This window comes from Arvicanthis niloticus, chromosome 1, assembly GCF_011762505.2.
Source record: "Arvicanthis niloticus isolate mArvNil1 chromosome 1, mArvNil1.pat.X, whole genome shotgun sequence".
NCBI lineage: Eukaryota > Metazoa > Chordata > Mammalia > Rodentia > Muridae > Arvicanthis > Arvicanthis niloticus.
In genome coordinates, this window is record NC_047658.1 from 150,281,839 (window position 1) to 150,395,264 (window position 113,426).

At 45.8% G+C, this 113,426-nt stretch overlaps 1 protein-coding gene and 1 long non-coding RNA gene across 6 annotated transcripts; one reads left to right on the forward strand and one right to left on the reverse strand.

Moving 5' to 3' along the window:
* Positions 1-4,579: 4,579 nt before the first annotated feature.
* Positions 4,580-99,625, reverse strand: Dnmbp (dynamin binding protein). Of its 4 annotated transcripts, none has more exons than XM_034506936.2 (17): positions 99,476-99,625; positions 69,465-69,619; positions 68,527-68,649; positions 60,180-62,177; positions 32,827-33,020; positions 32,150-32,249; positions 28,100-28,247; positions 27,502-27,519; positions 26,729-26,928; positions 25,503-25,633; positions 24,581-24,685; positions 14,566-14,694; positions 12,680-13,012; positions 12,068-12,247; positions 10,328-10,526; positions 7,988-8,538; positions 4,580-5,942 (listed from the first exon to the last, which is right to left on the reverse strand). In XM_034506936.2, exons 2-17 carry the CDS (start codon positions 69,607-69,609, stop codon positions 5,757-5,759), a joined length of 4,740 nt encoding a protein of 1,579 aa, XP_034362827.1. In that variant the 5' UTR covers positions 69,610-69,619; positions 99,476-99,625; the 3' UTR covers positions 4,580-5,756. The 4 variants fall into 4 exon arrangements, with proteins under 4 accessions (XP_034362827.1, XP_076778071.1, XP_034362810.1 ...); XM_076921956.1 differs by lacking the exon at positions 99,476-99,625 and adding an exon at positions 74,221-74,401; XM_034506919.2 differs by lacking the exons at positions 60,180-62,177; positions 68,527-68,649; positions 69,465-69,619; positions 99,476-99,625 and adding an exon at positions 48,137-49,435.
* A 4,973-nt stretch (positions 99,626-104,598) lies between these two features.
* LOC117702629 (uncharacterized) lies at positions 104,599-110,653 on the forward strand. 2 transcript variants are annotated; one of them, XR_013106774.1, is made up of 3 exons: positions 104,599-104,879; positions 105,716-105,885; positions 108,626-108,750. It is a non-coding gene; the product is annotated as an uncharacterized LOC117702629 (long non-coding RNA). The 2 variants fall into 2 exon arrangements; XR_004606087.2 differs by lacking the exons at positions 104,599-104,879; positions 105,716-105,885 and adding exons at positions 108,402-108,499; positions 110,568-110,653 and having other exon boundaries at positions 108,626-108,866.
* Positions 110,654-113,426: the final 2,773 nt, after the last annotated feature.

A 113,426-nucleotide genomic window follows, 5' to 3' on the forward strand; every position in this document is an offset into this window, starting at 1 on the left:
ACTGCAGATATTGAACCAAGCAGATTGTCAGATTCACCTCTGGTGATGTGACTCAAGTCCGCTGTAGTCAGGTCAAGTTGAATCAGACGTAAGCTTTTCCAACTGAAATGCAACAAATGTTACTCAGCTTGATCCTGTTTGGACTTAATCATGTCCTGCTCTCAGCTGAAGTAAAGGCATTGGCCAGTCATAATTTTAGCAATGGTGGATTAAGCCTGTCATCCTGTGTATAAGGGGCAGCTGCGATGGGAAATGCTTGGGGCCTGATGCCTCTTGGGTGTACCAGAGACACTTGGGCATGTGGGTAAACAGGTGTAGTTCTGTTGACGTGGTCTGCATGAGTCTTCAGACTCCCCTGGTCGGATGCAAAGTCCTCCCAGCCTGTCTGTTCCCAGTATTTCCAGATACCACTAGCCAGGGTGTTCTTTTTACTTTCTCCCTCCTGCCACCAGGTCACAACTACACCAGGAAAGCATCGTATCTGGTTCTCTCTCCCTTAAGAATATCTCTTAGGCTGGGTGTTGGTAGCACATGCCTTTAATCCCAGTAGGCAGATGTCTGTGAGTTTGAGGCCAGCCTGGTCTACATAGTGAGTTCCAGGATAGCCAGAGCTGTGTTGTGAGACTCTATCTCAAAAAAATCAATAAAATAAAATAAAAATAAAATAAAATAAAATAAAAGGACATCTCATTAAGAAACGAGGCACAGGCAACCAAGTACTTTGCCAAAGCTTTGAGTCAGGTATTGTGTATGTTCTTAATCCCAGCACACGGGAGTTGGGGCCAGTGTGAGTCTGTTGGTTAGAGGTGCTGCTATTGGCTACAGAGAAGAGCTTAAGCCCCTGCACACATGAGTTGTGGAGAACACAGGGCTTCAAATCAAGTACATATCTTGGATGTGTTCTTATGGCCAATTCCTGGTCCTGGAAACCACATGACCAGAGAGTCCCAGCCTGGAACAGAAAGTGCAGCCCTCCTCTGGAACCATGTACTTCCTGTTTGTTGCCTGTGTGTGAAGACATCTTCTCATGGGCTTCTCATCATAATCTTCAGAGGAAGGGAGACCCCAAATCTCCATTTTCTAGACGTAGGTTCCTCACACCTGTGCCTGCTCTAGTGATGTGGCACTCGAGACAATAAACAAAGAGCTACTTGAGCCAGACGGAGAAAGCTTGGGGGAAGGAAGGCACGGGGTGTGGAAGCTTTCCTCGGTGCCTTCTCCTAGTGTGTGGGCAGCTGCAGCCTCTAACTTCTGCATCTCTGGCAGTCAGTAAAGTTCCAGTGAGCTTCTAATCCCAGCACTCAGGAGGCATAGGCAGGTGGGTCTCTGTGAGTTTGAAGTCAGCATAGTCTATATAGTAAAGTTACAGGACAGCCAGGGCTATGTAGAAGAGATCCTGACTCAAAAAGCAAACACTCACAAACAAACAAAAAGCAAAACGTCCTGTAACAAAAAAGGGCTAAGCAAGCCACGAGGAGCAAGTCAGTAAGCGAGCAGCACCCTTCCACGGACTCTGCATCAGTTCCGCCTAGGTTCTGCTGGGTTTGAGTTCTTGCCTTGGTTTCTCTCAATGGTAACTCAGGATATGTAAGCCCAATAAACCTTTTCCTCCCAAGTTGTTTTGGGTGTAGTGTTTCATCCCAGCAATAGAAACCCTAACTAAGACAGACAGGCCTCAACCTTCACTGCACGCACAAATTCCCCGGGGACTTGTTAGGTTAGTGTTCAGTGTCCTGGGGCCAGCCTCACCCACACCTTCCCAGTGATGGTGACGTGTCCCTGCTGATCCTGCAGATGTGGTCTGAGGTAACAGAGGCCTACAAGCATTCCGTATTGACACAAAATGTATACACTTTCTAAACGACTCCCTTATTTCAATTTCATATTCTTTATAGGATATTTCTCTTTCCTATTCACAGTCTTTGGCCTAAGACTTCATATCCCTGGCAACTGCTTCTCCTGCCTTTGATCCGCTCATCTTCCAGGCTATTCCCTCCAAACCAGGCGATGCCTTTTAATGAAGCCTGCATGGTTTTGCTATTTAGTCATCAGCTGCTTTTCTTGCCTTTGATCCGCTCATCTTCCAGGCCATTCCCTCCAAACCAGGCAATGCCTTTTAATGAAGCCTGCATGGTTTTGCTATTTAGTCATCAGCTCTGAGGTCCTCGAGCCCTCAAGCCCCCTTCCAACTGGCTGTTTACACTGGGTTGTTTTCGCCATCCTTTTTCCTTTGGCAAAAATTGTGTAAGTTTATCACAAGCAACATTTTAAATCATATACATACTACAGAATGCCTAACTCATGAATTATTGGATATAATTAATTTTAAAATATTTTATTGCACTTCACATAATGTATTTGATCATATTCGATCCACACTCATCTCCCTAAGTCCTCGGATCACGCCCAGACCCCCAGCTTCCTGGTTTCTGTTTAATAAGTGTCAACTCTAATTTGTGCTGTTCGTATACTTGTGAGGTCAGGGCCATCCATCGGAGTGTAGTCGACCTCCCTAGAGTCTCTAAAACTGAGACGCTCCTCCAGAAGTCAGTAACTGTCCACAGCCCCTTGATTAACTAAGGGGGTGTGTGCCTGTGTGCTCATGAACCCTTTCTCTCTAGAATGTTGACTGGCTTGGTCTTGTCATCAAGGCATTTTTCCTGTCCTGTCTAGTTTTGCTCCAGCCCTCCCTGACCTCTGACCCTTACAATCTTTCTCCCCCCCCCCCCCCCCCGCCTTCTCTGATGGTCTCTTAACTGTGGTATCTGTAACATCCATATCATTTGTGGCTGTGCGCTTCCCCCCTGCACTCTGACCAGTTGTGAGTTTATGTCTAACCATCAACCATGAAGTGTTTATAAAAAGATAAAGAGATAAGGAGAGTATGTTCTGTGGGTGTGTGGAGAGGTATGGGAAGGGGATGTCTCATCGGGCCCATGTAGAGGCATCTCTTCCCGTGAGGGACCAGTCACACACTGGTATAGTATAGAATAGAGTTTATAGAGTTTATTGAGGGCATGGGGAGGGGAGCCAGGAGGGTAGTAGAGGCAGAGAGAGAGAGAGAGAGAGAGAGAGAGAGAGAGAGAGAGAGAGAGAGAGAGAAGCAGAGAAGAGGAAGAAGAGAAGTAGAGGCCGGGCATGACCACGTGGAGAGAGAGGAAGAGAAGGGGGGAGGGGACAGAGAGGCAAGAGAGTAAGAGGGTAAGAGATTAAGAGAGAGAGGAGGGGGCAAGCAGCCCCTTTTATAGTGGACCAAGCCTACCTGGCTGTTTCTAGGTAACTGTGGGGAGGAGCATACCTGGCTGTTGCCAGGTAACTGTGGAGGTGGAGTTTAGACAGAATACTAACAGTCCACTGCACAAAGACGCTTCTCTGATAAGGTCTGAGAGCTGCATTAGTTTATGGGTAGGGATAAGAATTTAGAGGGCAGTTTGATATTAAAGGCACTGAGCAGGATAGCACTAGTGGGTTCACCTGTGGGGCTGCGCGCTTGCCAACCAGAGCCAGATTTCCTGCCCACTTTCATAGTACTGAGCGGTGCTGTGCAGGCTGCCGGGGAACAGTGATCAATAGTCTTGCTCACATGGGAACTAACTGCTTTATGGTGAGAACACTAATATTCACAGAGGAAAGAATTCAGAAGCTGTAGCTGGTCTTTGTTACTTTGTGGGTTCTTTTTCCTACTCTCCTCCTCCCTGGAACTGACCTACGGCTGAGAGGAATTAGGAAAATTCTCGAATCTAATGCCTTTTGGTTCTTCTTTGACCACAGCTACTAACAAATGGAAACCAACCTCCCTAAATGACCAACGCCCACCCATTTCAAGGGGATCCCACATTTAGATACCCTTGAAAAGTTCCCAGAATTCCAAATGTCACACAATCACAGAAACTATCCGAAGCTGGCAAAACCACGCTTCTGCTCGAGGCAAATCAAGGTCAGCTGCTTTGGAGCGGCTGTCGGAGGCAGCCGGCATCTAACACTACACCTGGGATTGGAACAAAAGCATATTCTTATGGTTTAGGGTTTTTGTTTGTTTGTTTTTTGTTGTTGTTGTTTCGGTTTGGTTGTTTTGTTTTTTTAGGAAACCAAAATTCCAGAATTCTTACTACAAGAACCTAAACACGGGATTGGACTCCTAGGATGAGAGACTTAAGAATTTACATTAAAAACTCTGCAAAAACAAAGAAATGCAGAGGAAACCAAGCCCTAGAAATGAAAAACTCTAAATCAGTTAAGAGTTGGAATTACAAGTGCATGCCACACGTCCAACACCTTGTACTATATTTAAAAAAAAAAAAAAAAAAAAAATCAAAGCTGGCCGTCCGGATACATACGCTTACAACCCCACCACCCAGGTGAGGCAGGAGGATCTTACTTGAGACCTGCCTTGGTTACATATCAAGATCACCCCCATGCCACTCCCCAAAAAGAAAAAAAGAAAGCCCCAAACTGGATTAATGACTCAAATATATGACCAGAAAACTGTCTTAGTATTGGAAGAAAACAGGCCCTCTTTGACTCAGCTGGATAAAGATGAGAATAAAGGTTCAGATTCAAGATGGAGGAAACACACATGGTCAATAGAAATGCTTTTATTTATAAAATAGCTACGGAAATATAAACATTTCTAAATATAAACACTTCATAAGAGGCTCTGACCAGTGGTGCAGCCGTGGATGGGTGTCCATAGGCGTGTCCTGACTCACCAGGATTTTAAGGCCAAACGTGCAGCTGGAAGGGCGGGAAGATCTGGAGTCCCATGCTGAGACCCATCTCTGGGGCCACTTCTTCACATGAGGGGTTGGGACGCCTCCAGCCTTGGGTGTGAGGTCCCACTAGGCACTTGAGCATTTCTCTGGCTTTGAATACTGTCTCTCAAGTATGGCAGTCGGTGGTGAGAAAGAAAATTCTTATTTTCAACTCTAAGACAAGCTTCTGCGGCCACTGACCCTGCCTACTTCAAATAAGCTCCGTGGGTTGTCTTGAGCACGTGGGGAGGCAGAATGAATACTTTCAGTGGCTGGCGGAGTGCCAAAGCCCGCTAGTCTAGGGAAGACCGTCAGTGCAGGAAGAAAGGTTGGGAGATAACTACAGAGATCAAATAAAGATGAAGTGAGTGTCAGGGAAGAGGCAGATGATCATGCTCGACAAGGTAAGAGAACCTTCCAGACACACGGTCATAAGTAAGTTAGACTGTAAACATTCAACGGGGAAGCAGCGAAAGGTTAGCATGTTAGGAACTAGGAATGAGGGGCAAGTATCAGAGAGAGGAGGCTGCCGGGCACGGCAGTGTCTCAGACACTTCGACACACCAGGTTTGGTGTGATCTTGACAAAACTGTTACCGTGTATGGAGACATGATGGAAGAGCTCTGGGAGCCTGCTCCTCCTCATCCTGTCACCACGGAGTACACAGCAACCAATACTAGCGTCTTCTGACGCTGGCACAGCTTCCCGCGCACAATACCGCTTTTCTGATTGGGAACGCCTCATTTCCCAAAGCTGACACCAGCACTTGGCCTGCTTCTTGTGGACACGGAATCACTGGCAAACCTTTGGGGTCCACCCACTTCAAATTCTAGCGAGCATCAAAGTGTACAACCCAATCAGAACAACGCTTATCAGCTTATCTTGCGCTCCGCGTTATGGATAGGCAGTGTGGTGGGGCCTTGCTTGGGAGCAGGCGCCTGGAGCCCACCAGAACCTTCTGGCGGACTGAAAGCGGCAGCAAGGGGGGACAGGACGTAACTTGGCTCAGGTGTACTCCGTTTTCCGGATATAGTTGGATGGAACGTAGCCCTTCCTTCCGTTAACTTCAGCCAACCACCACTCTGTATTGCCTGTGACGTCCTTAAATTCAAGGATCCTGAGTCTCTGATTGGCTGACACACTCAGTTCATTTGGGTTTCGTGCCTTGAAGGTATAGATGGCAAAATAGACCTGTGTGAGGGAGAGAGGATTAGAAACCTGCGGGCAGCGTTGCTGTGGAGGCCACAGTCTGTACTGTACAACTGCTCTGCCCTGTGGGCCTGAAAGCAGAGTTTTCTTTTTCGGTTTTTCGAGACAGTTTCTCTATGTAGCCCTGGTTGCCTTCAAACTCAAGAGATCTACTTGCCTTTGCCTCCAGAGTGCTGGGATTAAAGGTGTGTGCCACTACCCACCGAGCTAAAAGTTGAATTTCTAATCTGATTTAACTTAGAGTTTTAATGGCTATATACGATTGGAGTATTCCACAATGAACAGGGCAGAGGAGAAGAAAACTGAAACCATCTGCATATGGTGGCGAATGCTGTCATCCCTGGGCTCAGGAGGCAGAGGCAGGAGGAGTGCCACCAACTGGAGACCAGCCTGGGAGTCACAGTAGGCCGTGTTTCAAAAACAAAGACCTCTGGGAAACCGCAGAGCTTTGCACTGTTCAGCACGGTCTGAGAGAACAGACCGAACGTTGGTGAACATGGAAGAGGTGTGAGCTGTGACTCAACCTTCCTATGCCCCGATTCTGTATTCTACCTAGAAATGAACAATTAGAATAGCTCAGCGCACGGGCTTGGTCTGCCCCAAACCCAGAACAGGAAAGAAAAAAACCCCAAACCAAACTAACGTAATAATACACAATTATTCTTAAAGCCGGAAAGGTCGATCTATAGGTGGCATAAATGGAGAACAACATGGGGGTGGAGTGTGCTCTGTGATGGTGGAGGCCATGATGCCCCAGGGGCCAGATGGGCTAGAACTGAGTGCCCTGTCAGTAGGTCAGAAAATGCTGTCCACTCAGTTCAGAACTGGGACATCTGTCCTAAGCTGTCAGCAGAAAGCATCACCAGAGAGAAGCCAGCAGCTTCTCTCAGCTGTGGCAGGAGAGCCAGAACTGGCCTTTGGAATCTAGACTCCAACAGAGACGACAAACACAGACCATATCTCCTAACGCTGGAGAGAAACCCGCTGCTGTGTGAGCCTCAGCAACAAAGGTGCAGCCTCAAATCAACATGGGGGGACCAAATGTGAAACAGAAAAGTGACTCCTGCCTTTAAGGCATAAGCAGGCTGTGCAAAACCAAAACAAACAAACAAAAAAACAAAAAAACAAAACAAAACCGAAACAGCGCTGGTCTTTCTAGACTCTAGGACTAAATATATAGCTGGGTGGGTAAAAGCATGAACGGGCAGTGGCTTCAACAGCAAAGGCGCCACACACTGGAAAGATTCACGGGTTTGAAGAGTAAAAAACAGGCTTCATCTTTTAAATGCCCAGAGAGAAGGCAGAAGGGCCCTGGGGATGGCCTGGCAGTGTGTGTGTGCGCGCACGTGCGCGTGTGTGTACATGGTTTTGGGACATGTAGGGGGGACAGGACTAGGTTTACAGCCCTGTGTGGGCCTCTCCAGATCTGGCCACGCTCTGGAGCTACCCCGGGGTGGGGTGTCCGTGAAAGAAAATTTTGAAATAGGCCCAAATTAATAAGAATAGCAGGGCCCTGTGATTCCTTTTCCCTAACCTAAATAGTTAAAAATGCCTGTCAGCAGGTTTGGGCCCAGTTAGTCAGCCACAGAGGATGTGGAGTTACAAGACAAAGGCCTGTTGAATCATCCAAGAAACTGGCTGGCCATGAAAGATAAAAAGTATGCAAAGACATCCTTAAAAGAACAGAGATATGTCCAAATGAGTAATGGGCCATCTGGTGTTCTTCCACCCTTCTCCCTTTTGGGCCTGCCACAGCCTGCTGATGTTCAAAAATATAAAGCAACCAATCATGTGTACCCACATGAAAATCTCCCACTTCCCCCACCCCTTGCCTATAAAAGCCCTAAACCTTTAAGCCTCAGGGTCAGCTCCTCTGTCTCCTGAGTGAGATACGTGCTGACCCAGAGCTCTAATATTAAACTGCCTCATGTGTTTGCATCGAGCTGGTCTCTCAAGAGTCCTTGGGTGCACGACTTCCTGAGACTTGAGTGGGGATCTCCCTTTGGGGGTCTCTCATTTGTACATACCTGGTTGCCTTCTGTCTCACTGCTTCTTAGCCCTCTGTCTCTGTCTTCTGGAGTCTGACAGGCTCTTAAAGCTCCTTTTACGGAGTCACTGCCTTGGTCATTTCGCCCTGGCACATAGTAACCGACCACTTCTGAATGCAGAGAGCCCCGCTGGCAGCCCCTCAAGGTTGAAGAGGGTTGGATGATTTCTCTGGCGCCATCTGCAGGGTTTCCTGGCCTGCGCTGGCAGGAAAAGCCTGGGTCTGAAGAGCACGTAGCAGGTACAGTTTCTGGACTCCCCGTGTTCGAGGACACACTGAGAGTTTCTTGGACACATTCCTTCAGTGGAGATGCATCCTGAGGCTGCTTCAGGGCAAGTCCTGAGGTGAAGGACACAGTCATGCTGTTGGAGTTGAAGGTCAAGGCACTGTTGCTGTTCTGGCGATGGAAGCTGGGGGAGGAGCCACTGTGGTCAGACTCTGTGGAGGAATGGCTGGCCACCGAGGCATCCGAATGGCTGCAGCGAGGATTGTAAGGCTTCAGGAAGGAGCTGTACACAAAGCCTTTGGTGACTGCAGAAGGAAAGAAAACAGCTATGGCCTGGAGCAAGAGGAGTGGGGGATATCAAGGAATTTACAAAGTACTGTTTAAAAACTAGGTCAGTGGGGTTGGAGCAATGGCTGGGCAGTTAAGAGCACAGGCTGCTCTTCCAGCAACCTGGGTTCAATTCCCAGCACCCACATGGCAGTCACAACCATCCATAACTCCAGTTCCAGGAGGCCCGACACCACCTTCTGGCTTCCAACAGGCATATGTGGTGCACAGACAAAATGCACTAAATCACCATACTCAAAAAGCAAAAACAAAAATCCTAGGTCAAGAGTGACAAAATCAAACGCTTAGTGATCCACAGTTGGTGGATCCAACACCAGCAACATCCAACACCAGAAGATGTCTGTATCTGTACCCATATCTGAGGCTAACTTCTAGGTCATTCTTATATAACCCTAAAATGACAATGTGTCTGTGGACAATTGACATGGTGGTGACAAAACAGAATCGAAAATCAAGTAGCCGGCACTTGTAACCTCAACACTCAGGAGACTGAGACAGAAGGATTATTGAGAGTTGAAGGCCAGCCTTGCTGACTTTGGCAGTGGCACAGAAGAAAATGTGACAGGATCTCCAGAGCATTACTAAACTGAGAGGAGACTTGGGTGGGCTTAAGTTTAAATACACCATGTCTGGCAAAGATGGATTTCAAGGCCGTCCCTGTACTGAGTCCCTCACAGAGGCCACCTACACTTGTTCCTCCCCTCCACACATCAGAACTATCTTAGGGTCAGGGATCCCTGGGACAAGCACACAGCCGTGTCCAGCATGTGCTTGCTTCACAAACAGCCTGATGGTGACAGAGGGCTCTCGGCCACACATTTCAAACACACAAGTGTTTCTTAAGAAAGAGAAACCGAAGGACCCTGTTCACGTGACGCCTAGAGTGGGGAGTGCTTCCTTCATGGTTTCCTTTTACTTAAATGCTGGGATTATTTTAGTCTCATGGAACTTTGTCTTTGTTTTGGTCCTATGACTCTCTTTATGTGGGAATTCCAGCTTTCTAGAGCCAAGGGACTCTCCTGGGTCCCCCACATGAGAGGCTGTCTTTGGATGCAGAGTGAGGCATGTCATCTGGCTGTTTATATGGATTCTGGGTCCGAATTCTAACCTCAGACTGGTAAAGCACTGTCAACTGAGCCACCTCATGAAGTTGCTTTTAAACCCCAAAATGCTAAAATTGGACTAGGTCCCCAGAATACTTGGGCCACGGTCTTTGGAACTCATAGTTTTTTGATTTGAGGAATGTCAAATACTTATCTATTTCATAAGGTAAGTTAGGATTACAAATTCTTTCCTGTAACTCAATTCAGGTTTTGACACGAGGGTTCTCTGAAAAAGCCCTGTTTTTCTCAACTTGCTGCATTTTAGAACTGTGGGGAAAAGGATTACACTAGAGTTCACAATCCTCCTCAAAAAAAAAAAGAAAGCTAGGAACTGTTTGATTTCAAGTCACTCTCTAAACACCCATGAACATTGCTGCAGGGGAAAGCTGACAAAAACACAGGCTTTAGTTCACACACACTTTACAGAATCAGAAGGCAAAGGACAAACACAGCAACATCTTCAGGAAAAATAAATACCACAACTGTCTCTGAAAGTTGTCAAAACAAAAGCAATCTGAAGCAGGCAGCTTTAGGATCAACCCCGGCTTACATACTCTAGAAATCAGGACAATTCTACAGTTACTTCCCCCTAATCAAAGGCTCACACGTCTTTCTCCTCAGAGTCTGACTGCCCAGTGCTCACCTCCATTGTCCACAAGCCAGCGGTTCTGGCTGCCCATGGGGTCCTTTTTTTTGATCACGCCCACCAGGTCACCTTCCAAAAGGGAGACGTCCAAGTCCTGAGCGGCGTTGAAGTTCCGCTGGACGTGGAAGAGCTTTTCCGGTGGGTACCTCGCCAGCAGGGAGCTCCGGAGCTCCTCTGACTGCAGCATGTAGCTTGGCTGAAAGGCAGAACAGGACCAATAAGAAACCTCTGGCCGGCACCCTGGCAGCCACGTTTAGTCTCAGCCTGCTATGGCAGGAGAGAGGAACCAGCCCTGAGCCACCCAACAAAAGACACTTTTATAATCACGTCAGGCTGTGCTAGGTAAAAATCACAGTGCAATGTTTTAAAGTCTCTGAAGCTCTGAGGCAAGCTCACACCCTTACTTTATGCAAAACAACAACAAAACAAAAATCTGATTAAATTGCTACTAAACAGTCAAAGTTCTGGGGCTGGGGAGGTGCTGTAGCCCAGAGACAGAGAATATTTTTTAACATGTAGTATAAGGCTTTGGGTTCAATTGCTAGTACCAAAGTAAAGGAAAACAATTTTAAACAAGATTATTTATTTATGTTACAGTGGTCTGCCTGCACATATGCCTGCAGGCCAGAAGAGGGCATCAGATCCCATTACAGATGATTATGAGCCACCATGTGGTTGCTGGGAATTGAACTCAGCATCTCTGGAAGAGCAGTCATTGCTTTTAACCTCTGAGCCATCTCTCCAGCTCCTAAAATAAATTTTAAAATGAAAACAAAGAATTCCATATACCAAGTATATCACTAGGTCTTATATTATTGTTAGATAAACCTAAATAACCAGTTAGATTAAAAGGGGGAGCTGGGGAGATGGTCCAGGGGTCAAGGGCACTCACTGCTCTTGCAGAAGACCCGGGCACCCATGTCAGACAGCTCATGGCCATCCATGACTGGAGCCCCAGAGCATCCAATACCCTCTTTTGGAGTCCACATGTACCTACACACATAATCTAAAATAAAAATCTTAAACATGAAAACCTAAAGGCAAGAGTAAATCTAATCCTCCCTTGTAAGCAAACGAACGCTCATGGGATTTTATGGAGCCAAGGCCTAAGCAGGGTGGACTGTGGTCCTTCTGCCTAGGAGCCCACATGATCTGATGTATCTTACCCCCAAATTTAAAATACGAAAGACCTATGTTAAAAAAACAAAACCACAATGCTACCCTAAGCAAAGAAGTCATTAATAGTTTGGCTGTTAGCTTTCCTAATACAAGATCAAAAACAGGCCTGACTCATTTCTCTTAATCAACTCATCAGGGTACAATGCTTTCCTAAGATCCGAGGCAGCTTGAAATGCACACCAAAACTCCAGGTGGCCCCAGCTGGGTACCAGCAACCACAACAGTGATGCCTGGGAAGCAGCCCGAGATAGACAGGCCCAACCTCCCGGTTCTCCCTTTATCATGAAAAGTCAAAACTCCCACTGCACTGTTCAGAAGCACAGCAGGCTGCTCGATATTAAATATTAAATACGTGTACTTGCACGGTGCGCATGTCCTGGCAGCTCCACACCTTAGCTCAGTAAAGCCTGGGACCGGCCCTGTGATGCAGGACTGACCCTGTGATGGAGGGCTGGTGGTTCTCAGCTCCCATCTGGAGTAGAGATGAGGAGTGAGCAGACATGCTTAGATGCCAGGTGTGTACAGTCAGTCCAGGAGCCATGCTAGGTGCCTACTCACCATGCCCAGAAGGGTCTTCCGCGATGACTGGCGGTCTGTGGTTCTCCTCTCAAAGGGCTTCCTGGGAGCTGGGAGGGACTCGGGGAAGAAGGTGAAGACCTGGAGCTGCTGGAGAGCCCGGCTGTGCTCCTCATGGAAGATGGCGATCAGGTTGCCTTCTCGGTCGGTGCCCTTCAGTAACTGCAGACCGTGCGAGTCAGAACAGGAAAAGTCTTTAGAGGCGCAGTTCTCACCCTTCCCTTAATACAGTTCCTTATGTTGTGGTGACCCCAACTATGAAATTATTTTCACTGCTTTTTCATAACTGTAATTTTGCTACTGTTATGAATCATAATGTAAATATGTGTTTTCTGATGGTCTTAGGTGACCACACTAATTCAGCAATAGTTGGCTGGATTATTACCAAAATGGCAGCTGATGCAAGAGACAAGACAGGGCCACTGCTTGAGCCAGCCCTTAAGATGGAAACCGATGATTGAACCACCTCAGGCTTCACAGCACCATGAATGGACCAAGAATTCCTGGGAGGCAGGACCTAATGACCCTACCATGAAGTCCAGAAAGTACCAATTGTACCTCAGAGCTGGCACGGCCCTGCAGGGAAGGACTCACCGACAGCAGGGGCTGCAGCTGCTCCAGGGCCTGCTGCACAAAGTCACAGTGGGCGTCGGCGTAGCCGTGGATGCAGTTGGTGAACAGGCTCTGGGCGTACTGCTGGAACTTGGGCAGCTCGTCCAGCAGCTGGGAGTTCAGGGCCTCGTAGTTGTTCCGGGCTGACTGCAGCTCCTCCAGAGTCTTCTTGTCCTTAAGCTTCTCCGCACGCTCAGTGCAGTTATAGAAGTCCAGGAGCTTGTCGAAACGCTTCTGCACCAGCTTGTAGGGCCCCGTGAACATGCTCAACAACTGGTTTAAGGGATTGATGACAAGCCGCTCGGTCCTCTCCTTCTGTGGGGACAAGAGAGGCACCTTACACCCAGACACACCTTTAACCCAACACTCAGGAGACAGAGGCAGCAGGATCTCTGATTTCAAGGCCAGCCTGGTCTACGAAGTGAGTTCTAGAATAGCCAGGGCCACACAGAGAAGCAGTCTCAAGCAAAACAAAACAAAACAAAACAGAAAAGCATGTTCTCAGCTGGTGAGTACCTACTTTCTGTCTGCAAAGGACTCTCAGGTTGATTCGGTCATGTCTTATAACTTTCCTCACTCTAGGGCCAAGGTGACCCTGTGCAGACCCACAGCCCCACCCTGCCAGGATTTACCTGGCAATTCTCACACTCGGGCCTTTGCCAGCTAGGCTGTTCTCTTTTTAGCTTCTTTGCTGCTGAATAGCAAAGTGCGTGTGTGATTAGTCTGTGTGGTTTCCCTGCCACAGACCCTTGTCTCCTTGTCTAGGAGCTCAATCTGAGTGCTTAAGTCTGGGACTGCATCCTCTCCCTCAGTTTCTAGGCTAGTGGTTCTCAACCTATGGCTAGCAATCCATTTAGGGGTCAAACGACCAGTTCATAGGGGTTGCATATCAGATATTTACGACTCATAACAGTAACAAAATGACAGTCATGAGGGAGTAATGGAATAATGTTATGGCTGGGGTCACCACAGTACGAGGAACTGTATTACAGGGTCGCAGCATTAGGAAGGTTGGGAACCACTGATAAGTGATTACTGCATGGTAAAGCCCACTTTTGCTTTTCAGCGGGTATTTTTCTTTTATTCCTTCTAGAAAGACAGATGTGGACAATGATGATATGCCACTACACACATAAAAACATAGATATGTATTTGATATCATATTATCTGATGTGTGTAGGAGCATGCATGTGTGGGTGCTAGAGGATACCATAGGTGTAGTGTTTCAGGGGACCTTTCTGTCCTGAAATACACTAAGTACGCTTGATGACTGGCCAAGCAAGCTACCTGTCCTTCCCCAGTGCTGAGAACAAGCGTGTGCTACCACACCTGCTATTGTTTAACAAGAGTACTGGGCATAGATCTTAGGTCCTCAGGCCAGGCAGTGGTGGTGCATATCTTTAATCCTAGAATTCAGGAGGTAGAGGCAGAAAGATCTCTGTCAGGTGGAGGCTAGCCTGGTCTATATGGTGAGTTCCAGGATAGTCAGGGCTCTGTAGAGAACCCTGTCTTAAAAAACAAAAACAACAAAACCAAAGAAGAAAGCAAAACAAAGAAGAGAAAAGGAAAGAAAGGAACAAACTTAGGTCCTCAAGCCCTTTGTCAGCTAAGCCAACCTCAGCTCTAGTAGCATAGTATTAAAAGGATTTCCCTGCATTCCCTGCAAGGAGGGAGCTCTAACAGACCCACACAATTACATAGCCCCACTGCTCTTTGGAAGTGCCTAGGCAATGTGTGTGGCCTTTAGCACTAACACAAACCCTGATGCCTCTTGCCTCTGTGGAAGGGAGTTCTGTGTGAGCAGCCCTGTGAGAGGATCCTGGGAAGGGAGCCACGCCTTGAAAAGGTGGCCGGACAAAGTCACTTACAAACCGTGTGAAGAGCTGGTCACTGATGTAGCGATGCACCTTCTCGAACTGCTCCAGGTCATGATGTCCCCTCTCCATGCACAGATCCCATATGCTCATGGCTGCCACCACCTTCACACAAGCAGATTCCTGGAGCCCATGAGAAAGACAGGAGTGAAAACACAAAGAGCTTCCGGGTCTCGTCAGCCACCCTGCACAGCAGCCTGCACTGATGACCCTAGAAAGCAAATCCCCCGTCTCGTGCGGCATCTTCACTCAGAAACAAGCATGCCTGTATAAGTGATGTATGGGCACAGAGAAAAGAACTGTAGACACATAGAAACCTGGTGCATTTATCAATTTGACATTTTTTTTATACCCTGGATGATGGTGGTGGTACACACTTTTAATCCCAGCACTCAGGAGGCAGGGGCAGGCAGATCTGAGTTATAGACCAGCCTGGTCTACAGAATTAGTAAGTTTCAGGACAGCCAGGGCTACACAGAGAAACCCTGTCTTGAAAAAACAAAACAAAACAAAACAAAGAAAATTTATATGTGTACGTGCTTGTGGACACTTGTAGAGGCCAGAAGGAACACCATATCCCCTGGAGCAGGACTTACAGACTGTGAGCTACCAGTCCAAAGTGGTTGGGAATCAAACTTAAATTCTTTGAAGGGCATGAACCCGAAAGAGTTTTTTTTTTTTTTTTTTTTTTAATATGGGAGGCATCGCATATGTGTGTCATCCATGACCAGGGGCCATGCTAACTTTTTCTGTACTGTCCTGATTTTAAGTACCAAACTGTCAAACCAAGCACCCAACAGTTTCTTAATTCACCATAAGTGAACCAACTCAGAACCAACTGTCCCTGGACAGTCAATAGCAATCAGCTGCCTTCCCTGGGACTGCCAATTCAACCTCCCTCACGACAAACCCTCCTGCTTCCCGCACTGACTCTGGCTCCCCGGTGACCTCCCACCACTACAGCAAATCTCTTCCAGCAGTGGATGTGACTCACTAAGCCATGTTCTGGTCCCCTCATCCGCGCCCACTGAGAGTGAGCTCCAAGAACACAGAAAGTAGCGTTTGCTGGTTCAGTTATCTTGTGCTGGAGAAGCGAACTGCACAAGAGAGGCTCCAACTCTGTGTGTCTGTTTCTGAGTCCTAAACTAGGTTTTTTGTTGTTGTTGTTGTTGTTTTTGTCTACTTGGTATGCTGACTGACATTTTTAAGTTTAGAAAATGCCTACTATTTTGATATTAATGCAAATGAAACCCAAATGCATAAAATCTCCATGAGTATATTCCAAGAGTCAACAAAAATCCCCATAGCAAAATGCATCTGTGTCTCACACATTAATAGTTTATAATATTTTTAGGTATTTTACTTAAAACCACATACATATGGGGAGTCCTTCGTATATCTGAAAGCCTACATTCTGTCAGCACAATAAACTGCAGAGTCTCCTAACTCTTCTCTAGTGGAGAACTCATAATGTACAAGTGACTGTTTTCTAACTTTATGTTTAAGAACTGTACGTAGGGTATGGTGGTGCAAGACAATAATCACAGCATTCAAAAGCTGGAGGTGGGAGGAGCAGCTCATGGTTATCCTTGGCTATGTAGTAAATTTGAGGCTAGCCTGAACAACATAAGATTTTACCTCAAAAAAGGAACAAACAAAAATATTTTAAAGTCCCTAAGTACCAACCGTGTGCAATGTATGCAACAGTATATAGCCAGTGAGCTGCTGCATATGTGCTGCCGCCTCTGCTGCGGCCTCTCTGGTCCACCTGTTGTTGGGAAGGGCCTTTCACTTTATGTCTGTAACACTCAAGCATTATCGCCTAACCTGCACTGCCAGTGGTCAGAGTCACACAGAGCCACCTGTGGGATGGCTGTCAGTATCCCTGTCTTATACCCTGGTCATTTTTTACTTAAAGTTTTTTTTGAGACAGTCTCATCTGGCATCAAACCCACAGCAATCCCCCTGCCTCAGCCTCCTCAGTGCTAGGAAACACCACCACCCTCAGCTTGCTCTTGGTTCTCTTATATATTTCACTTGTGATGAGGATGTAGCAGACACCCTGCAGTGCCTACACATGGCATTCTAATAAATTGAGAGAATTCTGAGAGATCAGCAATGACCTGAGCCCACCTGGTGCCCTTTGGCTTCTTCTATTCGCTTAAGGATCTATGGTTCCAACAGTTCAACCTTGCAAGGGTTATGGCGGCTCACACCTGAAATCCCAACACTCAGAAGATGGAGGCAGGGCAATTGGAAGTTCAAGGCCAGGGCTGGAGAGATGCCCTATGGTTCAGAGCATGCTGCTCTTCTCGAGGACTGAGGTCAGACCCACAAGTATGCAGATACCCTCACAGGGACACACAAGTAATGAAATAAGACTTAAGGAAAAAGACTGGTTAAGGCCATCTGACAATACACAAACACAGGGGGGTTGAGACCAGCCTGGGCTACATGAAACCCTTTTCAAACACTTCAGCAGGGACCTCCACAGATCCCCACCTTGGCTCCTCCCACCATCCATCCCCTTATCCCAGCCCCCCTCTCCAGCAGGCACTCCCTGGGAACCTACCAGCTAAGCCTGCCAGAGAAGGAAGTAGGCCACTGAAGTAGACAGGTGAGTTTCAGATCTCTCTCCCTCCTCCACCAAATCCAATCCCTGGTCTCATCCCCAGTTCCACAGCAGACTCCCTGCTGTGGCCTCTCCTTGCCATTCCCAGGAGATTAAGCAGAACCTGATGAAACACTCTGTTTTCTTTCCTGGCCCTCCAGTCCATTCCCATTCCTAAAACCACATCTGACAGGATCCCAGAAGCATTCACTACTAGGCAACCCACAGCTACCACACTCTCCTAAGCCCTAGAGAGGGCAACAGAAGCCAGGGGGGGAAACACCCACCCATCAAAGGGAAGACTAGATATAAACACCTAGAATTACAATCACCCCAAACCCAGATGCCTATAAACGCTAGTGTAAAATCACAATAACAGGCAGGCCAGTATGTCTCCACCAGAGGCCAGCCAGTTAACTACAGTAGGTCCCAGGAAAGTCAACACAGCTGAAGCACAAGACAATGACTTTAAAACAGGCTTTATGGGTATAATAAAAGTACTTAGAGAAGAAATGAATAAATCCCTTAAATCTATGAAAGCAAATGGTGGAAGGAACTGAATTAAACAGTTCAAGACCTGAAAGTGCAAACAATAAAGAAACCCAAACTGAGGGAAATGTGGACGTAAAACAGCAACTCGAACCAGCAATCTCAGGCAAGGCTCACCAACAGAGTACAGAGGATTCTCAGGCATTGAAGACAAGACAGAAGAAATGGATACCTCAGTCAAAGACAAGGTTAAACCTAAGACTCCAGGCATAAAGCATCCAGGAAATCTGGGGCAGGATGAAAAGACCAAATACAAGAATAACAGGACTGGAGGAAGAAGATGAAACCCAAGGCAAAAGCACAGAGAATATTTGCAACAAAATCATAGAAAACTTCCTGCCCTAAAGGAGGAGATGTCTTTCAAGGTATAAGACGCATACAGAATGCCAAATACACTGGACCAGAAAACAAATCCCCCTCGGCACATAAAAATAATCGAAACACTAAATGTACAGAACAAAGATAGAGGGGCTGGAGAGATGGCTCAGAGGTTAAGAGCACTGACTGTTCTTCCAGAGGTCTTAAGTTCAATTCTCAGCAACCAGATGGTGGCTCACAATCATCCGATGCCCTCTTCTGGTGTGTCTGACAACTACAGTATACTCATATAAATAAAATAAAATAAAAAAAAGAAAAAAGAAAAAAAAAAAGAACAAAGAACATTAAAAGCTGCAAGGGGAAAAGACCAAGTAACATGTAAAGGCAGACCTATTAGAATAACACCTGACTGCTCCCCACCAACTTCCTGCCTCAGTTTTTCAAGACATGGTTTCTCTGTGTAGCCCTGGCTGTCCTGGAGCTCACTCTGAATACCAGGCTGGCCTCAAACTCAGAGATGCACCTCCCTCTGCCTCTGCTCCCCAAGTGCTGCGATCAATGGTGTGAACCATCACTGCCCAGCAATATCCGACTTCTGAAAGTTAGAAGGGCCTGGAAGGATGTTCTACAAATTCTAAGAGATCCCACAGATCCCAGCCTAGACTACTGTATGCAGCAAACGTTCAATCACAATAGATGTAGAAACAGTTTCCAAGATAAAGCCAAATACAAGCAGTAATATCCATAAGTACAACTCTACAGAAGGTGCTGGATGGAAAACTTCAATCGGAAGAGGTTAATCACACCCAGAAAACACAAGGAATAAACAATCTCAGGCCAGCAAAACAAAGGGAGGAAAGCACACAAAAACAAAATAACAGGAACCAACAGACACTGCTCACTGACAACTCTCATGACCAGGTTTCAATTCCCCAATAAAAAGGCACAGGCTGACAGAATGAATGCAAAGCCAGGCTTTGTGCTTCTGCGGCAGCCAAGAAACACACCTCAACAGCAAGGGCAGACATCACCTCAGGGTAAAAGGATGGAGAGAGATTCCAAGCAAATGGACTTTGGGGGTAGCCATTTTAGTACCTGACAAAAGTAGACTCAAAACCAAAACCAATCAGAAGAGCTAGGGAAGGAAACACTGCAATTCTTAACACCTGTGCACCAAACACAAGGACACTCAAGTTCACAGAAGGAACAAACACTACTACAGCTTAAATCACATACTGACTCTCACAGTTGGACAGTGGGAGACTTCATACCCAACTCTCAGCAAAGGACAGGACATCCCAACAAGAACTGAACAGAGAGATACTGGAGCTCACAGATGTTATAAACCAAATGAATCCAACAGACATCTACAGAACATTTCACCCAAACACAAAAGAATATGCCTTGTCCTCCACACCTCACAGAGCTTTCTCCGAAACTGAGCACATATTCAAACATAAAGTAGTCTCAACAGCCTCAAGAAAGTTGAAATAACTCCCTGCATCCTATCTGACCACCATGAATTAAAGCTGGATGTCAACCTCCACAGAAACAACAGAAAGCTTACAAACTGAGACTGAACTACTCTCTACTGAATGAGAAATGGGTCAAGATGGGAAATTAAGAAGGAAAAGCTTTCTAGAATTGAATGAAAATGAAAACACAGCCTACCTGAACTCAGGGACACAATGAAGGCATTAGTCCTAAGAGGCGGAGTCATAGCACGAAGTGTCTACATAAAGAATAAAAATCATACCCAGAAAGAATAGATGTCAAGAAATAATTAAAATCAAGTCTAAAATGAATAAAATAGAAACAAAAACAAAAAAACAAAGAATCAATGAAAAACAGAGTTGGTTCTTTGAGAATCAGTAAGATTGACAAACCCTTATCCAAATTATCCAAATGTGGAAAACAGAACATATAAATTAATAAAATTAGAAGTGAACAGGGGTCATAACAACAGACATTGAGGAAATCCAGAGAATCGTAAGCACACACTTTTAAAAAACCTGTATGCCATCAAATTGAAAAACCTAAAAAAAATGGATACTTTTCTTGAAACATACCACTAACAAAGTTAATTCAAGATCAGATATGCAATTTTAACAGACCTACACATTCCAGTGAAATAGAAAGAAGCAGTCTTTAAAAGTTGCCCAACCAAAGTGAGCCCAGAGCCATGGTTTTAGCACAGAATTCTACCACCCTTTCAAAGAAGAGGTTATGCCAATACTCCTCAAATTACTATACAAACTAGAAACACAAGAAACATTGTCTCAATTTGTCTTATAAGGTTAGTTACTCTGATACCTAAACCTGATAAAGATCCAGCAAAGAGAATTACAGACCAATTTCCCTTCTGAACATAGATGCAAAAAATTCTCAATAAAATACTTACAAACAGACTCCAAGAACATATCAAAAAGATCATCAACCATGATCAAGTAAGCTTCATCCCAGAAATGCAAGGATGGGGCAACATATGTAAATTGATAAAAGTAATCAACCATGTAAACAAACCGAAAGACAAAAACCACATGGTCATCTCATCAGATGGAGAAAAGGCCTTTCACAAACTCTAACTCCTTGAAGAGGGCTTCATGCTAAAAATCCTGGAGAGATTAGGCATACAAGGACATAACTCAACATAATAAAGGCAGTTTGTACCAAGCTCACAGTCAACATCAACTTAAATGGAGAGAAACTCAAAGCAACTCTGTTAAAATCAGGAACAAGACTCGCTCCATAGCCATTCAATATAGTACTTGAAATCTTAACGAGAGCAATAAAACAGCTGAAGGAGGTCAACAGCATATAAATAGAAGAAATACAAGAGCGACATCAAAGTATCTTTACATGCAGATGTTATGATAGATAGATAAGTGACACTAGAAATTCTACTGGAAACTCCTACAGCTGATAAACATTTTCAGTGAAGTGGCAGAATATAAAATTAACTCACAAAAATCAGTAGCCCTCCTATATATAAACAACAAACAGACTGAGAAGGAACTCACGGAAATACCACCCACCCTTCACAACAGCCTCAAAAAATAGAAAATATTTTGGGGTAACTCTAACCAAACGAGTGAAAGGCTTGTGAGACTAAAACCTTTAAGACATTGAAGACAGAAATCGGAGACGATAACAGGGGATGGAAAGACCGGCCGTGCTCAGGACCAGCAGGGTTAACATAATAAAAATGGCATCCTACCATCCTACAGATTCAAAACAATCCCCATCAAAATCCTAACACAAACCTTTTTCAGCTAAAACAATCCTGAATAATCAAAGAACTGCTGGAGTTACTCCATTCCCAATTTTAAATAATATTACAGAGCTTTAGTAATAAAAACATCATAGTACCGGCACAAAAACAGACACATGATCAATCGAATCAAATTGAAGACCCAGACATATATCCAACGTCTATGGATTCCTGATTTTTGATAAAGAGGCCAGAAATACACACTGGAAAAAGACAGCATTTTCAACCAAAGGTACTGGTCAAGTCGGATGGCTGCATGCAGAAGACTGCAGGCAGATCCACACTTCTCATCCTGTACAAAACTCAAAGTCTTAAAAACATGAGGGCAGAAACACTGATCTGAGAGAAGAGAAAGTGGGGAATGGCCTTGAACTCTGGCACAGAAGACTTTCTGAACAGAACACCATGATCACAGACACTAAAGTTAAAAATTAATAAATGGGACCTCAAGACACAGAGACACTTCTGCACAGCAAAGGACACCATCATTCAGAAAGAGCTGCAGCCTACAGAATGGAAAAAGAATTTTACCAACTATGCATCTGATAAAGGGTTGATATCCAAAATACATAAAGAACTCAGAAAACTGGGTATCAAGAAAATAAATATTCCAATTTAAAAACAGGGAGTGACAAAACAGAATTCTCAAAAGAGGAAACTCAAATGGCTGAGGAACACTGAAAGAGATGTTCAACATCCTTGGCCATCAGGGAAATGCAAATCAAAACTACTTTTGAGATTTCATCTTACGCCTGTCAGAATGGTCAAGATCAGTACAACAACTGACAGCTCACACTGGAGAGGATGCTCACACTGGAGAGGATGCTCACACTGGAGAGGATGCTCACACCGGCGAGGATGTGGAGTAAGGGGATACGCATCCATTGCTGGTGGGACTACAAACCCCTAAAGTCATTATGGAAATCAGTGTGTCACTTCATCAGAAAGATGGGCATAGATCCAGCTACGCCAGTCTGGGGCATATGCTCAGAGGACACTCCATCCCACCACAAGGATACTTGCTCAGCCATGTTCATTGCTGCTCTATTCTTAACAGCCAGAAACTGGAAATAACTGAGATGTCAACCAATGCATGAGTGGATGAGGAAAATGTGGTACATTGCACAATGGAATATTACTCCACTGTTTACAAAAATGAAACCATGAAATTCCCAGGTAAATGGATGGGACTAGAAAAACATCATCCCGAGTGAAGTGACCCAGACCCAGAAAGACAAGTGTGGTGTGTATTTGCTTACATGTGGACGTTAGCTGTTAAGTAAGATAAACAAGCCCAATCTGCAGAAGCAGAGGTTAGGTGGAGGATATGGGACTGGGGAGAGGGATAGGTCTTCCTGGGAAGGGGAAATAGAAGAATAGAATAGATGTGGATGGACTGATGTGGATGGACTGGGGGGGTGGGTGAGGACAAGAGGATGGTCTGAGATGAGAAGATCAAACATGGAGGGAGAGGGAAGAGGAGGGAGGGCTAAAATTAAGGGTCGTTTGAGGAGTCACAGGCAAACCTAATTCAGAAGCAGCTTCCTACACTATGTATGTATGATGAAGGCAATCAGAATGAAGCTGCCAAATGACAAACGACAGGGAAAACACAGTCCCAACTGGACATCTCCCATCACCAAGTGAAGCTTCAGTCCTGGGAATGGGTTGTATCTAACTGAGCTGTGGCCAAAGGAGTCCCATGATCCCCTAAACAACCCAGGCTGTTGAAAAGGCTCTCCACAAACCGGTGGTGAGATCTTCTTGCTGAAACTAACACCTACACAACTCACTGAGCATGGAAGAGTCAAGCTGGTGTCTGCCAGGAGTCTCACTCCTGCTGGCTAGTGTTCTTGGAAGGTCCTCTGCATGCTACCAAAGGAGAAACCTAAGTACCGCCCAGCCACATACCCTCTGGTCCATGGTCTCCTGCACGAGAGACCCCCTTGTACAACGGTAACAGAAAGCTTGTAACCAACCAGTGTCTGATCTAAGGCCCGCTCCATGAGTTAGAGCCCATACCTGATGCTGCTTGGGTGACCAGGAACTAAGACTAGATAGACAGCCAGGGATTTAGGAGAAAGTCAAATCCTACTCTTCTATAAAAGGAACACGGCAATCAAATGATGCCTAATGACATTCTGCCACACTCATAGATCAGTGCTGTGCTCAGCCACCATCAGAGACGCTTCCTCCTACGGCAGATGGGAACACATACAGAGACCCACAGCCAGACATTATGCAGAGAGTGACAGACCTCGGATCACCCAGCCCCATCCCTCCCCTCAAGGATTGGGAACCCTGAGGAAGAGGAGGTGGGAAAAGTGCAGGGGCAGAGGAGATCAAGAAAACAAGGGCTCTAAGCCCAGCAGGACCCGAGCATACACAAGCTCACAGAGATGGAGGCAGCAGCGTGGCTCACTGTGAATCAGGTCCCCATGAGCTACATGGGTCTGTACCAGACGGGGCCTTAAAAAAACGTGCACACACAGCCCATCCCTAACCCAGAAGCTATCCCCAGGTGATGACCACGTACTAGTTCTCTCCCAAGGAATCTTAGCAGTGGATGACAACAGAGAGCTACGTGGCATCTTTGGAGGGTTCTAGTTTTATAACGTCAGGTCAGGGTTTTTTAAAAATTAATTTTCATTTTTATTTTAGTTATTTGTGTATTCATTTTTTGGTTTTTTTGAGAAATGGTTTTTCTGTCCTGGAATTTTTTCTGTAGACCAGGCTGGCCCCAAACTCACAGAGATATGCCAGCCTCTGCCTCCCACTGGCTGGGATTAAAGGCGTGCGCCACTAATGCCTGGCTTCATCATTGTTCCTGTTAATATTATTTTAGGCCCAACAGGTTTTGCATTTTTATGGGATTACTGAATGTGCAAACAAGTATTTCTCTTTACCTCAGTTTCTTGTGACTTTTCTTTTTGTCTGTTTTGTCCTGTTTCAGCTTGCCTGGTTTTATCTGGTTTTATTTTTATCCCTTAGATGGCTGTTGTTTTCTAACGAGGACAGAAAGGGGTGGATCCAGATGGGAGGGAGGAAGAACCAGGAAGAGTAGATGGGGGGGGAAACCATAATCAGAAAAAAATAAAGTGCTTATCTTGAGAATGTGGTGAATAACTCAATAAAAATAATAAAAAATACCCAGTGGAAAAGCATTCATTTCAGTCCAGACTGCTTTCATTAAACAATGTGTTGGGTGAGCAAGTGAATGGCAGAAGACTGTCCCTAACTACTGCAACATCGACACTCACCCGAATATGCTGGAGGTAGAGGGACAGGTCTCGGATAAAAGATTTAATCAATCTCTCCTGCATCCGGAAGTTCTTTTCTGTCTCTTCAAACACTTCATCTTTTAGCTGTTCAAGAGGAGAAGTGCTTTTAGAGACCCTGGGCTTCCTCTCACCAGACCTTCCACCAAAACTGTAAACCTGCTTTGGAACCTGCCTCTGTGACTCTGAATTATGAAACACACGTGGACCGCCTACTTCCAAACTGAACTCACAGCCCTGTGTCCTGGGGCTGCTGCCCTCTCCATCCCTGGTACTGCCATGTCTGTCCACCAGGCCCTTCTCTTGCATTCCTCCAGCCTGGCAGCCCCTGCCCGCTCCCTCCACAAAGGGTCAGATGAACTCAGGTTCAGAGGCACGTTTCCACTGAACTGTTTAAGTGCAACAGCGTTCAGAAACAAAGTGTGAGTGGCGGCAAGTGAGTCCCTTCTGCCGTGTACCCTCCGAGCTGTTACCCTCTGTATTCGGCACACGGGATGAAGGGTGGAGACTTCCAGGTCTGCGACTGCCAAGCTGCAGTTCCAATTGCTCGGTCTCCTACTTTCATGGGTTTCCTCTTTGTAGCATAAGGCATCCATTTAGACGATCTTTTAAATCCCTTCTAGCTTAATATGTCTGCATTGTGGATCAAGTTCCCCAAATAGATTATAAGCGTCTTAGAGGTGCGAAGGCCACAGTAGCTCTTGTATGCTGGCCCAGCTGGCCTCCTAATTTGCTTCTGTGCAGATGATAAGCAGCTTGGTAGCTGCAGGGCCCTGTCTCCACTAACTGGCAAAACCAGAGGAGGCACCAAGAAGGGTCCCCATGCCAACCCATGCTAACAACTGCCCTCGGGCCCTGCAGAGCATCAGAGGCAGGCGGGACTGCAAGCAAGCGAGGGGCTCACCTGTGGAGCGAAGCCAGTGAGGTGTTTCAGGTGACTGCTGACCCGGCTGGACTTCTTGATGATGGAGTGGATATTCAGCTTGGAGATCTTCTCCATGAGGCTATCTTCATCCCCCTTGCGGTACTTAAGCACTAGGATGCAAGCCAAGGCCATTGGTCAAGAGAGCCCCTCCCCAAGCCTGAATTCAATGAACCTAACAACCCAGAAACACAGAGGTTTCTCTAAAACTGAACATAAAGTAAAATTAACCCAGACAGCAACGAGTGCCCATCACCAGTAACTCATAACTGACAAAGTATTAGTCTGAAGAACCAGTCTGAACAGAGGCATGGCTTCCTTGGCAGAGAGAGACTGGCGGCCTGGGAAGGGCCTGTGGATAGGAGGAAAGGCAGCAGAGAAGAACAGAAGGCTGGGGCCGGGGGACATCTGAGTCCAATGCTCAGGTCTGTCACTAACCAAGGCTCAGCTTTATAGAAGCCACTTCACCTCTTTGAGCCACCCAAGGCTCGTATATGATGGCTGCTTATACAGCGAGATGCTGATGTAGAGCGACCTCACACAGTACAACCAGTGCCATACTGCAGGCACATTCGCAGAAAACTCTGGAGACTGCAGTCGATGGGAATGGTGGCATGGAGCAGAAAGAACGCCCTGCCACTGTGGAAGAGGACGTTACGTCAGGAGGCCGAACCTAAACCAAGGGCCCCCGTGGCAGAGAGCTCCAAGTCACCACCACTTATTCCTGCGGTGATGTCAGAGGTCAGGGCAGGGAGAAGGCCAAGTGGCCGCTCTACAGGATCTGACTCACTGCACTCTCCATGCTGTGCCTGTCCAGCGGTCATGCACTAGAGATGGCACAGAAGACAACAAAGCGATCAGCTCATTCTATGGGGAACGAGTGGGCGTCTGTTAGCTGACTGCCCAGGGCTGGAGGGCGGGGGAAGGGCATAGGCGGTGACAAGGGGAAGAACCTGCCGTCATCATGGTCCAGTCCACCTACACACCTCCCGCAGAGACATGTTCTGTCCCACTGTCCTACTGCTTGCTGCTCAGTCAAGCCCTGCCTTGTGTCCGACTGCCCAGAGTGACACTTGTCCTCACTGCCCTGTCTCTCTCAAAGTCCATCATCCTTTCTCCTCCGGGCCCTATCACACCAGGCCCTACCTGGTCTAGCTTTTGGGAAGTAATTCTTAGAGACAAGCATACAGTAATTGCGCCTTTCTTACCTAGATCCTTCCGACGCTTATATTCATTAATGTTAACATTGATTTCCTTGACGGCGAGGACCGCGCTGGTTAAAGGCACTTTATCCGGGTGGGATTCTGGGGTGGAATTCAGCAACTCCATCAGCAGCAGCGGGTAACGCATTACTCTCTGTACGGGCTTGATGAGGAAGGAGCCCAGGTTGATGTAATTGGTGCAGCCCCTGAATAAGCAGGCAGACAAGGACTCCAGTCAGCAGCCAACACCAAGGTGTCTCTAGGCATCAACTGCTATCCCTAACCTAAAGACAGCTTGGTCTTTGACTCTGCGTCTAGGTTGCATTCATTCTGTGAATATAGTCCTGTGCCGCACAGTAACGGCTGTGCCCTGAGACACTCCGTGTTAGGTGACTATGCTGTACTGATCCTACAGAATGTATTACACACAGTGTGGCAGCCACGGTGCCCCCAGGGGTATGAGCTTCGGGAGCCACCGTCACACAGGTGGCTAACCACTGACTGAGGAGCTGCGCCATGGTGTGTGGCTGTATTTACTGGGCACCTGATAATTATTAAGCACTATCATAGGTGCTCAACAGCGACCACAAGATACCCTTGTGGTGGGAAGAAAACAAGCAGTAAGCAAATTAATAGACAAGTGGTGTTTGATATTGGTAAGTGCTATGAAGAAAATGGTAAGGTATTCCTAGATTCCTGTCTGTAAAGAAATGAAAGGGCTGGAAGAAATTCACTAAGTAAATGGTGTGTGCACCCGGCCCTGGGCGGAGGGGACTTACCATTCGTGGTACAGGCTCCTGCAGGGTGGGAGCGTGAGGGGAAAAAGAGAGAATGCATTAGAGACAGCGTCCGTCTTCTCACTATTATCACAAGAAGCCTACTCCACAGACAAAAGCCACATGGGACAGAGGAAGACCATGAACACCAGTTAGACAGTGAGCCACCATCTTTCTGGCTGCTTTGTGCCTAAAAAGCTGACTCAGTTTGAGACAAATAACCACCCTCCCTCCCTCCCTCCCTCCCTCCCTCCCTCCCTTCCTTCCTTCCTCCTGACAAGGTCTCACTATATACCATGGGCTGGCCTGAAACTCATTGTGTAGGTCATGTTGGACTTGAACTCACTGCAGTCCTGCCTCAGCCTCCTGGTGCTGAAACTAGAGGTATGTGTCACTATCCCTGGCCTACTCTACAAGGGACACAATCAGGAAGTCACCTAAGATTTCCATTACAGAATGGAACTAGCAAGCTACAGCACAGGACACGTAATAATGAATCCCCCATGTGTAAAGTGATGTTGGCAGGCAGATATCACAAGAAGATATAAACACGGGGGACATCTGTGGGAGCCACGCAGGGGGAGACCATCGAATCTCCTACTTGAGATCTGCCAAGTAGTCCTGAAGGTGCTTCTGGATCTTCTCATCCTTCTCGTAGATCTCTAGCAGGGAAATGGCTTCATCATGGTTCTGGCAGTAAACCCTGTACGTTCCCTCAAGTTCATCCCGGTGATCAAGAAACACGGGTCCTTTGGAGCACACACAAACATACACTAATGTCAGGACTACTCTCGGTATCCTAAATACAAAGTATGTCAACAAATGTTAGTCATTTACGTTCACCTGCTACAAGAAACAATAAGACAATCCATCAAATTAATAAATACCCCTGTGATAGCTTAACTTATAAATTATTCAAGCCATGAGTGAGAGGACTGTCACCCAGGCATTTACTTTTCAGAACATGTATTTACAAACTCTGCCTTGATACAGCTTCCAGCCCTCTTTATGAAGGCAGAGAATAGCATCTGCAAACACGCTCCAAGTTGTCATGTGACCAGGCCACATGACCCTCTTGTTCTCTACTCTCCAGGAACATGAACACAGGATGAAGAAATCCCTCCACAGCAGTGGTTTCTAACTCTGTGGTAACACAAGGGTACAATGATCTACTATACTACTTTAATCTGTAATATGATGGTGCTTTTCTTATTTTGAGATTTGAAAAAAAAATTTTTTTCAAATGTATGTGCACCATGTGTGTGCCTGGTGTTCACAGATGTCTGAAGAGGACATCAGATCCCCCTGGATCTGGAGTTACAGATGGTTGTGAGGCACCATGTGGATGCAAGGAATCAAACCCAGGGCCTCTCTACAGAAGCAAGTGCTGTCTGCCCGAGCTACCACTCCAACCGGCCCCTCGAGTGGCTTCCTGTGTGTGCTTTGTTGTAGGTAACAGGATGCAGAAATGACTTCGCCATCCCCACACGTTCACTCTGTGACAGAGGTAACCAACTAGAAAGAGCATTTATGTCTCACTGAGTGGAAATGAAACTAAAGATAAATGACACAGTCTAATGTGACATGAACGGATGTGTCAGTGACAAAACCTCAGGTTACTGTTTTCCCTACAGTCAAACTTAAAGTGAATGTTAAATTTCAGCTAGAAATCAGTAAAAATAAGTGAATGAGGAAGCGAATATGTGATCTTTCTTTTCTATCCGGATTCAGAGACTATAAGCAATCTATTCATAGGCTAACTGGTCTACAGCCAGTCAGGCATAGCTCTGACCCTTAGGTAAGTTTCTACACGATGGTTTATTAATTTTACTTATGAGTGTGTGTATCTTCTGGTTTTCACAGAGGACAGAAGAAGGCATCAGATCCCCTGGAGCTGGAGTTACAAGCAGTTGTAAACCACCTATTAGCGTGAATGCTAGGAGCTAAAGAGTGGGTATTTTTAACTGTGGTGCCATCTCTCCAGTCCACAAGTAAAAGCAGCCGCCTCAGCTCTCTGCCTTATTAGAAGTATTCTTTCCTTCACTCCTTCTCTCTGTGTAATTTGCTAATGGCTTCACAATGCTTTAATTGACCTTTCTTAGCCTCTCGGACCCTTCCCTCATGGGACGCTCAATCTCTTGTCCACTTATGACCCACTGAGGACTTGGCCTTGAGGCTGTCTGCTGCTGGAGCTGAGATGTTCTCATGTTCCTGGCCCCCTTCTACATCACCGCTGCCATCTCTGCCCCTCTTCCTAAGGCAACTCCTCCTGCCTGCATCTGAGCCTTTCTGTTCCTAAGGCCATACTCCGATGCCTGCAGCATATCTGAGCCCACCATCTAACTTCTTGTTTGACACATCAGATTGAAAGGAAGAACTACAAACACAGGCGCTGTAGTGCAGGTGGGGGCTGGGCTACTCTAAGTCCTCACTTGGCTGATGTAGCTCTTGGACCTAACAGTAGCTGAGGCATCTACTCAAACACCTTGTAGGGCCAACACCTGTCACTAACAGTATGACACCCTCACCTGGAAAGTTCTAGGAGACAAAAAAACCTCAGCCAGAAGCAACCCTCACAAACCTTAAAGCAAAGCTCCCCTTGGAAGAACCTAAACTCTCTAGTTCATGAAAGGAACGCTCACTGCCCTCACCAGAACGCAGCCAGGAAGTGGGAAAGCTCTCTACAGTCTGAGACGATACTGTATGGGGACCCTCTTGACCAGGCCGTTATCTGAGCCCTGACTGTGTCTGCCCACATCACCCCATGTTCCCACTACCCATCTTCTAAGGGTGCAGCCCCTCAAGTCCCAAACACCAACTGGAACCTAAGCTGAATCTGACAAGTGGGAGCAGAGAGAACTCACTCTAGTGAGGCCTGTTACGCAGGGCCAGCCGAGGGCCCAAACATAACCCATAGTGGAAGAAAATGAGCGGTTAATCCCCTTTAGACATCAGCTAAATCTCTCGCTTCTTTCCTAATGCCAACAGACCGTCATCTGCAGGTACTGCAAACACACTACATGATCTTACACACCAGCCTTCCTTCCTGCCTTATTACTGAGTCCAAGCTGGGTCACATGACTCCGACATGCAGGTCCCAGGCTTTGCTTTCTAATTGCTTAACAATAATAACCACAGTACTAAACCAGCATATATTGTCCTCTATGTGACTGAGTTTAACCATACGAACCTGGGTCTGAACGGCAGGCCTGTGAATTATGAGCCAACTTATTATTATTATGGGCAAACTTCCTCCCCTTTGTCGGCTAGACCACCTAAGGTTCCCTGGGGTGGGGGTGGGGTTGGGGTGGGAGGGGTTGGTGGGAATCTCTGAGATCCAGGCAGGCTGCCATGCACTGGCTTCAGCCCACGGCTTTTCCCCGTGCCTTGAGGAAGGCCCCGACGCTGCTTTGACAAGCTCCTGACACTCTTTCTAGCAGTCAGTTTAGACACAGGCATAGCAACTCCCACCAGGCAACAACAAAAAGAAACCAGATGGAGTTCTGGAAAAGGTTTGCAAATTTAAAAGACTTTCTTTTATCTGTTTGAGATAGGGCCTTGATATGTAGTCCTGGCTAGCCTGAAACTCTCTATGTAGACTAGGCTAGCCAGAAGCGGGCTTCAGTCCTCTGCCTCCAAGTGCTAGGACTGCAGGTGTGCACCCTGTGACCAGCTAAAATGGCACAGGGTCCCCTTTGCTAGATGTTGTTGAGTTGAATGGACAGCTGCAACTGTGAAGGTTTGTCTGTTCCCACTAAAATAGCAATATTACAGTATGTCCCCTATCATGACATCCTGACAGAATATGGCAGAAGAGATGGAGGGCCACTTCTGCGATCAGGCCATCCCAGGTGCTCTCCCATGGTTGGATCCTTGTGGTGACTCTGGACCCATCCATTTGGAGAAGAGTCCACAGAGAGTCTCCCATGACAAGGAATGGAGCCCGAGACCCAGAAGACAGCAGGGCAGGCCAACAGTCCAGCTCCAGCCCCAAGAGGATACTAAGGTAAGGCCATTCATCTTACTCACTTCTAGTCCCTACCCACAGGGCCTGTGAAATGTATGTTTACTGCTTAGGGTTGCTAAGTATCCACTAATATACACAGGGCAAGAGGAAATGGATAAGCCGCCTAGGTTATAAGAATGATATGAATGTTCTTTGAATATTTTATATAAATTATCCACAAAAAGATTTAAACTTTTGAGACAGGGTCTCATGTAGTTCAGACTGGCTTCAAACTTGCTATGTAGCTTAAGAACGTCTGATCTTCCTGCCGCTACCACCTATGTGTACAGGTGTGTGCAACATGTCAGCAATAATACACTGTAAATCACTACCTGGGAGACATATACACAGATTTGAAATATAAGTTTCTTTTTTTAAAAGTAGCTATTACTATAGTGTATTCTGATATTTTCTATGTATTTTATTGAAAAATAGTGACTGTGACCCACTAAGTTGATTTCATAACCCTCCAGTCTGAACTCATCATACTGTATGACATCACGTCAAAGCTGACTGAGTAAAAGAAAACAGGGAGGTCACAACCTCTGTACCAGGTAAATTGTCATGTCCCTATTACACCACCCGGCCTCAGAAGGGGCCCCTCTCCCACCACACCTGGGACCAAACACTTGCATCAGCTCATACCTACAGCGTCGGTGACTTCCAAGGCAGCCAACAGCTGCTTTGAGACTTTAATCACTGTTTGCATATTTCCAAAAAGCCCTTCAAAATCCATGTTTGGTACCTGAACAAGAGGAACAAAGCGTCAAGATGCACGGAGATGAAGTTAATGACATCACTCACATGAGGAACTTTTCTCCAAGGTCATCCATCTGTCTAACTTCTGCCTCGTTTCTAGAACAAAAGCATCCAGAACCATCTTTGGTGTCATCCTTTGCCCCTAAGTTGTGGTCTGGCTCCAGAGTGTCCCCTTAGGGTTCAAGGGTGGTGGGTCTTTCATCAGGTGGGGACTACCTGGAGGAAAGCACATCACTGGGGTGCTAGCTGAGGCCCCGCCCCTTCTCACCCGGGGTTCCTGGATGCCAGGATGGGGCAGCTTTGTTCTGCTGCACTATCCCTGCTCTGATTCGCTGTCTTGCCACAGGCTCAAAAGCAACAGTACCAACCAACCACAGGCGAAACCTGAAGCTGTGTGCCAAGGCAGGTCGGTCCTCCTTTCTGTTGGTGCTTTATTCCTTCACCACTGAGCTGCTCAATCTGCAATTATGGTACTGCAGTAGAAGACAGCCTTACTCCAACCCCAACACTTCAGGAATAAAGGACCACGCTGGTGGTTGGTCAAGCTGCCTCCCGTCTCCCACCTGTGCCTGCTGCAGGGGCACCATGACCCTCTCAATGCACATCTCCAGATCCCGGATGTAGTCTTTCTCCGTCTGCAAAAGCTCAGCCACCACCTTGGCTCTCTTCTCCAGCATCCTCTGCTCTGGCGTTTCGGTGGACACATTCCCAGAGGGGGCCGCCAGGGACGAAGACTGGGAAGAGAGGAGCGTCATGTCTGGAAGAGAAAGGAGGGCAGTCAGCAGCTGTGTGGAAGAGGGCTCTCCAGCACTTTGAACCAGGAAGCAGTGTTCTAGGAGGGCAGGGCTTTCCCCACTGAGGATGGCCAGGAGATCTGATCAAACACTGTAAACACTGGCAGGGAGCTTAGCAAACCGTCTCTGCAGGAATATCCTCCCAAGTATGCAGGGTCCTTTTCATCTTGTTCCCAAAAGAAGCTTGATCACCAGAAGAGGAAAATGCTGTCGGCCAGCTCTTTGTGAAGTCGAAAGGAATGCCAGCCCTATCAAGAACTAATTTTATTTAATCAGATATAAAACCTGCTCTATATCTCTGCTGGGAAATGAGGACATTGATACAGCACATTAAGAATATTAATTTGGGGCGGTGAGATGGCTCGCCTGGTAAACCCACTTGCTGCCAAGCCTGAGGACTAGAGTTTATCCCTGGGACCCACAGGGTAGAAGGGTGAGAACGGACTCCCTCACCTTGCCTTCAGAACTCTACATGCTTGCTACTGTGGCACATGCATCCCACACACATGCACACACAAAGAACATAAATAAATGTGATGCGATGTTTTAAACACTATGAGAAAATTGCAGGCAAAAAACAGTAATAAAAAAGAATATTATGAGGAACACATAACAGTGCCAACTTGGGAAGAGAAAAGGATTGTCTACTTGAGATGTGTGGTGTTATTGGGATTCACACCATTAGGCAGGGAGAGTATTTGTCTCCCTAGCCAAACAGTATGAAGATGGTTAACTCACATGGCCCTAAAAGACAGATATAACACACTACAGACATTAAGTTCTTTAATCAAATTTCATTTTTGAAAATCCTGCCAGGTGTGGTGGCACAGGGCATTAATCCCAACACTCTAAAGACAAAATCAGGGTGGGGGTTGGGAAGGAGTCTCTGGGAGCTTTGATAGACAGCCTAGTCTACAGAGCGAGTTCCAGTCCTTCCAGGGCTAGCCATAGTGGGACCTCTTCTGAAGAAGAGAAATGATCCTTGGATGCAAACGAGGAGATGCATGAAGAAATGTGGAAGTGTCTGCTCATTTAAGAAATTGAAATAAAAACATGCAGAAGATGACCGTGAAGTGATCTCTGCGAGTTTCCTTTACATTCTAAGACCAATTTAAAAATGACAAATTTCCCAAGTCAATACAGTATGCTGTCTGGGCACAATTCAAAGCAAACAGAAACAGTTCGCATGGCTGGCCTTTCAGCAGACTGGATTCTCCAAAAATCTTTCCTGCAGCCCCTAATCCTTAAGAGTTAGGAATGTTAGTGTTTACAAATGCGGGGCAAGAGACATCTTGCATTGCAAAGCAAGGAGGACCTGGCAGAGGGGGAGGGGAAGATCCTAACAAAGACAAGGCGGTCAGGGAAGGCTAGCCTGCCCAACCAGGACAACTTCAGTATCAAAATTAAGTCAGCTCCAATACATTCTAATCCAATGAATCAAACAGGAGCCAGCAGCCCACACCCCAGCACACATGATGGGAAAGAAGTCTCTCTATGGGTGGAAGTCAAATTGCAAGAACCAAAAAACTGACAGATTAAAAAAAAAAAAAGCATATTTTTAAGCCATCAGTAAATTATCAGTAGAGGACAGGTGTGGTATGCATGCCTCTGACCCAGCCTGGTTTACACAGAGAATTCCAGGCCCAAAACAAACAAAAACTCCCAAATCATCAGTAGATGATGCTGGTGATAATGGTGGGATTGAGATGATCAGGATATTGGCATAGTTTTAAATTAATTATTATATATTACTTGTTAATTTAAAAAATGAAAACGAACAAAAAACCCGTGACTCCACAGCAGAGAAAGGACACCTTGACCCAGTAATCAAAATCAGGGTCACCAAGAAGGGGCAAATATATAACTTCCAAACATGCCTGGAAACATCATACACCCCTTTTGCAGCATGCTCGTCACAAATGTTGGTTTTGAAATGAGTCTTGAGGAAACATCAAACTCAAATTGAGAAGATATATCCTCCAAAAAAGCCATTGTCATGGAAAAAAGAATTCTGAGGATAGTGTTCAAACAAAACTGGCCATTCTATGCTGGGTTGTGATTTGAAGAAGAAAAATTCCAAACCCAGCGTCTGGCAGCTGTAGATTAGATAAGGGACTAACAACATCAATGTAAAATCCTCTGCAGCACTGGATCTTTTACGCTGTCATACACCCATACTTACTATGCTGAGAGTTTGTTGGTGCCAGGCCCTGAGTTTTATCCCTACCAGACACATAACGTATGCAAGAAACTCTCAGAAAAAAAGAGAAAGAATAAAAATATTAAACTTGCCGGGCGGTGGTGGTGCACGCCTTTGATCTCAGCACTTGGGAGGCAGAGGCAGGCGGATTTCTGAGTTTGAGGCCAGCCTGGTCTACAGAGTGAGTTCCAGGACAGCCAGGGCTACACAGAGAAACCCTGTCTCGAAAAAAAACCAAAATAATAATAATAATAATATAAATAAACTTAGCAGTGCATAGGGAAGCCAGACAGTGGTGGCACAGGCCTTTAATCCCAGCACTAGGGAGGCAGAAGCAGGTGGATCTCTTGAGTTCGAGTCCACTCTACAGAGTGAGTTCCATTGTAGGACAGAGCTACACAGAAAAATCCTATCTAGAAAAACCAGCCAACCAACCAAGGAGTGCACAGGGAGTTCCTGTTACCACGACAATCATCTTTCTATAAATTGTATTATTCAATACATTAAAAAAGCAACAGCTAATAACTTTCTTGAACCTTATGGCACAATGAGTGGCAACAGTTCAAACATCCTTCTCATTCATCACGGTGCTAAGGGATCTTCAGAAGTCCACAGTACCACACACACAGCTTGCTTTTTGCTGTGCTGGGAATGGAGCCCAGGGCCTGGCACAGGTTAGACCGATGCTTTCTTATCCCTGACCATGTAAGAAAATCCTTTAAATGAAATTGTTTGTTTTAAGTACTCTTTGTGGCCAGCCTTTATGGTACTTGTCTAGGATTTTGGTTTTGTTTTGGTTGGTTAGTTTGGTTTTTTTGTTGTTGTTTTTGAGAGACAGGGTTTTTCTGTGTAGCCCCAGTTGTGCTGGAACTCAACTTGTATACCAGGCTGGCCTCCAACGCACAGAGATCCTTTTTAAAGGAATAGGCCCAATACCACTCGGATTTAAAGTGACAGGTTCTTATTCCCAAGTAGCTTAGATCTTGTCAGTGGCAAACTGACAAGAGAAACTCACTAACACAAGACTATAAAACTCCAAAGAGAACATTTACTAATTCCAAGCACATGGGACCTAACTTACAAACTATATCCCTGAAGTTACTTCATAGCCAAAGCTTTAAGGATTGTGATAGTTATCACTCCTACATCACACATTAAAACCTAAGACTGGAGAGGCTGACTGGCTTGTCTAAGGTTCTGTGGAAACACCAGCTCTAGGAATATCCTAAACAGATGAAGTCCAAACGCTGTGCACTTAATCCGGGGCTGCCGGGAGGGGCATTTCTTCTTCAAGTCTTTAACCCTCCCCTGGAAACTTTCTCTACTGGGAATCAAAGATCTATTAATGGCTGTGACTGGGAGCAAGCTGACAGCCATGCTAGGAAACTCACATTTTATTTATATTAAAAATGAGAAAACTGTATCCTAGCCATTTTTAATTCAAACTTCTTTAATGGTGATGACATATTTTTCTCCAAACTTCCAGAATGCTTTTTTCCCCCCCAGACAGGCTCTTGGCTACTCAAGACAAACAAAACAAAAACAAAAAAACCCAAACCCCGTTATTTAATAAGATAAAAAGAATACTGTCTGCAAAACTACAGTTTCCTTGGTACCCCTCCCAAGAATCTGACTCAGCAAATTTGAATGGGACCCACGAATCTGATTTTTAACAAATCCACAGAGACCTTCCCACTCCGCTGATAACCACTCTCCGGACAAAAATATCTGCTTTGAAATCTCTCCAAATGTAAAACTGTTATCCGTGTAACCCACACACCTGCTATGAAAAAGTCCGATATACCATTAGGGTTGGGAGGTTGGGTAGAGCTCTAGCCTAGGATGCTGGAGGCTGGACACGGATCAACACCACAAAATGAACGAAAATTTCAGTATTCGAAAGACCAAATGAGAAAAGGCTGGCTGGGCGATGGTGGTGCACCCCTTTGATTTCAGCACTTGGGAGGCAGAGGCAGGCGGATTTCTGAGTTAGAGGACAGCCTGGTCTACAGAGTGAGTTCCAGGACAGCCAGGGCTACAGAGAGAAACCCTGTCTCAAAAAACAAAAAACAAAAAACAAAAAAAAAAAAAAAAGAGAGAGAGAGAGAGAGAGAGAGAGAGAGAGAGAGAGAGAGAGACAGAGAGAAAGGGAGGGAGAGGGAGGGGGAGGGAGAGGGAGGGGGAGGGAGAGGGAGAGGGGGAGGGGGAGGAGAGAGAGAGAGAGAGAGAGAGAGAGAGAGAGAGAGAGAGAGAGAGAGAGAGAGAGAGAGAGGGAGAAAGGCTTCACTTTCAACTAAGCTGCAGTGGTGACAGGCTCTGACTCTTACCCTGGGAGCCCTACAGAAGTTCACCCCTGGGCAAATTCCTCGTCTGTAAAACGAGAACACCTGTTTTGCTGAGTCCTTGGGGGAAATTAAAAAACGATAACTCAACAAAAGGTAGTCCTTTTCCCACGGTGGGTGAGATACTGCTGTCAGCACCAGACGAGGGTGGGGTACATAAAGTAGAAAAATGCTCTGGGTATTGGTTCAAAAACCCTAGCTTTCTATAGGAACAAAATCAGAAGATGAGCGAGCACACCGAGAGAAGTGAGGCTCCGTATCAGTCTACCAAAAAATAACTGTGCGGACCAGCCGGGCACTGTCTTCTTACAGGTGTTCAGGGGCTGCAGCTGACTGCACGAATTTAGTGATTTAAAGCAAGGCAAACAAAGTATTTGCAGGGTTTGGGGGTAGTTGCTATTCTTCCCGCCACTCCCCCCAACAAAAGCCAGTTCTCCCCTGGTCAGCGCGCTATCCCCAGATTCATTTCCACCAGCGGGTGGACCCATAGCTGCATCCCACTGACAAAGTCAGATGCAAAACCAGGGCCTGTTCCCTAGCCAAGAGAGAGGTCGGCTGTGCGCGGGAGGGGAAGCCCGGAGCGCCCGCCCTCACCCCCCAGCTCCACGCTATGCTCTCTGCACCGGGGTCCCCACCATACCTGCAGCCAGGAGGCTCCGTACGCCGACGTGCAAGGATCAACAGAGGAGATAAAACTTCCCAGCACCCAGAAAGCGCCTTGGCCCCACCAGAGCCCACCAAACAGGGTTGGCCCATCCCCCCGGCTTCCCGAATTTCCCTCTGAATCGCCCCAGGCACGCAGGCACGGCCGCAGGGCTGGTGGTAAAGGATGGAGCCGGACTCTATCCCCGCTGGACCAAGCACCCGCGCCTGCGCGCAACCCTGGTCACTTTCGCTTAGTCCTAAAGCCCTGGAAATTCCAGAAACTATTAGCCCTTGACTTTTCAGCCATCTGCTAAACTTTATTTGGGGAGGCTGTCCTTTCCCTGGAGTGATAGACACCTAGGCAGCACTGTCTGCCCCTATCTTCACTCTGCCCTGGTCTTGGCAAGGGGCCCCAGCTCTGCTGTAGGTGCAACTCTAAGGAGGCAGAGAGGTTTCAGGCCCACAGGTATCAGGGCAGCCAGAATCCAGAACTAGGATAAGTGGCACCTGAAGCCCCTTCACAAACTACAAACATTTACACTTTAAAGGAATCTAGAAGAAGAAACCTTCAGTGTGTCATTCTGTGATTAAATGAAGAAAAGTTCGGGGGGGGGGGTGGTAAAAGAAAAACTTAGAAACATTGCCATATATTTCTAAATACACGCCAATAAAAAGTAAGTATTCAGAGAAAGTTCTGGAAGAGGAACACACCAATTTCATCACCGAGTCTGCCTCAGGGAAGATGAGAGCAAAGGAGATCTGAATCCAGGGTACTTTTGAAATATTGCTGAGTGCTGGGGATGGAACCCAGGGCCTGGTGCACAGGCTAAGCACTCCACTTACACCGCCAGCTCCCAGTAGGGATTTTTTTTTTTTTTTTTTTTTTTTGGTGTTACAAAAGAGCATAATAAATTGTTAGGGGAAAAACAAAGCAAACAAAAACAAACAAACAAAGTGACATCCCAAGATCCAAGATGTCAGTTTCACTGTAGGGTGAAACTCTAGGCAACCAAGAGACTGCCTTTGGTAGTGGCCTCTCCCAGAACTGACAAGTACCCGCCTCCCCAGGATGCAGGGTAAGCCATTACTTCCCTCCACCCTTGAAGGAGCACCTTCGAGTTTTTAAAATTCATTTAAACAGATATTTATATGACTCTTAGGATACATGGCAAACACTGCTTGCCTCCTCTAACAGGGAAGGCTCCCATGGGCCAGCTGCCTTGGTTCTACTGAGGCTGCTTTTCCTAACAATAGGACCTAGGCAGCACTTTTGGGTTTTGGTAGCATCTGATGGCTAAGGATGAAGGAGGGTAGTTTTTTTTTGTTTGTTTGTTTGGTTTGGTTTGGTTTGGCTTTTTCGAGTTAAGGTTTCTCTTTGTAGCCCTGGCTGTCCTGGAACTCACTCTGTAGACCAGGACTGCCTCTGCCTCCCAAGTGCTGGGATTAAAGGCTTGCCCCACTTCCAGTTTTAAAGTCAAATTCTACACAGTCCTCACAGCCTCTGTCAGCCATCACAACTACATAGTGATGCATTCGGAACGAAGGCCGTATGCAAATGTCTGTCTATTAGACCTAAGTAAAAAGCAAACAGTAAACCCATCAGATAAAATCTGATATCAAACACAGTGAATATTCACTGAAATTCCAGAGATTAAGACAGAAATTATGTGGGAGAAAGGGGGAAGGGAGAGGCCTTTCATTTTAAAAATTAAAAGACCAGCAAATAGAAACTTAGACAGTAAATTTTCTCCAGTTCTTACTTTTAAAAGGCGTTTTGCTTATTTATTTATAGAAGTACTAGAACTTGAACCAAGGACCTCAAACTCTACTCCTGAACTAAGCAGTTCTGACAGTTCAAACAGACCTTCTAACATAGGGGTTCACTTTTAGAGGTTTATTGTGGAAATAATTGGACAAGTGCACATACATGGGAGATCAGAGACAGTCACCAGAGATGGAGGCCATTAAGAGCACTTGCTGCTTTTGCACAGGACTCAGGCTGGGTTCCCAGCACCCTCTCTAACTCCTGTTCCAGGGCCTCTGGCGACCCCTTCTAGCCTGTGTGGGCACTGAACACATGTGATGCCAAGGTATGCACAGAGGTAAAACACCAATACACATTATTTTTTTTTTTTTTTTACTAAATACAAAATAAAGCTTTAAAAAAAAAAAAAGCAATCTTAGAAAGCAACTGAACAAAACCAGCCACATGTTCGTCCAAAGCAGCCTGTGTAAATAACTGATGGGTGTCCACATAACAGAAACTAACTAGTGCAGCCATTAAGATTTGTCCGCAGGCCTGGAATGGGGCTCAGGCGGTAGAGAGCTGGCTGAACATGCGCAAGCCTTGAGATTGATCTCCAGCACTTCCTAACCCAGGTGTGGTGGGGCAAAGGTGTAAATTCCAACCCTGGGTAGGCAGAGGGTGGAGCATCAGAAGTTCAGGGTCATCCTCAGCTACACAGTGATTCTGAAGCTACCTTGGGAATAGATGAGACTTTACTTTGATAGAAAAGGGGCTGGAGATATAGATGTACAGGTGCCTATGTACTAATATGCGATGATATTTAATGTGTGTTGTCAAAAACAATCAGTATACAAACCAGCTTATGCAAGAACTGTGAGCCGGGCAGTGGTGGCACACGCCTTTAATCCCAGCACTTGGGAGGCAGAGGCAGGAAGATTTTTGAGTTCGAGGCCAGCCTGGTCTACAGAGTGAGTTCCAGGACAGCCAGGACTACAGAGAAACCCTGTCTCAAAAAACAAATAAATAAATAAATAAATAAACTGTGGTTTTGTTTAAAAGGGAAGTTTGTCTTTTTAATTTGAATTAAATTTTTATTTAATTTGATTTTTATTTGTTTGTGTCTGTGTGTTGCTTTTCATGTTTGCCAAGTGCACGTAAGTATACAGAGACCAGAGGGGATGTCAGAGCCTCAGAAACTGGAGTTACAGGTGGCTGTGAACCATACAACATGGGTGCTGGGAACCAAACCTGGGTCCTTTGTGCTCTTAATCACTGAGCCATCCCTCCAGCTCCCAGGAGAGGTGCTTGAAATGTGTATATTTGAAAAAGTGTGGAAGGTGTGGACATTGTGACTTTTTGATGTATGTATAACATTAATCTCTCTCTCTCTCTCCACACACACACACACACACACACACACACACACACACACACACACACACACGGAAAGGATTTTTGCTGTAATACCAGCATAGTTTACCATTAACAGTCAAATACTTTGTAAATCTGTCTCAAATTCTTTTCACTTAACAACCTGAGATGTCTCTCCTGACCTAATAATCTCTTTAAACTGATGACAAAAACAGGCAGTAAAACGTTGCTGAACTGACACCTTAAAAAGAGAAAGACAGCAGTGAAGCCATCTTGGGTGGCCATCCAGGCTTGCCCTCCTTAGCTTCTGTGTAGATGCAGCCTGTGCAGCAAGCCCCGAGAGGAAGCAGCCTCAGAATCTGCTCTTCCTCACCAAAGACCTGCCTGGAGGACTCATAAATCCTGGTTTTCTATATTCCCACGCCTGGCCCCAGCCCCCAGCCCAGCCCCCATTCTTTTCCTCTAGCACCCACTTCACTTCAGTCTGGAGGCAGTTTGCCTTTCTCTGTGAGACTGACTGTCAGACTGGGCTCACTGTCTTCTCGGGGATCATGGGAAACTCTTTAGAGATCGCTGAACTTCAGTGCTGAATCCATTTCATCCCAGGCCCCTAAATCCCAACAGCATCAACCCCTCCCCCAAGCCCCTACCTTTGTTTGTCAGGGACTGACTGCTTAGGCCTTTAGCTGGGAGAAAATTCCTGCTGGGACAGATTCTGGGACTAGCTAGAAGCCAACCCCTCTCCACTTTGTTCTCCTGGCCCCTTACCCACAGTCCTACCTAGAATCCAGTGCTAGTCTGCAAGTCTGCAATTTATTGCACCAAAGAATGCAATGGGCAACTGAGACACCATTTCTGAACATGCACAGAATAAACAAAGCCATTGGAGGCTTCAGGCTGAGTTACTTTTTGGTTTTTAGGTAGATGTAAAAGAGTAAGTCAAAGACAGTAATTAGCTTGAATTATCACTGCTTAATAAGAGGATCCTGAGAGGGTGAAGAGGCAGCTCCCTTAAGAGAAGGGGTGCACACTGCTCTTCCGAGGACTTGAGTTCAGATCCCAGCACTCACTTCTGCTAGCTCACAGGTCCTTATAACTCCAGCTCCATGGGACGAGACATAATCTTTTTGGACTCTGTTGGTACTGTGGTCACGTGCACAAACCCACACACATAAGCATATAGTTAAAAAAATACAAATAAAATCTTTTTTAAAAATTTCAAATAGAATTTTTTGTGTCAGCCAATAAAACTTTTTTGTTTCTTTTTAATATTTGGTTGTTTTTTGTTTGTTTGTTTGCTTGTATAGCCTAGGCTGGGCACGTGTAGCCCAGGCTGGGCACAAGCTTTCTAGTTGCTAAGACTGGCTTTTAACTCCTGATCCTTTTGCCTTTACCTTTCAAGAGCAGGGATTACAGACATGTAGCCCTGTGCACAGCTAAAGAAAACTTTTCATGAGAAATATTGTTATGTGGCCCGCACTGGCCTGGAACACAGCATTCCTCCTGCTCTAGTCTCAGAAGTACTGACATTACAGGCACCTGCCACTGTTAGCTGATTTTTTTGCTAGGGGTCACACCTGGCTTCTGGCTATCTTCTGTCCCACTTGGTGAGCCCACACCATTCCATTCCATTTGGTCTCACAGATGAATGTGTCTTTTTTAACAGTCTACCCCATGGTGGGGCTATCCAGGCAGTGTGAGCTTAGAGCCTCTTAGTCACATCACATCCACAGCCAGGAAACAGGAGGATGGCTTGCATTGTCACATGGTCTGGAGCCCATGGGAGCGAGGGATGGAAAGTGAAGGCTGTGGGCTAGAAACTGCCCTGTGAGTAAAAGCATTTGTGTTACAAGCCTGAAACCTGACTTTGGACCCTTGGCTCTGCTAAGAGGTGGCAGGTATGAGCCAACTCCACAAAGTTGTTCTCTGACCTCCACATGCCATCCTAATAATAAATTTTAAAATTATATAGACTATTAACCTTTAAAGAGAAGCGATATATGAAGGTGTTAAATTGGCAAAGGGTGGGGCTGTGGCCATTAGTGTTAATCATTGGCTTGACAGAGTATACTGTCTTGGGACAACAGGCCTCTGGTATCTTAATCTTATTGACTGGTGTGGGAGACCCATCTTAACTGTGGGTAGGACTATTCCCTGGGCTGGGAATTCAGCACTGTATCACACGGAGAAGGCGGAGAAGCATTATGGTGCATACATTGTTCCCCTTCCGACCATGGACACAGTGTGACCATCTATTCATTTCACTCCAACTGTGGATGCAATGCGACCGTACACTTCAAGCTCCTGCTGCCTCAAATTCCCTATGTTGACAGTTCAGAACCTGGAACTGTCAGCTAAAATAAACCTTTCCTTTTTAAAGCTGTTTTTGTTAGAGTATTTTATCTCAGTAACAGGAAAAGAAACTCACGTTCCCTGTAACATGCACCATGCCTCTGCCGTTCTGTGTCCTACCTACTACCAAGTCCGGATCTCTGCTCAGCTCGCATCCTTTCCACCTCTCTGTCCTGTGGCATGTGTTCCACCCCCTGTTCCCAGTACTTCACTCTCTTCTAAGTTTGTTTAAGCAGAATGAACCCAGTCTTCTGGCTTCAGCCCTAGTAATGAAGCGGAAGTGCTGGGCTGGGCAATTACAAGTCCCTTCTGATCTAGGCTGGTCTGAGCTGCCTTGGATGTTTGTTAGTTTCTGTGTGTGCTCCCCCTCACTCATAGGTTAAGTAGTTTGGATTTAAGTGCTTTTTAAACTTTTAAAAACATGACCTACATCTTCCTCAATGTGTGTTTCATGAGAAATATTGTTATGTGGCCCGCACTGGCCTGGAACACAGCATTCCTCCTGCTTTAGTCTCAGAAGTACTGACATTACAGGCACCTGCCACTGTTAGCTGATTTTTTTTTTTTTTTTTTTTGCTAGGGGTCACACCTGGCTTCTGGCTATCTTATTACTTTATATGAATGTATACATAATTTACAAAATGAATGTATATATTATATATATGTATACTCACACATACATAAAACATGCTTTTTGATGATACTAGATGTATTTTTAAATCTTACCATTAACTCTTATTTTAGTTAGATGTAGTGGCTCATACCTGTAACTCCAGCACTTGGGGGTTACCAGAGGAGCCGAAGGGAGAAAGATTGCTCTAAGTTTAATGTGAGTCTAGGCTATACAAGGAGTTCTGGGGCTAACCTGGCTTGAGATTCTGAGAGAGACCATCTCAACAGTAAAGAAACAACAACAAAAACCAGGCATAGTGGCATGGATTTAATCTTAGTACTTGGAAGTCAGAGGCAGGAAGAGGAGGAGCTAGCCTGGGCTACATACCAAGTTCCAGGCCAGTCAAGGCTACATAGAAAGACCCTGTCTCAAAACAAGCAAACAAATAAATAGAAAGCAACAAACAAAAAAGGGGGAGGAGAAGCTCACAACTTTTATTTTTCAGAAATGCTGGTTGCCACCCACTAAATATACTTTAAGGCCCAATTACGAGTGCTGGAGAGTGGCTCAGCAGGTAAGGCAACTGGTTGCTCTTGCAGAGGACCTGGGTTTGATTCTTAGCACCCACATGTGACTCCAGTACAAGAGATCTGACATCTTCTGATGCATGGGTCACAGACATACACTCGAGCAAAACACTCATACATATAAAGTAATAAGATAACCCAGTTATGAGAGCTACCCATTATTTATTAGAAACATTAGCTCTGTTGGCATAAAGGGTCCTTCTAGAATTAATATAAAAAGACTCTGTGTCATGGCCTTCTCAACCTGGAGCCTTTAGCCTCAGCCCCACCGAGTTCTACTTTCAGATTCTTCTCTGTAAGAATTCTTCATCTCCAGACCCTCACATCACATCAACAGAGGTAGCATAGAATTTGAGACCCAGGATTCAACACACCAGGCCCTTTCCTGTCATAGCCAATTACATTCTTAGCAAGCATGAAACCTTAAAGATAACCGGTGGCTTCTGTCCTGCTGACCTTCCTACTGATAACTAATTAACAGCTCCAGACACGGCATTAAAGTAATAATTATATGTAGGCATTACGAAACAATCAAAAGCAGCAGAAACCGAAGAGGACGTGACTCAAAACCAGAAAATGCAACTAGGCCACAATTGTATTTACCCATTTACTCCCTGAGACGATTGCCAGCCTTTTGACAAGTAAAGGAATAAAATAACAGAAGACAGCCAAGAAGTAGCCTGAACTGTGAAGCCAGAGTTCAAGTCATAGGCCAGGAAAGGGCTAGGTACAAAAGAGGACTCCTGTAGGGAAGCCACTGAGGGGAAGACCCCAACACCTATGGAGAAATCCCCTCAAATCTTCTGCAAGCTGGTGAAGACAGCTTCCCAGCGAGACTTCACTCACACCTCTAGTTTTCACAGAAACCTGACACTTTAGGAGAGAAGGCCTCCTAAGTCCATGGACCACACCCTCGGGCCAAGGTCCAAAACTAGAACAGACTTGGCCCAACCGCCCCAAGGGAGATGTACACAGAAACAGAACTGGTGAGGCTGGTGAGAGGAGGAGAGAGAAGGGGGCAGGGCAGGCTGGCCTCTGATGAGGAAGGGGTTGGTTACAGCCACAAAGTAATTGCTTCTCCGGTGGATGGATGGGAAATGGGACCTGGAGGAGAAACAGATGGAATGTTTCACCCTTAAAGTTCAAGTGTTGGCAAATGTCCAACAGGAGCAGAGTGTAGAAATCTGTGCTTGGGGACCATCGAGTGGGGGTCCAGTGGGGCAATCTGTAAGGGAAAGGAAGTTGGTGGGACATACACACAAGCACACGTGAGTGCACACGCACACACATCAGTGTACAAGCACTTACTATGTTTATTTCAGACATGTGAGCAGTATCTTTTAAGAACATTTTTTTAAATGTGTACGCGTGTTTTGCTTGCATGTGAACACATACCTGGTGCTCACGAAGGCCAGAAGAGGGTGCCTGTTACTCTGGAAATGGAGTTACAGGAGGTTATGAGCCATGACGGTGCTTGGAACTTAACCTGAGTCCTCTGCAAGAGCAGCAAGATTTCTTAACCACGGGGCCACCCCATGGATAATATCATGGCTTAGCCAATAGGGAATCCAAAGCTCAGAGAATCTAACCAATTTGCCTAAAATGACACGCTTGGCAAATACTGGGGCTGAGATTTGAACCCAAGGCACCTCTGATACTTGTTTCCTCCTGAAGTGCCTGCTGTTGCTGGGTAACATGCAGTAAAGGTCATGGCTGGTACTCAAAGACAGCTACCGGCACAAGAGGGAGCCTAGAGATCTCTACGGAGGATGAGCTCTGACGACTGGCCATGGGCATCGGGAGAGTAAGAGATGCCACGAGCTCCACGAGGAGTCCTCGGGGGCAGATACAAGGCAGAGCTGTTGAAGTGCAAAGAGTAAGGTGGGACCAAGCCAGTTTCAGAGAGATCAGAGGGCACATTACAGCACACTACACAACAAACAAACACCCTGGCGATAGGAAGCCTCTGACAATAAGGAACTGCAGGTAGGGACAAAGTTCACCTACGGATGTGGGAGAGGAAAGAGGAGCCGCATCCCAGCCCACAGGAGGACCACAATCAGACTTTTCTCTTTGAGTTGTGAGGAATTTAGATGTCACCTAATCCCAATCATTTCAGAGAGAAAATAAATCCACAGAAAGAAAAGATTAGCCTGATGAATTCCTCAGCCTCCTGACTGAAGCCAGGTTTGAGCTCATTTTTATCTTCGTAAGTGTAGATACGTGGAGCCAGCTCTGTCCAAATAGTGGCTTGGCAATTTTAAGTTTTATCAAATCGAGGAGCATGGGATAAAGTCCTCGCAGGAGGAGCAAGCAGGGGTCGGGATGTGTAAAATGCTGGCACATCTGGGGTGGAAACAGGAGTTTATCTTTGTGGTCTTTGATGGCTCCAGAATGACCCTAAGCAGGAGCCATCTGAGGGAGCCCTAAGTGAGAAGGGAAGGAGGGTGTGAGGGAGTCTTCAGATCATTCCCTCTCCAGTTCCATCCCTGACCCTCTAACCATAACCAGGGCCCCCGTGCCACGCCTGGTTACAACGCAGGCTGTTTAGCCCAAGAAGAACACAACATATGAACAAGTTTGTCAAATAAGGTACTGAAGACACATAGCAAGAGGAGTCCGTGTGGTCAGACTCCTGACACTCCCACTGTGCAGATCACTGAGGGAAGGCTGCGGGATGACATGGTGTACAGCTAACCTAACAGCACAAGGCTTGGTGACAAACTGAAATCCACTCCCAGATCCCACTGGAGTTCATTATGCCAGCTGTAGTATCGAGAAAAGAACAGCCAATGGTGTAAGTCAACGCTTCTTTTCCAGTGAAGTCTAAAGAAGTTTAGGGACCAAGAGAAATTTGCCAGAAAGCTAATTTTTAGCCCTGAAGCCATGATGATAACCACGTTGTCCCTGCAAGAATAAAAACATTAGCATAAGGATGGAAAGAGGTTTGCAACTGGGGACAGCTGACAGCCAAGAGAGAAAAAAAAAACTCCCACGAGGGGTTGTCATGTTTGAGGGTCACGGCTCATTTGTGACCCTATATGTGTATTGTCACTCTGCAAGATGCCCCCGAGGATCATACTTCCAGGCTGGTCTAATGAAAACACATTCAGGGGCCATGGTTCTGAACATATATCAGCACACATGGTCAAGCTACCCTATCCACATAACCTATTCCCAGGATTCATTTTTAACCCTCCAGAAGGCTGACTGGACTCCTACCTTGAGGCCTCTTCCTTCTCTGCACAAACTCCGAGCGTCTCAGGGTGCTGGGAGCCGTGCGGCGGAAGCAGCTATTCCTTCCCCACAGCTCTGAACCAGCTCTCATCTCCCCCAGGTGCTGGGTACTTTCTAATGCAGGGGCCCCAGCAATCCCAAAGTGGTGTTCTCCTTGCTGGCCCCCAGGATGCTGCAGCACATCTTCAGAGACAGCTCCTCTGCCTCTGGGGGCCCTCACTCCCAGGCTGTCACTGTCATCATATTCCAAACCCTCTCCTTGATGGAGAGAGTCAGCTTGTCTGTGATGATGAGACTCAGAATTTGTAGAGAAAGTATCGTAGCCTTTATTTTCTGTATCAATATTAGCCAGATCCACCGGACAGTCAGTCTTTGCTTTGGGGTAGATTTTGTTACTTTGGCAAACCTTCCTGTCTTCCTCATAGTATCTAAGAAATTCTTCACCTCTAGTGACCCCATTCAAATCTGGAGGCTCCAGAGACTCACCGTTGGTATAAGGCCCGGGAACGTGACACAAATCAGTGTGATCTTTATAATCTAAGTCCATTCCTTTACAATCGTCAAGGCTGTAATTAAAATTCCTCAGGCCCATGTACCAGTTCTGAGGTTGATACAAATTCGCCAAAGAGTCACCCAAATCCCTGCAGCCATTCCTGTGCCTGGCTTTTTGCAGGTCCTTGGGATCATAAATCAGATCCTTAGAATCTACAGCGCCATTCGCCGTCCCACAGCCTCCAGCTTCCAGGATCCCACCCGGGCTTCCCACAAGTACACGCTCCTCTGACCCAGGCCTGAGATTCATACACTCTATGTCTTCTCCATTCCTGGAAGCAGCAAAGCCTTCTGGGAAGAGACCCTCCTTTCTGCTTCGATTTGTTTCCCAGGAGTCCATATAGTCTGGTTCGCTCTGCTCAAAATCCCAATACCCACAATCCCTTTTTCTGTAGGGCCGATTCCGCCTTTTGGCCCAGCGGGTAGCGTCCAGGCCATTTTCTGGGTGGAGCCCACCTGGCTCAGTAAGGCTCCTTTTCCGGAGGCTCCTGCAGTCTTCATACTCCCAGCTGGAGCCCCGAGGCCCTTTCCGCTCGGCAACTCTTTCCTTCCCAATCTCAAGTGTCTCACTCATGTTCAGTATGGTCACGGGCTTTGCTTCTCTGTTCCATGGGCTTGGGTTGGGCTGAAACTCGAACAGGTGCAGTCTAGCCTAAGGCTGGGTCTGTCCTTAAAATGTCTCCCACAGCGCTGGAGTCTTCCTGTTGCTCTGGCTGGAGCACAGGGCACTGTGGAGTCATTTCAACTTCGGGATCCAATCAGTGAGCTACTCTATCTTCTCCTCAGGGGCCAGGAGATAATTAGTAACTAGAATCCCTGCGATTGGTGTTGGCAGTATTGTTGGTGTTTCCCTGAGCTGGTCAGACTGGCTTGGCTGCTTTATGCACCGAAGGTACAGGCATTCTGATGGCCTCAAGGTCTTGTGGAAAAGGTGATGTGGACTGGAAAGAGCTCCCTTTCAGAGCCCAGGCTAGGGTCTTATGTCAGTCTGCAGGCTCACTTTCGGGAAGCCACTGGATGAAAGCAGATGCTTACACTGGCAGCTCCAACTGGGCCTCTAGGCCCCATCGAAAGCCAAGGTTATCGTCTCTGAGAAGCACAGCTCCTCTACCCTGAGGGTTTCGACCCTGTGAGATTCCAGTAACCAGGCAGTACACACTCAAACCCCAGCCACACAAGCTCCAGCTGCCAGAAGCCACCGCACTGAAGGAAGAGTAGGTTTTCCTATCACTTTCTATGTCGAGACAATCACCATGTGAAATGTCTTGTCCAGAGAAAGTTATGTTCTCCTTTCTTAGATACTCTTATCAGAAAGCATCAACACCATCCATTTTCTAAAATTATTTCCTATCCAACTTATACACTATGTTTAAGATCTAGAGAATGTGGCTAGACTCATGAAGGATGGCAAAAAAGTGCCTATGAGAATCCAGCAAGATAGACAGAAGACAGACAGACAGGCAGGCAGGCAGGCAGGCAGGCAGGCAGGCAGACAGACAGACAGACAGATAGAAGATAGGTCGTATACATGAACATCAAGAAGATAAACAAAGGGATGCTCACTTAGGACATCACAAAAACCATACACTGTAAAGCAAAAGGCAGGGGCTGGAGAGATGGCTTAGCAGTTAAGAACACTCTTAACTGAACGCTCTTCCAGAGGTCCTGAGTTCAATTCCCAGCAACCACATGGCGGTTTACAACCATCTGTAATGGGATCTGATGCCCTCTTCTGGTGTGTCTGAAAATAGCTACAATGTACTCATATACATAAAATACACAAATAATTCATAAAAAAAATAAAGCAAAGGCACATGGAATGCACTACGTAACAAACATAGTTGGAGACAGCTGACGGGGTCAGAGTCAAGCCCTCATGTGTTGGGAGATGTTTCACCTTGGCGTCGAATGGCTGCTCTTCCAGCCACCTGCTCCACCATTAGATATAAAGAATAGTATCTTTAGCTTTTTCTAACTCGCAGTGTTAGAGTGGTGTAAAGAATTCCGAGAGACTGGAGTCGTATGCCCTGCCCATAATTCAGTGTTTATCCTCTTACCTATAAACTGCACGTCTCTCCAGGACTCAGCTGGTCATCTCCAAGACGACCTCGGGGACACTTCTGAATCTTCCAGCTCTGTTCTACTTTTCCCTCACAACTTCCCAGATAGGTTCTTGAAAACCCGTGAGTGTCTTCCTTTGCTGGCTTGTGGTACAAACCACCAGGCAAGTATGCAGTCACTGAGCTGGATCTCCAATCCCCGCTCTCCCTTTGATTTTGTTGTTGTTCCTTGAGACAGATCTCTGTGTAGCCCTGACAGTCTTGGAACTCGAAAAGTAGACCAGGCTGGCCTCGAACTCACAGAGAGTCCTAATTCTACCTCCTGAGATCAAAGGTGTGCAACATCACCTTGCCTCCTTTCTTTTTGAGAAAGAGACTCACTAAGTCGCTCAGGCTGGCCTTGAACTCACTCTGTAGCCCAGATAGACTTTGAGTTTATAAGCCTCCTTCCGCACCCTCTTGAGTAAGCTGAGTTTTCAGGCCTGTGCTATCATGCTTGGCCTTAGCTCACGTTGGGATTCTCTAGCTTATCAAAACTGCTGATCTTCCCAAGATTTAGCCCATACGTTTTCTTCTCATGATTTTTTTCATCAGTAGCAACAGTGACAGTCCCAGCCATTCTGACTTCAGTGTGTGTGTATATGTGCACGTGTATATGTGTGTGTGCCCGTGTGCATGTGTGTATGTGTGCAGCTGAGTGAGCATGAGCATGGATGTGCAAGCTATGATTGGTGCTAGAAGTCAAAAGAAAAGTCTGGCTTGATTTTCACTATCCTTCAAAGTAAGCAAGCGATTATTATTATTATTTTTTACCGCACATAAAGCGATAATCCAGTTGGATATTGTAAGGGATGGCTCTAATTCCAGCACTTGGCAGGAAGATTGGGAGTTTAAGGTCATCCTGGCTAAACAGCAAGTTCAAAGCCAGGGTGAGCTTCAGGAGACTTTGGGTACTGGAATAACTTGTCTATGATCACATACACTGCTCCATGAAGCCAGGCCTGCTTCATGCACATGTAACATGGACATTCTACCGTGTCACCATGGGACCATGGTATAATTCAGAAATGAATGCTCTCCTGCCTACACTACCACTCCCTCATCTCCAGTCTTGACTTCTGATCTCCCCGCACAAGGCAGCTCCTTACCCCCCAGTACAGCAGCATCCAGATCCCCACGGGAGCACACAGGACTGTTGTGTTGACCGAGTTAGTGATCTATAAAGTTAAGACCCTGATCTGCTCACCAAACAGGCAACAGTATTGAGAAGGACAACTTTATGGAAAACAACAGTAAAATATATAGAGAACTCACCAGACAACGAAGCTGTTTTTATTTTTATTTTTGAGACAGGGTCTCATTATTTAGACCAGGCTAGTCTGAAACTTACAGGGATCCTCCTGCCTCTGCCTCTTGAGTCCTGGGATTAAAGGAACTTGCCACTACATCTGGCTAATTGCCTTTCTCTCTTTTCTTTTCTTTCTTTCTTCCTTTTTTTTTCAGATTTACTTTATTTTTAAAAGCCTGTATATTCCTGTGTCTCTGTGTGAATATGTATACATGAGTCCAGCCAACATGTGGGTGCTTAAAACAGAACCTGGATCCTCTTCCAGAGCAATCTCTGTTCTTAACTGCTAAGACACCTCTTCGGCCCCAGCTGTCACTTTCTTATGTATGAATGAGGAAGTCGAAGGTCCCTCTGCTTTTAAGTCGAAACTCCAATGACCTTGCTTATTTCTAATCCAAATGAAAACAAAGGTTAATTTTCTTTTCAGAAAGGCCTTTTATCCCAGCACTCAAGAGTTTGTGGCAGCCTGGTCTACACAGCAAATTTTAGGCTAGCCAGGGCTACACAGGGAAACTCAGAGTTAAAACCAAACCAAAACAACAGTAAAAAGATTAATCACTCTAGTTGGACACTGTGCAGTTATATAATAACTGCAGCAAGTGGTGCTGGGAGGGGGTGGAGCCTGAAACTCGAGACCAGCTAGAGCTACATATGAGATACTATTTAAAAATGGGGAGAGGCAGAGGCTAGCTCAGCAGGTACAGGCATCTGCCAACCAGTCTGTTACCTGAGTTTGACCCTGCAAGGCTGAAGGAGAGAACTGACAACTGAAAAGTTGTCCCCTGACCTCCGCCCACATGCCAGGGCACACATACATGGACATAATTTTTAAATTTCAGAAAAGGGGGGCCACAGGGGGCTGGTAAGCTAGCTCAGCTGGTAAGGTGCTTGCCGCTTGCCACCAAGCCCGATAACCTGGGTCCAGTCTCCCAAACCCACAAAGTAGAAAGAGAAAACAACTTCTGCAATTTGTCCTTGACCTCTGGCCTCTACAAGCAGAAACACACACACACACACTGAGAGAGAGAGAGAGAGAGAGAGAGAGAGAGAGAGAGAGAGAGAGAGAGAGAGAGAGAGACTGAGACTGTTTGGGAAAACAGTTCTCTAGCAACAGTATCTTTGATAAGGCAATCGTGATAAGGAGAGCACAGCTGGTAGCTCGCCAAGGGAAGAGATAAAGAGAAAACTACATTAGAGGTAAGAAGACAGGATGGTCAGAGGAAGACGCTGTGTGAAACAGAGAGGAGCTACCTACCTACTGAGGGGAAGTGAGCTGGATCACTGCTGTTCATGGTTTGTGCTGGGGCTCAATCCAGGGCTTTCCACACTCTGCCCCTAAGTGGTCTACACGCTCAGCCCTGTGTCTGTGGCTGGACTGGAACTCACTATATAGACCAGGCTAGCCCAGAATTCAGAGTTAAAGGCATGAGCTACCATATCTAGCTTCCCCAGAGCTTTGACTGGTTAACTTTCTCCTCTGAAAGTCTTTCTTTACTTAGTTTTCCTTCTCTCCCACTCCCAATCCTGGGCTGGTTTGCATCCTCGGTGCCCCACGCTCAACACTGGGAGGGCTCTGATGCTAAGTTCTGGGTCATAATCTTCTCCAACCCTTGTTAGTTAGCACCTGGTCATGTTCAAGAAAGACAGAGCTATGGGTTGCAGAGACAGTCAGGAATCAATCGAGGATCAAGCCAATCGAGCATGAGGACTGGAGTTTGACCCCTAGAACACACAACAAAAGCTGGGTGCTAATGTTTAGGTTTCTAAAACCAGGAGGTGGAGACAGGTGGGTTACTGGGGTTTCCTTCCCTGCCAGCCCAGCCTGATTGGAAAGCTGCAGGCCAGTGAGATGCTGTCTCAGAAACAAGGCAGAGAACAGAGAATGCCTGAGCCACAGCACCTAAGGTTGACCTTTGCCCTCTATACTCGTGCTCCTGCACACACGCATGTGCACGTGCACACAGACACACACACGGACAGAGACACGGACACAGACACTAGCAGCAGTATGGTCCCTACTTATTCAACATAGCTGCCTGTAGTAGGTTGGTCAGGACAGGGCACACTCAGGGACTGATGGCATGACGGGGTCTCAGGCTAGCTCAAGCTCTTTTGTTATGTCCTGCAAAGTCTGTAACCTCTGAAGTTCCTGGATCTACGGCAGTTTCCCACCCTGTGCCTGACCCACAGCATGAGGAAACAAATGTTTGTAAAGTCACCCTACAGACTGCACACAACTGTGACTCACAGATCAATCATAATCAAATCAACAATTCTGAGCTCCATTAAAGCCACCAGCCCTAAAAGGAAAAACCAGTTACTATTCTGAATGAACAGATTATTCATAGGATCAGACTATGCTTGCTGTTCTGTACCAGGATAAAATCCAGCTGACTTAACCGAGGTAATTTGTACTGAGCCAACAACACCCTGAAGCAGATGCCACTCGAGTTAAGGACACTTGCTGCTCTCTTCCTATGTCCTGACTGACTAGAAAAGGGAAAGATTATTATTGTTTTACTTTTTCACTCCTTGGTGGAGTGATACCAGGATTGAATGGAGGGCCTTGTAACGCCTAAGTAAATATTCTTTTACTGAGCTACATCCTGGCTCTACACAAACTTTTATCATCTTTAAAAAAAAAAAGCACAAATTTGTTTGACTATCTTATTTATTTATTTATTTATTTATGAATGAAACAGGGTCTCACTATGTAGCCCTAACTGGCCTGGAATGCAGAGATTCCACTGCCTCTGTCCCCAAGTGTTGAGATTATATGTGTATGTCACCACAACTGATTGAGGTTTGGATAATTTACCCTATTCTACTACTTGGAGAGAGAAATATCATACCAGAGACATTTCAAGCAGTTTTTAGAATGACAATTTTTTTACAGAGACAAAACTGCATTACATATATCTCTAGAATATTATAGATTGCTTTGCTATTCCTTGCCAGCCATCTTCTGATTGTTAATCTATGGGCTTTCTTCAGTGTGCCTTAGATCCCACCCATTGTTTTGTTGAAAATAGGACTTTCCTTAAAAACATACTCTGATCTCATTTACAAGTCATCATTAAAAGTCACTCCAAGACCGGGTGTGGCAGCTCACGTGTCTGCTGTGGTAGCACTCAGGGAGGCTAAAGCAGGACAGTCAAAAGTTCAAGGCCAGGGGCTAGGGAGATGGTTCAGTGGGTTAGAGGGCTTGCTGTACAAACAGAAGAACCTGGGTTCGAGACCTCAACACCCACATCAAACAAACAAATGAACCTGGCATAGTCACATGGGCCTGTAAGACCAGGACTGCAGGTTTGTGTGTACCTGTGATCGGGAGGTGAGGGGCCGGTAGGATGAGGCAGGAAGATGGCTGGTACTCGCTAGCCAGCTGGCCTAGCCAAACAACAGTGAGTTTGAGGTTTAGTGAGAAACCTTGTCTCAAGGCAATAAAGCACAAAGTGGCAGAGCCACCAACATCCTGTGATCTTGACATACATGTGCCTGGGCACACAGGAGTCTACATATGCATATGCCACACAAGCACACATGCACATATGTTCCAAGCCAGGATTATACAGTGAGACTCTGTCTCAAATAAACAGTCGTGCCACTTGTTGACCTCTTTCCTGACATTAGAGACAGGAATGACAGAAGCAAGGTCTATGCAGAGTGGGAGGCTGACTCACTCCGTACTGAGGGCAAACAGTGGAGTTCCCGCACTGAGAGTGACTCTGTAGGCTATAGCATGCATGATTCAGAAGCTGCAGGACAGAAAGTGTGATTAACTAGAGGCCAGGGTCAGTAGGATCACTAGAGTTTCCGACACGTACGTGTGGCTCACACTGAATGCCAATGTTTGATGGATAAGGAATTCACGCACATGGAGACTGTGTGTCAGATTCAGGTATGTGAGCCTCACCTAGAGATGGGAAAGAACTATGATGTCCTAGAACAGGTCTCTCCCAGGGCTCAGCACTTGGAGCCCTGACTAGAACTTCTAAATGTAACAAATTCTAAGAAACCCAATGTCATCTGGGTGGTGATGGTAGTATACACCTTACATCCCAGCATTCACAGGGAGAGGCAGGAGGATCTCTGTGAGTTCAAGGCCAATCTAGTATACATAGTGAGTTCCAAGAAAACAGGGCTACACAGAGAAATTCTGTCTCAAAAAACTGAAAACAGAAATCCGAATGTCTGAGGACTGACCTATCCTGTGCCTGCTGCCTCGAGAGTCAAAAGATTTCAATGCACAGTGCTTTAGACGAGGCCCCTGACTTGTTGATCCTCAGTCCATGAGACTGGAACTCCACAAGGCAAACAGCACTTCTAGAACCATGCTCTCAGCAAAAATAAAGACGTTTTCTAGATGACACTGGCCTGACCCAGGCCTACACCAAATGACGCAGCCCCTCCCTGAGTCAGGACAATCTATAACTCCCCTGTAGCACTCCACCTTAATGATAATTTGAAATGTAAAACTCCCAATTCTCAGTCAGAGCCTAATTGCTTATCTAGCCTATGGATTTCCTATAATGAAGTCTAAGTTATTTGGACCCTTCACAGAAGTAAAAAAGCTAAAAAATTAGAAGAAATATCAAAAACATCTTAAAGAACTATTCAAATGCCAAGCTAATAACATATAATTAGAGGTTATCAAAGGACCCCTCAGGCAGGAGAGGCACTCAGCACTTAGAACATGGTCTGCTCTTAGAGAGTCTGTCGGGTTCCACACCCACTTTAGGGGCTCACAACTGCCTGTGTCTCCAGCTTTAGGGGTTCTTAGACACATACAGAGTGTTAAAACTGATAAAAAAAAAAAAAAAAAAAAAAAAAAAAAAAAAAACCTAAAAAAACCAACAACAGAGGAAAACTAGAATCCTAAAAACATTGTGTGAAGGTTTTTGCCAATCTCCCCTGACCTTGAGCCTGAACTTTGTCAGTGACCTTCTGATGAACAAGGGTCAGACATGCACATACAATAAAATACATTAAAAAAAAAAAAACAATAAAAAAGCCCCCCCCCCAAAATTGGTGAGACATCTAGAAAATGAGAGAAAGAACTAAGATTCTCCTATGAGAATAAAGCCAAACATTAGAGATGCCGGTTGAAGGAACCCAGCACCATGGTTAGCCAGGAGTGCGACACATTCAGACCAGGGGAGAGGACTGGAGACACTCCACAACCCCGGTGAGCACTCAGGGTACAGAGCGCAGGGCGCAATCGCTTGGCTCAGAGTTGTTGTTGAGTGTATGTCTGTGAGACCATATGCTCATAATAACAATTCACACTTACAAATAAAACACACAGTAGTAAGCTGATTTACACTGTCTACGCAAACTTTGTAACATTCTGTAACATCCACTCCAGGGGACCTGAAGCTTTCCTTTCCCTTGATATCTAAGAGCACCCAAATCCACAGAATAGTCTCATATTCTCTCTCTCTCTCTCTCTCTCTCTCTCTCTCTCTCTCTCTCTCTCACACACACACACACACACACACACACACAAGTACATATAAATAGAAATAAAAACACATCTTAAAAATAGTTCCACTAAGTCTTAGCATCTTTGAACCACACAAAACTATCAGACAATTATGTTACCATAGGAAAAGAAAAACCTTTTTTTGTTGTTTTGTTTTTGGAGACACGGTTTCTCTGTATAGCCCTGGCTGTCCTAGAACTCACTCTGTAGACTAAGCTGGCCTCGAACTCACAGAGATCCGCTTGCCTGTGCTACTGCACGCCACCACACTCGGCAAAAATGGAATGGAACAATGGAACAATGGAAAGGAACCGGAGGCGTTGAGAAAGACTGACAGGTAGCCTCAGAGATGAAAACAAAACAAACAAAAGAGTGGAAGCTGCTAGGATGTTCTTACAATGTCACAGTTCAGGGTCCTAGGAGCAGCAGCCACAGTGGAGTAGCTGCAGTAACTGTCTGGTAAGTGGCTAGCAGCCCTGCATTGGCAGGACCCAGGTGTCCAAGCTCAAATGACAGAAGCGAGTCACCAAGGTGGTAGGAATTCTGAGCACTCAGGTGGCTGTTACGAGAACACTTGACTGAAAGATTGCTAAGCACCTATGCCACGGCTCAGGGACAGACACCCCCACTCAGCACAGGTGGCCGAGGGCCCAGTTACATTGAGCTTGTTCTAGGACCCTTCCTATTGCCTCATCTCAGACCTGGGCTACATTCCTTGGCACCAGCCCTTTGGATAGAGGTTTTCTTACTTTCTCAGTTCCATCTGCTTTCTGACTTTCAGAAAATGACTCAATTTTGGGTCTTCCAATACATTTTCTTAATGGATCCTTAGAAGATGTATCTAGGCCAGGCAGTGGTGGCATACTCCTTTAATCCCAGCACTTGGGAGGCAGAAGCAGAGGCAGGTGTATTTCTGTGAGGCCAGCCTGGTCTACAAAGTGAATTCCAGGATAGCCAGGGCTATACAGAGAAACTGTGTCTCAAAAAACCCAAACAAAACCAAAAAAAACCCAAAAGTTTTGTATGTATGTATGTATGTATGTATGTATGTATGTATGTGTCTATTGATCTGTCTGTCTGTCTGTCTGTATGTATGCTTTGCCTGTATGCGTGTGTACTGCATGCATACCTAGTAACCTGGAAGACCAGAAGAGGGTGCTGAATTCCCTGGAACTGGAGATACAAACAGTTCTGAGTCACAATGTGGATGCTGGCAACAGAACCCAGGTCCTCTTGTAAACACTGAGCCATCTCTCTGCCCTTTAGTGGAATCCTTTCTGCTTCCTGTTTTAGATTTGTCTGCTTTTCCCTTCTCTTTTTCCCTGAGATATTGCCAAGATTAGCTTTGAACTTGTGGCAGTGCTCCTGCCTCAGCCTCATAAGTGCTCAGATTAAAGGCACATACCACCACGCTATCTCTACTATATATATCATTTTCCTGTGAGTCTGATGAATAGCAAGTCTCCAGAGGGGACGGGGGAGATGGCTTAAAGAGCTAGCTACATATGCACAGGACCTACATTCCATGCCTAGCACCCACGGAAACAACCAGGTATGGTGGCTCATGCATGTAACCCCAGCACCGGGGGAGTAGAGACAGGTGGGGCTCACTGGCCAGCCAGCCTGGCCTGATTGGCAAGCTCTCGGCAAGCAGTTCTCAACCTGTGGGTCCTGATCCCTTTGGGGGTTAAACAACCCTTTCACAGGAGTCACAGGTGAGAGATCTTACATATCAGAGATTTACATGATGATTCATAATGGTAACAAAATGACAGTTATGAAGTAGCAACAAAAATAATTGTATGGCTGGGGTCACCACAATGTGAGAAACTGTATTAAAGGGTCGAGCATTAGAAAGGTTGGGAATCACTGCTCTAGGCCAATGAGGGACTCTGTCTCAAAAAACACGAGGTGACAATACCCAAGGTTGACCTGTGACCTATACACACCTACACACATATGCACACATGCCTACACACACGGGAAGTAGGAAGCAAGAGTAGTGAAAAAAAAAAAAAAAAAAAAAAAAACAAAAAACCACCAGCTTAAACCTCAGCTGTCTGGCAGGCTACTTAATGGCTCCAAGTCTTAATGTCTCCCTCTATAAAGTGGCCATCTGAACGTTCCTCTGGGTACTTCTACCAGGGCTGGGTATGTCTTCTATGTCGACGAATGCTAAGAGCAAATGCTTACTAACAGTAAGAGACACAAACTATTACTACTGAAATACGGCCCCTGATCATAAAGATACGAGTTTCAGCTTTCTCGGGAGACTCTTTTAAAGTTCATTAAGACAGTCTCGTTTAGGGACTTCCGATCTGCAACGCACGCTGGATGCCAGAGCAGTGGGGAAGGTACTGTGTTAACGGAAAGTGCACGTCTCTGAGGCTGGGCTTCTCTATTTGGGCAGTAAATGAAGTCAGGGGACACAGCAGTCACAGATACAGCAAGACAGAGCAATCTCATTAGGCGACAGAATGAGGGACCCGGTAATGAGGCTGGAGATCTGTGTCAGTCAGGATGTTTCTCACACAGTGAGGCCCTCGTGGAGCCTCCTTGCCAGGGACTTATAGTCACACTTACCTCTCAGCTGCTGGAGCTCCAGGTTCAGACTCTGAATGGTGCTCTCATAGGATCTGAGAGTCTCAAGAGTCTCTGCCCTCGACGATTCATCTTGCTTTTCCTCGGACAACAAGTTCAGGTCTTCCTGAGCCCTGGTGTACATGTCCAAGTCGTGTTCCACCTCACGAATCCTTGCCAGCACAGAGGGGCATGGAAAAGTCTGTGCTGGGCTCTTCTCCATGTGCTCAGAGCCCTCCTTCTCTGGGGCCTCCCAACTGGGATGGGCACAGGAGGTGGGCTTGGGAGAGGCTGTATTCATCCTCTGCTGGGTAGGAGGAGGCAGGGGAGGTGGCCGGGAGGGCCGCACAACCAAGGCAGGTACAGGTTTTGGGCTCTGGTCAGCCAGCAAGTGGGGAGATATGGGTGTTGGGGTACAGGGTCTGGGTGGCGGCGGCCTCAGGGCCTTTCTCCTCTCGGGGAAAGCCTGTGAGGGCAGTGAGTTTGAGGAGCCTCTCACGATATCCTTCTCAGAGTAAAAGTCCATGATTGAAAAGCGGCGTACGATTTTCTCTGGCTCTGTGCTGAGCCCTGACAGACTCTTCTCAAACTCTATCAGCTGCTGGGTCAACTTGGAATCTAGGTCCAGGCTGTCCCTCTGTGACGCTGTGGTTATTTCTGTGGCAGGACCCCCACCTGGTAGGCCAGGCCTCCTCTCTTGTCTCTCTGGTCTCTCTGGTGTACAGCAGAGGCTGGCAGCATTTTCTGCAGATGTTTGGTGCTTCTGAGCATAGCTGGTCATGGCCGGATGGCAAAAGAGGCCAGGTCTGTCTAGCCTTGAGGCCGTCAGGGAGGAGGCCCTCTGGAGGTGGGGCACTGGCTTCTGGAGTGACCAACACTGGGCATATGTTCTTCTAGGAGGCAGGCTGGAGTAGTCTCTGGTCCTGGCTTCAGGAGGGACAAGCTCGGAGAATAGGTCTGAGCTTTGGTGGCTCCCGCCTGCTGTTAAATAATGTTGACTCTTTTGCACTTTGGGATGAAGAGGTACCTGGGTCTGGGAAGAAATGCCATTGACTTCCTCTGAGGGGTCAGGTATGGAAGGGTCTTTAGCAAGAGGCCTTTGGAGATCCACATCTGGGGGGCTCCCTGAGGCATCTTCATCCTGTCCAGAGATCTCATCTCCAATACACTCGGGGGTCACATGATCTAGGGGCACAGAGGTTTGTCCTGGGAAACCATCATCAGGCCTTTCTTCTTCGCATTCCTGTGGTTCCTGTCTTGCTTCCTCCATCACGGAATTCTCCAAGTCTCCCACAGAGCTTTGAGAGCTCTTGGGGAAACTGTATTCCTGGGGTTGAGCCACGGTTTCCTCTGTCCTGTTGCTAGGACACAACTTCACAAAGCGATGGGGAAAGACACCTGTCTTGCCCCTCAGACGTCCTTCCAGCCAGCCATCCTCCAAGGTCCCTAGGATTCGAATTTTGTCCCCTACCTCAAAATCCAACTCATTTGTCTCCAGGGCTTGGAATCTGTAGAGGGCGATCCCGTAGGTCCCCGACTGCTGGTCATCCTCGTCGCCCGCACTGTCCACTTCCTCCGGAGAGGCATCCACTTCACCATTGACAATGGAGTCCTCTCCACTTCCAGAGTTTACCGACTCATCCACAGTCCTTAGGGGCCCCAGAAGCTCTACAAAGCCTTCTGGGAAAATGCCCCTTCGACCCTCTAACTCCCCCTCAAACCAGCCTGGCTCAGGCACCCCAATAATGGTGATCACGTCTCCTTCCCTGAAATCTAACTCCTCATCCAATTGGGCAGAAAGGCCCATGAGGGCCCGTGCTTGTCCCATGGAGTATTCTGGAACCTGAATCAGCACATTCTGTGAGTGCCATTGTCGGCTCTGAGAGGAGAGGCAGAGCTCCTGGACACAGGAAGATGGGAAGAGGCCCCGGGCGCCCCAGCAGCTTCGGCCCTGCAGCCATCCTGCAGCGGGATTACCATCTTCGAGAACCACCAGGTCTCCTGAAGAAAGAGAAGTAAAAGTCAGGACCTTGGCCAGAGTCCCAGGGACCACAGCCTTGACCAATAAATAGTTCTGTTGTTGAGACAGGCCTGCACTGTGTGGCCCAGGCTGTCACTACAGGTCTCCTGCCTCAGCACCCTGAGTGCTAGGCTTGCATGTATCTTTGAGAAGAGTCTCTCCCTCTACCACCTGGGTCCTGAAGACAGAGCTCAGGTTGCTGGGTTGGCAGCAAGTACTTTCACCTGCCAAGTCAGTAACCAGTAACCAATAACCAGTAGCCAGTAACCAGCTCTTCAAATAACCATTATCTCAGGTTATCGTCACAAAACATAAGCCGAAAGTTACATTTGTCCTAATGTTTAGATTTACCAGTTTTAAAAACACATTCCCAGGTTCTATAATCAATTGCTTTATAACAAACACTGGATTACGTAGCTATGGATATTAATTTTGTGGATTACTAGTTTTAATCGTACTTTTAGCTTCCCCCATCCAGTGCTTGGGTCAACTGTCTGAGCAGAGCGGCTTGAGGGATGTAGAACAGCAGCAAACAGTAAGACGGATGGACAGCGGCAGCAGCATATGGTTCCCAGTCAAACACACTGGAGAGTGGGCTAGCTGTTCTCTTCTTCTTTTTATATGCTTCTGGGCCTTTAACAGAAACTTATATATGCATTGCTATTTGCCTGCATGTATGTCTGGGCACCCGATGCACGCAATGCCTGAGAAGGCCAGAAGAGGGAGTCAGATCTTTTAAAACTAGAATTACACATGGTTGGGAGTCACTACGCAGATGCTGGGAGTTGAACCCAGGACCTCTCCAAGAATAGCCAGTGCCTTCACCTCTCAGTCACCTCTCAGCACTGTTCTTGATTTCTTTAAAAAACATTTGTGTGTACTACCTTCCCAAGTGCACGTAAGCAAGTTAGCAGCGGGCACACTTCTCTTTTGTGCCCTAAGAGTCTGAGATGTTGCCTTTTGGACAGTGAACACTCAGCATCCATTTCTGCGGACGCCTATCCTGGGGCCTCGACGCCCATGCTCCTATGTTCTCCTGCATCTGACATTGGCTCCCACTGCTAACATCCTCGTTTCCTCTAACTTCTTTTTTCAGAACAAGTCTTCCATTTACTAATTCTCTTTGTCAATACCCTCGCCTGGTCTAATCCCTACTGTCTTCCCTTGGAAATTTTATCCTAAATATTATTTCTTCCAGCCTATCAAATGATCATAAATTGGACAATTTATTTTTACCACATCCTTTTGCTCAAGCTTTAGTCATGAGACATGACGGCCTAGTGCTCACCAATTTCTTTCCTAATAACACCCTTCTTCTTTTTATGAGATAGGGTCTCACTCCAGAGCCTGGGCTGGCCAGAAGCTTGTGCCAATTCTCCTGCCTCAGATTCCCAGGTGCTAGGAACAATCTTAGTCTTACTGACTGAAATCAATAAAACATGTTTGTTCTTACATACTCTAAGAAGTTCCTTCAGAAGGGCACCATCGGGCTATTCTGTCTTTGCCCCATGCGAGTGTGGTTCAGGTTTCATTTGGTCCTAACGTCTCTGCTCTCAACAACCCATCATGATCTCACCCATGATAGGTGACCCAGGCTCACACAAGAGGGTTTTACTTTGTTTTGCCTTTGAGACAGGGATATTCCAGGGCTTGCTGGTTTCAAACTTGCAATCCTTCTGCCTCAGCCTTCCAAGTGCTTGTATTAAAAGCATGTACCATCATACCCTGCTGTACCCCAAATTTTTATTCTTGCTTCTGTCTCATCTGAAACCTGGCAGTCTTTCCTAAAATGCCTTGAGAGCTTGCATCAGCTTCTGTGGTCCCCATGAGACTCCCACTTGTCCCTTCAATCCTGGTGTTGTTATCTCAGCATAGTGCATGGCACCTGACACAACGTTTTACATTAGTGGCAGACACCTCGTATATTTTCCATGTCTTTTTATTGTCCTGCTCCCATATTTCTGTAGCCCTTAATTTATGAATGTACATCCACCAGCCAAAGCCTTGGGTCCTGAGAATTACAAGTGCCCACCCCTCATGGCCCTGAGGCCTGCCATCCAGGCCACAGAGGGAAGTCACTAGTGACATGACTGCTCAGACACAATGGGTGTCTTGGTGAATAGGAAAATCAAAGCATGCCATAACTCCCACTCGGCCAGCTTTGAATGCCTGGCTCACTTCACGCAGTGCTGTCTGTTTGGCCAGACCTCCATGAGCCTGGACAATAGGGCTGTTCTCCTCTCTATTCCAACACAGCGGTTTTGATGAGCTTTACTTCCGGGCAGACTGTCACTCTGTGAGTGATTCATAGATAATAAAGGTGGACTTTCAAAACAAAACAACACCCCACTCCCCAACCCCAACACACAATTCAGATGGCACATTACTTCAGTCCGACACCTCCCACCTTACATTTTTAATTGTTTTTTTTTTCCCATACCTGGTAACTGTCTTTATTTTATAGGCCTAACTTTTCCTGGGTGGGTTTTTGGATTTTTGTTTGTTTGTTTGGCTTGGTTACTCTGTATGTTTTTGTTTTTTAAAACCTCTTGTTTTAATTATTCAAACAAGCTACTCCCCTGGAGTCCTGGCTAGCTCTTTAGAAACGGAGGAGTGCCTGACAGTTCTAGACTTCAAAAACACCAATATGAAGAAGTCCTGGAACGGTGGGACCAGGTTTGGGAACAGAACTGTGGCAACTGTGGTGACCCCAGGGCCTCTGGCCTTCGGCCACAGTTTCTCTGGTTACAATTTTTACGTGAACAGGAAGTGTTTTGGAAGTAAGATTACAGGAAGAAATGTAGGTCTTGTTAGCGTCTGTCACAAGCAGTCTGGCTCTGCAGGGTTGGCTTCCTCCCTGAGGACACTCATGGCACTAACTGCCCAGGGGACTGTGTGCTTTGTGCAGGCCACATAATTTATTTAAGGAACCTAATTAGAGTTTCATCTTAATACTTCAATACATGCCATTAAAATTTAGGGTTCTTGTGCTTTGACTGATGAAGATCAGCAGCATGATTTATAAGTCATCACTTTATTTTATTGGCCTTTTGAGAAGAGGTTGCCTAGACTATAAAGCTTAGACAGTCATAAACAATTGCAATGCTGAAAATTAAAGTAAATTCCATCTGCTCAGGAAACAGGTAACTTCCTGGAATGTTGGGAATTGTAGTTCTTAGCAACTGTGGTAGCCTACAGGTTTGTCCTTACAAGTCCCTGCAACACTCAGCTGGATGGCATTTCAGCTGGGAAAATCTAGAACTGCCCTGACTAAAGTCCATCTCTTGGTCAGTAGTTACTATTTAATAAAGCTTACTTCAAATTTGGCCCAAAATGGTGGAGTTGGTTTTTCTGGAGAATCTAAGGATTAATACATTCTCTTATATGAGGAATGATGGGTGGTATCCCATAATATGCAGTCCTTTCTTATTTTTACTCTCCTGATCTTTTTGTCTTTTGCTTGCCATATTCTTTTTTTCACTTCCTTTTCTTTTTTGCTTCATCTTTTGTTCTTCATTCTTTACGTTTTGGACAGGTGGTGATTCTAGCCACTCATTGACTCCTCTGGAAGACAGTTTTGTTTCTGAACCCCAAACAATTGCTTGGCTTCAGGGAAGGGGGCAAGGGTGACACCTGCTGGAAGAGTCACTGATGACTTCAATTCCAGGAGACTCTGGGGAATCATCCAGCACACAACTTCAGAGTGACAGAGCGAACAGGCCCAGGCACATCAGAACTGAGGAGGTGCAGAGCTTCTCTCTGCCCGGTTCACACTACAACCCCAGCAAGCCTAACAGCTACCCTGATATAGGGATGCCATCACCTCCAACTGTTACATAGGGAAACCAGGTCTGATAGTTTCAAATAACTAGCCCAACATTACAGCTACTATATGGGTGACAAAGATGGATCTAGGGCCATCAGCATTCCTATCCTCTAAGCCATGTTATCCACCTTTTACCCACTACTCATAACACAAACACAAATTATACATGCCCTTCCTCCTCCTGTGGACCCTCATCCCTGCATCCTCTCCCTCCCTCCTGTGGACTCTCATCCCTGCATCTTCTCCTTCTAGACTCCATGTTAAGCTTTTTGGGCTTAACAGGTCACAAGGAGCCAATTTAAGACCTACAGATTCATGGACTCAGCAGTTAACATATTCTACTCCAGAAGAGATCCAGAATTTGGTTCCCAGCACCCACAGGGCAGCACACAACATTTCTAACTCCAGTTCCAGGGGATCTTATGCCCTCTTCTGGCTTCTGTAGGCACCAGGCATGCACACAGCACACAGATACACAGGCAGAACACCCATACATGAAAGTATGTGTTTGTTTGTTTTTAAATTATGATTACAGATTCAAGGCTGGAGAAAAAGCTCAGTGGTCAAGAACACTTGCTTTTCATGCAAAGGATCAGAGTTCAGTCCCCAGTGTCCGCACAGTGACTCCTGTCCAGTGGGGATGATGCCCTCTTCTGGTTGTCACAGGCACTGTATGTTAGCTTTCACTAGGAGCCAGAATTAGGACAATGTCCACTCTAGAGCTGGAGATGTGACTGGGTGGCTGAGTGCTGGCCTCACTGGCCCCAGGTTCAACCTCCAACAGTGAAACAGACAGACAGACAGACAGACAGACAGACAGACAGACAAAGGCCATGTTGCTTTTATCCTGTGCATGGCCTGGAGAGATGCCAAAAGGCTTCTGTCCTTTTTCTACCCTACCTGGGGAAGCTTGCCCTGGACTCCAGACCACTGCTGGGCTAGCTATGACCACTGCTGGGCTAGCTATGAGTGATGATAAAGATCCTGCTGTCACCTCAAGGTCTACACTGACTTCCTACTAGAGAGAGAGACTGAGTACAGGCTAACATGCACTAAACTCCCACAACATTGAGGGGGACATGAGGGAAAAAAGCCAATATTCTTTTCCTCTTGTTAACTAGTTTGCTAGGTCTCTGTTCCTCCCTCCCCCACGCCTACCCCCCCCCCCCGTGTGTGTGTGTGTGTGTGTGTGTGTGTGTGTGTATAGCTTCTGCTTTCAATGTCATATAAAAAGAACAGTTGCAACACAAACAACCCAACTTGTCAGCCCTTGGACTTTGATATGCTGACGAAGTCTGCAGCACTACTGGTCTCTGTGTCCATCTTTGGGAGTTCACGCCTATTGGAGTACACTGTGAGGAATATTTGAATCATCCTGGGGATGGGTGAGCACCACCTGTCTAAACTGGTTCTCACGAGAACTTTTACGGTGTCTAATGGAAGCACGGTAACAGACACTCTTGCATTTCCCTCGTTTGTCAAAATGACTGTTTCCCTGGTGTACATTAGTAAGTACAATTCATGGGAAAAATGGTAGGTGAGGAAGAGATGAGCACTGTCTGAAGTGTCTCCAGCATGGAGGAGTAAAAGGTAACACTGGACAAGGACATTCTGACGAGCTGCTATCCTGAGGCCACACTTCTTACCTGTAGAAATAATAGTTTGCAATAGCTTTCAAACTACGCTATTATGTATACTGTACAGTTACTAACAATCTTAGTGCTGAAGATCATATAAGAATGACTTTGTAGGGACTGAAGAGATGGCTGAGCAGTTAAGAACAGATTCTATTATTTAGAGGACAGGAGTTCATATACGTCAGGCAGCTCTCAACCACCTGTCACTCCAGCACCAGAGGAGCCTATGTCTTGTCACCTCCCCAGGTACCTGCAGCTCATGTGCATATATTCATATCCTCCCCCCTTACACACATACACTTAAAAATAAAGATAGTTGCACAATGGCTCACGCCTTTAATCCCAACATTCAGGAGTCAGAAGCAGGTGGATCTCTGTTAGTTTGAGGCCAGCCTGGTCTACATGTGAAGTTCCAATGAGGGATATAAGGCGAGACTCTTGTCTCAAAAAACTAAAATCTAAAACAATATAAGAGGGGCTGGAGAGATGGCTCAGCGGTTAAGAGCACTGACTGCTCTTCCAGAGGTCCTGAGTTCAAATCCCAGCAACCACATGGTGGCTCACAACCATCTGTAATGAGATTGGATGCCCTCTTCTGGTGTGTCTGAAGACAGCTACAATGTACTCATAAATAAAATAAATAAATAAATCTAAAAAGAAAAGAAAAACAACTGTTAAATTAAAAAAAATAAAACAGTATAAGAATGCCTAACTATAAAAGTTACCAAATGCTCCTGGCATAAGGCCTCACCCTCACCCCATCATGTCAGTGTGGAGGACTTTCCAGAGACGGACAGCCCGGTGTGAGCAAACACTTTAAAAGACCCCCATTTGCAAGATTCTGCAAATCTCTGATTCTCTGCTTACCTCGATGGAGGGAAAGACTGTTCAGCTCTCGAGATGTAAATTCGCAGGTGCAGACAGCCAGCCTCTCTCCCTCTTTCAGACTGGGAATTGTCACAATCTCCACAAAACTGCTGGGGAACTGTCCTGAGAAATGAACGCGCACATGGTAAACACAGAGTGTGCTTTTCCCCTCAGCCTGTGTACATGGGCCGATTCTTTTCTGGGTCCATTTACAACTCCTGAGTTGAAAACCGACTTAATGCTAATAATTAGAGAATTTGCTGTAGAAAAAGTGCAAGGTACAAAACTAGATGCACACACAGGACAGAGAATACAATTCAAAATCATTCATCGGGCCAGTGAGCTGGTTCAGTGGGTAAAGGCTCTTGCTGCCAAGCCTGACGGTTAGATCCCCAGGTGCATCAAGGTATAAGGAGAGAAATGAGTCCTGGGAACTGTTCTCTGCTCTTCACATGCTCCACACATGCACTGGTATGCACACACACACACTACATGCCTAAATTAGCATTTACCACCAGCACTCTAGCAGGTTCACTACAAAGGAAAACATGAGTTGTAAGTCTTGGTCTTCATAGATCCACTGAAACACAGGATACAGCTGTGTTTCACAACCCATCCACAACAGCTGTACACACAGCTGTGGTGGTTCTGAGGAGGCAGACACTGAGCCAAGAAGAAGATAATTTTGTTACGGAGCAAAGCATTTCAGTATGAGGCTGGTAGGATTTTATAGGTGGTGTAGAAAGGCAGGGCGTGTCATCTGGAGGACGTCAGATTCCAGGACTACTCATCTCCCCAAAGTTGGCAAGTGTTCCCAGCACTGTGAACCAGGACTATCCTATGCCCCAGGGCAGTGCACAAACGTGCGTAGTTAAGGACTAAGTTAACATGACTGTGTTGTTTAATAAAAAGGCCCGCCATTCATCATAGCATCTCACCTGTAACATCTTCCTTCTTCCCTAGAAGCCAAAACTCATCCACCACGGCCAACACCTCAATAACGTCCCCCACGAAGAGTGGCAGCTCCTCTGAGACGCTAGGGCAGAAGTCAAAGATGGCTCGGACCACGGATCCAGGCTCCATGCTTCCCAAGCTGGAAAGGAAAAGCCGAAGCATGAGAGAATGGTGCTACTTAAGACATGCCACAACCGTGTTTCTTAAAACCTTACACTTAAAATAGAAAAATAACATAGGCATAAAATATAAAAATATTAAGCTGTTTCTATAAGATAATAATTTCTTCATGTATTTTCATCCAATTGTCAATGTAACTCTAGAATTGGGAAACAAACACCAATAACAACTCAAAACTAACAACAATAACAACCAAAAACTAATAATACACCCAAAGTGTAGAGACAGAGAAGATCTGAGCTGGGAACTCTGGCTTTCAAACCACCAGAAGTTGGGGGGTGGGGGAGGGAGGGAGGGAGGGAAATAACACTGTAGCATGTTTAAAGTTCTAGGCAATGTAGTACTTTTAAAATACAGTATTTAAAAGCCAGACTCCTTACATTACATACTGCCTTTCATCCATTTCCCACGATAACCCTAAGAGTAGGATGGTAAAGCCCTGTAAATGTAGATAATCTAATTCGCCCATAGATACAGAGTTAGCAGCAAGCCAGGACTCACTGGGGCATCCCATGCAAAACAGCATAACATGGTCTGATGCCAGCAGCAGAGTCAGGACTCACATACACACCAAGATTTAAAACCCACAGAAAAACAGAAGTCCACAAAAAGAATGAGAAAGTGCCAGAGATGATGTCTCCAGGGGACATTTAGTACTGGCAGATTGAGATTTGTTTCTGGTTTGAAGAAGCCTGTGGTCTAACCTGCACTGTCTCAGGTATGCACTCTCACAGATGATGGGTCCATTGCTCTCATGTGGGGGGCTGGAGACCTCAGGATGTGTCTGCACACTAGAAAGTGAGGATGAGGGAGTGTGTTTACCTGGGAGCGCTCAGCCTCAGCCAGGATCAGACACACATTCTCTAAATTCCTTCCCAGGGGCTTCCCAGGGGGCAGCTCAAGCTCACCAGGCTGGCCAGGGCCCAAGTGGTTCTTTAATTTCCTCAAAGACTCACTTGGTGTTGTTGAATACAGAAAAAATGTTTTCATCTCACATGATTAACCTCATCAAAAGCACCAAGTCGGGCCAGTGAGATGGCTCAGCTGATAAAGATGACTGTCACCAAGCCTGGTAAAACCTGAGTTTGATTCCTAGGACCTGTGACAGGAGAGAGCAGGAGGTGGAGGGCTGGAGGGACAGTACAGCAGTTAAGAGCTTACTGCTTTTCCAGGGGACATGATCCCAGCATCCATGTCAGGAGGCTCACAGACACTTACAGTTCTAGCTCCAGGGAATGCAAAGCCCTCTTCTGGCCTCTGGGGTACCATATACATGGGGCACACACACACACACACAAAGTAAATATGTGAATATAAATAATTTAAAAGAACCAAATGTCTAAGGTAAAGAAAACAATAAGACAGCTATAACTATTGCTTGTGACTTTCACTAGTGTGAAAAAAATGTAGGCAGCATCTAATAAAAGGCTTGGTATATTGGTATTTTAATCATGCTACACAGTTAAATGTTACATATTTGACTTGTAACAGTGGGTCAAAGTAGCTCATTCTTGTGTTACTGTTTTGGTTTTGGTTGTTTTTTCAATAGTGAGATGACGGGGACCACAGCAAAATCAAGAAGTGGTGACTGCAGTCCCTGTTCCCCTTCCTGCCACAGGCTTCCCGATTTCGTAGATCTCTGAGTTAAGAGGCCAGACCAGTCTGCAGAATGAGCTCTGGGTAAGCCAGGGATACACAGTGAGAACTTGTTTCAAGAGAGAGAGAAAAAAAAAAAAAGAAGCAAACCCCAAACCTGATATTTATATAAATACACTCTGAGGAGATTGTGAAGTGTACATGTAAAACACTAGGTTCCTATAGCGATGGAGAAAATTCAAATCCCAGCTTTCATATTCGTTAGCTTATTCACCCTGAACACACTGAACTCTCGGGTCTTCCGTTTCCAGGACTGAGAAACGAAGCCATTAATCCTTTCACAGGGATCACCATGAGGATGACTGTAGTGATAAAGATCAGTGACCAATACTTACACAGTGCTTCCTCATGCCACACACTGCACGGCATTCCACATCAGTGAGTCCTCACGACAACCGACCTGCCCGTGGGTTATTGGTTCCCATGTGGCAGATGAGAACACAGGCTCAAAGAAATGATAACTCCAAGTCACATAGTAAGTCCCACAGAATGGGAATCCAAATCTGTCTTCCCCAAAGCCTTATCCAGGATGCTGTGTGAACGTGCCGAGGACACAACAGGCACATAACTGTCTTCAGTTACTGGCAGTTACAGCTTCTCAGTAAACACTAGCTTATGAAAACTCATCTCTATAGCTAACTACAAGTTCAAATCTGTGTCACTGGGAACCAGAGGAGAAACTGTCTTCGAGTATAAACACTTCAGACCTTCTTATTTCAACATGGTTAATCTAATTTTGACCAGGTTTGTATATAGGCACATAGGGCCAAGTGTGACGGCAGTGCCTGTCAATCCCAGCACCCGAGAGAAAGACACACCTTGTGCCTCCCTGACGTCATCCAAAGATCCTGAGTGAACATGGATTACTCAGCTGCTGGACGCAGGCTCAGTCTGTACGCGCTGCACTGCGTTTAATGAACTGCAGTCCTAGACAGTTACAGAGCCTCAGGCCTTTCTTGGTGCTGGCCTGCTTCCAGGTCAGCTGATCTCATCCAACAGCTTCATTTAAAAAAAGATTAATATATTTTATCTTATGCATACGGGTTTTTACCTGTATGTGTGCCTAGGCACATACCAAAAGAGGATATCAGATCCCCAGAACTGGAGTTACAGATGGTTGTAAGCTGCCATGTGGGTGCTGGGAATTGAACCCAAGTTCTCCAGAAGAGCAGCCAGTGTTCTTAACCTCTGAATTACCTTCTTAGACACCCTTCCCACTCAGTTTTTCTACCCTTTTACTTTTTTTTTTTTTTTTTTTTTTTGAGACAGAGTCTGACTGTGTAGCCCTGGGTGAAACTCACTATGTAGACCAGGCTAGCCTTGGACTCATAGAGATTCACCATCTTCTGCCTCCCAAGTGTCAGGGCTAGTGATGTGTGGCACCATGCCCAGTTCAATCCAACTTCTAGTTTACTGTCTACAGTACCAACATTTCTAAAGTTCTTAGGTAGATAAAAGCAGACAATCTCAGGAGGGCAGGCCGGCACTCCTCTGCAAAGGTGAGGGACACAAGGTGGCCCTGGAGGTGGGGTTCAACAGTTTTCATGAACTCTGAGGTCCCTTTCTTATTTTCTGGCTGTTTTCCAGGCATCTGAAGTTGTCAGATGTCAGATTTCTGCAGAAGGGTAGTGTTTTCTTTTGTTTTGTTTTTTAAGCAGAAAACCAAGCATAATATTTGGCAAATCTCTTAGCCATCTATGTTATTAAAACGAGTCCTCAGGTTGGGCCAAGATGGCCATAATTTTCCTGTATGTTTTCTCCAAGCTCTCACTGTCTGACTGAATGCATGGCTCGTTCTCTGAGCTGTTAGGTAAGGGATGGGCCTCAGCCCACTCATTTCTTGCCCTTTAGCCTCGTAAGCTGAAGAGTTAAGCATCCCTCTTGGCTCCTGTTCACAGTATGGGAAAATGACTCACACAGAGGAGAATCTGGCTCAATAGAGCCATTTACTGACTGACCTCTTACTCTGCAGGAATGAGTATGGAATCCCAAGAGACACACACCCTAGAAGGGCGCAGAAACCACAGCTCTGTGATTCATGTGTACAGCTAGGAGGCAGGGTTTGCCTCCCACTTTACTCAGGTGATGGACACTCCCTGAGTTGATCCCGCCCCGAACACAATCTAAGAAGCACCTATTGCCACCCATGCTGGGGCCATTTAGAAGATAGCGAGTGCAGCTTAGGACTTAATCATTAGTGGCTTCTGTAAACTATTCCAACTCCAGATAGAAGTTTATGGAAGAAACTACAGGACAGATGGGCTGAGGGAAAGCTGGGAGATTACTGTCCAATACAGCACCCTGTCAGGGACATCAAGATGTAGAACCCCACCCCTCCCGACCAGTGAACACCTATTTCCTCCTCTAAAGAGTCGAAACATAAATGTCCTCAGAAAGATGACTCTCCAAACCCTTGTGGAAGGTAACCGCCAAAGGAGGCTGTGAAGGAGGCGGCTTTTGCCCATTTGTGTGCAGGCAGGCAGAAGTGCAGGCAGGCAGAAGTGCAGGCAAGGAAGGCATAAGTAACGAACAGAAGCTGGTTGGAATATCTGAAACCACTTATACCTCAGACTGGAGTTCTGCGCACCTAACAGTAAACCAGCCATCTCTGGTGTAAATAGTTTCAGTCTCCAGTTTGTCTAGGTCTAACAGGGTTTTGGGGAGTGTGGGGTGAGGAGGTAAGGGGGCGGGGACAGCGTGAGCCCTCCAGGTCAAGCATGGGTACCCAGGGCTTTTTCTTCTGAATAGCCCAAAGGACACTAAGAAGAGCTACCACCTGAGTGTCCACCATGTCACATGCGCCAGACTGAGCCTGCAGCGTCTACCACACTGGTCAGCAAGGCTCATATCCCAGCACGGTCACTTGGCAGTTCACCCAAACTCAACAGCTAAGGACCAGCTCACCAGAGTTCAAGCCTGCGGGCTCCTAGGCTCTTGTTCTTCTTACTAAAAACACTGCTCTTCTTAAATCACATCTGTCTTTCCTTCAAAACCCGCCAATCCATCACTTCCCCTGTTGAGGCCCACACTGCCCTGCTTGGGGGCCACTGTGTCCCGGCTGCTGCTCCGGTCCTCGGGTCAGGGTCTAGCAAGAGAAAGAGTGGGGATGGAGGGGAAGAGATGCAAAGAATGGAGATAAGACAGAGGTTCTGATCAAGTCTCAAGACTCCTTTATTGAAAGGAAATTCGGGGTATTTATACGCTTTGCCACGTGCCTTGCAGGCGTGGATACCACGTGCGCCGTGGCCTTGCAGCTGGGGGCACTAAACAGCAAAACAAGATCTGTGGGATAAACAAGATGTTTATCAGAGTGTGCTCAGCTCTTGTAGGCTGTTGAAAACAAGTCTCTAGTCAGGGTATATGGCCTGAGATGGCTGCAAAGATGATAGCCGCCTTCTGCTGGGAGTCGGCTCCCTACAGTCCCCTTTTCAGGTTCTTCAAGATTCGGTCAGGAACGGAGGTAGGAAGAATGGTACACTCACCACCAAGGTTGTAGCACAACATCTGACCACAGGGACTTTATCATCTACTCTCTGGCCCTTACCCATTTACCATTTGTTATTTTTATTATTACAAAAAAATTCAAAGAAATGTCCATCAAACTTGGGCATATGTGTCTTAACCAGAATTCTTTGCTGATGTTTTATTTCTAATTTTTAAAATTATTACTAATTTTTTTAGATATGCCAAGATCTTACTTTGTAGTCTCGGCTGGTCTTGAACTCATGACAATCCTTTTGCCTCAGGCTCCCCAGGTGAGCATATAGGCATATGCCACCACACTCACATCTACATCTGTTTATTGTTTGTTTTCTTAAATTAGGACCTTTTCCTCTTAGCCAAAATTACAATTCTTTTCTGCCCACTAAAATATCAGTGATTAATCTTTTCCTAAGTCTCAATTTTTACATTAGTTGCTTAGGATTTAAATTCTTCCTCTGTTCTATAATTTATTAACATAGTCAACAAAGATTTATCTAGCCAGGCAAAACAGAACCTTGGCTGCAGACCAGTCATTGGATAGCCTTTTAACACAATTCTCGAAACAGTGCTCTTCTGGCCACGGAGGGGCTGAATAGCATTCAGATTCCAATCTGCTGCAGCAAATGATCTAACCTCCGTCCCAGAGCAGCTTGCTGCTGAGAACCTACACACTAACCCCAGAAGGAAACAGTCTTATCCATCTAGCATTGATTCCCAACCTGGGGATCTCGACCCCCACAGGGGTTGAGTATCAGATATCCTGCATATCAGATATTTACATTATAACTGTAACAGTAGTAAATTACAGTTATGAAGTAGCAATGAAATAATTTTATGGTTGGGGGTCACCACATGAGGAAGTAACTGTATTAAAGGGTTGCAACATTAAAAATGTTGTTTTTTGATCTAGGAGGAGAGCATGTCTTAAGTCTGCAGTAATTGTGTGTGCGTGTATATGTGTGTATGTGTGTGCTATGTGTGCAACTGCATATGTACATGTATGTGTGTGTACATGTGCCAGAGACAAGAGGTTGAAGTCAGGTATCCTATATTTTTTAGTATTTTTTATATATTAGTTATTTATTGAATGTGTATGCATGTGTGGTATGTGTATGTGTGGACGCATGCCACAGAGCACAGACACATGAGAGGACAACTTGCAGGAACCACTCCTCTCCTTTCATCATGTGGGTTCTAGGCATGAAACTCAGGTTGTCAGGCCTGATGATATACACCCATGCCCACTTGGCCACCTTCTGGACCCTTTTCTCCTTATCTTTTGAGACAAGGCTTCTCTCTTAGCTCACTGATTAGACTTGATTAGCTGGCCAGCAACCCCACCCCGCCCCCAAGTACTGGGGTTACAGATGCACGCCACCACCCTGTTTTTTTATGCGGTTGATCTGAACTCAGGTCCTCATACTTGGACAAGCACTTTACAGTGTTCCCTAGGGATATTCTAACATTTATTATGGGCCAACGCCTCTTAATTCAGGCTTGCTCTAATGGCATTCCAAGAACATTCAAAATGTATAGGAGATGGGCTAGTCCTGGAACCCAAAAAGCTTAGTTTAGTGGCCCTCAGCTGTCCCTTCCCAAACACGTTCTTTTTTTTTTTTTTTTTTTTTTTTCCCTCTTCCCTTCTCCCGCTTGCTCTGGCCCTGCTTGCTCCAGCCCAAAGGCTTATTTATTTATTATATGTAAGTACACTGTAGCTGTCTTCAGATACCCATAAAAGTGCGTCATAGCTCATTACAGATGGTTGTGAGCCACCATGTGGTTGCTGGGATTTGAACTCAGGACCTCTAGAAGAGCAGTCACTGCTCTTAACCACTGAGCCATCTCTCCAGCCCCCAAACACGTTCTAAGAATGCTAATCTTGGTGATTCGAAATACACTGGGCTACAGTTGTTATGAATTCAAGGAAGGTTATGAAGCACATTTCCCTCTTGGAGGGGCACAAAGATACTGGTACAATAAAGACCATGGCAGTTGGGAAAGAAGCTTCTTTAGTTATATATCTTTAAACTTGTCTACGGACTGGAGAAATGGTTCAGCAGCTGAGACCAATTGCCGTTCTTGTAGTGCACCAAAGTCAGAATCCCAGCACCCCTGTCAAATGGCTCACAGAGGAATTACATGTTCTTCTGGCCTCTTAAACATCTAGGAGCATGTATGCATACACATACATACACACATACATACATACATACATACATACACACACACATACATACATACATACATACATACAAATGCATATTCACAAATAAATTTGGGCCAGGTGTGTTGACACATGCCTTTATTTCTAGCACTCAGTAAGGCAGAGGCAGGCAGATCTTTGTGAGTTTGGACCAATTTAATCTACACAGTGAGTTCCAGAACAGCCAGGGCTACATAGAGAAACCCTGTCTCAAAACAACATCAACAACAGCAACTAACCAACCAACCAAACCTACTGGGACCCTCGTTTGGCCACATTTAATTTTTTTTTTAAACTTTGTTCCACCCTTCTTGAGGTATTTAGTAATCCTACCCAATCAGAATAGGCCAGGGGCGGGGCCCAATAAGAGTGGGGTGGGGGTCTTGAGCTGGACCCTCCTGCCTAGACTCACTCATTGTTCACAAGCCATCACTATTCTGAACAGCAGGTTACCAACCACATTTAAACGCTTGTCATCACTGTTTCCTCTGAATGCTACCCATCTCTCCCGTGCAAGGCCCCAGACTTTGTCTACCATCTTGAAGATTTATGCGACACTAGATTGGGCATGTAAACATTTTTGTTCAAATGCACAATGATCAGGACTTTATTCGAAACTCATCAAACAATACTGCAGAAAAAACATCAGTGTGTCAGGTTCTAAACACTGCATCTTAGATTTAGTTGGCAAAGACCATGTTTAGCAAATGAATGTTTTAGTCTTTGATGTACAAGCCAGATACACACTAAGCTGTAAAAAAGGAAAAGTTTCCTACTGCTTGAAAATACCAGTTTAAGAGTAAGATTGTAGAAAACAAACAAACAAAAAAAAAAGCAAGTAAGCAAGCATAGATCTTCAATAAAAGAACTGGCTCTCCTGCAGTATTCCTATTTACTTCATAGGCAGTTACTGGTTATGCTATAGAATCTAACTGTTGCAGCACGAAAAGCCAACTATTTAGGGAGGAGGACAAAAAAGCAATGTACGTAAGGCATCTTTTTAAAGATACAATAAGCATAATAGTATCTTAGGAAGACGAGGTAGGAATTACTCAAGGTTTGCTTGGGTCTCACTGGATAAAAACAATGGCCTAAATCCCTCACTCCTGTGTGTGATTCTAATACTCAGGGAACATAGAACATTCAAAAGTCTCTATTTTATGTGTGTGCATGCTTTCCCTGCTCGTCTGTCTATGAACATTTGCACCACAGCCCAGAAGAAAGTGGATCCTCTGGAACTGGAGTTACAGATGGCTGTGAGCCGCCACGTGGGCAGGGGCTGTGAGTGCAGGGCCTCTGGAAGAGCAGCCAGTGCTCTTAACCTCTGAGCCACCCCTCCAGCCCTGGATATGTGAAAATTAAAGCTATAAACGTAAAATAATGAAAATATTCAGAAATAGGATTTTACAGCATGCCATGTAACACATACTATTGTTTGACCCTTTTAAAGGGAAAGGAGCAGTAACACAGAATACTGCACAGATGAACTGGGAGATGCTGTGCTACACAAGACAAGCAGACACAGGGAGAAACACTACCGGATCCCACTCATATGAAGTACTCGGAGCAGACAGAGAAATGGCATTAAGTGGGTAACAGCCGTTCAGTTGGCGAACACAAGAAAGTTCTGGAAGTGGATGGTAGTGAATTAATGGTACGAGACTGTACACTTAAAATATTCAAAATGGTAAAGCAGATATTATATTCATTTACTACAAGATCAACATGTTTAACATGTTATAAAATGTGATTTGAATGCAAAAGAAGGCCTGGGAGACTGATTATTTTTAATAAGCAACATATCCACAAGCCTGGACACTATTAAAGATCTGAGATCATGAGCTGTAAACTTTCACCCAGATAGATACTGATATCAACTAGCCTAATGAGTAATTTCCAACATTACTTTGGGGTAAAGGTCTGAACTGGGTACACACTGTGGTTACAGAACACCAGCCCCTCCAAATCTGTTCGCCAGCCTGCTCTGTGCCCCAAGGCAACCTCAAACACCAAATCCAGGTGCTTGCCTCTGGATTCCTGCTAGCTTCCACCAATGAGAAGGGCAAGGCAGAGGCAGGAGAAGCTGGGTCCACGAACAGGATACCAGGGATCTAAAGACAGAGGCAGGAGAAACTGGGTTTCCCTCCCTGCTGGACTGACTTGGTGAGGCACCCCCTCAAAGGCTACAGCCAGGAGACTTTCTCCACATAGCACTTCCTGTCCAATAAAGTAACTATTCGATCCCCTGGCCCTGGAGTAGGGTGGCTCCCGGTTAGCCTTGGTGTCAAGTCAATGCCTTATTATTTTCCCTAAACCTGTGCATTCTAAGTTGGACTTCCTCAAATCCTCAGACTGGAGTATACTCCCTGCTTCTGCTGGGACCCAGGGTGAGACAGGCCCAAAGGATCCCTAGAGTGCTATGCATGGCGACCATGTATTGGGGGACAAAAAAGAAACCTAGAGTATAGGAAAGCATGGGTAGTCTCATGAGTCCACTACTGTAAATCCAAGAGAGAGAGAGAGAGAGAGAGAGAGAGAGAGAGAGAGAGAGAAAGAAAGCACAAGGACATCAATCATCAATTTTGAAGGTTTAAAAACACAGTAGAGGCCGGGCGGTGGTGGCGCACGCCTTTAATCCCAGCACTTGGGAGGCAGAGGCAGGCGGATTTCTGAGTTCGAGGCCAGCCTGGTCTACTGAGTGAGTTCCAGGACAGCCAGGGCTATACAGAGAAACCCTGTCTCGAAAAACCAAAAAAAAAAAAAAAAAAAAAAAAAACACAGTAGAGGTCAGGAGAGATGGCTCAGAGGTTAGCAGCATTGGCTGTCCTTGCTTGTCCCAGGTTTGGTTCCCAGCACCCACACAGTGAGTCACAACTGCCTATAACTCTGGTTCCAGGAGATCCAAAGTCTCCATAGGTGGCCCATGTGCACGTGGTACGTATATATACAAGCAGGCAAAACACCTATTATTTACTGGAAAAATCCGTTTTTTAGTTACAGTGTGGCTTGGCCCTAGCACACACATTAAATCCACGAGTTTTCTGCTTGAATACTGTAATCAGGATTAAAAGTCAACCATAGCACTTAAAAGTCATCCCAGCACTTGGGAGGCAGAGGCAGGCAATTTCTGAGTTCAAAGCCAGCCTGGTCTACAGAGTGAGTTCCAGGACAGCCAGGGCTACACAGAGAAACCCTGTCTCGAAAAACCAAAAAAAAAAAAGTCAACCATAGGTCAAGAGGTGACTCCAGCAACCAGCTGACAGGAAGTAAACATGGGATTAGTAAGGAAAAACCATAGAGATTAAGAGGGAGTCAGGAGGACAGATAGAGCGACGCACAGGAAGTAGATGGGAGGGATGGTTTGAAAGACGCTTTTTGGAGAGCCATTCAGAAGGTCAGCTGGGTGCTTCCTCTGCCTCTCTGAATAGCAGGTTTTCACCCCAGCATCTGGGTCCCAAGTGTTCACTGGTAAAATTGAATAATTGAGATTTTTTTTAAAAAAAAAAAAAAAAAAACATTCAAACACACAAACTTAAAAAAAAAAACTTAAAAAAAATATTAGTGCCTAGGCTTTTTCTCACTCTCCCCTCAAAACTTAGCCATATATTCATTCTCTCAGAAAGTGTGGTGACACCTTCTACATCTAGAACAAATTCTCTAGAGGGGTGTCCCTGACTGAAAGGCCTGCTGTCCTCCTCCCTGTCTGGGTATGATTTACGGAGGGGGATCTTGAGTTTTCCCAAGTTTTATAACTGAATTCTCCAGGAAATACGACCTTCAGGGAAACCACTTAAAAGATGTCAGGCCTCTCCTGACAACACTGCTAAGTGTTTCTCCTTTCTGTGGCAGATCAGCGGTGTCAGAAAACGAAGCCTAAAGCAGCTTCAGGAAGGAAGGAAATGAGAGAGCCTGGGAAAGCAGCGTTTCCTCCACTGCTCCGCCTCAGACACAGCTGTCGCTGGATAGGGAGGTCAGCACTTGCTGCCAGGCGATTCCTCAAGGCAGGCATCAACAGATGAACAGCAAAAGTTACCTACAGACTGTGGGGACCCCACTGAGCGGGAAAGGGGGTGTCACCACAGCTCTAGTGAACTCTGGCTCTGCAGCCTGTGGGATGCTGAAGAACCAAGGAACCACACTCTGCCTGGGAGGGGATGACTAAGAAACTAAGGAAGAAACGGCACATGAACCCAACGCGTGGACCTGAGGCGTGGACCCCTCCTAACCGTTCAACTGCAACAGTTGTCACATCTCAACTTGTCCCAAGGAGGAAGGCAGCATTCTCAGCCAAGGGGACAGGGTAGGGCACTGAGCTCCTGCCAACCACGGAAGGGCCCTTCAGTCCTCACATCTGACGTGACACCACGAAGGTCCCCTGAAAACTGTCCTGTCAGGTTTCCATCCCACACCCCGTGAGCAGACACGTCCCTCTCTTTCTAGTTTTAATCTCTTTTTTAAAAGAACTTGCCCATCCCCCTTTGCACTGATAGTCTCTTTTGAAGGAAACCATGTAAATGGAGGCCCCATGGTTAGTGTTTCGAGACCTACATTTTAAGACATTTATGGGGAAAAGCTTTTTTCCAAATGACTTAACCTAGGAGCTCCTTCAGTGTGCTCTCAGACTGACGTTTCTTAAATCATGTGTGAGCCTCATTTATGAGTGGAAATTTAAGAACCACTGACTCATAGCTAGGTAACAGGGACATGTCTGAGCTGGGCAGCTTAACGACACATTTAAATCATGGGTTCCATGATGGTGCAGATGTAACACGCACAGAATCTATAAGATAGCGGTTGCACAAGTCAAGACTAAGGTGAAACTCTGAAGTGAAACTTGAAGGTGTGGCCACAGATAACAGCCCTGTACAAGTGAAAACAGGCATCTCAGAGATTTCAGATTTTCAGGAGAGGCTCAGAGAACGTCTTCCACGGTGCTCCAAGCAAGGAGGACACCTGTTACTAAGATCTGGGACACAGGCATCGAGTTTCTTTATCTATTTACTGGTTCAAGGTGAGCTAACCTTTCAGCCTCAGAAGATTTAAAAGACAAGGAATTTCTTTATCCTCCAGCCCAGGTCAGCCTGTGAAGTATTCTTGATGTTTTGGGAGAAATAATCAAAGAAGGAAGGAAGAAAACTGTAGATTTGGACAGAAAGAACATGGAGAGACCCGTCTGGCTGGAGTTAAAAATATCTGCAACTATTTCCAGGAAAGGGAATTTAGGTCATTATAAGGAGTACCGATATCCAAGCACCCTGGAAAACAGGCTCATAGGTTTACACAAACAACAAGAATGACTACTGGCCTCTTACAGAAGCAGAAGTCACCACGCTGGACAGAAGTAGGGAATCTCTGGTAGCTTCTTTTCAAGGTGAACGAGGAACTATACCAGGATGCAACAGACCCAGTAGATGGCTTAGACAGTAAAGAAGGACTTAAAGTCTTAACACAGGATGACCAGCCTTGCCCTTCCCCCCACACACAAAGGGACCATGCCTTATCAACAAAGTATTTGGGAAACCCAATAAAGCTATGCTATTTCAAAGTCTCAGTACACATTCATTTATTACAATTTTAATGTAAGTTTTAGTTATTAGTAATAACTGAATAAAACATACAAGGAGTTAGCAATATTCCATATGATTTGGTAAGAGTAAGGAAGGAGATGTGGTTGTAATTACTTTAAGGTAAATTTTACTAAGATGAGGAATACTCTGGCGTCTCTGACAAAGAACTGCAAGGTCTGACCATGCAGGACAGCATCTGCTGGAGAAGGAAAATGGTCAAGTGGGGTCTGACATTCACACAAGACCAAGGTGAGTAGCAAAACAAGGACGGGCCAGGCCTGGTTGCATGTGTCTTTCTTTAATCCCAGCACTTAGGAGGCAGAGGCTGGGAGTTCAAAGCCAGCCTGCTCTACACAGTGAGTTCGAGACCAGCTAAGGCTACACAATGATATCCTATCTCAAGCCATGCCCTTCCCCCTTCCAAAAGAAAAGAACTGAAGAGGAAGATAAAGTCTAACCCTCCTAGGGAAGGAGGGGGGTTCTACAGTGGGGACAGGGTCACCTCACATAAATGGTCATTTCAAAGTGGGCAACAACATGCAAGAAACTGATTAATCTGGGGCTAGCATTTTTTTTAAATCTTTTTTTAACCTTTGCTTTTATTTCACGTGTTTGGTGTCTTGTCTGCCTGTAAGTCTGTGCATCGCATGCATGTAGTGTCTGCAGAGACCAGAAGAGGGTGTCAGATCTCTTGGGACTGGAATTAGAAACTGCTGTGAGCTCTGGGAACAGATAGGCTGGAGGGGCAGAGCAGGCAGAGCAGGCAGAGCAGGCAGGGCAGGCAGGGCAGGCAGGGCAGGCAGGGCAGGCAGGGCAGGCAGGGCAGGCAGGGCAGGCAGGGCAGGCAGGGCAGGCAGGGCAGGCAGGGCAGGCAGGGCAGGCAGTGTGCTCTTAACCGCTGGGCCATCTTTCGAGCTATCACATTATCATAATAGCAGTTGGGATAAGATCAAGCTAGAGAAAACAGGAAAAGGTTTAGATCACAGACTGTCATGATAGAGAACAAAAAAAAGTGCTTTAATTATGTTACAGATACTAATGGTTATGCCTGGCGGTTGTCACAAGCTGAAAAGCTAATTGCCTTACAAATAGAAAATGCATATAATCACTGCCAGCTAGTTAACTGTGTCCTAGAGCAGAGGTTGCAACCTTCCTAATGCTGCGACCCTTTGCTACAGTTCCTCATGATGTGGTGACTCCAACTATAAGGTTATTTTTGTTCTTACTTCATAGCTGTGATCTTGCTACTGTTATGAATCATCATGTAAATATCTGTGTTTTCCAATGGTCTTAGGCGACTCCTATAAATGGGGCGTTGGACCCCAAGGCTGAGAACCACTGTTCTAAAGCTTCCAGAGTTCTGTTCTGGGGCCAGCTAGCAACTGGCACAGTGATTCTTGATCAGACACTGAAGGCGAAAGTTCATTATTTTGTTCTGTCTAGTTCTACATACCAGTTTGTTTTGCTTTTACAAAAACAAGTAAGGGGGCTGGAGAGAGAGAGATGGCTCACAGGTTAAGCAGTTCATGCAGAGGACCAGGGTTCGGTTCCCAACATCCACATGATGGCTCACACCAGTCCTACCCCAGTTCCAGTGAGTCGATAGCTCTCTCCTGACTTTTCCAGGGCATAGGCATGTATGCAGTGCACACACATGCAAGAAAGCAACACACTCATACATTAAATTAAAAAAAAAAAAACAAGTACATCTTTCAAGAAAACTTTAAAAAATAAAAATGAATAAATGGTTGATATTTAGCAATTTTTTTTCTGTATCTGTTGAGATGAGCACTTGCCATCCCTTATTCTAAGAATGTGGTAATTATATTTTCAAACGTTAAACATTTTGAATTCTTGGGCTGGATGCTAGCCAGCCCTTTTCAAACTGAAAGTTTTGAGTTGAAAGTATCTAGAGATTTTTGTACTATGCTCCCAATGGATAATGATCTATAATCCCAACTCTCTCCCTGGTCTCCCACAATACTGGGATCAACCTCGTACATGCAAGCTACATTCCCAGCCTGTCTGCCTCTTTCCTTTTAAGAGACCTTGACAGACTTAACATATAGGAGTCTGGCTAGACTCATAAACTGAACAGGGAAAGGTATCTTCCTCCTCTGTCTCACCTCCTCCCACTCTGCAGCCCCTCCCCGCTGGCCCCTGGCAAACACTAGTCTAGTTTCTGTACAGCTTTGTCTCTTTCTGCACAATTCAAGTTCAGTTGGCCCACACACTGTGAGGTCTCGATGCCATTCTCTAGCACTGCGTTTTCAAGGTCCTCATGTCATTTTCAAATGGAAAGTGTCAGTTTAAGGCATCGAGAACCATGATGCACAGAGCCAGGCCAGCTCCATGTGCATCTAACTCCATCTCTCACTACAGTTACAGGATGCAAAACAAGCCACTTCACTTTCCTGTGTCTTACTTTCTTCATGTGTGCAACGAGTTTACTATAATTGTAGTGACATTTAAATGAATTAATATATTTGAAGCACTCAGACCAGCACCTCATATAGATATGATCATCTGTATTGAGGAGAGTCAGTTGTGGGATGATATTCTCAAAATCTTTTCTTTTCTTTTGAAACATGGGGTCTTACCATGTGGCACTTGCTCTGTAGACCAGGCAGGCCTCCAACTCCTCCACCTGCTTCTGCTTCCCTGGTCTGGGATTAAAGGCATGCGCCACCATACCTGGCCCTCAAAATCTTTTCCATAGCACTGAGATATTACAAGGTCTTGAAAGATTCTGGGGCTGAAGAGACGGCTCAGTGATTAAGAGCACTTGCTTCTTTTGCAAAGGACCTGGGCTCAACCCCATGCCCCATATGGTAGCTCACAGCTGTCTCTAATTAGAGTCCCAGGGGACTCAAGACCCTCTTCTGCCTGCTTGGGTCCTGCATCCACATAAAGTAAAAATAAAGGAAAAAATAAGACAAATCTTTAGAGTAAAAGAAAGACCCTGAGAAGTGGGGGTGAGCTAACAAGTGCTGGCTTCCTTTGGGGATGAGAATGTTCTAGAATTAGTGGTGACATGGTTGGGAACGCACAGAAGCCACTGACTCATACTCGCTGGGAATTTTTATGGTGTATGATTATTTTACTTTTTAAAAATGGGTGTCTCTTGTATTTCAGCAATCTCAGTACTTTAATCAAGTGGCAGAGGCTTACACAGATTCTGCCTGAATATGGCAGGCATTTACACAGCTTAGTCAGCCCCACCTCTGAAACATTCTCTGAACTTCACATTTTAATGAATACTTTAGTCCTACAACTTATACCTGATCTAGGGTAGAAATGAGGGCAGCACAGGGTCTGGTGATTCGCATGTTCATCGGGTGGGGAGACATCAGGGAACCATTTGTTGGGGCAATGAGCTATCTCAGCAGACAAAAGCATCTGACTAAGGTTGTGAGTTCAATCCCTGGAACCCACGTGGTGGGAGAAAACTGATTGCTGCACATTTTCTTCTGTCTTCTATACATGTGCTATAGCAACACACAGACACACACACATACACATGCATGTGCACACACTCGTGCATGCACACACGGATAAATATTTTAAAAAGAACACTTTGTGTGTGTGTTGCTAAGTACTGATCCCAGAGCCTTATGCATTCTATACACTTGCTCCACCCATGAAATAGTGAGCAAACTTAAAATAGAAAACCATAATTACTCCCAAAATGAATTAATAACTATATAAATAACAGCATCTGACCCTTAAGCAAGAGAGCATTAATTTCCGTTTCTTCCTTCTTTTTCTGTGTTCGTGTGTGTGTGTGTGTGTGTGTGTGTGTGTGTGTGGTTTAGACAAGTCTTTGTAGCCCAGGCTGGCCTTGAACTCACTATGTAGCCACAGATGGCCTTGAACACTAGATCCACCTGCTTCCACCTTCTAAGTGCTGAAACCATTGGCCTGTGCCACAGCACATGGATGTGATATGACCCAAACCAGGGCTCCACTTGTTTTAGGCAAACTCACAGCTAACTGAGCCACATCCCCAGCCCCAGTTTTAATTTCTGACTCTGTGACGTCTCTAACTCTGTGACCTTGGGAAAGTTCAGCTGGCAATTCTCCAGAATGTTAGTTTCTTAATCTATAAATTAAGATAACAGTAATGTGCTTCAGTGTATGGCAAGGATTAAATCTGAGATGTCAGTAAACTTCTGGAACACCTCCTAACAAAAGGCAGCCGCTCAGAAAACACTGGCTGTGGTCATGACAGTCATAGGGGAGCAGGGAGGAGGGAAGGAGGGAGGAGGATCAGCATCACCCAGATTACCACAGCACAAACAACTGAGGTGAGACAGCATTTCTGGACGGGGCTAACTTCTCCAAACTGCAACTGTGTTCTTGAGCAGAGGAAGAAATGTGAGTCCTGTGGTTACAGGTCATGGGGAAAGAGCAACGGACACCCCTGTCTACACTGTGCGTTTGTACAACGCAGTAGATTAGTAACAGACCCACACAGATTTGGCAGTTGTCTACAAAGGAGACCCCTATATATGGGCCCAAGAAAACTTTTGCCAAATACCTTCTGGGGATAAAAGGAGGACATAAAATGAATTTATACACACAGACACACACACACACCCCTGAATTTCTAGGAAAAACACCAAGGCTAAGCAGTTAAGTCATGTAAACAGCAGTCTGACTCCATCTTCCTTTTCTGAGGACCTGCTGCCATGGACTCCAGCAAGTTGCCCACAAGCCTCATCCCACTCTGCCTTGTTTACCGCACTGTGGCTGGGAAAAAGCAAACCTCACAGTTCGTGCCTGGAGTTCTTCCACCCACCACTTGCAGTAAAACTCGTCCTGGGGCAGACAACCCTTGTTAAGATCTAGTCCCCAGCACAAGTTTGGCTTCACTCCCTGCCGCCCTTCATATACCCCAATCTGGCCATGAGGAGCTGCACACCTGCTTGCCCCGCTGCCCAAGTGAAAACACTATGAACTGAAACTCAGCAAAGCAAGGGTCTTCACTGCAGACCAAGAATCTGATGCAGCGTTCGTTACAGCCACACACCGGCTTGCAACTGGAGGCTGCTTCTCAACTCCTTACTTTCTGTATGGTATTGCATGGCTGCTTCCCTTGCTTAGCCATGGATAATGAATGTTTCTTAATTTGGGGATTTCAATTTTTAGATTATTTGAGCAAAGATCTCATACTGTACCCCCAAGCTAGCCAAGAACTCACTGGGTAGCCCAAGCTGACCTCAAACTTGTGGCAATCCTCCTGCCTCAGTCTCCCAAGTATAGGAGTATAAGCACATCCCACCATGCCCACCTGAAGTGCTTGGTATTTTTCATTCACTCTGCAAGGGGAAACAATGGTAACACAACAGATCACACCTGACTAAGACTCCGCTTGCAAATAATTCATTTTAATTTTGAAGCATGTCAAGTCATAATACGAGACCACTAACCCGGTTTGAATTTCATTTATGGAATATAAGAATAAACTTTAAATAAATACTGGTCAAATTCACTTGGAAGCTTTTCAGTGACTTCCTGTTAACTAATGCTTTAATCAAAGCAAAACTCTTGCTAAAATGACCACACTCCTTAAGGCTATAATCAGCTCATTGAACGTCTTTTTCTATGTCAATTAGTTTAACTATTTGGCTTGAAAACTAGATGAAAATACTGACACTGAGCCATTTTCTTCTCAGAACCTTTGAACCAGCGACAGATCAAATATAGCGAACTTCACGTATTACTTTAACACTGGTTTATTATTTTACAGAGCTATCGGGTAATGGACAGGCAGATGTAACACGCCACCCCCCCCCCAGAAACAAAGAGAGAAAGAAAGAAAGAAAGAAAGAAAGAAAGAAAGAAAGGAAGGAAGGAGAGAGAGAGAGAGAGAGAGAGAGAGAGAGAGAGAGAGAGAGAGAAAACGAACCTGATCTCTTCGTGCCCATAGTGATGCAGCTCCTGGAATTACTGCATCTCTTAGACACTGGTAGTAAGACCCTGTGCTACTGAAAGCCGTGGGCTCAGAACCTTCCTTGTCAGCAGCGTGATGCGTGGTTCTGTGAGCTGCTCAAGTCTCCAGGACCAGAGCAGGCACCTGCAGAGTCTGGTCCCAAAGCAAACTCACTTTCCTTTGCCCAACCCTCTTGGGATCCTCAGGGGCATTCTGGTAACAGATCTACAATGTCAGATAATAACATCCTGAAGAGGTCCTGGCACTGAGCCCAGGGAGTCCTTAAAGCAACAGAGTCCCTAAAGAAGAAAACCAGAGGCCTCCGTCCTTCCCACAGCTCCAGGGAACCTGAGAAACTTGCCAGATAGTTAAAAATGCTTTCAAGGCACAATGTATTGGCTGTCACACAATGTGATAATGTCACTCTGACACCTACAACACTCTAGAAGGCTCTTCAGAAATTACCTTGGGGAGAGACCAAACTATATGGGCCAGTGAATTTGGAACCTTCTACAGCAGCCATCAAATTAAACTAGCTTATTTTAGAAACAAGAGTGAAATTGTGCCAACTAAACTCTTTAGGAAAAAAAAATCCATCTCAGGACAAATGACCAGTTTCATCAACAAATAAATTGTAAGCAAAGTATTTCAATCTTAAATTTAGAACAAACAAATTTAAACTGTTTAAGAACTGTATGAAATGCCAACGATGTAATTTGCTTGGACCTATTTTTTGAATGGATTATTTAAGAAGATGATGGGGCTGGGGAAATGGCAGTTAGGCTGCACAAGCCTGATGACCTGACTTTGGATCCCCAGAGCCCACACAAAGACTAGACTCAATACAGGGTACCGTATAGAGTACATACATACATACATACATACATACATAGAGTACATACTGGACCCTAGCATGTAACAACAGGGAGGCAGAAGTCGACAGGAGACTTTCGAGAGGCTGGTGGGAGTGGAGCCTGGGTTATGTATGCAGCGGCAGAGAGACTGCCTTGAGCAAGTGGAAGAAGGGCAAAGACCAGCATCCGAAGCCTGTCCTCAGACCTCCAAAAGTGCACCACGGAACATGTGAGTCCACAAGAGACACACAAGTACATACGCATACTGAATGGATTAAAAAAATGACTGTGTGTGTGACTGTAATCCTGGCAGTCGGAAAGCTGAGGCAGAAGGACCACCATGAGTTTCAGGCTAGTCCAAATCTGCTGGGCAGAGATCAGTTACAGTCGGCAACAGACCTTAACAGACCTTACCGAGATATGTCATGCTGCTCTACACTGAACTGACGGGAGAAGCGTTACCTTCCACATCCAGTCATCGGAGTCAATGAGCTAGACGCTCATGTAAACAGCTAACAAGCTCACTAGGATATCATATTACATCATATTAGTTATACTGGAGATAAGGTCTCCCCCCAGCACTGGCCTCAGGACAGCATTATCAAGTCCTTGTAGCAGCTGTCGGTCAACTATCCCACACTGTGCTGTGAATAGGAGGCCAATAGGAGGTCTGGCCTCCGAGGTACAACAGCACAGAGCCAGATCCAGAACACTACTTATTGTTCAGAAACAACAGAAAAGGCAAAAGAGTATCTACTTTACTACAGATAGGAGGAGAGAACAAACTAGAAAGGGAAGGTCACGGGTGTGAGGCTGGGGAGTGAAGTACAACTCGGCACATCCATTGCTACTTTTTCTGCTGATGGGGCAGGTTCATTTGTGCTAAAAGAATTGCAGTGTGAGAACAATGCCTGCCTGGCTTGCATGGGGCCCAGACCCCATGGCTGGAGGTCAGCACCAGGCATTCTCTCCTGGTCTCACTCCATCATGGCTGTCAGCATCCCAGATCCTCACTCTGCCTCCAGAAAAATGCAGCCTGCCCTACTCGTCCCCCAGCAGAGGCTGGCATAAGGGTAGAGCCTATCTGGGTGGACAGTGTGCTAGGCTCTGCTCACACTGTCAGGGAGCAAATGCAATCCCACCACCTCACCCCTCTCTTGAATTAGAAGGAGGTCAAGAACTGTATTTTCTCATCCGGCAACCCCCAGGTTTCCTGTCTGGGTCACAAGATGGATTCCTTTGAAGGGGCCCACTGAGGTGCCTGGGTACCTTGGCATTTGAGGGATGAATAAGGTGTCAGCTGTCTTTCCAGAAGGTGGCAAGGGTTAATGCAAACTGGGGACACACATTCCAGTCGATCAGGATACAGGGATGGGCATAAGGAGGAAGTATAGTTATGTGAAATTGAACTCGCTGATGACAGGAATGCTAACTTAGGAATTAGCTCACTTCCTGCTATTTATATGATCACATGTCCAAAGGACATATCATAAGGCGAACAGAGATTAGGGAAACAACATGATTATGTGGAGGTTTACTTCAGTGTCAAGAGAAAATAGGTGTGGTGATGCTACTGCACACTGCAATTCCAGCACTTGGGAGGCTGAGACAGGAGGAGCTTTGAAATTCCTAGACCAGCCTGATCTACATAGCAAGTTCCAGGCCAGAGGCCAAGGCTACACACTGAGACCTTTACAAAACAAACAAACAAAACACAACTATTTACTTCACTCCATTGATTTTGTGAAAAGGGAAAGCTATAACCTGAAGGAGAAGAAGGAGACACTAAACTGATGCTAAAGGCCATCAAATCATCCAGCAATTACCTCCCCGATTCCAGGGCTGGGACCTGCTCCACTGGGGTCCAGACTGCAAATGCTCCATGTTCAACTACGATGATTGAGGGCTTGGTGCTCTGTACGCTGTGGCTCCTTCAGGCCCAGTCTGGTCCAAGTGACCAGCAGGCTTCTCCCCACGCCTAAAGCTAATTATAGCCTGTTACCCTCCTCCATCCTCCCCAGAGGACCAAGGTGAGACCAAGGTGAGCTGATGGCTTAACCCTGAACAAGGAGGAAGGCTCTGAAACCATTGTGGTAAGCGTATCCCCTCATCCACAACATGAGAAATAGTCCATTAACAGGTTGGCACCAAAGCTGGGGTTATAGGGGTTTGCTTTTCTATATTTTATAAACTTTCTATATATAATAATAACTATATATGTAGTTATTATATATAATATATAAAATATTTAAATTATATATAATATAATATACATATATGTGTGTGTATATATATACATATATATATGTATACACACACATACACACACACACACACATATATATAACACACATATATATATATAATATATATATATAATTAAGGGGAAACATATACCGGTCTATAGAGGGAGAGCAGGGACGGTGGAAACTAAGTATCCAGCAAGCCACCTGTGTCTCCACACGTTAAATAACTATGGTATGGCTTAGGATATCCTCAAGGTTTATACCTTGAGTAGAAACTGACCCAGAGTAAAGGCACTACTTTTTTGTGTCTGTATTGATTATCACGCTGACCATTCCAGTTATAATACTGAATGTGACTCTCCTTCACATGGCTATTTAAATTTTGACTCTCAACAGCAGAAGGGAAACGTGGCCTCATTGTGAAGTAAGTTTGTATTAGACCCCTGGAATTTGACCATGCATTAATATGAGGAGAGTGCAGAAATACTGATGAGGACTCTTATTATGTAAGTAACAACTCCCACGAGGCTCAGGGTTTGGGCAGTCGGTGTGAAGCTATCTTGTTTCCTAGAGGACAAATTCTGCAGTTTCCCCTAAGGGCTAACAGCTATCCAGCAGTCCATGGCACAGAAGCTCAATATGTTATAAGCAGAGAAAATGCCTTCCCCTGATGAAGGGCACACACAAACTGCACACCTTCCTCCTAGGCACTGCACGGCACATGGAGGGCCTTTGAAGGCACATCACTCCTTGATCAGGACTGCACCAAGTCTGGGTATAATTATATTCACAACATTAACATACAATTTGTACCAATTGCAAATACATTTGTAGTTATTAATTAATGTCTTTTTACTAAAGATTTATAAGAATATGGAACACTAGTACAAATTTCAAGAAAATACAGAATTATATATAGCAATATCATCTTAAAAGTGCTTCATCCCATCTGACTGGGGAAGCTAAGCAGGGTTAGGCTTGGTTAGTATTTGGATGGGAGACCTAATAGATGCTGTTGGCTTAAAGAGAAAGAAAGAAAATATAGATCTGAGAAACACCAATTTCCTAATTTATATGTTTTGTAGCACAATAAAATAGGCCAAGGTTAAGCATTTTTTAAAAACAGATATTTCTCCTAATAAGAATGTCCACATGTTTTCCTAAGGAAATACGCCCCTGGGTCCTTGCACTCGGCTTCGGAAACCCAGAGAGACAGAATTTAGTAGCCGTAGAGAGGATGGGAGAAAAAGTCCAGTTAAGCATCTTAAACTACTAGGGACCATCTAGAAGATAACAAAATAAAATAAGATTCACAATAGAATCAAATCAAGGAAGAACGAAGCTCACCTCTCTAGGCTCCAATGAAGGACTTGAGCTCTGACAGAGGAGCTGAGGATGCTCAGGGGTGGGGTGCTCACCCCGCTGGCACATGCAAGGCCAGATTTGACCCCAAACACGGGGGATAGGGGCATAAAGGACTTAAAAAATAAGATAGTGATGTCCCTAGAGATAAAAATTGATGGAGACTGGGCCCAACCCAAAGGGCCATGGAAAACGTGTAGAGACGCACAGAGGACCCTATACAACAATGACGGCCGGCTGCTAACACGTGGTGAGTCCAGAGAGAGACCCTCGGGAGCCCTTCATATATTCTTAGGCCTCTTCTGTTAGTTTAAAATTATTTCTAAGCTCTAAAAAAAATAAGGCAAATAAGTGGAAAATCATCTCACATGCTTTTGGGTAGAACATACTACCATTAAAAGATGTTACGCCTGCTCAGAGTAATTTATAAATTCAATGTAATCCCAATTTAAAAACCTCTCAAAATAACACTTTTTGAGCAACTTAAAGAATTTACTCCAAATTGTATAAGGAAAAGTAAACTCTGGCCAAGAAACAGTTATGTGAACTGTGAACAGTTATGTGAATGACGCTGTGCTGGTCATCACAAGATGACTGAGATGTCACTGTAATGAAAACCTGAGCAACAAACCCTGGAGCAAGAGCTACAGACCAGTGGGACACAACAACTGTGGTGTTACGAACCAGTGGGACAGCCGGTGAGCTAGAAACAGTGCATCATGGGAGTCACGGAGAAGGGGAAAGGGTGCCAGGACTCAATAAAAACAAAACATGAAATATTCTTCTTCTGGTCTTCCCCCATCCCTTCCTGCCTCCCTCCTGCCCCTCCCCCCAGATGCTATCAGAAAACCTGCCTCATCAAATAGAAAACAGGAGAGGGCCAGATGCAATGTGGATTCAATGTCTCTAAGACTTAGAGTCACAGATGAGACCCGCAGACAGAATTTAAAAATACCTAATATTCTCTCTCTCTCTCTCTCTCTCTCTCTCTCTCTCTCTCTCTTTGTGTGTGTGTGTGTGTGTGTGTGTGTGTGTGTGTGCATGAGTGTGCATTGACTACACCACCTGCAGAAAAGGCATCAGATCCCCCAGCGCTCAGGAGCTGCCTAATGTGGGTCCTAGGACCTGAACCTGAGGCCTCTGGAAAACAGCCAAGTGCCCTTAACCACTGGGCCGTATCTCCAGCCCCAGGAAGAAGTTTTTTTAAAACAAAATTTGAGATGTATAGACCTAGATTAAATAACTTATGTGGTAATATAAAACTAAAGATTTATCTTGACCAAAGGAAAATAGAATAGACCAGATGAGAAGACAGGGTCAAGGTATAGACGTTCCAGAGAGTATTCACCTCCTAATCCTTCTGCAAATCAGTGACAGCACAGACTTCAACCCCAACAGAGCAGCCCAGAGAGTGCACGCCCACATTTACAAGAAACTGTGTGCCTAGGAGATGCTCAAAAGGACCAGTGATACAAACTAAAATAGTAAGCTGTCACTTAGCACTTACCAGAGCAGACAAAGTGACCAAAGCTAAATGCTGGCAAAACGTCAGGGCACAGATAATTCCGAGGGACAGAGACGGATGGTAGGAATGAGTCTGGGATCACTCACAGAAATGCTACACAGCTTTGGAAGCAGACATGGAGGTAGAAGAGGGTGTTTCCTGCTGTAATTACTTGTGGCACTGGGAGCAGGTTAACCTGAGCATCCACCTGTTACACAGGGACCAGGCAGCTGTGGCGTGTGATACAGAATGTCAAAGAGGAGAATGGGTGGATGCACAGCAACGGTGCCTGGGGGGGAAGGACATCTGCAGCAACAAAGGTAAAACACAGTAATGCAAACACTCCCACCCTGCAGTCTGCACTCAAACACACAAAGCACAAAGTGAGATGCAGTAGAAGACGGAACCTGGGGCAGGGGTGCTGGAGCAGTGGCTCAGCAACGGCTTGCTGCTCTTGAGGACCTAGGTTCCATTCCTAGAACCCATATGGTGATTCACCACCATCTTTAGCTCCAGTGCCATGGGATCTGGCTCTAGGCATGTATGTGGTGCACAGATATACATGCAGGCAAAACACTCATACACACACATTATATATGTATATCTATAATCTATATCTATAAGAGTGTGTGTATGTGTATCCCAGTGCTGGGGAGAGGTGGATGGATGAGTTGAGTTTGAGGCCAGCCTGGTCTACATAGTGAGTTCCAGGGTGGTCAGGGCATGCATATAAGTGTGTGTGTGTGTGTGTGTGTGTGTGTGTGTGTGTATGTGTGTTTTAAAATGGTTTGATAGAGCACCTGGGGGTAAGTGTAAGTGGGATAAGAGAACTGAAATCAAAAGAAATCTTTCAGATTTTGATAAAATAGCTGAGATGAGAGCCGTGCCTGGTGTACAGCTCTTATCCCAGCACTCTCTAGGCAGAGGCAGGCAGATCTCTGTGGGTGATCTGTAGGAGCCTCAAAAACAACAGCAACAAAATTCAAAGGACCTGTGATGGGCACAAAATAGGTCTATTTCCGTCTGGAAAGTTCCAGATTTTCCTGACAACAAAAGATACTCTGGCTGCCAGATCTGTAGCTGAATGACACAGATCCTGTCTCAAGCAGAAAGGAAAATCAGAGATAAGAAAGTTTTGATAGAGGTGGGTAGAGAATATTCACGGAAGCCATCTGTCTGTCTGTCTGTCTTTTTTCTTTTCTTTTCTTTTCTTTTCTTTTCTTTTCTTTTCTTTTCCTTCCTTCCTTCCTTCTTTCCTCCTTTTATTTCTTTCTCTTTTTCTCCTTTGAGGTAAGATTTAACCATATAGCCCTGGCTAGCCTGGAACTCACTATGTAGACCAGGCTGGCCTCAAACTCATCCATCTTCCTCTCTCTACCTCCCCAGACTGGGATTGAAGGCAGGTGTGTGCTACCGCACTCAGCTCTGATTTTTGTTCTTGTGGTCTGATTGAAAAGACCTGACCCACTCTCTCTGGATTTGTGGTGATCTCTGGTTTTGGGGTGATCTGGCTCCTGGTGGGTTGGTGTCAAGTTTTTAGGTCCTCTGTGGCTTTTACTCCGAGAACCTCATTCTGCCTCTTCTTGCCTCCCTGAAGGAGGATTCCACATGACCCGAAATCTTAAAATTCTGGAGCTGGAGGAAACCCAGTTATTCTGCAGATGAGGAAATGAAAGCCCAGAGAAGAATTCTGGTTTAGGTCCACACAACTAATATAAAAAGAAAGGCCTCCTATTCTACCCTGGATTCTCCATAACCCCCTCTTCCCGACATGTCCCCTGCTCAGCATCTACTCTTAACCTGTTTCAAATGGACAGAGAAAGACCCTGAAAGGCTCCCCCCTTACTCAGAGTCAAAGCTGGCGTTTTGACAATGGCCTCTTCTGAGGTGTCTTTTCCTGCTCTGACCACCTCTCCATCTGCCACCTTCCCCGTGTCTGCTCTCCTTGGCCACTATGACCTTGTCAGCCCTCCCACCTATCAAGCCCACTCCTGCTCCAGCCTCTCCCTCTCTGCCTCCTAGTCTCCCCTCAAGTCAGAGATCAAGAGACATCTCTGCAGAGATCTTCCCCCATCCCTCTGTGTAAACAGTAACACCAACCCCTACATGTTCTTTCCTAGCTAATCGACTGGAACTTTCCACTGTATTCTGCTGAGCTGATCTGCTATGCTCACACATGTCCACTGTCCCTCACAGTCCCACTGGAGCATGCACTGTGTCAGCTTTTGCCCACCCTGCTCATACTTCTGCCCTGACTCCCACACTAGAGCCTGGCTCATGCAAGTGCTCCAAAAAGTATTTGCCGAGTGAGTGAGTGAGTGAGTGAGTGAGTGAGTGAATGAGCCACTCAGCATCAGAACACAACCCTCAGACTCAAACTCCTTGAACTACACTTTATTGTGCTGTCAGTTCAGTAGCCACAGACCTTCAGCCTACAGAAAAGACTTACAAAGTCAAAGATGAAGTAATTCATTTAGCTATCCTGTGCCGCCTGCCTTTTTTCTTTTTCTTTTTCTTTTTCTTTTTCTTTTTCAGACAAGGTCTCACTATGTAACCTTGGCTGGCCTCAAACTCACAGAAATCTGAGTTTAAAGTCATAAGCCACCACACACCACACCAAGTAGTATGGCTTTCTTTTTAACACCAAAGATGAAGTGCCTAAGTTAGCACCCAGTACATATAATAGCTCTTTCATGGGGCTGGGGCCCAGGGGCTGGGGATGGCATGGTTATGGCTGGGGACTGGGGGTCGGGGGCTGGGGCCCTGGGGATGGCATGGTTATGGCTGGGACGCTCCATCTCCCTGCTCTCCAGGTGAGAAGCTACTTTATAATGAACTTTAAAAGCAAGACTGAGTTATTTAGTCTTGAAAATTAGTTTATTCAGATGCTTTCATGGCGGGGTATAATAAGAAACAATTCCACATTCACTGGTGAGGAACTTTTGAGAAGTATTCTGAATGAATCTCAAGAATGCTTTATTAACAACAACAACAACAAAGCTTGGGCGTCTCATAGGACCCTGTAATGGTGACAAAGTGGCAGGCAACACGTTAACTGACTTGTATTTTGTCCCAAAGGAGAGAATTACAAACCTGGAAAAATAAGCCAAGCTTTGTAACTGCAACTGTAACTGTAGGTAGCAAGCCCTTGCTTGTAAATGAACTGAATCATTTTTTTAAAAAAATTGCCTCCCCACCCTGCCCAATTTGAGACTAAGCATCTGTAGCTTAAAATATGACACTGCATCTATCTTAGCCCAGTACAGATCAAAGTGACCCAGAAGGCTGGGAACGGTGATGAATTTGAAGCATTGGAACGCAGCATGCAGAAAAAGTTTCCTTCTAAGGCAGAGGGAAAGAGCTCTGCTCTGGAGACATCCCTCATGATACTCTGCAAACACAGAGATAAACGTTCAGAACGTGGTCTGCTCGACCCTTCGGCAGGAGTAGAGCGTCCCATAATAGTGCAAGCCCAGTGGGCACTCTGGGCAAGGCAGGAGGCCCTGCCCTGCCACCTGGGGGAAGGAGGAATGTGAAGAGGGTCTCGAAGGCAAAGGGGGTACTCAGAGAAGCATGGGGCCAGAAAAGAGGGTGTGAGTAGGATTAAGAGGTTAGGTGGCTCCACTTTGTGGGTTAAAGGACAAATAACTCATACGTATTTGAACAACATCTATAAAGATTACTATCCCATGTCAGCCCAAACCATACACCATGTGATAAAAGCACAGTTTGAGTCAGAATGCTCTCTGCTTTTTGGAAAAATTACCTGTGACGACATGTACCTTACTCCTATGCTGGACTTGTCTAGACATACCATTGGGTGACATTAACACAGAAACATCAGTGACACAAACAAACAAAACAAACAGGTTTCACTCATTCCAGTCCAATGTGAGTGGGGGAGCTGGGAGCCACAGTGAAGTTGAACATCTGCTACATAATATGTACAACTTTGTTTTCTTAGGACTTTGTTGTCACCAGGAGGGATCTGTTTCAAGTAAGTCAACGTACAAATTAAAGCCTTTAGCGGTGGGAAGGTCCTGAGAGATCACAAGATTCACTAGTTTAGGGGAATGAGACCCGATGAACACACTAACTTGAACATTATACCTCGACTTCGCTCTTCCTTGGACTGTTTTATAAATGCAGCACTGAGAAATTAGGTCTGTGAGCTGCAAAATCGTCTGTTGATTAGTCAGCCCTATCAGCGGCACGTAACTCGACTAAGTACAGTGGAGTCTAAACTATGCTCCTACCCGAGTATTGGTGTCATCACTAGCTTGTCACCATTATTAATTAGGAAGTTCCACGAGTGCTCCCATGACTATAAAAGAAGCACTGTAAGACGGGTTACAGAATTTGCCATCCATAATTCCACATACGATCTTGCTTTTCAAGTTGGCTTTTAAACACAGCCCTGTGTCCTAAACACTCTTAATACACACCAGCTCTTAATACACACCAGCTGCCGGCCCGTTTGGTCACTCTGACATCCCTTTATTCGAGTGACAACCATCCTCCTCTGACACACACATGCCTGGCAATCAGTGCAATCGTCCTGGGTACCTAAAAACTCCACTCAACCAAAGCCGCATCTCCAGCTAAATAAAAATAGTCCTGGGTTGTTTGGGAAACCATCCCTGCCAGGCTGTCACGGAATCCTGGCCTCACATACCCACCAGCTGCAGCAGCGACCAGGGGCAGGACTGGGGCTCTCAGTTCTTCAACTCAAAGCCAAGAGGCAGGACGGCGCAGTGACAGCACCCCGGCTGGACACCTCGTCCCCGCGTCCGGGCCCCGGCACGGCCCCTAGGGCTCCGGGGGTCCCCCGCACCCCTCGGACGTGCGTGAGGACAGCGAGGGCCTCGCGTCCCGCGGAGCGCAGCTCAGCGCGACCCGGAGCAGCGCCGCAAGCCCCGCGCGCCTCGCAGGCGACGGTCCCCGCCACCCGCCACCCGCCACCCCGCCACCCCGCCACCCCGCCGGCGCCCGGCCCCGCACCGACCTGCTCTCTGCGCTCGGCGTTCCCTCCGCGCACGGCCACTGGTGGCCCGGCCGGGCCGCGGTCACCTCCCCTCGGCGGCGGGCGGGCCGATCCGGGTGACTCCGCGCCGCCCCGCCTCCCTCCGCGCCGCTTCCGCCCCGTGGCCCCGGGCTCCGCTTCCCGCGCTCGCGCCCCCTGGCGGCCGCCCAGCACAACAACCGGCCACGTCAGGCTCCCAGGGCCTCTCGGGGAAACTGAGGTATGGACCGCCTGGGGCGTTTAGCGATACACCTCGCTCAGGCTAGGATCCAGATCCCCACGCACCCGCGCTACCGCCAACCTAGAAAACTCAAATACTCCGCGGCGCGAATTCGCTTACTCCGCGGTGGAGGTTAGCCTCGAACCTTCGATCCTCGTCCACTCCCCCAAGTGCTGGATTACAGGGGAGCACCACCAGGTCACTGCCCACTCCTCATCGATTTTTTTTTTTTTTATCACGAGCAAAGTCTCGCAGGACAATTTTGAGAATTTAAAAAGCAATGAATCACAGAATACAAGAGCCAAGCGCCTCGATTTCTGAAAGTCCCCGAGGATTTCTGATTGTTAAAGATCACAAGTGCATGGAGGGGGCTGGTGGGAGTGCTGGAGTTTACGATCAGGGGATCTACCTAGCCCTACCTGCATTTGAAGAATGCAGGACTCATATCACTATGCACTCACAGCAGAGATAAGGCTTTATCTTAAAATCTCATTAGCTAGATTGTTTCTTGACTCTTTTTTTTAAAAATCGTATAAATTTTAGCATAAAGGGTATCGTTTGAATCATTGTAAAGTGTGCAGTTCATCGGAGTAGGTAAATTCGCATTGTTATGCAACCATCATCTTGTCTGTCACCAGGACCTTTTAATCTTCCCAACTGAAACTGCTCTCATCACACCGGGACTCCACTGCCAGGGATCCCTCTGCTCCCTGTCCTTACGAATTTACTCCAGACGCTCTCATAAACGGGATCCACAATACTTGTCCTTTTGTTGTCTGGCTTATTTCAGTTAGAATAATGCCCTAAGTTTCATCTATGCTATTCTATGGGTCAGAATTTCCTTCCTTTTTACTGCTAAATATGCTATGTTGTGTTTATGCGTGTGTCCTTCACTGGACATTCGGCGGAGTTTCCCTTTTGGCTACTGTGGATAAGGCTATGACCCAAAGTGTACACATGTCTACGGAGTCATTGCTTCTAGTTTTTGGACCCTGTACCTAGGTCTCACTTACATTATTCTCCTCCTTTGCCGTTCGAACACTGAAGGAAGACATTTTAGTAGTAAAACATAAATATTTCAGATTTTTTTTAAAAAAAATTAGCAAATGCTTCAGTTGCCTGTGAAACAGTGTGCTTTTCTTCCTTTTTTGAAGTAACATTGACATCTATTACCTAGATAAGGACCATTATTATTATTATTCTTTCCCTTTCTTACTTTTTTCTTTCTTATTTTCTCTCTTTTTCCTTCCCTCCTTCCTTCCTTTCTCTCTTCCTTCCTTTCTTTCTCTTTCTTTCTTTCTTTCTTTCTTTCTTTCTTTCTTTCTTTTTTGTGACAGGGTCTCCTCTCTCTTATGTGGCTCTGGCTGTCCTAAACCTTGCTTTGTAGACCGGGCTAGCCTCAAACTCCTAGAGACCCATCAGCCTCTGCCTCCACCTCCGCCTCCAAGTGCTGGGATGAAAGGTGTGCACCGCCACACCCGAGCACTAATACTTGTCATTACTAACTAACCACAATTTTGTTTTCTGTGTATATGCTTTTCTACTGTGGTTTGGAGCCAAGGAGTTCTTATGAAAGCCAGATGAACTGGAAGCAAAGATTTCATTTTGAAACTAAAACAACATTGGAACAGCGTAGCATAACTCAGCTCTATCTAAACACCTCTATTTTTTTTTAAACATTTATTTATTTATTTATTTACTGGGGTAGAGAGAGCACTTGAGGCAAGGGTCTCATGAGGAGCTCAGAGGACAACTTCGGGGAGCCAATTCTCTCCTACCATGTGGCCTTCAAGCTTGACTGCATGTGTCTTTCTCTCTGAGCCATTTCTCCAGCCCCTAATAGGAACATTTTCCTTTCAAGTAAGAGTCAGTTCCAGAATAAGCAGGTCACTGACTCTCAAGAGGTATGCACTTTGGTGGGTAAACTAAAGTTTGAGACTGATAGCCTGAGGGCATCACAGAGATTCTAAATCATAAACAGTATAATACCATTCTTCTGAGGCAGGCAAGCATAGGAATGGTTTAGTGCCCTGAGACTCCTGTTTAGTCTGGGGCTACACAGCACCCTCTTGTAATAATTCACGAGATAGAGAGTTCCGTCTCCCAACAATAGTATACGTTTCCACACCTGGAACTGGTAACCAGACTGGTAACAATCAAATGGTATATTCCCAACATATCCACATTTTAAAAAGAAAAAGCTGATCTGGCCGGAACTGGTTTTGTATGTCTTTCTAGTAAGGCAAAGCAATGGCTTCCCTTTTCAGAATCAATCTGCTATTTACTAATTTGTGCCTGTGTGTGATGATTAAAATGAGTATATGATTAAAATTGGGTATATTCCAGGAGGAGACAGACATGCACAGTAAGAAAAATTAACAACCTAACCTATCAGTCAAAATAGACAGAAACTAGCCCAAAAGATTCCCTTTGGTAGCCAGCCCTTCTTTCCTACCTTTAGGCCACTGGGAGACCTCAGCTGCCATCTGAGGCCCTTGAGTACTCTCTTTCCTGGGGCCCCCTGACAATCTGGGCAGTGAACCCCTCTCTAAATCTCTACTCTTGGCTCTAAGTAAAGTCATCCTCCTTCTTTTGCAAATTGGTGTGAGCCCTTGTTCTCCATCCTTTGGATAAGAGGCTGAGAACATTGAAACAGCCCATCTCTGGTAACTCTTCCTCTGGTCAAGGGAAACTCACTGTACTCCTGACACAAAATGGAACTATGTGCGCATTCGAGATTCAGCCTGCCCAACAGACAGCAGGCTCCCTGCCGTTGTTGAGGTCATACTCCGCAATCATGTGTCAGGAGATAAATTATATGCCAGGTCAGCATGGGGTAGAGAGCCAGTCAGGGACACAATGGATTAATCCCTAACACCCTGGGTGTGAGCAAGTAGCACAGAGGCCAGTGAGGTGTCTGAGGACTGGGTGTGAGCAAGAAGAGAGTGGTGAGACCAGAAAACACACAGAGGCCAGGGAGATGTCTCCACAGGTGGAGGTGCTCGCTGCCACCAAGTCTGAGGAACTGAGTGTGCTACAGAGCACCCTCGTGGCGGAAGGAGAGAATCAACCCCAGAAAGTTGCCCTCTGACCTTCACACGGGCACACAGACAGTAAATAACTAAGCAAATAAAGAACAATAGAAAATATACAGGTGTGAGGATCGTCTAGACTCCAGAAAAAAACAGTTTTAGAATCAATATCTGTAGTTGAAAGGGCCAGATAAAATTAACCAAAGAGATCTGGGTGGGGCTGGGAATATCTCAGTTGGTGGAGTTCTTGCCTAGAGTGCATAAAGCTTAGGGCTCAAACCCCAGCATCACATAAACTCCCAAAGTGGCACATCCCTGTGATCTCAGCACTTGGGAGGTAGAGGCAGGAAGGTCAAAAGTTCAAGGTTATCTTTGGCAGCATAATGGGTTCAAACCCAGCCTTGTGTACACCAGACCCTCCTGAAAGGTGAGGGGAGGTAGAGAGGGCAAGGGGAGAAGATAGAGAGGGTGGGGGGTCTGCCTTGTAAGACAAGAGATTAGTATGTAACTTTAAAACTTGTAAATAAGGATGGAGAGATGGCTCAGTGGTTAAGAGCATTGACTGTTCTTTCAGAGCAGAGGTCCTGAGTTCAATTCCCAGCAACTGCATGGTGATTCACAAACATCTGTAATGAGATCTGATACCTGCTTCTGGAGTCTCTGAAAAGAGCTATAATATAGATATGTATATGTAATATATATGTGTGTATACATATATATATATACATATACCATATATGTATATATACACACATATATATTTATTTATATAATTTTTATATTTATGTATTTATATAAATATTTATGTGTTTATATAAATATTTATATAAATTTACTTATATATGTTATACATTATACATATATGATAAGTAAATAAATATTTTTTTAAAACTTGTAAATAAATACTGGAGAGATGGCTCAGAAAGTAAGAGCACTGGTTGCTCTTCTAGAGGACCTGGGTTTGATTCCTAGGGCCTCTCTGGTAGCTCACGATCATTTGTAACTCCAGTTCTACAAGATCAGACATCTTCTTCTGGCCTCTGTCCAACCCAGGTGTAAGCAGCTGACCTGACAGACCTGACGGCTGGCAGGTCTGTCAGCTTGAAAAGCGGCTCCGCCACTGACTCAAAGCGGCTGCCCGTTTTTTTCTCACGGCTCCGCTGACTAAAAATGGCTGCCTGCTTTGAAAAGCGGCAGCCATGCCTGCTTTGAAAAGCGGCTGCCAGCTGAAAGAAGCAGCGCCCCAGCCTCAAAGCGGCTGACAACCCTGACATTCGCGCATCAGCCGCTCTGAGACACAATCCAAAATGGCGGCTACTTAGGCTTAGGTAGAACTTAGGAATTTGACTCCAGCCCCTCCCAAAAGAGGCATGCAAATGAGGTACCACTAGGGTACCACGAACCTGGCCAATCACCCCCTCCTGGGCGGGGCATGTTAATGAGTATGCTAATGAGTCATTGCAAATTGACCAATCTGACACCTCCATGCGCTTTGCCACGCCCAGGGCTGGGGGTATATAAGCAGCCCGTTCTGGGCATTCGAGTCAGTCTCTCCCAGAAACCTAAAAGAGCGCTTCCAATAAAGGCTGTTGAGAAGGATCCGGTTTGTCGCGTCTTCCTTGCTGGACAAGCGGGCGCGACACCCAGGCACATGCATGCTTCACAGACATCTATACAGGCAAAACACTCATACATATAAAATAAAAATATGCTTCCTTCCACCTCCAGTAATCTCCAATAAGCCAAAACACAGAATTCTTGTCACTTCTGGGGAATCTCAGCTGTTTAAACTATTCAGATGTGTCAACCTTTGATCTCAGATCTAAGAGGAACCCTACCTGCCAGGGAACTCTGAGTCTGAACTTTCACTGCCGTCATGAACAGCATCAAAAACCAGCAGCTGGTCCATGGCTTGGCCCCATAGCAGAGCTTCTCTTGAATCTGTAGCATGTCATAGCCATAAGCTGATTAGAGTATCAGGCTGCTGACTGAAGCTGGCCTCACACAGGATACAGGATACAGGATACAGGATACAGGATAATCCTAGGACAGCCAGGAGCCGAAGGTTAGAAGTACAGCTCGGTACCCGTTCTTACACCTCCTGCTTCGTGTGCGCCACCACCGCCCGGCTCAGGTAATATTCTTAAAACTTATTTATTTTTCATTTTATTTTTATGTGTATTGGTGTTTTGCCTCCATGTCTGCCTGGGTACCACATACATGTTTGATGCCTGTGAAGGCCAACAAAGTACATCAGAATCCCTGAAATTGAGTTATACAGTTGTGAGCTGCCGTGTCAGTGCTGGGAATTGAAGCCGGGTCCTCTGGAAGGATGGCCAGCGCTCTTAACTAAACCATCCTCCAGTCCAAGAAGTAGTGTTTCTTTTAAAAACCATCTATTTTATATACGTGCAAAAGATGTATTTCTTCCTATTTCCACAAAGAGATAAGAAAGGGAGAGGTATCTGAAAAGAATGAAGGAAATCAGAAGCTGATAATGCAGAAGCCAAAATTGTGAAGACAATTATGTTTTTATTTTACGTGTACGAGTGGTTTGTATGCATGTATCTCTGTGCATCATTTGTATGCCTGGTGTCCAAGGAGGCCAGAAGAGGGTGCTAGATCTCTTAGGGATGAGTTACAGATGGTTGTAAGCTACAGCGTGGGTGCTGGGCACTGAACTCGGGTTTCTGAGAGCGCAGGCAGTGATCACTGAGCCATGTCTTCAACCCCTGAGGACAATTTTGTAGAAAATATTTATTATAACCTGGCCCTATGTAAGGACCACAGCATACATTTTCACCTTTAGTTTTTCTTCCTTATCAGTAAGAAAAAAAAATATTTCTCCAAGAAACAGAACCAGGATTCCTCATTTGAGTAGAATTATTATTTTTTTTTTTTGGTAAAAAAAAAATTCTTAATAGTTATTCATTTTGTGTGTGAATATTTGCATGCCTGCGTGTACCATAGTGCTCCTGTGGAGGACGGAGACCAGCCTGCAAGAAGAGTCAGCTCTCTCTCTCTCTCTCTCTCTCTCTCTCTCTCTCTCTCTCTACCATGTGGATTCCAGCAATGGAGCTCTGGTCATCAAACTTGGCAGGGGCACCTATACCCACTGAGCCACCTTGCTGGCTCCAGAGGTAATTTTTAAAAAAATAGAATGTAGCTGCATGGTACTCAGCAGTGGAACCTAGCAGTTGAAAGACTGAGACAAAAGGGTCTTGAATTCAAGACTAGCTTAGGCTATACAATGAGACACTGGTATATATTTTTAAAACCCCACAAAACTCCTTGTAGGTCATCTGTTTCCTTGTCCTGGTTGTTTACATTAATGGAACAAGATAGTAAAGTTGGTCTTTTTTCTCTCTAGATAACACTGGTTGTTCTCGGCACACACCGTGATGAGCATAGAGGTGGTCACTGTCACTCTTAGCTTATAAACGAGAAGCCGAGGCTCCATGAGGTTGGCTCATCTCGTCTTCCCTATGTTTTCCACGACTTAATCATTCTTACAGGGTTTGTATCAGAAAGACATTGTATGTATGAGGCAAGGCGTCCTGCATCCCAGGCTGGCTTTGAACTCCATATGTTGCTGAAGATGTTCTTGAACCTAAATAAGCGTGTGACACAGAGTCAGAGTCACAGCTAGTCTGCTTCTAGGCTGGGAGAACACAAGCTTGTAGAACTCTCAGTCACCCTGCCCCCTCTTGGGAGAGACTGTGAGAAAGAGGCTGTCACTACAGACAATGAAGTAAAAAGCAGAGACTTTAGGCTACAGAGTTGGGTGCCTAGGTCCAGCTGTGCGCGAAGTCCTCACGCATAAAGACTTAGTCATCTAAGGCACTAATGCTAGTCAGAAATGAAACGTTTACTGTAGCATAATGAGAAAAAGGAGTTAGTACGCTTCTAAAGATCACACTTTGTTTATTAGTCTATTATTTCTCATCTGAGACAGGCTCTCACTATGTAGACCAGGCTGGCCTGGAACTCACAGAGATCTTCCTGCCTCTCAGTTGCTGGGATTAAAGGCCTGTATCACTATATCCAGCTGAAACATTTTGTTTTATGTGTCTGTATGGTATGAGTGTGTGTGTGTGTGTGTGTGTGTGTGTGTGTGTGTGTGTGTATGTGTGAAACTGTGTAACTCCTGGAGCTGGAGTTACAGGTGAGTATGAGTCCCCCCAAGGTGAGTACTGGGAACTGATCCCAGCTTCTCTGGAGGAACAGCACGCTCTCTTAACTGCTAAGCCATCTCTGCTGTCCTGGATCACGACTTTTAATGTTAAGATGATAGATTTCCTAACCTGGGACATAAAAGCAATTATGAATTCACAGAGGTGGAGGATGGCAGACATATTTCTTCTAATTGGCCTTATTAGAAAGTCAGTAAGTTACTCCAAAATATTAGTGGATCTTTAAATTGTCATTAAAACTGTTTTATTGGTCTGTGGAATAATAAAATAATTTTATTGCTTAGCTATAAACCACAGTGTAAAAACATTTAGGTATTTTGGAAAAGGAATAACATTGTGGTCCTGTTATTTCTTAGCTTTTGCCAGATCTGATTCTGGAGACAATTTAAGGAGATTCCTCAGCTCCTTTGATCTCAAGCTCAGCGTGGTGTCTCCAGGCCTAAGGCCTGGCTGGGGACAATCTAAGGGAAGTCAAAGAGGCCTTTTCCCTCTCCATGAGGGGAACAGGGAGCCAAGAAATAGTTTTATTTGTCTGTTCCCAGGACTGTGTGAAGAAGGCCAGCAGGGAAACAAGCCACAGCCCACCCTGAAGCTGCTCTCTGCAGGTGTTCTGGCCTCTGCTAACTCTAGCTACACCCAGTAAGGGAGAAGCTTAGCCAGCGTGAGGGAAAGAGAAGTAGAAAAAGACCCAGGAAGGGAAGGGGCGTGGCAAGGATGGAAAGGGGTGTGGTGAGGACCAATAATTACATGGATGACAGGTGAGAAGAGGCCTTTCCAAATGGTGGAATTTTAACTTTTAGGAGGAGGAAGAGGACACGCTTTGCTTAGGCACCTGCCCAGTAACAATCCTCAAGGTTTAAAAGTCTGAATGAAGTCAGTGTTGCAGCTGCTCTGAAACCACACTCCAGGTGGGAGAGGGCCACTAGCATGCAGGCTTCGTGCCAGGAACAGGAACACAGTAGGACAGACCATGGAGGGTGATCCTCTCCACACAGGACTTCAGCTTCTCCGGGTCTGAGGCCAGACTTGTCTAGAGGCAAGCTGCCCCTCTTTGTAGAACCTTGTTTTGGGGATGGTTGGTCAGGTTCCCCTGTGTGTTCTGTTGCCATGGAAAAAGTGAGTTTTCCTGGCTCACTGCTGACCAGACTCTGTGGTTAGGATGCTGAGTTAGACTTGTAGTGTGGGGGAATGTGAGAGCACCCACCTGTAGCCATACATTTTCCCCAACCTACTTTAATAAGGGTTCAACCTCCCCTCTAGCCCACCTTCCGCCAGAGGTAGTGGAAGAGAAAAATAGACCTCTTCAGAAAGAGTTCTCTGGGGTGAGTCCACTCTTTGTTGTCCAGACAGCAGCAGTTCAGTCTTGTAGCAAACACCAAATACAGATCAGCAGCTTCAGTCCAGGACTCTCATCAGGAAGACACCACACACGAACTAGCAGCTGCAGGTCAATCCTGAAGAAACCGCAAGGCTCAACAACTGGCCCGAGTCTGAGGAAGTAGCAAGAAGACACAGGACCCTCAGGACTGAGGCGAATCAATGTGTGCATACTGTTAGCAAGGTGGGGCAAACCACACCAGGGCTCCAGCTCCCACTGTCTGTGAGAGCTGACATATTTATACTCTTGCATCATGTGCCCTTTCACGTTTGCTATAGCAAAACATCCTTTTACCTGTGTGTGTTTCAGGAAAACATTCTCGTGTCTGCTTTAGTAAAAGATCCTTTCACCTGTGTACCCCAGCAAACCATCATTTGACACAACTGACATTCCAAAGAAACCAGAAGTTTCCACTCCACCCACGCCCTCACACACCAGGGACACACATGTACCCTTGGATCCAAGAGATGCTGGAGACGAAGACGCTGCTCCCTGCTAGGGGATCCTTGGGCTCGGGACTCCTTTGGCCTGGATTACTTGTCTGTTCTTGGTAAGTCTCCCATGATCTTTACATATCAGCCCGGATGAGATCACCTGCTCAGATAAATCTTCCCTAGCCATCCTGCCTCCACAGGCCCCTGCTTCGGATCTCTGGGCTTCACATTTCAGATAAAAATTCTTCTTATGTTTTTATGTAGTAAATTGTTTTAGTCTTTGTTGCTTCCTCCACATTTGTCCAACTCCAAAAAGGTAGAAACTGTGTCTTCTGGTTTGTCTCTCTCCCCACCGTTCAAACAGGATGTGATATATACACGAGGCTCAACTATCTACCAGATGAACAAATAACACTGTTCTACCACAATCTCGGTTCCTGTCAGTCTATAGAACACTTTAAAAAACAGAGTTATCTCTATGTGTATGGGTGGTTTTGCTGGCGTGCATGTCTGAACACCATGTGCATGTGGTATCCATGGAGACCAGAGGTGTGTATGTCTGAACACCATGTTCATGTGGTATCCATGGAGACCAGAGGTGTGTATGTCTGAACACCATGTGCATGTGGTATCCATGGAGACCAGATCATCTGGAACTGGAGTTATAGAGGACTGTGAGCCACCATGTGGATGCTAGGCACCAAACTCAAGTCCTCCGGAAGAGCAACAGTGCTCTTCAGCCTCAAAATCATCTCTGCACTCCTCACCCCCCACCCCCCGGCACTTCTGATAGCAAACGTGTTTGGTTTTTTCCACACTAACAACCAGTTCTTCAGCCCTCTATACACTACATGAACTGGGTCCCCAATAATTTGATTCTGTTAGGACACTACCTACTTACTAGGAACTGAATTTGGGTCCTCCCGAAGAGCAGCAAGGTCTTTTAATCACTAAGCCATCATTCTAGCTGGTTTTGGACTGAATGAAAAGCAGAAGGGGGCCCAGTGCTCACTTTCCTTGCTCTCTGCTCCTTGGCTACGACTTGAGCAGCCTTCTCAAGCACTGGCTGCTGTGATTTCCACTGTGAGTCAGAGTAAACCCTTTCTCCCCTAAATTGCTTTTGAGTCCTCTCTCTCTCTCTCTCTCTCTCTGGAGCTCTTTCTCCTTTTACATTCATTTTATGCATATGAGTACACTGTCTCTGTCTTCAGACACACTAGAAGACAGTTTACAGACAGTTGTGAGCCACCACGTGGGTGCTAGGAACTGAACTCAGGACCTCTGGAAGAGCAGTCAGTGCTCTTATCTGCTGTGCCATCTCTCCAAACCAAAATGCTTTTCGACTCACCGATCGTCCATGACCTACAAAGGATTAGGTAAGCTTCCTGTCTGGTCTTTTTAATGTCTCCCAGAGTTCCGGTTAATTGACCTTTCAATGTCTTATACTCCACTTATACATAGACACAGCTGCTTCCAGCTGTATCTCTTAAGGCTGATGTAAATCCCACCCGATTCACCTGTCTTCTTAGCCCCACTGGGCCACTGTGACTCTTCTTGCCCTCTTCACTTGGGCCATTGTGCCCCTTCTTATTTTCTCTCTCAAATCTTTCCGATGAATGGAACCTCTCTCTGGAGCTAGGCTCTCAGCCTCTGGTTTTCCAAAGTCCTGGTACCAGGTACCAATAACCACTGAGAAAAACTGCTCCATGACCTTGCTAGGGATCGACCTAAACTGTGGACAGAGAGAGAACACCTGAAGAATTAAATGTCTCATGTTGCCCAAGGCGAGTCATTTCTGCCATGTTCTTTCTCCACAGGAAAAGCCTCTCATCTCCTGGGCCTGAGGACCAGACTGCCTCTGCCTGAGTTGCAATGGAGACCACAGTGATCTGGGTCCCTGTTTAGGTAGTGGACTGTAGACTAATTTTAATTATTTTAATTAAAATATTTGCCATTTTAATTAATATATGACATCTAGATTATAATTTATTCTTCTCGAATCTCTGATTACATTGATAGCTACACTAACTGCAGCTTAACAGCTAGAGAACAGGCAACTAGCTCATTACCCCAAGGTAATCAATCCATCACTGTGTTAGCTCATTAATCAATTTGTTAACTAGTTAAGGCTACCAGATCTCTCATCAGAAAGGCAGACAGGTTTGCCTTGCTCACAGGCTTCGTGATGAAGGAGACACATGTTCAGATGTAAGCTTTCGCAGGTGTAACCTTCTGCTACTTCCTGATCTAAAAGAGCTCAGTTTGTGGTGACTGCGCCCCAGTGATCAACCACCTGTGTCTCATGATAAATAATTGGATAAGAAATAAACTTTATGCACAGTCTGAGGATACAAGCTTGAGGGTCTAAACGGGTGTTTTGAGGTCAGTAATCATAAGATATGAAGGTTGGAGGACATACAAACTTGGATGGTAATAAAAAAATAATTTTAGGTACAAAAGTGCTTCATATTTCTTCCCCTTGCTATGTTACTGTCTTAATATATAAGACTCCAAGAGTTCAGAATCCCAACGTTAACCCATGGAGTTCTGATACATTAGCCTAACTCTGAGAAAACACTCCACTGCATGAACCCTTCATAATCACAAGTTCAAAATTTGAAGTTTCCTTTGGTTGTCTTTTAACTATGGACTTGAGATGTTTCTCATGCTAAATCTATATGATCAACTATCATATTCACAAGGTCAAAAATTTGAGTTTCCTTTGATCGGCTTTTAAATGCAAACTTAAAAATATTTCTCATTATGCTAAATTTGTGTGCATTCGGTCTTCTAGATAGAGAGAAAAAGCCCCTCTTGCCCCTTCTGCTCCACAAAAGATTTTGTCTTCCCGAAGCTCATCTTAAAGTCTGTTTTATGCTGTTAACAAATTTATCTCTTTTGTAAACTTAAAAAGATTCCTATAAGCTCCAGGGAACCCACTGGGATCTACCTCTCATGGAACAAACAGACTCCATCTAGATAAGTAACCCTGCCAATCAATACCCTAAGTTCCAACTGCTGCCTAGTCCAGAGGTTAGGATTCCTCCCGTTCCCTGGATTTGGAACTACCCTTCCCCCAACCACCAAGACTTAAGGGTTTCAAATATACACCTAAAATTTTTTTCTCCCAAACCTACTTAACTTTCTTTTTGAGTCTAATATGTATACGTGTTTCAGTATCTATATGTATACGTGTTTCAGTATCTATATGTATATGTGTTTCAGTATCTATATGTATACGTGTTTCAGTATCTTGCCAAGTCCAGCGTTTACTCAAAACCTACATCTAGGACAGCTCCAGAGAAGCAATCCACAGCTACTCCAATCTACCCTCATAGATGCTTCTACTGGGCCGGCACCTTCTGCCAGCAGGTGCTCCCACAGTCCCTGGACAGCAATGAAACAGCCAGCTCTCCTAGGACTTGACCAACATCTCCATCCCAATTTTCTTAGGTCCACAAAGACAAAACTGTCACCCCAATGTCAGCAGAAGTAGCCAATGATCACGACAATCCCATTCCTGCCCCACCATCACCTCTTTCTAGTTTCTTTCTTTTTTTTTAATTAAACCAAAAAGTAGTAATGGTATAGCATTTCCTCTAGGCTCCTCCCAATGGGTACCTAGCAACAGCCAGGTACAAGCTTGGTTCATGTATAAAAGGTGTAGGACCCCGAAGGGCTGCCATGCCCTGGCTGAGACTTTCCATGTGCTGCTGTCTACTAAGTAACATTCTGCGGATTTTCTAAGATCAAAATATCCTGATGTAGGCATGGTGGCCCAGGAAGGGAATTTACACTTGACAACACCCCCCATCATCCCCCAGTTCCTGTTGGTGTTTTTCCTTCCCTGTCTTGGTGTATATATTGAACCTGCTCAGTAAAAGCTTTGGTATTCTCACATAACGAATGAGTCTGTCTTCCTTTAATCCCTCAGGCCTACGCCCAGAGCTCAGTACCATGGCAGCGCTGGAGCTGTCAAAAAGTTCTGTCTCTCCTTCCTTCCCTTCTTCCCTCCCTCTCCCCATTCTCTTCTTCTCTCCCAACGTGTTTCCAGCTGGCATCCTCCCTTCTTTTTGTCCTTCTCTGTCCCCTTTTTTTTCTCTGCCTCTGCTCCCTCCCCAGACTCCCTTCCCATGTCCCAAATAAACTTCATTTTATACTAGACCTGTTGTGTAGCTGATATCTCTGGGGTGGGGGGTGGGGTGATATGCCTCAGCATGGGCCCACTAAGGCCTCCTCTCATGTCACATCCTACCTCGTTGCACTGGGACACTATCCAGTCTGAAAAGTGGGTGTCCTCCCACCTCAAGTAGGAAGAGGAGTCACTTAATCAGAAAAACGTTCAGTTTAGGAGAGAAAGTGCCACGAAGGCCAAGAGATCAGTCGAGGCTAGCACATGGGGTTGACAACTGTTTTAGAAGCAGGATGTCTCAGCACAGCCTCTCAGAAAACTGCAGCTTCCAAGATCATCACCGCACTCAAAGTCCAAATGCTCCTGCTGATAGGTGAGGAAGGATGGGGTTGCTCTCCTTCCTTGATGTTTTATGAGACTCACTTTTAGTCTCCACAAACTCTGGGCCCGGCAGATGACATGTTCGTGTGGTTTTGTTGTTGCTCTTGGTGTTCAGATAATTAACTATGATTCGCAGAAGAAAAGGTTGGGTTTTTGTTTGTTT

Excerpts from the sequence above, each read along its gene's own strand:
- Dnmbp (XM_034506936.2), bottom strand. The coding sequence starts at position 69,609 with ATGGAGCCTGGATCCGTGGTCCGAGCCATCTTTGACTTCTGCCCTAGC. Across the intron at positions 32,250-32,826 it reads TGCCCCTGCAGCAGGCACAG|GTACCAAACATGGATTTTGA; the intron begins GTGGGAGACGGG and ends CCTCTTGTTCAG. Across the intron at positions 14,695-24,580 it reads TCTACCTCCAGCATATTCGG|GAATCTGCTTGTGTGAAGGT; the intron begins GTGAGTGTCGAT and ends CATGGGCTCCAG.